General features: G+C 41.5%; 3 protein-coding genes, 1 long non-coding RNA gene and 1 gene segment (V, D, J or C); 3 read left to right on the top strand and 2 right to left on the bottom strand.

The window, feature by feature from the left end:
* The window catches only part of LOC100565795 (trypsin I-P38), a 5,726-nt gene extending 1,248 nt beyond the window's left edge, over window positions 1-4,478 (bottom strand). Inside the window, exons 1-3 of the mRNA XM_003227576.3 lie at window positions 4,419-4,478; window positions 1,214-1,379; window positions 628-881 (exon numbers count right to left, since the gene is read on the bottom strand). Coding sequence (XP_003227624.1) covers window positions 628-881; window positions 1,214-1,379; window positions 4,419-4,458 — 460 coding nt within the window. The 5' untranslated portion in view covers window positions 4,459-4,478. The remainder of the gene's footprint in view (window positions 1-627; window positions 882-1,213; window positions 1,380-4,418) is intronic.
* A 1,443-nt stretch (window positions 4,479-5,921) lies between these two features.
* Window positions 5,922-10,552, top strand: LOC134296532 (uncharacterized). Its single transcript, XR_010003308.1, has 2 exons — window positions 5,922-8,029; window positions 8,399-10,552. It is a non-coding gene; the product is annotated as an uncharacterized LOC134296532 (long non-coding RNA).
* Window positions 10,553-47,438: 36,886 nt separating this feature from the next.
* LOC100566582 (uncharacterized) lies at window positions 47,439-95,770 on the top strand. Its single transcript, XM_062969393.1, has 10 exons — window positions 47,439-48,492; window positions 49,331-49,697; window positions 55,685-55,746; window positions 56,139-56,301; window positions 57,859-58,112; window positions 75,050-75,154; window positions 87,128-87,463; window positions 90,678-90,707; window positions 94,309-94,415; window positions 95,243-95,770. The coding sequence occupies exons 1-10, from the start codon at window positions 48,450-48,452 to the stop codon at window positions 95,252-95,254; spliced, it is 1,479 nt and encodes a 492-aa protein (XP_062825463.1). The 5' UTR covers window positions 47,439-48,449; the 3' UTR covers window positions 95,255-95,770.
* LOC100565603 (cationic trypsin-3) lies at window positions 54,464-61,451 on the top strand. The gene is made up of 5 exons (XM_003227575.4): window positions 54,464-54,561; window positions 56,139-56,301; window positions 57,859-58,112; window positions 58,397-58,533; window positions 61,194-61,451. Exons 1-5 carry the CDS (start codon window positions 54,522-54,524, stop codon window positions 61,341-61,343), a joined length of 744 nt encoding a protein of 247 aa, XP_003227623.1. The 5' UTR covers window positions 54,464-54,521; the 3' UTR covers window positions 61,344-61,451.
* Window positions 95,771-107,101: 11,331 nt separating the features above from the next.
* On the bottom strand, window positions 107,102-111,058 carry LOC103280777 (T cell receptor beta variable 30-like). The segment is given in 2 exon segments: window positions 107,102-107,687; window positions 110,880-111,058. Coding segments are annotated over 2 exon segments (372 nt in total).
* Between the last annotated feature and the right edge of the window lie 797 nt (window positions 111,059-111,855).

The following is a 111,855-nucleotide window of genomic DNA, read 5'->3' as shown; positions in this document are numbered from 1 at the left end:
CATGGAGCCCCTGGTGGTGCAGTGGATTAAACTGCTGAACTGCTGAATTTGCTGACCAAAAGGTCAGCTGTTTGAATCCGGGACGTGGGGTGAGCTCCTGCTGTTAGCTCCAGCTTCTGCCAACCTAGCAGTGCAAAAACATGCAAATGTGAGTAGATCAATAGGTACTGCTCCAGTGGGAAGGTAACAGCATTTAATGCAGTCAAGCCAGCCACATGACCTTGGAGGTGTCTACAGTCAACGCTGGCTCTTCAGCTTAAAAAAGGAAAAGACCACCAAACCCTAGAGTTGGACACGACTAGACTTTATGTAAACTTTAAAAACTTTAACTTTACCTTTGATTTCATTTGTATTAATGGAATAACTATACTTTTCCAGATATGCAAATGTTCTAACAGAAGGGGGGGATATTGGGAGGAGTGATTTTGAGAGCACATGCAATAAGCACAAAGGTATCTTTGCATATTTATCTTTCTATTCCTTCTTTTGAATGCATTCAAAAGATCATGGCTATCAGTTTATAACGCTAACATTTCATTAATATTCCTATTTAGTTATGTGTAGTAACATTGCTATTGTACCTGCTGGCAAGTATCACATGTTGAGAAAAACACAAAGAAGACTTACTGCCACTGCTGAGTGTGTTACCCCAACCAGAAATGAGACACTGTGTCCCAGTCGAGACACAGCTGCTGGGTAGAGAGACGGATGTGACTCGGCTGTTGAGGTTGGCTGTTGTGGACAGCTTGATCAGCATGATGTCGTTGTCCAAGAGTCGTGAGTTGTAGCTGGGATGACGGATGATTTTGGCTGAATTTATGTACTGCTCAGAGCCATCATTTAAGGACAAACTGTGTTCTCCAAGTCTCACTTGGATTCGTCTAGGTTGAGAGATGGAACAAGAACACCATGAAACAGCTTCACTATTAGCCAAACACTTTCAGCACCCATAATCCCAAAGACATAGCAGCGCTTGGGAGCATCCTGTTGCTCAAAGTGGCTTGGACACCGACAACTCTTGGTTCCATTGAAAATTAGCTTATAATATTCTTTTGGAAACAAACTCCTATACTTAAAAAATTAAAACATCTTCTTTAGCACAAGATGGAAACTGCAGATAGTGATTTCAATTACAAGTTTCATGCCCAAGTTAGCTATAATGTAAAAACAATAGTGCTGTCACAGGCAGAATGAGAAAAAACATATTGCTTACGATTTGTAGCAGTGAGCAGCTGACACAACCCACTGGTTGCTGATGAGGGCACCCCCACAGAAGTGGTATCCAGAATTTAGTGAGACTTGATAGGGGACTGAACCTCTCTGGCAGGTGTATCCTCCCACAATCTTATCATCATCGGCATCATCGATGGGGAAGGCAACTGGGGAAAACCACAGAAAATTCCATCACCGGGGTTTCTGGGAGGCATATGCTGAGCTGGTAGCTGATTTCTGAATACATGCCACCACCCAGCTCATGTTTAATGCACAACAAAACTATGGGCACAGATAGTAAAGGTAACGGTTTCCCCTGATGTTAAGTCCAGTCATGTCTGACTCTGGGGGTTGGTGCTCATCTCCATTTCTAAGCTGAAGAGCCGGCATTGTCCCTAGGCACCTCTAAGGTCATGTGGCTGGCATGACTGCATGGAGTGTTGTTACCTTCCCGCCTGAGCGGTATCTATTGATCTACTCACATTTGCATGTTTTCAAATTGCTAGGTTGTAGAAGCTGGGGCAAGCAGCGGGAGCTCACCCCACTCCCTGAATTTGAACTGCCGATCTTTCGATTAGCAAGTTCAGCAGCTCAGTTGTTTAATCTGCTGCACCATCAGGGGCTCCATAGGCACAGATACCTGGCAGTAATTTTTATGGTGTTATTTTACAATGTTCATCTCAGTGGGGTTTAATGCATTCCCTGGAGCATTTTATCCCCTAAATAAGGCTACATGAGAGCCCGGAAAGTCATTTTAAGGGACCCAACTCTAAGGGTCTCTCAACCAGCATGACTTCTAGTCATTCGTACTGGGGATATTGGGCTTGATTATGGAGGACTTCATGACACCAACCTGCTCTCCTACAACAGTAGCATCGCTGGAGATTATAGATACACACCAAGATGAGTACCTTTGATACCACATCTCTTTTCAGAAGTGCAATTACACTGGATCGCCAGTCTGTGGCCCTGTGATCAGATTTTTACACACATTCATATCATCACTTTCCTGCAATACTCCCTACCCAGCACACCTGCACATCAAGTCACTGCCTGATTTCGATGGGGAAGTTCTGGTTCTTTCAGCTACTGTTAAAAGCCTTGTGGTTGTGTTGGACTCATCGCTGACGATGGAGGCCCAGATCACTGCCATAAGTAAGCAGGCCTTTTTTCATCTTTGCTAGGCAAGGAAATTGGCATCCTATCTTTCGACAGAAGCATTGGCAACGGTAATCCATGCAACAGTCACCACTAGGTTGGATTATTGTAACGCCTTATACGCCAGCCTTCCGAAGACAAAAACCCAGAAGATCCGAATGGTTCAAAATGCGGCGGCCAGGCTGCTAGCGGGATCATCTATAAGATCCCATATTATACTGATTCTGAAACAACTGCATTGGCTACCAATAGAACATCGGATCTCTTACAAGATACTGATCCTGACATTTAGAGCTCGAAATGGCCAAGGACCATTATATCTTAGGGACCGCCTCATTCCTTTTCTCCATCAGTGGTCACCTCGATCCTCCCAGGAAAATCTTCTATACGTACCAGGCCATAGGGAGGTACACCTTTAAGCTACAAGGCGCAGAGCCTTTTCGACCTATGCTCCAATTCTGTGGAACTCATTGCCTCCATATGTTAGAGCAATGTCGGAGTTGCAACCTTTTGTAAAAGCGCTCAAGACTTGGCTGTTTGGTTGTGCATTTAAGCAAATCAGATCTAATTTGACAAATAGTCACTGTTGAATGTTTTTATGTTGAATGTTTTCATATTGTGGAGTGATATTTTAAATTGTAAGTTGCTCGGAGCACTCTGGTGGAGAGCGACTACCATATTTCCCCGAAAATAAGACAGTGTCATATTAATTTTTGCTCCCAAAGATGCGCTAGGTCTTATTTTCAGGGGATGTCTTATTTTTCCATGAAGAAAAATTCACATTTATTGTTGAACAAAAAAATGAACATTTATTATATACTGTACAGTAGTTGTCATCACAAACCAGCATAACCAGACAAATTGTGAAGCCTATCAAGAATTTCTTGTTACTACCAATATTTCCATGTACAACACTCTATGGTATGTATATTTACCGATCCTGCATACTCTGGTGTTCTGTTTGGCGGGCATGCTTCCAAACAAAATTTTTGCTAGGTCTTACTTTCAGGGGAGGCCTTATATTTAGCAATTCAGCAAAACCTCTACTAGGTCTTATTTTCTGGGGATGTCTTATTTTAGGGGAAACAGAGTAATTAAGAAATAAAGTGAAGTGAAGTGAAGTTGGCATAGAAGTGGAAGGGGACCATCACATTAAGGGCCCTTCCACACAGCTGAATAAAATCCTAATTTATCTGCTTTGAACTAGAATATATGGCAGTGTGGACTCAAATAACCTAGTTCAAAGCAGATATTGTGGGATTTTCTGCCTTGATATTCTGGGGTTATATGGATGTGTGGAAAGGCCCTAAGATAAGTAATAGGAATGTACCGGGATGGAGAGTGATTGGCTGTTTTTACCTATCAATTAAAAGGGACGGAAGAATTATTGGAGATGGGGGAGGCAAAATGGCATTGCGTAATAAGGACCGCCACCAAATGTGATGGTCCAGCTGCAATACTAGTTTGACTGCCTTGTGGAACTGTCCTGAAAAGTAACCCTTTCACTACTTAAACTGAGGTATCAAGAGGATTTTCAGGAGTTATTGCTGAAAAACAAACAAACAAACAAGCAAAGCTCTCCTGCCTAGTTTCAAAAATTCAGCTATACTAAAGACTTCATCACTGCAAATAGATCTCAGGTTCATCAGTCTATACCAGTGGTTCTCAACCTGGGGATCCTCAGGTGTTTTGGCCTACAACGCCCAGAAATCCCACCCAGTTTACCAGCTGTTAGGATTTCTGGGAGCTGAAGGCCAAAAACATCTGGCAACCACTGGTCTACATAGCACACTTGCACGAGTATATATGGAAGCCAACAGAAATGCTCTCCTCTCAGTCATAAGATAAACATGGGCTCTATAGTTTGAGTTGCCACAACACCTTGGTTTGTTTGTTTTGTTTTTTTAAATTTTATTACATTCCAACAATTAACAAAATTTTAGCGATGCATGTCTTATTTCAATATACATAATACCAAAAGTAACTAATGCTTAAATGACAACACCTTGTTGTCCACAGAGGAACTATAAAAAGAAATACAGACTTACGAGCCACTCCCAGAAAGGCTACGAGCAAAATGGACTTCATGGTTTTGTCTGCTTAAGGTTAAAAACCAGAATGGATTGTCTATATTTATCCTCTGGGAGAGACCTTTATCTCCATCCCAAGGATTGTACACAAGAGAAAAATACACAATGGAAAACCTGAAAATCATTATTTGGGCCTGTATCAACAACAGGTGGAAAAGAAACATACCATATCATGCATTAATCACAAAATACACAAATTAATCTTTTGTTATGATTCTGGCTATTTTTAGAAACCTCCCATTGACGCAACAGGTTAAACTGCTGAGCTGCTGAACTTGCTGACCGAAAGGTCGGTGGTTCGAATCCGGGGAGCAGGGTGAGCTCCCGCTGTTAGCCCCAGTTTCTGCCAAGCTAGCAGTTCGAAAACATTGAAATGTGAGTAGATCAATAAGTACCGCTCCAGCAGGAAGGTAACAGCTCTCCATGCAGTCATGCCGGCCACATGACCTTGAAGGTGTCTACGGACAACGCCGGCTCTTTGGCTTAGAAATGGAGATGAGCACCAACCCCCAGAGTGGGACATGACTAGACTTGATGTCAGGGGAAAATCTTTACCTTTACCTTCTCCACTTTTGCAAATTATAATGGTGTGAGCTTGAGAAATGTGATCTAAATTTTAATTGGCCAAATTATTAATGGGAGCGAACTACAGGGAGCAGTCTACCCCCCTGTTTAAACAGCTCCACTGACTGCCGATAAGTTTCCGATCCCAATTCAAGGTACAGATTATTACCTACAAAGTCCTAAATGGTTTGGGACCTGCCTATCTTCACAACCGCATCCTCCCCTATGAACCCATACGGGCTCTAAGATCTGCTGGGGAGGCCCTGCTCTTGCTTCCATCTCCATCTCAAGCGCAGTTGGTGGGGACGAGGGGGAGTGCCTTCTTGGTGGCGGCCCCCAGCTCTGGAACTCTCTCTTCAGGGAGATTAGACTGGCACCCACCCTGTCCACTTTCCGTAAAGACCTAAAACATGGATGTTCTGTTGTGCCTTCTATTAAGCAGTTTACAAGATACTCGGCCCCAACTATAACTTATTATCAGCTCCTGCACTTTATCGCTGTCCCTTGTCTTATAGGTTTCACATTCTAATTGATATTGCCCTTCTAGCCCTAAATTATTATTGCCTCTGCACTTTCAACCAGCCTGTCTAGAAGTTCTATTGCACAGGCTCCTACCCTCCGATTTCCAGTATTTATTACTGTTCAGGCTATTGATTGTTTGATGATGTTGTTTTATGTTGTTATAATGCTGTTAATTTTACTGATTCATGTTTTTAATCTATGTTTGATCAGGCTTGTCTCCATGTGAGCTGCCCCGAGTCACTTCGGGGAGATGGAGGTGGGATATAAAAATAAAGTTGTTGTTGTTATTATTATTATTATTATTATTATTATTATTATTATTATTATTATTATTATGACACAGCAAACAAGATAGATATGCTGGATTTCGTATCACAAAATCACAAGTCGAACACTTCCCACGTGTCTAGGACTGTGTGATGTATTTTCAGATGATGTGTGCAGATCCCAGTAGGGTGGCCTTTTGCAGTTGGCAGATCGTAATTTTGTCAATGCCTATTGTTTCCAAATGCCGGCTGAGATCTTTTGGCATGGCACCCAATGTGCCTATCACCACCGGGACCACCTGTACTGGTTTCTGCCAGAGTCTTTGAAGTTCAATCTTGAGACCTGATAGCGGCTGAGTTTTTCCTGTTGTTTTTCGTCAATGCGATTGTCACCTGGTATAGCAACATCAATGATCCAAACCTTTTTCTTTTCCACAACTGTGATGTCTGGTGTGTTGTGTTCCAGAACTTTGTCAGTCTGGATTCGGAAGTCCCACAGTATCTTTGCGTGCTCATTTTCCAATACTTTTGCAGGTTTGTGATCCCACCAGTTCTTTGTTGCTGGGAGGTGGTACTTGAGGCATAGGTTCCAATGAATTATTTGGGCCACATAGTTGTGCCTCTGTTTGTAGTCTGTCTGTGCGATTTTCTTACAGCAGCTGAGGATGTGATCAATGGTTTCATCTGTTTCCTTGCACAGTCTGCATTTTGGGTCATCAGCTGATTTTTCGATCTTGGCCTTAATTGCATTTGTCCTGATGGCTTGCTCCTGGGCTGCAAGGATCAGGCTTTCTGTCTCCTTCTTCAAGGTCCCATTTGTGAGCCATAGCCAGGTCTTCTCCTTATCAGCTTTTCCTTCAATTTTGTCAAGGAACTTTCCATGTAATGTTTTATTGTGCCAGCTGTCAGCTCTAGTTTGTAGTGTGGTTTTCTTGTACTGGTTTTTTGTCTGCTGTGCTTTGAGGAGTTTCTGATTTTTGACTTCAATCAAAGCAGGTTTTTCACTTTGCTTTACATATTCTGTTATCATCATCATCATCATCTTCACCATCTTTCAGTTACAAATAATAGGGTCTTTCTTCCTTAAACATGTCAGAATCAGGTTCCTATGAATTCCTTGTTAAGAGCTTCTTTGCCACATAGACCTTTCTGTCTGAACCAACATTCTTGGTCTTCATCACCCCCCATAACTGAAGCCCTATAACTGAAGCCAGAACTCTGTTCTCTCTCTGTGTGTTATACCCCCCACCCCTTCTAGTAGGCAGCATGAAAAAGTCTGCCTGTGGAAAAGATTTGTGGAGCAAAATAAACCAGTATGTGTCTGTGGCTCTCCCACATATTACAACCAAGGAAAACAATGTTTTGCTCAATATTCTGCATAGAGCTGCCAATGAATTTCACTTGTAATGAAAGGAGAAATGCAGTAGGAAAGTGAGATATACTTTATCAAAAAGTATATCTCACTTGAGTGGTGTGCGGACTTCTCTTCATTTTTGTCAGTCCACAGAACAACTAAGGCCCCTTCCACAAAGCTGAAGAAGATCCCACATTATCTGCTTTGAACTGCAATATATGGCAGTGTGGACTCAGATAACCTGGTTCAAAGCAAATAGTGTGGGATTTTCTGCCTTGATATTCTGGGTTATGTGGCTGTGTGGAAGGGCCCTATGAGAGCTTGGTTATGATGAGAGTTTATGATAGTTTAAGCAAGAGCACAAAATAACTATGATTTTTTTCGGTTTCAGGAGCAACTTGAGAAACTACAATTTGCTTATGATGTGAGAGAATTGGCGGTCTGAAAGGACGTTGCCCAGGGAATGCCTGAATGTTTGATGTTTTACCATCCTGTGGGAGGCTTCTCTCATGTCCCTGCATGGAGCTGGAGCTGACAGAGTTCACCCCGCTTCCTGGATTCGAACCACCGATCTTTTGGTCAACCCATTGCGCCACCGGGGACTCCTACTATGATAATATTATAAAATAATGATAAAATATTGACATAGAGATGAGTTCTTTCTCCCTTGCAGATCTTTAACAGCTCTGCCTCATCCATCTCAGTCTCTGCTCCTCCCACCAATGAGATGTTCAAGTGAGACGCCTTCTTTATGAGCTGCTTTCCTTCAAGATGTGGGTGAATTGGGTATCTTCTTCACTTCTTCATAGAAGCCATGTGGTGGGAGGTGGTGAGCATCTTGGCATGTTTGCAACTGTTGGCTGGTAAGAATCTCACTCACAGGTGGGATGCATTTGCTAAGGATATTTGGTGGGATGCATTTGCTAAGGATATTTTGTGGGATGGGGAATGTTAGGGAAGAGTGGGTGGGTAGAACTTCTGGGAAAAATGTAATAGAGGGATGGATTTGAAAAAGTTAAGGTGAAGCGATGAGATCTTAAGCTCTCCTCCAACCAGTTACAGCATGTTGTGGACCTCACTCTTTTCAAGGAAATGCAAATATTAGGTATAAAACCCATATGTTATTGAACAAGGGGAAAGAGTGATAATTTAACTGGCATATCTCATATCTAACAGTGATCTGAGTAGGCTTCCCTCCCAAGGATCTTTATTCATATCTCATTTCTTTACAGGTGTTTGCCATGCAGTGACTGTGACACAAAAAGAACGGTACAAAATCATCCAGGTGGGAATCCAGACAAGTATTGACTGCAATCACAATGACAACACCTACTTGACTATCCTTTGGTATCGACAGGACAGCAACAGCGCAGACAGGACACTGCAGCTAGTTGGCTACTCTGTCCATGGGAATGACCCAGAGATGACTATGACCACCTACACCATACATGCATCCCTTTCTGTCCCCGCAAGACAGGCTGCAGACTCAGCAGTGTATTTCTGTGCAGTTGGAAAGGCACAGCGAGCACTTCTTGCCTCACAGCTGCACATGAACGTTGGAGTAGCCCCGCCTCCACCCATCTGAGCCACAACTGCATAAAACCCAACCATGTCCTGGATAATATTTCCAAAGACGGTGGGAAACACAGCAGCTGCAGCTGCTCCTGTCTTATCATAATATTCGCCAGTCGGATTCTGGGTTAAATAAATCATGATGCTTAAACTTTCTGCTTAATAGCCAAAACAACGTTCAGTTTTTGTGACATTCAAGTACAGTCCAAGCTGCCAAGGCTAACATGTTCCACATACGTGGCTTCCAAAATCCAGACAGCCTGACCTGCACATTAAACAAAATGCGCTCAAGCATAAAATCAAAAACATTAATGAGTTTTGTGTACTTTTGCTCTGTGCATGGTTTCATAAAAAAAAAACCCTCGCAGAAAATCTAGGAGAAATGAGTTAATTCTTTTTAGATCTGGAGGTTTGGGAATTTGTGACCCTCAAGCTATAGTTCAACTGCAGCTCCCATGTCTCATCAACAGAGGAAATGGCAAGGTGGGCAGCTGTAGTCAGAAAAAAATACCAACAAGGCCACTACTGAGTCAAATAATAAAGGTAAAGATTTTCCTCGGCATTAAGTTTAGTTGTGTGTCCAACTCTTGGGGTTGGTGCTCATCTCCATTTCTAAGCTGAAGAGCCGGCGTTGTCCGTAGACATCTTCAAGGTCATGTGGCCGGCATGACTGCATAGAATGCTGTTACCTTCCTGCTGGAGCGGTACCTATTGATTTACTCATATTTGCATGTTTTTGAACTGCTAGGTTGGCAGAAGCTGGGGCTAACAGCGAGAGCTCACCCCGCTCCCCGGATTCGAACCACCAACCTTTTGGTCAGCAAGTTCAGCAGCTCAGTGGTTTAACCTGCTGTGTCATCAGGGGATCCGAGTCAAATAATACACATATAATAATCAAAGCCTTAGAATTGTAAGTATGGTACTACTTCAATGAAAACTACACAATACAAGTGCCATGCATATACAGTGCTTCCTCTCTCTGTCAGCAATGGGTTTGGAATTCTTTCACCAAATTTCTAACACCAGAGCAGATTCTGAAACATTAATTTTGGAATGTAACACCCAGAATCCACCAGTCATTTGATCACTGACCTTAACTGCGCCTTCACGCAGATCTATGTCTTGTTCAGACATGCAAGCAAGTGTATTGTACTTCTTATTGTATAAAGCATGACACGATCAAATTGGAAGTTCCAACTGGGCACGGATCATATTTTTCATAAACTGCATCACAGGAAGTGTGACGGCGCGAGTGGCGCCATCTATATGTCAAACTATAAGTTTCAAGATCTGAATTGTTGTATCATGCCTGATTTTGCCCTTACCCTGTAAATGTAGTTGGATTGGTTATTTATATCTGTCAATCAATGTTGTTTGTACCTGTTATATTGCTCACTCAGCAAAACTGTTTGGCTCCACCTCTTCCTGGAGTAGGACTGTGTTTCCTCCTTTTCATTCCATCAGCAAGTTCTCTATCGGATGGACGTGAAAGAGAGGCTTAGCTCAAAAAGCCCTTCAAAAGTTACCTCTCAGCACCAATTCTGAGGTTCTTACCCTTGGGACTCACACTTCGTGTTCAGGGCCAACCTGAACAATGTTGAGGAGTCTCAAGCGCCTTCACATCAGTCCTTTGGCAACAGAGGAAGACTCTTGTCTTCAGACATAGGTCATTGGACTGAGGCTGAGTTTGCTCCGGCATTCACAGCCAGAGAAAGAGGGATCTGGACAAGCTTCATGGACTTAAACAATCAAAGACTGTAATGTATATTTTCTTTTATCCCCTTTGTGAACAATAAACCCAGTTTTTGAGTTAACTACAGTGTTTTGGTCCTTGGGAGTTCCAGTTTCCCTAAAGGAGGGCAAGAAGCAATCCCCTGGGGAAAGATGTCACGTCCATGCCTCTTTCACTAAGAGTTTACAGCCTCAGGCGCGACGGCACAGGAAGACTCAGAAAGGAAAACTTATGTTAATCTTCACTTGCAAGCACTATTTCTTCCTCTTCCATCTCTGCTCTTATCTTATCTCTGACCGATGATCAGAAATAAGAGAGGAGTAAAACAACACGGTCATGAATTATTTTGTTACAGTAGAGTCTCACTTATCCAACATAAACGGGCTGGCAGAACGTTGGATAAGCGAATATGTTGGATAATAAGGAGGAACTAAAGAAAAGCCTATTAAACATCAAATTAGGTTATGATTTTACAAATTAAGCACCAAAACATCATGTTATACCACAAATTTGACAGAAAAAGTAGTTCAATACCTAGTAATGCTATGCAGTAATTACTTTATTTACGGATTTAGCACCAAAATATCATGATGTATTGAAAACATTGACTACAAAAATGCATTGGATAATCCAGAACGTTGGATAAGTGAGACTCTACTGTAGTTCCAACACATCGAGCCATTGAACCAATAGTTATTGAATCAATGGAATTTCCTTACCTGTTGACTCAATTCAACTATTGATTTGTTGGAGCTTAGGTTATTTAAGGGACCACATTTATCGTTATGGGTTCCTTAGAGTTCCACAATTATCTGAAGAGGCCTTTCTCTCAGTCCCACCAGCTTTTTGGGCTCATTTGTAGTAACAAGAGTCAGGACCTTCTTACGTCTCTTCTACAGTGCCATTTAATCCAGATTATCAAATCAGATAATCCACATTATCTGTTTTGAACTGGATTATATAAGCCTACAGTCTATGAGTCAAACAGATAATATGGATTTTATATGGCAGTGTAGAAGGGGCCTTAATGGCAGCTCTCAGACTTTGGAGTTCTTTCCCCAGAGAGACCTGAATAGCCCCAACCATACGTAGATCTGAGCAGACTGTCTTGAAAATATTGGTGAGAATTGCATTTGATCCGACCTACCCTGTCCTTGCTCGTGCTCTCTGTATTACCGAAACCCTTCCTAAACTGAAAATTAGATGTGGTTCTTAAAAACATAACTGTAGTATAACCAAGATGACACTTTTTGGTTCAAGGATTGTCTTTCTGTGAATATCATCATCATAGACGATACTTTGTGGCTGAGTAAGATTGTGTTCCAGACTTACTTACTACTTAGGCGATCCCTCATAGTTCGAGGATGATGGTCCTCCAGGTGTAGTGTCTTGGCGGTGGATGCGTAGGTGGCTGTGGAGACCTATTCTTGACTCATATGTTCTTCCGCAATGAAGACATCGGTTTTCAGATGGAAGGCGGTCCCGGTCAGGGTTGTCTTGACACACCTTCCTCTTGGCATGTTTCTCCCTTAAGCCCTCTATTCGTGCCTCTTCGAATTCTGCAGCACTGTTGCGAACAGCTGACCTCCAGTTAGAGCGCTCAAGGGCCAGGGCTTCCCAGTTCTTGGTGTCTATGCTACAGTTTTTAAGATTGGCTTTGAGCCCATCTTTAAATCTCTTTTCCTATCTACAAACATTATGTTTCCCGTTCTTGAGTTGGGAGTATAGTAACTGCTTTGGGAGATGGTGATTAGGCATTCGGACATTGTGTCCTGTCCAGTGGAGTTGATGGTGTATGAGCATCGCTTCAATGCTACTGGTCTTTGCTTCTTCCAGCATGCTGACATCTGTCCACCTATCTTCCCAAGAGATTTGCAGGATTTTTCAGAGGTAACACTGATGAAATCTTTCCAGGAGTTGAGTGTGACGTCTGTAAATGGTCCATGTTTCACAGGTGTATAGCAGGGTTGGGAGGAGAATAGCTTTATAAACAAGCACCTTGGTGTCCCTACGGATGTCCCATATTCTGGATTGGCATTATCTTTTACAATGAGGACATCAATTTTCAGGTGGAAGGCAGTGATTGGGCATTCGGACAATGTGGCCGCTCCAGTGAAGTTGACGGCGGAGGATCATCTTTTCAGTGCTGGTGGGCTTTGCCTGGTCTTTGCCATGACTGACTTAATCACAGTTCCAACAGGTTCTCTTTCAAATTCTTCAACAACAAATCAGGGAACACACACACACACACACACACACACACACTATTCATAAAGTGCAGGTTATTATAATACATTTAAATACAGTAGAGTTTCACTTATCCAACATAAATGGACCGGCAGAATGTTGGATAAGTGAATATGTTGGATAATAAGGAGGGATTAAGGAAAAGCCTATTAAACATCAAATTAGGTTATGATTTTACAAATTAAGCACCAAAACATCATGTTATACAACAAATTTGACAGAAAAAGTAGTTCAATACGCAGTAATGCTATGTAGTAATTATTGTATTTACGAATTTAGCACCAAAATATCATGATTTATTGAAAACATTGACTACAAAAATGCGTTGGATAATCCAGAACGTTGGATAAGCGAGTGTTGGATAAGTGAGACTCTACTCTACATGCATTACACAGTGCAGGATGATCTTTCTGTCCACAAGGGAGAGCCCCTGAGCCATTATATTTCTTTGTTGAGAGGAAGCTTGCTATAAGCATGTTACATTTGCTCACAAAATAAAAGAAAACAAAGGTTGTTGAGAAGCAAACTGTCAGAGATAAAAGCACAGAGTGGTGTGCAGCTGTTTCTTTCATGGTTGCAGGTGAGTATTTAGTCAAGACAGGAAGTATTCACAGTATTTCATTTTCTCTAGAATGAAAAGCTCTTCCATTTTCCCAAAACGGATCCAGAGAGTGAATAAAGGGACAGAGGTGAAAAAGGAAAGCTTCTAGGGTAGATGCCTTTTACACTGGAGCACCCAATAGGGCCTTCAAATCTCCCAGTGCAAATGGAGAGCAGGATGCTGACACTTTTTCTTGGCAGTCTCCTGAGCTGATTTCCCTCAATTGCTGGGCCAGGCAGAGCCCTATAGCAAAAGAAGCCTGAAGCTGTGGGGAGCAGCAGCAACTGTTGTCACTAGAGTTGTGCACGGATACTGGGTTCATGTAATGGGAAGGCACGAAAACCCGCTCAACATGAAAGCAAGCAGGAACTGCTCACCGGCTCCCCCTCTTCTTTCAGGAGCACATGGCGCTTCTCATGTGGTACAGGGAGAACTGCCATGTGTTCTTTCCCTCTGAGCCCTGCCTGTTGGGTCAATAACTTGTCATGACTTCAGTTATGCCATGAAATATGATGCACGCTCTCTCTGTCTTGTCCTGCATTCAAAGCTGAAAGAGATGTTGCTTTTACAACATTTTTGAAATCTGATGAACTTTACTTAAAGAACTGACTTGCTAATCATGTGCCTTTTGTTCAGTGCTTTCCACGTTTGTTCTCATTATATAGATTTAACAGAGGAAGCACTTTATAGGCATGACATTTGTATATGTTTATAGTGCACTTGTGCTGAGCATTAAAAAATAATGTGATTGTTTGAAAAAAAATTATTTTCATGTGTTTTTCCTTCACCAAGGGACACATAGATGAAAAGATCCAGCAGAAAATGAGTTTCATTGTAGAGAGAGGGAGGCCCACCTTCAGTGTCATACAAATATCTTCAGCTTCTGTACCTTTTCAGAGTAAATATTTCTGATTCTGAGCAAAAAGAAAACAACAATGACATATAGTGTTCTGTTGTCTTTAAATGATACAACCAGCCAACAATGATAAAAATAAATGCCAAAAATAAACTGTTTACATAAAAAGGTTTATTCATGGAAATCATATAAGTTGAAATCCTATTGGTGATACAGGCACACTGGTAAAACATTGGCTAGTTGATGCTACTCTTTGGTGGATATGTACCATAGTTGTTTGACCAAGATCAAAAAATCTTCATCAATTATTATTTGTCATCCTGGACAAAAGTGGGATGCCACAGGGCACTTAATTACTTAATTAAGCGATCCCTCTTTGTCCGAGTATGATGGCCTTCCAAGTGTAGCATCTTGGTGGTGGATATTCTTGACCCACTTGTTCTTCCACAGTGAGGATATTGGTTTCTAGATGGAAGGCGATCCCGGTCAGGGTTGGTACTGTCCTGGGTTTGATGTTGTTTAACGTCTTTACCAAAGACTTGGATGATAGAGTAGAGGGCATGCTTTTCAAATTTACAGATGATTCCATATGGCAACTGATTCTCCAGAGGTCAGGATCAGGATTCAAAATCACCTCAGTAGATTGGACAGCTGGGCCAAAATAAGAAACCAGGTTTAACAGGGAAAAATAGAAGGTTCAACATTACGCAGGAGAAATGAAATATACAAATACAGGATGAGTGAAACCTGGCTTAACAGCAGTACCTCTATGATATGTGGGTATTCAGAGAGGGTGAGAAGACAAATGTTGTCACCATCTTCAAAAAGGGAAAAAAGACGTTGCATGATACTTGGCTTGACAGCAGTGAATGGGAACCAGGAGTATTAATAGACCACAAGCTGAACAAGATTCAACAGTGGGATATGGCAGCTAAAATAAACTAATGTGAATGTGGTCTGCATCAATAATAATAAAAATATTTCTATTCCGCCCCATCTCCCTGAAGGGACTCAGGACAGATTCCAACAATCAACGGCATACATTCAATGCCTTCATAAAACACATAAATATTGGCATAAAATCCCAACAAAACCCTACATATGAAAACAGCATTAAAAACCTAACATCAACTTAAACCTAGTACGGTAGAGTCTCGCTTATCCAACGTAAATGGGCCGGCAGAATGTTGGATAATAAGGAGAGATTAAAGAAAAGCCTATTAAACATCAAGTTATGATTTTACAAATTAAGCACCAAAACATCATGTTATACAACAAATTTGACAAAAAAGTAGTTCAATACGCAGTAATGTTATGTTGTAATTACTGTATTTACGAATTTAGCACCAAAATATCACAATGTATTGAAAACATTGACTACAAAAATGTGTTGGATAATCCAGAATGTTGGATAAGCGAGACTCTACTGTATCAGTGAATTGAACATCACATCGATACATTAAACCAATATAGTCAGACAGAATCAGATAAGAATTATATAGTGACATAAAATCTAAATAAACGTTTACAGTAATTTACAAAAGCCAATAGGATTATAGTGTCTATATTAAGAGAAGCAATAGTGCAAATGTAATCTGTTTTGGTAGGATCTCACTTGGAATACTGTGCCTAGTTCTATGCTCAATAACATTTCAAGGTTATTGACAACATGGATGTGTCCAGAGAAGGGTGGCCAAAATAGTAAAATGTCTGAGGAATGGCTTAGGGAGCTGCATATGATTAGCCTGACAAATAGAATATCAAGAGGTGACATGATAGCAATGTTTAAATATCTGAAAGGATGTAATATGGAATGAAGCAAGTTTGTTTTCTATTGCTTTAGAGACTAGAACACGGAACAATGGATTCAAACTATAGGAAAAAAGATCCCATTTAAACATTAGTAAACACTTCTTGATACAAAGAGTTTTAGAAATACATTATCTCAGAGTGTGGTCAAGTTTTCTTTTCTGGAGGTCTTACACAGAGGTTGAGTGGCCATCTGTGAAAAGTATTTTCATTGTGTGGGGAGTTGGAATGTGTGGGAGTTGGGGTATCTTATAACTCTATGATTCTATGACAAGATGCAAAGTATCTAGAAACCAAAGCATATGACAAATGGAAGCAGGGTGTGTTTGTCTTTGAGAAGATTGAATCCCAATATTATAGTAAAGGTAAAGGTTTCCCCTGATGTTAAGTCCAGTCATGTCTGACTCTGGGGGTTGGTGCTCATCACCATTTCTAAGCCGAAGAGCCGGCGTTGTCCGTAGACACCTCCAAGGTCATGTGGCCAGCATGACTGCATGGAGCGCTGTTACCTTCCCGCCGGAGCGGTACCTATTTTTTTTTTCAATTTCCCTTTCGCTTCCCCGGAGCGGTACCTATTGATCTACTCACATTGGCATGTTTTCGAACTGCTAGGTTGGCAGAAGCTGGAGCTAACAGCGGGTGCTCATTCCGCTCCCGGGATTTGAACGTGGGACCTTTCAGTCTGCAAGTTCAGCAGCTCAGTGCTTTAACACACTTCGCCACCGGGGCTCCAATATTATAGCCACATTAAATATCTGAACAAATGCAATATAGAGAATGGAGGAAGTTTTTTCCTCCTCTTTAAGACAGTAGAACAGAAACTAATGTATTCAAATAACCAGAAAACACATTCTGCTTAATATTAGCAAGATGTTCTTCTATCATGGAGTCCTTCAACATTGGAATAGAGATTGTCAGACACAGTAGACTTTCCTTATATGTAGGCCTTTAAACAGAGATTATATGCCCTGCTCTCGGGTCTGTTTTAACTTCATATTCCTGCATGACACTGGATCTTGGTGTCCCTTCCAATTCCACAACATGACTGTTTTTGGGACATTGAATAAGGAGTTATTCATCAGCTCTTTGTGTAACAACACTCAAACAAGCCCATTAGCAATTGTCAAGTATGACGGTGTCCATTGTGGTTATTTACTGGGTAGTGAGGCATAGCAAAGTGGCAATCTGTGTCTGGTTGCAGCCAAGAAGGAAAAGAATGTAGAGGCTCACCTGAATCTCCATGAGGGGGCAAAGTTAGATGCAGGTTCTTAGCCAATAAAATCTGAACCAGAAATGTAGAAAAATATTGTTGTTTTTTATTCGTTCAGTCGCTTCTGACTCTTCATGACCTCATGGACCAACCCATGCCAGAGCTCCGTCAGCCTCCTTCAAGGTCAAGTCATGCTCACCTCCTTCAAGGTCAAGTCAGTCACTTCAAGGATACCATCCATCCATCTTATTATTATTATTATTACATGCATTTATACCCCGCCCTTCTCCCCGAGGGGACTCAGGCATCTTGCCCTTGGTCGACCCCTCTTCCTTTTTCCTTCAATTTTCCCCAGCATCATTGCCTTCTCCAAGCTTTCCTATCTACTCATGATATTGCCTCTAATATCTTTCCCTCCAGTGAGCAGCCGGGCATTATTTCCTGGAGTATGGACTGGTTGGCTCTTCTTGCGATCCAAGGCACTCTCAGAATTTTCCTCAAACACCACAGTTCAGAAGCCTCTATCTTCCTTCGCTCAGCTTTCCTTATGGTCAAGCTCTCACATCCATAGGTTATTACAGGGAATACAATTGCTTTAACTATGCGGACCTTGGTTGCCAGTGTGATGTCTCTACTCTTCACTATTTTATTGAGGTTGGTCATTGCTCTCCTCCCAAGAAGTAAGGTTTAAGGTTCTTTCCTGATGTTACGTCCAGTCATGTCTGACTCTGGGGGTTGGTGCTCATCTCCATTTCTAAGCCGAAGAGCCGACGTTGTCCATAGACACCTCCAAGGTCATGTGGCTGGCATGACTGCATGGAGCGCCGTTACCTTCCCACCGGAGCGGTACCTTATTATTATTATTATTATTATTATTATTATTATTATTATTATTATTTACAGCATTTATATTCATTTATCTACTCACATTCGTATGTTTTCGAACTGCTAGGTTGGCAGGAGCTGGGACTAATAGCAGGCGCTCATTCCGCTCCCAGGATTTGAACCTGGGACCTTTCGGTCTGCAAGTTCAGCAGCTCAGCGCTTTAACACACTGCGCCACCACCAAGAAGTAAATGTCTTCTAATTTCCTGGCTGCAGTCTATGTCTGCAGTAATTTTCACGCCTAGAAATACAAAGTCTGTCACTGCCTCCATGCTTCTACCTCTATTTGCCAGCTATATATATAATATGTAATAAAATATTTCCCTACCACTTTTGGGTTAGTAGACTCATCAGTCCGTAGACAATAGACATATAGGATTGGGATGGAAGACTAACCAGAGAAGAACAGGCTTGCCTTGTGTCAGCTGCTAGTTACACTATTAAGGATTTCAGTGAATTATTACAGTAAAATATTGTAAACAGGAATGAAGCCCCTCCTCTCCTCACCATACCTTTGTGATGTCATCCTTGGACCAGAGCAGGAGGTGGGGCATAATACAGACCTGAAAAGCCCAACAGACAGCTCAAGGAAGAGATGTGGATTGTATGGTGTCTGGCCACTGGCCTTTTGGAAATAGGTACATCCCTGATTAAATCTCCTTAAGCACAGCTCATCCGAGACCCTGCTGTACAAATCCATTTCCTTCTCTGTCCTTTCCTTTGCAGGAAGCTCAAATGCCGAGATCAAACAACCATGGAGCCTGGTGCTATCTCAAGGCGACTCAGCCACCCTGGCATGCAGTCAAAGCCATGGGCATAACAGCATGTACTGGTACCGGCAGGACAGAGGGAAAGGGCTGCAGCTCCTTTATAGTTTCTATAGCAAACAACTGCAAGCACAGGGCACTGTTCCAGACCGGTTCAAAGCTGATCAACCCCAGAATGAGCGCTGCAACCTGAACATTTCCTCCGCAGAGCCAGGAGATTCAGCTGTGTACTTCTGTGCAAGCAGTATAGACACAGCACTTCAAAGTAACCCTTTCTTCCTACAAAAACGTTTTATTGATGTGTGTGGTGCTTGTGGGAGAACTGTTACATGGGCCCAATCTCATATTTCACCCATAAACATATCAGTGTGTGAAGCTGGTACAGTACTGCAAGGAGAATAGGTGGACAAGTGAAGAAGAGTTTTTTTAAAAAATCATCTTTATTAAGTGTTTTCCATATATATAAAATTCCCACATTGCGTGTAGGAAGAGAAAAGAAGAAGAAAAATAAGACAATTGAGGAAGAGTTGACCATTCCTTTGTTTTGTTGATGTGGTTGGTTATTCATTCCCTGCACTTGAGCTAGCGTTCTCTTTAGAAATACAAGAAGTGAGTAAAGGTTGAGTTTGAGGGAGGGAGCTGATGCTTGAGTTTCACTTGTTCTTCTTGTTCCTCCTGCCTGCTGTACATTTCACAATAACTGGGAGAAAAAAAGAGAAAGATATTACAACCCAGAAGACAATTAGAGACCCAAAGAAATCTACCTTATTCTAGAAGAGTCAGCTTGTTTCTTAATCCATAGCCAACCCACATGAGTTATCTTGTCTCTAGTGTGAAAATGAGGCTATGGATACTTCTACTGCTGTTGAGATGCCCACATGTTTTGAAAAAATATGTCTTCTCCCCTGTGAATCAAAACATGTAAGCAACTCATATTATGTTCCTAATCTTTAAAAGTATATGCTACAAGGCAGATATACTGGTTACTTTAGCCCAGTGGTTCCCAACCTTTTTTTGACCAGGGACCATTTGACTAAGGACCACTTGACCAGGGGCCACTTTGACCAGGGACCACTCTCCAACATTAGTAGCAAAAAGGGTTACAAATCAGTTTTTGGTCAACTTTAGATTTGGTTTGGTTATTTGGGATGCTGATTCAGAAAACTGCATTGGATAGACCACATTAGCTCTAGTTTCTCATACAGAACATATGCCATCCAGTAGTCACCATCTGATCGCTCACAGAAAACCAATGTGATTTCCTGAATCAGCACCCCAAATAACCTCAGGAACAGGCCTAAAAATGAAGGCACAAAATTTTTTTCCCCAGTTGGGCTGTATTATCTGTAGTAGTAACAGTGAGGCCACATACCATATTTTAGTTCTTGTAGACCACTAGAGGTCCACGGACTACAGGCTGGGAACCATTGCTTTAGCTATTATCTTTCTGCTACTTATGAAATTTGCACTAAAACCTTTATTAAAAAATGAAAAAAAATTACTTTTACCGTTACCTTTACCTTATGGCTGTGTGGAAGGGCCCTGAGAGTCAAAGTAAACATTTGATAGTACACCCAATTCAAGATCTTGGGTTATGCTCAAAAGAAAGGAAGGAGGTGAAGTCATATTTAAAGCAATGTTCAGGAAGTATCAGCGAAACCCTCGCCCAATAGTTCAGCCCTGCATCATTTCCCTGTGCAGTCACAGCTCTTCTTTTCCAAACCATCCATGGTCCTGCCCCATGTTTCACATTTTGTTTTGCTCGAAACAACTTGCAAACTTTTGATCATGCTGTGCTGCCTCTCCTGACCTTTCTGCAAAGTCACTGGCATGATTCAAACTGGAGTTTGAAGAGGACATCTCCAGTGCAGCTGTATGAAACAGCAAGTCAAGAGCCTACTACATCTCAGAGAAGCAATAATGGGGACCAGCTGCTTTCTGGCTATTTGCCTCTTGAAAGTAGGTAAGTCTTTAATAATAAAATTGCTTTATCATTCTCAATGAAGATCAGACATGCCTCAGAATGTGGTAGGGAACCAACACGGAATATAAATATGCCATTTTGCAATATGTTTTAGTGAACTAAAAATTGAGCTGGAGGGAGGGATGAAGCTTGGAATCAAGCAGAGAAGAGATTCGTATTATTAATTTTGCCACTCTTCTATGGGCTCTTCCACACAGCCATATAAATCAGAATATCAAGGCAGATAATCCACAATATCTACTTTGAAATGTGTTATCTGAGTCCACACTGCCGTACAATTCAGTGTGGATTTTATACAGCTATGTGGAAGGGGCCTAAGAAAAGCCCTCTCCATTGTTCTTGTTAAAAATAATTGCATCTCTCTTTCTTTCCTAGGATATTCCATTGCAGGAATCAGTCAAACACCAAGTCTAGTGCTGCAGAAAGGTCAAGACGCCAGCCTGGAGTGCACCCAAACAGAAGAGCATGAACGCATGTTCTGGTACCGGCAAGATGCAGGGTTGCGCCTGCAGTTCCTCTATCACTTCTATTTTGAGAACCTGATAGAAAAGGGCACAGTTTCTAACCGGTTTGTGGCCAACCGCCCTCAGACAAAACGCTGCAATCTAAACATTTTATTAGTTGAGAGGCAGGATTCAGCTGTGTATTTCTGAGCTAGCAGTCTAAACACAGCACTTCAGAGTAACCCCCGTCTCCTACAAAAACTCCCTCATTTCAGGCGTGCAGTTGCAAAACCAAAAGCGTATACTCAATGGCCATTCTTACTGAGAGGGAAATGACCAGGTAGCTGTTAAAGTGAGAATTTTATGTTAAACCTCTTTCTTGTTAAAAACAGTAACTTCAGAACTTTTCTTACAAAGTGGAGTGCTCAACACTGACATGCAAGTAAACATTAATGTTGAGTACTTGAAAGGCACTGCAGATTAACTCAACCAGAGAAGTCGGCCATAGCAGAGCACTTGATGAATCAACCTGGACACAGCATATTATTTGAGAACATAGAAATGCTAGACCACTCTAACAACCACCATGTCAGACTACACAGAGAAGCCATTGAAATCCACAGGCATGTAGACAATTTCAACAGAAAGATACAAACAATGAAAATGAACAAAATCTGGCTACCAGTATTAGGTAAAAGGTAAAAGTTTTCCCCTGACGTTAAGTCTAGTTGCGACCGACTCTGGGGGTTGGTGCTCATCTCCATTTCTAAGCCGAAGAGCTGGCATTGTCCGTAGACCCCTCCAAGGTCATGTGATCAGCATGACTGCATGGAGCGCTGTTACCTTCTTGCTGGAGCGGTACTTATTGATCTACTCATATTTACATGTTTTCGAACTGCTAGGTTGGAAAGAGCTGGGGCTAACAATGGGAGCTCACTCTGCTCCCCAGATTCGAACTGCCAACCTTTCGGTCAGCAAATTCAGCAGCTCAGAGGTTTAACCCGCTGCATCACTGGGGGCTCCAGTATTTAAAAAAACTTTAAAATCAGGACAGTAAACAAAGAACAACACTCAGAAAACAGGGGAACTCAAGACAGGAAACAATCAGGGCCAGCTAACACCTCCCAACAAAGGATTCCCCCAGGCAGGAAGCAGCCAGGCTTTGAAGCTGCAAGACTATTCAGTTCTAATTGTGGCCAATTACATTGTTCACACTTGCCTCAAACAGACAAGAGTTCTTTCTCCCACCCTGGACATTCTGCAGATATATAAACCCCACTTGTCTAGTTTCCAACAGACCTCACAACCTCTGGGGATGCCTGCCGCAGATGTGGACGAAACATCAGGAGATAATGCTTCTGGAACACGGCCATACAGCTCAGAAAACTCACAGCAACTTAGTGATTCTGGCCATAAAGTCTTCGACAGCACTTGAAGATATCATTTTGCAAACAACAAAAAATACAATACATTAAAGAAGGAGGAAGAGGAGGAGGAGGAGGAAGACAGCAATTTAATAATAAACTTTATCATATGAAACCGCCATCCCACAACAGTTTCATGATTACTGATCATGCAACATACTGGGATTATCACCCTTGCTATCACACCTCTCCGCATTCACCAATTTGCTGGTCTGTGGTTCCACGGCCAAAGTTCCACTCAGACTTCTAACTATGCCCTCATGCTATCGTTCCTTAAAGTCTAAATCAATGAATTACTGCAAAGGATGGGGGACAGAGTGGGAGAGGCGAGAAGCCTATCCCCTTATTTTTCTTTGGTGTCAGCATGCTGGCATAGAAGCAGAATGGGCTCATCATACCAAGTATGCAGTAGCAATGTGGTTTGAACTGCGGCAATGAACCGGCTTTCTCATCAATAGAAAGTGGTGGACTTATCATGTGGAGGTGGCAGACTTGACAAGTTGTACACTGTATCATGATGGTTCTGCTTCAGTGCTGAATTGTCACCTTCATTTGATAAAATCCTCACCTGAAAGCAGTAATAATTTTTTTTTAAATTGCATAAACAAAAAGAAATAGGTCCCAACAGAGGGAAAATATGCCACACCCTATTAAGAGAATGCAAAGGTCTTATCATAGCCACCTATCCACTATTCTAAGATAATAAGCTATGGAGATGCATTAGAAGATACAGGATTGCAGTCTCCAATGAAAACATAAGCCATTTGTAATCCTTAAGCTTGGGATGTAGAGAGTCTCTTGATGCAAAACTGAGGGTTTTTGTGGTGGATGGCGATGAGATCATGTTTATTGATTGTAATAAATGTATTAGGATGCTGAGAACAGAAAGAAACGAGATAGTAAAGAATTTCAAAGGGATATCTTCAGACTAGGAGATGAACATTAAATGAAAACAAATGTTGACATTGTACAACATTTATCTCACAGTCTCCGGCAACTGATATACATTAAAGACTCACTACTGCAGATATTTGACATGATACATGGCCAACCCAGGAGCCACTGATGACTCAAACCTGCATAAATTTATCTTTTTAAAAGCTAAATTGATAGTCATTGCTACTATGAATTTTACAGTTTTCAGGATCTATCTATCCTGCCATTTTCTTCCTGCAAGCCCTAACCTTTTCACCACCAGCTCTTTTTTTACCTCTAATCATGGATATGAGACAAAATCTGGAATTTCCCTGCTGGGCACTGAAGAATCACAACGGTTTCCAATGCATAGCAAGTAAACATTGCTACATTCCCTGACCAATTATTGCAATAAGAAAGTATTTAAATGCATCACAAATGTAACACCCTCTTCTCGACTCTTTTGTATAAACTGATGTAATGGCCTCCTCAAAACTAGCACACATTATCTTCATGATGAAGGATGGAACTTCATTGACATTAAGCCAGTGTAAGAAAATTACAAGACTGCGTTGCTGTGAATTTTTCGGGCTGTATGGCCATGTTCCAGACGCATTCTCTCCTGATGTTTTGCCTGCATCTATGGCAGGCAGCCTTAGAGGTTGTGAGGTCTGTTGGAAACTAGATGAGTGGGGTTTATATATCTGTGGAAAGTCCAGGTTGTGAGAAAGAACTCTTGTCTGTTTGAGGCAAGTGTTAATGTTGTAAATGGCCAGCTTGATTAGCATTTAATGGCCTTGAAGATTCAAAGCTTGGCTGCTTCTTGCCTGAGGGAATCCTTTGTTGGGAGGTGTTCAGCATTATATCTCCTCCACCTCAAAAATCGAAGTTTATCTTGTATAGACTCATAGAATCATAGAATCATAGAATAGTAGAGTTGGAAGAGACCTCAAGGGCCATCTAGTCCAACCCCCCGCTAAGAAGCAGGAAATTGCATTCAAAGCACCCCCGACAGATGGCCATCCAGCCTCTGCTTAAAAGCCTCCAAAGAAGGAGCCTCCACCACGGCCCGGGGGAGAGAGTTCCACTGCCGAACAGCCCTCACAGTGAGGAAGTTCTTCCTGATGTTCAGGTGGAATCTCCTTTCCTGTAGTTTGAAGCCATTGTTCCGTGTCCTAGTCTGCAGGGCAGCAGAAAATAAGCTTGCTCCCTCCTCCCTATGACTTCCCCTCACATATTTGTACATGGCTATCATGTCTCCTCTCAGCCTTCTCTTCTGCAGGCTAAACATGCCCAGCTCTTTAAGCCTCTCCTCATAGGGCTTGTTCTCCAGACCCTTAATCATTTTAGTTGCCCTCCTCTGGACGCTTTCCAGCTTGTCAGCATCTCCCTTCATCTGCGGTGCCCAAAACTGGACACAGTATTCCAGGTGTGGTCTGACCAAGGCAGAATAGAGGGGGAGCATGACTTCCCTGGATCTAGACGTTATTCCCCTATTGATGCAGGCCAAAATCCCATTGGCTTTTTTAGCTGCCGCATCACATTGTAGGCTCATGTTTAACTTGTTGTCCACGAGGACTCCAAGATCTTTTTCGCACACACTGCTGTCAAGCCAGGCGTCCCCCATTCTGTATCTTTGATTTCCATTTTTTCTGCCGAAGTGAAGTATCTTGCATTTGTCCCTGTTGAACTTCATTTTGTTAGTTTCGGCCCATCTCTCTAGTCTGTCAAGATCGTTTTGAATTCTGCTCCTGTCTTCTGGAGTGTTAGCTATCCCTCCGAGTTTGGTGTCATCTGCAAACTTGATGATCGTGCCTTCTAACCCTTCGTCTAAGTCGTTAATAAAGATGTTGAACAGAACCGGGCCCAGGACGGAGCCCTGCGGCACTCCACTTGTCACTTCTTTCCATGATGAAGACGACGCATTGGTGAGCACCCTTTGGGTTCGTTCGCTTAGCCAATTACAGATCCACCTAACCGTAGTTTTGTCTAGCCCACATTTTACTAGTTTGTTTGCCAGAAGGTCGTGGGGGACTTTGTCGAAGGCCTTACTGAAATCTAGATATGCTACATCCACGGCATTCCCTGTATCGACCCAACTCGTAACTCTATCGAAAAAAGAGATCAGATTAGTCTGGCATGACTTGTTTTTGGTAAATCCGTGTTGACTATTAGCAATGACCGCATTTGTTTCTAAGTGTTTGCAGACCACTTCCTTAATGATCTTTTCCAGAATCTTGCCTGGTATCGATGTGAGGCTGACCGGACGGTAATTGTTTGGGTCGTTCTTTTTTCCCTTCTTGAAGATAGGGACCACATTCGCCCTCCTCCAATCTGCTGGGACTTCTCCTGTTCTCCAAGAACTCTCGAAGATGATTGCCAGTGGTTCTGAAATAACTTCCGCTAGTTCCTTCAATACTCTTGGATGCAGCTGATCTGGCCCTGGGGACTTGAATTCGTTTAGAGTGGCCAGGTGTTCCTGGACAACTTGTTTCCCTATTTGGGGTTGGATTTCCCCCAATCCTTTGTCCATTCCGTGTTGCTGAGGTTGAAGATGGCTTTCTTTTTGTGAGAAGACCGAGGCAAAGAAGGCATTAAGCAGTTCTGCCTTTTCCCTATCCCCTGTCACCATCACCCCATCTACTCCTTGCAGTGGCCCTATCGCCTCCTTTTTCTTCCTTTTTCTACCAACATAAGCAAAAAAACCTTTTTTGTTGTTTTTTATGTCCCTGGCAAGCCTGAGCTCATTTTGCGCTTTAGCCTTGCGAACCTTTTCCCTACAGGAGTTGGCTATACGTTTGAATTCTTCTTTGGTGATTTCTCCCCTTTTCCACTTCTTGTGCATGTCACTTTTGAGCTTTAGCTCAGTTAGAAGTTCTTTGGACATCCATTCTGGCTTCTTTGCACTTGTCTTATTTTTCTTCTTTGTTGGCACTGTTTGCATTTGCGCCTTGAGTATTTCACTTTTGAAAAACTCCCATCCATCCTTAACTCCCTTGTTTTTTAATATCGGCGTCCATGGAATGCCGCTCAGTAATTCCTTCATTTTTTGGAAGTCAGCTCTCTTAAAGTCCAGAATGCGTGTTTGACTTGTCTTAGTTTCAGCATTCCTTTGTATTGCAAACTGCAGGAGCACATGGTCACTTGCCCCTAAGGATCTCTCTAGGGACCTGTCCAACCATTTTCTTCCCTTTCCTCCCACTAATTTTTTTTAAAGCATAGCTAGCTTTATTGCCCAGAGCAAAACAGCTATTTTAGGGTGCTTTCAGACAGGCCAAAAATGTGTGCCAAAGCGGGTTTTTAAAATCTGCTTTGGAGTGCACTTCTATCCCCACAAGCTCTCTAAAATCCAGGCTTTCCCAGGGAGGGTGGTTACATGCCATCCTGACTTTTCAGGAAGGCCTGGATCGAATGGGGTCTTTAATTAACTTAGAATAATTGAGGTTATTCCGAATTAATTTGTTTTTAACCAGGGGTGTCAATTTGACACCTCTGGTAAAAACCCAGACAGGTCCCGCGTTTTTTTAAAAAAAATTATTATTGAAAATATAACAGGCATTCATGAAAGTGAAAAACAAGAAGTAAAATAAAATAAACACATACAAAAAAAAAAAAGAAAAAAACTACAGAAAGATATAAAGGTTTGCACTGTAGTGTACAGCCAGTGTGTAGTGTACAGCCAGTTTTACTAGAAAACCGGAGGTTAAACCAACCCCTTATAAGAGATACAGACACATACATAAATAGTAATAATGAAATGTATGAGGACATAAAATATTTCATGAAAAACGTATATTTTTAAAAAAATGATTTATTTTACATAGACTCACAGGTTTCTTGTTATATTCATTTACACACCTACACACTGCAGCCAACACAGTAATGTGTCACCACTAGACGTGTGTGAAATTTGTTCCAACTGTTTATACCGTTTCTTTCGAGTCTTCCATTTCTTTGGAAGCATGAAATGGGAAGCCCCATCCCCATACAAAAATCTGCTCGACACAAAAGCCTGCATGTCGGGAAGGAGGGCCAGTGGGTGGGAAACCCCCCTGCCATAATGGTCTCATTTTCAGGCCATGAAACAAAAGAACTGAAAACAACCCTCCCAATTTCGGGAGGCTTACAAAAAATGAATCGGGGCCCCTAATGAAAGCCAAGACACAAAATGGGACAAGGTTTCCCACAAATGCACATGTCTAGTCACAACACACCATTTGGGAAACTCTGCTTTAGAAGCACAACTCTACTCTTGTTGTACATGGCTCTTTAAGCAAGCCTTTGATCTTACATAGGTTTTTAAGGATTAGTCCGAAGACTTACTGTGGGCATCATATCAGCACTGGGCTATGTCAACTGAAACAACCTGTTTTTATCCATAGCTATGACTGCATTTTATGAATTTTAATGTTTTACGTTGTAATCATGTATGTGTGTGGTTGTAATTCTGTGGTTCAGATTTATGATGTATGTATTAGATTTCAGATTTATGTATTATCTATATGTGGCACTTCATTGTATTTTGTTGGCTGCCTCGGGTCCCTTCGGGGAGATGGTGGCGGGGTAGAAATAAAATTATTATTATTATTATTATTGTATGACACAGCAAACAAGATAGATATGCTGGATTTCGTATCACAAAATCACAAGTCGAACACTTCCCAAGTGTCTAGGACTGTGTGATGTAGTTTCGGATGATGCGTGCAGATCCCAGTAGGGTGGCCTTTTGCAGTTGGCAGATCGTGATTTTGTCAATGTCTATTGTTTCCAAATGCCGCCTGAGATCTTTTGGCACGGCACCCAATGTTATTATTATTATTGTATGACACAGCAAACAAGATAGATATGCTGGATTTCGTATCGCAAAATCACAAGTCTAACACTTCCCAAGTATCTAGGACTGTATGATATATTTTTGGATGATGCGCGCAGATCCCAACAGGGTGGCCTTTTGCAGTTGGCAGATCGTAATTTTGTCAATGTCTATTGTTTCCAAATGCCGCCTGAGATCTTTTGGCACGGCACCCAATGTTATTATTATTATTGTATGACACAGCAAACAAGATAGATATGCTGGATTTCGTATCACAAAATCACAAGTCTAACACTTCCCAAGTGTCTAGGACTGTATGATATATTTTTGGATGATGCGCGCAGATCCCAACAGGGTGGCCTTTTGCAGTTGGCAGATCGTAATTTTGTCAATGTCTATTGTTTCCAAATGCCAGCTGAGATCTTTTGACACGGCACCTATTATTATTATTATTATTATTATTATTATTATTATTATTATTATTATTATTACAGTAGAATCTCACTTATCCAAGCCTCGCTTATCCAAGTTTCTGGATTATCCAAGCCATTTTTGTAGTCAATGTTTTCAATATATCATGATATTTTGGTGCTAAATTCCTAAATACAGTAATTACAACATAACATTACTGAGTATTGAACTGCTTTTTCTGTCTAATTTGTTGTTAAACATGATGTTTTGGTGCTTAATTTGTAAAATCATAACCTAATTTGATGTTTAATACGCTTTTCCTTAATCCCTCCTTATTATCCAAGATATTCGCTTATCCAAGCTTCTGCCGGCCCGTTTATGTTGGATAAGTCAGACTCTACTGTATTCTTCTTCTTCTTCTTCTTCTTCTTCTTCTTATTATTATTATTATTATTATTATTTATAAAAATAGAGCAGGACTCTCAGATGGCACTATTTGACTCTTGATTGCATTAAAAAGGTTTAGGTTACCATTATGTCAAGCCTTCCCATCTACCGTGTTTCCCCGAAAATAAGACAGTGTCTTATATTAATTTTTGCTCCCAAAGATGCACTAGGTCTTATTTTCAGGGGATGTCTTATTTTTCCATGAAGAAGAATTCACATTTATTATTGAACAAAAAAATGAATATTTTATATATACTGTACAGTAGTTGTCATCACAAACCAGCATAACCAGACAAACTGTGAATCCTATCAAGAATTTCTTGTTACTAGCAATATTTCCATGTACAACACTCTATGGTACGTACATTTACCGATCCTACATGCTCTGGTGTTCTCGGGCATGCTTCCAAACAAAAACTTTGCTAGGTCTTACTTTCAGGGGAGGCCTTATATTTAGCAATTCAACAAAACCTCTACTAGGTCTTATTTTCTGAGGATGTCTTATTTTAGGGGAAAGAGGGTATGAGGTCTGAATTATTACAATACATTTAAATGTATGCTTCACAGAGCAGGATGAACTTTCTGTCCACCAAGGGGAGCCTTTGAGCCATTTCCATCTCTGATGGGATGGAGAAGCCTGTCTCTTTACTGTTTTAAGAGCATTACAACTGCTCATGAAATAAAATAAAACTAAGGTCGTTGAGAAGCAAACAGTCAGAGATGGAAGTGCAGATAGTGTGGTGTGCGGCTATTTCTCTCCTGGTTGCAGGTGAGTGTTTGGCTGAGACAGGAAGCCTACACAGAGAAGTAGTAGCATCTTTTCTTTATGATTAAAAAGCTATTCCATTTGCTTAAAATGGACCCAGAAACAGGAGGGAGAGAGAGAAAGAGAGAAATTAAGTGGGCAGAAGTGGGAAAAAAAGAAAAGCTTCAAGGCTATATATTCCTCTTAAGCTGGAGCACCCTCCCAGTACAGCAGGAAAAAAGGGAGCTGCAGGAAATCTGTCATGATGCCTCTCTCTGGGCTCTTCCACAAAGCCATATAACCCAGAATATCAAGGGAAAAATCGCACAATATCTGCTTTGAACCGGGTTATCTGAGTCCACACTGCCATATATCCCAGTTCAAAGTAGATAATGTGGGATTTTATTCAGCTGTGTGGAAGGGCCTTCAGTCTTATCCTGGGTTAAAACCTGAAGGAGAGGTTGCTTTTACATTTCTGAAATTTGCTGAGTTCTACCTGCAATGTTCTTTGACAAACCCTGTGTATTTTGCTCTAGACGCCAAATGCAGTTTACTGGTTGAGAGTTATTAATGACAGATTCAAAGAGTGGGTCTAACTATCCAGAGGATAATATATCTATCGACTTTCTGTTAGGAGTAGCTAACCCTATATTCTCACTTTGTATGCAGAAAGTATGTCAGTTAGCACAGCAGCGTTCAACTTGTACAGATTTGCAATGCAGACAACTGAAGAATTAGAAAGATTTACATGATCATCTCCTAAGCAATTTCTCTGAGTGCATTCTCTTCCCTCTCCAAAGGACACACTGACGGAGAGATCCAGCAGCCACCAAGTTTCATTGTGGAGAAGGGAGCACCAGTCCGCTTTCAATGCAAGAAAAGCAACAACCACGATGCCATGTATTGGTACCAGCAGCAGCAGGGGAAGGGCCCTCAGCTTCTGTATTTCTCCAGAACAAATATTCCTGATTCTGAGCAAAAAGAAACCAATGATGACAGATTCAGTGCTCAGCGATTAAAATTCGAAGACTTTGACTTAAGCATATCCTCTGTTGAGATGGAGGATTCAGCTACATATTTTTGTGCTAGCAGCTTACACAGTAGTGGTGAGAATCCTCCTCAGTGTACAATAACTCCCCTGTTTGTATATCGTTTTGGCAGGAAGGAGGAAAGGAAGTATTACACATATCCCTTATTTATAGTATTTTTCTGCCCATGATCTTGAAAGTCGTGGGTGAAATAGCAAGTATACAAGAACCTCACAGATTAGTTCTTGTCCAAGGGCCTGTCCAGACAGTACCTTTATCCCAGGAGCTCCTGCAGCAGTCAGGAGGGTGGCCAGATGCTGTTCCCCGTAAACCCGGAAGCAATCGCTAAAAAAGGCAAAAAACACGAGATGTCCAGGTGTAGGAATATTGTGGTTTTAGCTGAATATCTGGATCTTTGCATGTTTGTATGTTCCTGCAATCGGAAATCACAGGATTTTTTTATCTGGGTTTGTTCCCAGGTTTTAGATGTTTGTTTCTGATTGGTTAGTTCCTAAGAAGAAGGTGGCACTTGAGTAGAAGGACACTTGTCCTGGGAAGAGGAACTTTGTCCTTCACCTGTTTAATGACGTTTGTGGCAGAAAAATGAAGTGCTTGGGGTGCAACAAGTACTTTCACATTAAGTAGTACACAATGACACAGGAACAGACACTTTCAAACCAGGAACAGAATGTCATCATCACTGTAGTCAGACCTTGTTGTATGGCCATCTGTGCAGACAGACATGGTGTACTTGTGTCAGGAAACAACAGGATAATGTTGCCGGGTTATATATGTTGGTTCCTTATTGGGTGTATGCTGACAATATGGGTAAGGGTAAAGGTAATGGTTTTCCCCTGACATTAAGTCCAGTTGTGACTGACTCTGGGGGTTGGTGCTCATCTCAATTTTTAAGCCGAAGAGCCGGCGTTGTCCGTAGACACCTCCAAGGTCATGTGGCCGGCATGACTGCATGGAGCGCAGTTACCTTCCCGCCGGAGCGGTACCTATTGATCTACTCACATTTTCATGTTTTTGAACTGCTAGGTTGGCCGGAGCTGGGGCTAACAGCGGGTGCTCATTCCGCTCCCAGGATTTGAACTTGGGACATTTCGGTCTGCAAGTTCAGCAGCTCAGCGCTTTAACACACTGCGCCATCACCAGGGGCCCGACAATATGGGTACAGTTTAGTAAATGGCAAAAACTTACTACTGGCTGTTGGGACATGGATGTGGTGGAGAGGAATGTAAATACTGAGAGCCAAAGTCATGCAGTTGGCTAATAGGAAGAGCCATGTATAACCCAGGAACAGCACCCTGTTGTTCCATGCCACAAGTACACAACCAAATCTGTCTGGACAGATGGCCAAGCAGCCAGGCTCTAAAAAGTGTCAATAATGACAAAGTTCTGTTCCTGGTTTGAAAGTGTGTATTCCTGTTTCATTGTGCAGTGCTGTCTTGGGCAATAGTGATCCTGCCCCATGAGGTTTATTTGTGTGATAGATATTTCATGAAGCATTTGGAGGGCACAGTTCTTCTGGTCAGGACAAAGAACAGAACTTTTGCAGAGATCTGCATATCTGTATATCTGCATCCCAGGGCTTAAAAAAAAGCTGCTGAGGTTTCTGGTGGAAGTCCCATGGTGGCCATTTTGGGAGCCTCTAAATCTCAGAACAATGCAGCAGGTCTGGACAACGGAGGCAGAAATCCCAGGAGTAACAGGTCTGTATGTGGACCTCTTCTGAAGTCCTGGGATTTTTTGCCCTTGTTTAAAACCCGTGATTTAGTTCTGCCTGGAAGCGCCCCAAGATCCTTTAAATAATTCCTCATCATTTGGCTTCGAGTTTCCTATAAAAATGACACACCAGTGAGAGAAATTGGGAGGACAGATAGACACTGAACAAAAGACATCATGTGTATCTGCATGAGTTGGGTGACATTAGATAGCTCCATCCATTGAACATATGGCATTTCCAGAGCACTTCCTTAAATCACAATTGATACACTTGACAGCCTTTCTATGAAGTATTGTTGTAGATGACGGGAGAGATAACAGCAAGAGAGATCCTTTGAAAGGCCAAAAAGTCCGGTTTATTATTTTCAGCTGAGTCTCTGGAAGTGGAATCTCTTCCAAAAAGCAAACCAGAGCTCCAATCAAGGCGTTGACTTGCCTTTTATACATTTTCAGACAAAGAACATGCTTCTACATACATCTCGTCATTAGTACGTCACTTCACATGCTTACATACATGGGCATAAATATGCACAATCTGCATTTTTCTATCTAAGCACTCTAAAAAGCCTGTAGCAAAACACCAAAAAGAGAGATCCATCAAGAGGCCACCCTTGGCCTGTCAAGCTGTACTAGGAACCAATTCTCACTGGAATGTATAGAAAACAGCCCCCCTTCTCCCCCCTGTCCTGTCAGCTTGTGCATCCCTAAAATCTAACACAGAGAGAGTCTGATTTTTCTACATTTCACTGCTTCTAATGTGCATACAATATATGTCTAAAAATCCATATTTTTCAGTTCCTCATCAGTATAACACTTCCAACTGAAAATAGCATTCAAATTGCTGGGGGCCCATCCACACAGTACCTTTTTCTCAGGAGCTCCCAGTTCAAAAATGGAGGGTGGCCAAATAACATCCCCTGAAAACACCAGAGGAATCGCTACAAAGCACTAAAACATGAGAATTTTCAGTTGCGTGTCTGGCTGAAAATGCGAATATTCTAATATCTGTGTGTCCCTACACTCTGAAAATGCGGGATTTTTTAATGTTGGTTTGTTCCCAAAAGTCCCAGTGACTTTTGTTGGTTTAAGATGCCTGCCTATGTAATAATAGACCCACTGATCTGCCCTCTTATTGTCACTATTGTCATTTATAGTACTTCATTGACTATGTCAATTATGTAACTATCTCCTCCCGATTTGACACATTCACCTTTCGGCCCAGACTTGTGTTTGATATACCTGTTTTTTAACATTTTATCTTGTAAGATTGTCCTTTTCGACTGTTTTACTGATATTGCTGATCTATTGTTGTCAATTTGTGTTTTTGTTTTGATTTTATATTGTGATGTTGGGCAAGGCCCCATGTGAGCCGCCCCGAGTCCCTTCAGGGAGATGGGGCGGGGTACAAGAATAAACTATTATTATTATTATTATTATTATTATTATTATTATTATTATTATTATTATTATTATTATTATTATTATTCCCGGGTTATACATCTTGGTTCTTGATTGGTTGTATCCTAAAAACGTGGCAACAGTTGACTAGAGGGCAAAAACTTTATCCTGGCAAGAGAAACCTTGCCTCCACATGTTTAATGAAGTTTGTGACACACAAACAAAGGCTTTGCCATGTAATCAGCTTTCCCCATGTTTTTATGATAAATGCAATGAGGAACAGATATGTATAACCCAGGAACATCACCCTGTTTTTCCCAGGCACAAATACACGACCAAACTTGTCTGCACAGATGGCCACGCAGCCTCTATAACCCAGGAACAGGACTTATACAATGATTCGCATATTTGCATATTCGCATCTTAAGTTTCTTTAAAAAAAAAACACCAACATTTCGGACAATATTTCTGTCCTGTGGTGGGCATCCCAGGACACAGCAGCAAGTGTGGACTATGGAGGCAGAAATCCTGGGACCAGCAGGCCTCGATGTAGCCATTAAGTAAGATCTATAGCTATGGATTTCAAGCGTGAGGTAGAGACTGACACATCTGGATTTATTTTCCTTCCTTCCTTCCTTCCTCCCTCCCTTCCTTCCACATTCTAATTTTTTTCTGATTCATCTAGGAATAAATTTTCAAAGTTATTATTTTTTTCAAATCCGCTAGTCATTACTTTCCAACATTTGGAAAGTGTGCCGTCCGCCGGACAATAAAAAACTATAAAACTGAAACGTGCTGTCCTTTATCCGGGCGAACTGCAAATCCCTATAAGCTGTCCTATAGATATTGAACGACTGAGTCTGGATAACTTCAAAAAAGGATGTTTATTCATACAAGGTTGTAAACCTGGCACAGATCTTAAAGTTGCAGAAAATGAAACAAATTTCTATAGGTTTTAGTCACAGAATTATCCCTGGTTCCAGAAGGCAAAGGTGATTATAAAACCACTATACCCTAATCACGCTGCCTATATTAGAAGGAGAAACTCTTTCCTTCCCTATCTTTACAGCAAAGATTAGTTCTAGAAGCGATGGAATAACTCTGCTCCTCTAACTAGATTTCCTATTCCAGATCAATATAATTCAATACTTATCTAATTTGGATAGGCTTAGATTGGCCTGGTTTTGAGGATGATTTGTCCCAGTTAGCCTTGCACAGCTCCAGCACGTTGGAAGACTATAGCCAGAATGAAGCTCCAAAATGGAGACTAGACCCTGGTAAAAAGGGCGGTCCTAAGATGTTGCACTCTTTGACCAATCACTGCAAAGAAAACTGCAGCCAGCTCTTGCAGATTCCAAGCCACCTTTCCTAGGCCTTTGCAGCCAGAGGCTCAAACAAAATGTAAAGGAGGGAAAACAAACAAACGACCAATAGGTAAGGCAAACCATCGTCCTGGGGGACGGAACACTCCCCGCTAAATTCCCAGGATGTGGGAATTTACCAATCAAAAACATACAAACACCTTTGTATACACAACAATAAAACAGTATAAAACTTACACACTTTGGACAAGCAACACGAGATTGCTGGTTGGTCTGTCCAGGACAGACATTTTGTCCTTACTATGAGTCTTTACCTGAACTTTTCTAACCTTACCGTCAGGGCAAGGAAAGGTCTTTAGTGTAATGCCCATAGGCCAGGCATAGCGGGGCAAGTCTTTGTCCTTTAGCAACACAAGGTTTCCCACCTTGAAATTGTCCTCTGGGGTTTGCCAGAGTCTTCTGGTTGGAAGCTGGCTTAAGTATTCGGCCTTCCACCTCTTCCTGAAGTGGTTGGCTAAGGTCTGCACATGCAAAATTGGTGCCACAGTCCGATCGAATTGACTTAATTGGCCCTCTGAGGGCTATGAACCTTTTCAATGCATTTAAAAATGATGAAGTGTCCATTCCCTCTACATCCTCAATATAGACAGTTCGTTTTGACAAACAAGTAAACAAAACCGCACATCTTTTGTTATTTACAACACCACCCCTGGTTTTCCTAGTGACAACCTCCCAAGGACCAAACACATCGATTCCCACATGGGAAAAGGGGGGGTCTGTCAAAGTCCTGTCCTGAGGTGACTCAGCCATCAGCTGACTCTGAGTCGCCGACATTTGACACACTTAAAAATAACACTGCTGACCAAACTTTTAGCATTTACCACCCACAGGCCTTCATTTCTAAGGGTCGCCTCAGTCAGAGTTCTACCTTGATGATGGATTTTCTCATGGTAGTGACGAACCAACAACAAAGCAATATGGCTATTGGGGGGTACAATGATAGGGTTCTTTATACACACTTTGAGTTTAGCCTTAGCTAACCTCCCTCCCACTCTTAAAATGCCCTCCTTGTCTAGAAATGGGTTTAACTCACGCAAGAAACTCCGGCTGGGGGTGTCAATCCCTTGTTCTAACCTGGCTATTTCTAGACTAAACTCATGCCTCTGAACTGACCTGAATATTACTCCCTTAGCCTTCAACATGTCCTGAACTTGCAAAGGCTGACTATCTTTGCAGACTAAGCGATGTATAAGCCTAGCAACTGCTCTAAGAAGACTGTGCCACTCCGAAAAACGTTCAAAACGGTGTGGTTCCAGGCAAGATCTTTGGCCCATCTTGATTTCTGTGGTCATCTTGCAAACTTTCACCTCTGGAACAGACTCGGGCAATTCTGTATTATCGGTGGGAGAAAAGGCTGATGGAAAATTGACTTCGGTTAAGCATCTGGGGCCTGTCAGCCAACTTGAACTTGACACTCGTTGAGCTGAAGCTCCTCTGGAAGCGATGTCAGCTGGGTTGTTGCTGGTGGCGACATGGTGCCACTGGCTAGGCGTAGAACTGGATAGAATGTTGTTGATTCTATTAGCCACATACACCTTGAATCTTTTGGTTGTGTTGTTGATGTAACCAAGCACAACTGTACTGTCCGTGTGGAAATGGACATCTTGAAACAAGTCTCCTATCTCTTGCTGGATGATGCGCCAGAGCTGGACAGCAAGAACTGCTGCACACAATTCCAGCCGGGGTATTGAAGTTCCCATAGGAGCTATTTTAGCCTTTGCCATGATGAATCCTGCGTGACAAAAATCTCTGTCCCTTTGTCGCATGTATGCCACAGCTGCTATAGCTTGCTCAGATGCGTCACAGAAGATGTGAAGTTCTGTGGTGGGTTCTATCATCGCCTTGCAGGGAACAAATTGTCTGGGAACTGTGATGGTTTCCAGTCCTTCAGCTTGAGAAGTCCAATTTGCCCAAGCTGCTTTCACCGATGGGGTCAGCTCTTGATCCCATCCTATCTTCTTCAGTGACCAGAGTCTTTTTTCTGTCACATGCCTATTGTTTGGCAAAGTGGGTTTTTCTGCTTTAAAAGGCAGAGGGGCTATCCAATTTCCCTCGGGACTCCGGGAAACTTGAGAGTTCATGATCTCTAAAAACCTCTGTTCATCTTTGGAAAGCGCTGTAGTTTCATCCCTTTCGGAGACCTCAAAGATGGAAGAATACTCTGGTGTTATTGCTTGGCAGTAGACTGAGATATGACTTAGGCAACTGCGCACAAGTGTAGGACGTCCACCTTTAAGCACCTGTGCTTGATTGGAGTCCAACGACGATGGTGGGTGCATCTTGTTTATGCACACTGGGCCTATGACTGTCCAGCCTAATGGCAATTGTTGTGCGATAGGTGCACCTGGAGGTCCTTTAACTTGGTCGTTCACACAGAACAAGCTCGGGCAGTCCGAGCCAAGCAAAAGGGCAATGTCCACATCTGGCCGAAAGGCTGGTATAGCATTCTTTAACCGTCGCAAATGTGGATGAGCCTCCACAACTTCTCTAGTTACAATTTGTTTTTTGTTCCGAGGGATGGAGGAACACTCAATCAGGTCTGGCAACTTGAACTGTCTCTTCTGGTCGCAAGAGGAGACAACAAAGCCAGATGCTATGCGACCCTGCAACTTCTTTTTTCCTGCACACGTAGTCATAGTGTAGTCGACCATCTTGGTTTTAAGGTCAAACATGCGGAAGAACTCTGGAGTAGCCAGGGAGGCGTCGCTCTGTGAATCCAGGGCCACATAGAGTCTCTTTCTAAGCCAAGGGCTCTTGGCTGGATATACATCCGCTAGGCAGATAGGATGACAAACTCTGTACTGGTGCGAGTCAGAACACAGCTCTGTACAGGCGACTGCTGAAACTTCCACCTGCATCTCTGGTGCGGCTGGCTTGTCGGTGTCTTCGACTGCTGACTTTTCTTTTGGTGAAGCGTTCTCTTTGGGGTGGGAGATGATATTGGAGTTGTGCATTGCGGTGCAATGCTTGAGGCTGTTGCATTTCTCACACTTGATGTTTTCTTTGCAGTTGGATGCAAAGTGTGGAGTTGCTCCGCAGCATCTAAAGCAGATTCCCTGCTTTTGAACTAGCTGTTGCCTTTCTTTGTATGTCTTTCTACTAAACTCCCTGCAGTTGGCCAAGCTGTGAGGCTTTTGGTGAATAGGGCAAAGCAACTCTTTTACCTCCGACCTGGGTTCATCAGTCTTGTGTTGAGTTTCGACTGCCTTTACGCTGACAGGTCTATTGGCCTCTCTAGATGGTTTCTTGTCCACTTTAGGTGCCTTCTCTGGCTGGGTCCCTTGGTATAAGGTGGGGAGGCCCGTCTGTGGATCATTCCTTTCTCTGGCTGCCCTGGTGATGAACTGGACCAAATGAGAAAATGGAGGGTATGCCTGGGAGTGGGCCTCCTTGTAGTTGAAGACCTCCTGTCCCCAGCGTTCTTGCAAAGTGAAGGGCAGCTTGGTCAAGATCTGCCTCTGGGACAGGTGCTGATCGAGGCACTTCAAACCGGGCAGTTCTGGATTCTCCTTGGCCGACTCTAATTCCGCAAGGAGATCGCTAAGGTCCCACAAGAGTTTGAAGTCTTTGAGTTTTAAAGCTGGGAACCTTTGGAGCTTGTCCATAAGAGATGCTTCAATCTCTGTGCTGGCCCCATACCTCTGCTGCAACCTGGCCCAGGCCTTTTCCAGGGCTTTGTCGGGATCGTCTACGTGGGCTGCGTAGATCTTCTTAACTTGTGAGGATGAGGCTGGGCCCAACCATGCAGCCAGAAGAGTCAGTTCTTCCTCAGGCAATAACTTTAAGTCTCTGATTGCTCTCTGGAAGGTGGCCTTCCAGAGAAGAAATTCCTCAGGCTTGTCCGAAAACTTTTCGACACCCTTGTCCTTAAGATCTCTTCTGGGGCTTCTGATGATGGAGACAAGCTGGGACTCTGACGTCGAAGGGAACAATTGAGGAGTTTGCTGTTGTGGAGTGGACTCCCACCGTGTACCTTGCGTCAACCTTTGGCCTCTTGGAGGGATGACATCGACCACTGACGAATCGATGGTTCCCTGTGCAGCTGTCTGTAGGGGCCAACTAGCACTCGGCCTTGAGGCCCTGATTGACTGACCTAGGGTTTTAGCAGGAGGCACAGGTAGCTCGAGCAAGGGTGAGCTCCCCGCTATGACGCTCTGCTCTGCAGGAAACTCAAAAGTGACTTTGGGGCCCTGCTCTGGGTAAGGAGAGAAGTCTCCCTGTTCCTCATCCGAAAACTGGCTGTTCATGCTGCCAAGGTGCGCAAACACTTTGGCAGAAGGATCCTGTATTGGTAACTGGCTTACATTTTCTTCTGTGAGTGGCTCAATTAGGGCTTTGGCCAAAGTCTCAGCCCTTACCCTTTTGGCTGCGGCATCCATCTTTATTCTAAGCATCTCTATACGAGCCTGTTCTATTTGCATTTCGCTTTGTCTACGGGCCTGTTCTATTTGCAGTCGTTGCTCTTCTTCTTTAAAGGGAAGGGTGAGATCAGCTGCCTTAGCATCAGCCTCCGCCCCCGCTACCTTGCTCTTTAGCTCTAGACGTGCAGCCTCCTTAATGTGCAAGGCAGCTAGGGAAGAGATGGCACTCCCAGCAGCAGAAGACTTGCTAGAGTGGCTATGTTTAGATGATGCACACTCCCTTAGTTTAGATACCTGGCTAGAGCGGTTGGACTTAAGACTAAGTGCCACAGCAGGTGATTTTAAAAGATTGGTCTCATGGCTGCATAAGGAAGACTGATTTCCTTTTGGCTCAGACCTTAGATTAACAGGTGGAGAACTAAATTCCAAGGCATCTAGAATTGCCCTCACCTTATTTTCTTTCTCATTAGTGTCAGCTAAGACACTCACTATTTCTAACTCTGAATCCTTGGCGTTAATGCGCTCGAGGACCTGGACTATCTTAGACACCAAACCCCTCCAGAGACCGAAGGTCTCTTCAAGGTCTGTCTGTAATATGGATGGCACCCTTGTAATACCCAAGCTCTCAATTCTGTCCATCAATGTTACAATTCGCTCCCATGCCGAACCTAACCTCACATGGAGGAGCTCCTTTTCATCTATTAGATGGGCTAGCATCTTGGCTGAAGGGTGCTTTATCCTTTGGGGCCTTTCATTCCTACTTTCAGCCTCAGAAGGAGGTATACCATCTGTATCATCTTGAAATTGCATAGACATTATGTATTCTTAATAGCAAGTAAATTTACAACAAAGGCAAATACAACATACCAGCAAGTAAATTTACAATAAAAGCAAATGCAATATATAATACAATGCACAACACTTAACCATAGCAATATATATCACTAAGTAACTATACTTTACAAAGATTGTGACCTTTGGCGCCAGACTTTGGTAGGCAAGCTGCAAAATGTCAACTGACAGCAACTTGCCACTTGATACCTCCCTTGCCCGAGTGACGTAAACTGCCAAAATGGCGACTTCGCCAAATTTTCAAGCACCTCGTGCTCTGCGGCTCGAGGCCTGCCGCCGAAGGAGCACCGAGGCTGGCTTTGGAAAGGAGGAGAGAAGAGACGCCTCCTCCCCGCTGTGAAGGGAGGTCACCACCGCAGGTCGATGAAGCAGGTCACCACCGCAGGACGATGAGGCAGGTCACCACCGCAGGACGATGAGGCAGGTCACCACCGCAGGACGATGAGGCAGGTCACCACCGCAGGTCAATGAGGCAGGTCACCACCGCAGGACGATGAGGCAGGTCACCACCGCCGGACCATGAGGCAGGTCAAAGCCGGCCGAGTGCTCCGGCTGAACTCCTGATGAAGAGGCTGTCAAAGCCGGTTGAGTGCTCCGGCCGAACTCGCAGCAGCGTTGCCAGGCCTGTCCAGGTTCTAGCCTGGTTCTGGTGGGCTCCACGCCTCAGAGCCAGCCAAAGAACTGTCGCTGGTGCTCCGCGGCTCGAGGTCTACCGCCGAGGGAGCCCTGGACGTTGCTGGGAACTGCACAGCCTGTGCAAACCCAGAAAGCCACTGGGCTACGTGCGCACACGCGAGCCAAATAGCAAGGAAATAGAGCCCCACTATTTGACTCCTTCAGGTCTGAGAGCGGGCTCCACTGCCTCAGACGCTGGTAGAGTCTTTAGGTATGCAGACTGAGCTCAGGCGGAAAAGCCGCAGCCTATACTAAAACTTCCTAAACTATAAAAAACTATAAAGCCGTGCAAGCTAGCTGAAGCGGAAAAACCGCTGATCGACCTCAAAACTGTGCCGTCCGCCGGACAATAAAAAACTATAAAACTGAAACGTGCTGTCCTTTATCCGGGCGAACTGCAAATCCCTATAAGCTGTCCTATAGATATTGAACGACTGAGTCTGGATAACTTCAAAAAAGGATGTTTATTCATACAAGGTTGTAAACCTGGCACAGATCTTAAAGTTGCAGAAAATGAAACAAATTTCTATAGGTTTTAGTCACAGAATTATCCCTGGTTCCAGAAGGCAAAGGTGATTATAAAACCACTATACCCTAATCACGCTGCCTATATTAGAAGGAGAAACTCTTTCCTTCCCTATCTTTACAGCAAAGATTAGTTCTAGAAGCGATGGAATAACTCTGCTCCTCTAACTAGATTTCCTATTCCAGATCAATATAATTCAATACTTATCTAATTTGGATAGGCTTAGATTGGCCTGGTTTTGAGGATGATTTGTCCCAGTTAGCCTTGCACAGCTCCAGCACGTTGGAAGACTATAGCCAGAATGAAGCTCCAAAATGGAGACTAGACCCTGGTAAAAAGGGCGGTCCTAAGATGTTGCACTCTTTGACCAATCACTGCAAAGAAAACTGCAGCCAGCTCTTGCAGATTCCAAGCCACCTTTCCTAGGCCTTTGCAGCCAGAGGCTCAAACAAAATGTAAAGGAGGGAAAACAAACAAACGACCAATAGGTAAGGCAAACCATCGTCCTGGGGGACGGAACAGAAAGTAAAAGGGGCCATAATGGCGCAATGGGTTAAACCCTTGTGCTGCTGAACTGCAGACCTGAAGGTTGGCAGTTCTAATTCGTGAGATGGGGTGGGCACCCGCTGTTAGTTCTATCTCCTGCCAACCTAGCAGTTCGAAAACATGCAAATGTGAGTAGATAAATAGGTACCGCTTTGGTGGGAAAAAGCATAAAGACGTTCCAAGCAGTCTTGCCAGACACACGACCAGAAGGTATCTGTGACAATCCAGGCTCTTTGGCTTGGAAATGGAGAAAAGCACCTCTCCCAGAGCCAGAGATGAGCACTGCCTTCAGAGCCAGAAATGAAAGGAGAAGCCTTTGCCTTTGTGTATTTGTGTTTCATTTTATTTTCATTTGAAACAAGGCATTGAATGTTTGCCTGTGCTTGTTTATATGTTGGAATCCTCTCTGAGTCCCCTCGGGGAGAAGGGAGGAATATAAAAAAATGTTGTTGCTGTTGTTGTTTGTATTAATGACTAAGATTGCACCTACACTGCCATATAATGCAGTTTCAGAATGCAGATTATCTGTTTTGAACTGGATTATATGAGTCTACCATATAATTCGGTTCAATGCAGTTACCCAGAGGACCATTGGCTGTCCCAAGACTGTGGAATTACTTACTGGAAGAGATCCGGCAGCTAAATTTATTTATTTGGGAAATTTCTATAGCGCCTTTCTCTGAAGACTCAAGGTGGTTTACACCAGCAGTTAAATATAGATATAAAATAAACCACCATATTTGTGTCCACTATGTTTTAATGATTGTTCTGAGTATCTTAAAATGTGTATTTTGTAGAAATACATTTTGTGTGTGTGTGTGTGTGTGTGTGTGTACACACACACACACACACACACACACACACACACACAATGTATTTCTACAAAATATATATAAAAGGGTAATGAAATTTCGGCCTAGGACAAAACAACAAAACCACACATCCCAGAAACACTAAACTTGGCAGCACAACCCCTCATCCATGCCTCTACATTCATACAACAAAAAGAAAAGAAAAATAAAGTCCTAATTAGGAATAATGGTTTTTATCCAATTGCTGCCAGGTAGAAGGTTAAGTTCTGCCCACTTGGTCTCCTAGCAACCCACTCAGCCCAGGGGACAGGCAGAGTTAGGCCTCGCTTAGGCCTCTTCCACGCTGCCTATAAAATACAGATTATCTGATTTGAACTGGATTATATGGCAGTGTAGATTCAAGGCCCTTCCACACAGTTATATAACCCAGAATGCCAAGGCACATAATCCACAGTATATGCTTTGAACTGGATTATATTGAGTCCACACTGCCATATAATCCAGTTCAATGTGGAGTTTATACAGCTGTGTAGAAGGGGCCCATATAATCCAGTTCAAAGCAAATAATACAAGATTATAAATATAATATATACAAATTAATGTGGTATAATAAAAGATAATATAATCTCTAAAATCAGGACAGTAAATAAAGAACAACACTCTGAAAACAGGGGAATTCCAAACAGGACAATCAGGGCCAGCTAACACCTCCCAACAAACTATTCCCCCAGTGAGGAATCAGCCAGGCTTTGAAACTACAAGGCCATTCAATTGCCCTCTTTCTCTGCACATCTTCCACCTCAGAGTTATTATTATTATTATTATTACAATTATTTTTATTGAGTTGCTGAGGGAAGGACTGATGCTGAACCAGAGGATAGAATCAGGTCTAATGGCTTAAAGTTATAGGGAATTCTGATTGAACATTAGAAGGAACTTCTTAAAAATGGGCTGGATCTACACTGCCCTATATCCCAGAATCTGATTTCAGATTATCTTCTTATCCCAGATTATCTGGTATTGCAGATTTATATAATCCTGCTCAAAGCACATAATCTGGGATCAGATCTCGAGATATAGGGTAGTATGGATCCAGCCTAGAGAGGTTGGGTAATGGAATCAGTTGCATAGAGAAGTTGTGGAGTCTCCTTCTCTTGACATCTTCAGAAAGAGGCTGGGCAGTAGGCATGTCCGATCGACAAAAAAAATGTTTCAATTCTCGTTTCTAAAGTAGGGGGCGCTGCCGCTTCAATATAGAAAGTATTTCCGAATTTTTCACCCAAAAAATTCTGATATTTCCGAAAATTCGTAATGATTCTAAATGTTTCTAAAATGGTGGACGCGCATGCGCAATCGCCAAAAAAAAAAAGGAACCCGGGGGGGGGGGACTTTTACAGGGCTCTCCCGCCCTCATTTCTTGAGCTATCCTCATCAAATTTGCAATGCCCTTGCAAGTTGTGCAAAGATACTTTGAAAACTAGAAATTCCCTTCCTGTAATTGTAAGCAAAAAGGACACTGGAAATCAATTTTGTCTCTGGCTATGTGATCCCACAAGCCTCAACTCCATGCCTTCAATTGGAAATGGACCAGTGACCACCATACCAAGCAATGCCCTGGCAAGGAGTGCAAAGATACTAGATACTAAAAATTCCCTTGCTAAGAGAAGGAACCAGCAACAAAACCCTAACCCTTTCTCCAAACCCCTCTGTGGGAACAGCCAGACTGGGCCCTTTCACCCTCTCTCTCCCTCAAGAGGCTTGCTTGCTCTCCGTTTGCAGACCACCACCCTCGCAGCGCAAAGCCCAGCCCAGAATGGCTCGCCCAGACTACACAACAGTCTTTTATGGCAATCTTCCACGTGGACGCAGAGGACCCTAACCCCCACCTTTGCGTCCATCGTGGAAGCTTCTGATTGGCCGTGGAGCAGCAGCCATGTTAGGCTGCGCTAAGTTCCCATTCAAGGTAGGTTGCAGAAACAAAATAAAAATAAAAAATATTTTTAAAAATATATTAAAAAATTTTTTGGGAAAAAAATTAATGAAACATTAAGAGACAATTAGAGAATGGGCCAACGATGGTTCAAAATACATTGCCGGTTGCGGCGTGAGTCAACATTTCGGAATGCGTCTCATAAAGCGAGAAGAATCCAATATCAATCCGATATAAGATACAAAACGATTTTTTGGACATACCTACTGTGGCTACCCTGGCTACGAGAGCACTGGAAACCAATACACCAAGGCCAATAAACAATCTAATATCTTTATTAAGGAATTAAGAAATTAAAATGAAAACAAGCAGAAGGTATAGTTCATCAATGGACCTTCCAGGAAAGGTCAAATATAGTCCAGTAATATATTGTCCAATATATAATATTAGAGTTTAAAGTTTGTAATCCAAAAACCGAAACGCACTCAAACTTCCAAGCAGTTTGAGTGGGGAAATGTCCAAGTCTTTTTCTAAAGTTCAAAAGCAAGTCCAAGACAAGGAATTGAAGACAAGGCTGGATACACGGCACAACAAGGCAAGGCTGGTGTGCCGTCCGCCGGACAATAAAAAACTATAAAACTGAAACGTGCTGTCCTTTATCCGGGCGAACTGCAAATCCCTATAAGCTGTCCTATAGATATTGAACGACTGAGTCTGGATAATTTCAAAAAAGGATGTTTATTCATACAAGGTTGTAAACCTGGCACAGATCTTAAAGTTGCAGAAAATGAAACAAATTTCCATAGGTTTTAGTTGCAGAATTATCCCTGGTTCCAGAAGGCAAAGGTGATTATAAAACCACTATACCCTAATCACGCTGTCTATATTAGAAGGAGAAACTCTTTCCTTCCCTATCTTTACAGCAAAGATTAGTTCTAGAAGCGACAGAATAACCCTGCTCCTCTAACTAGATTTCCTATTCCAGATCAATATAATTCAATACTTATCTAATTTGGATAGGCTTAGATTGGCCTGGTTTTGAGGATGATTTGTCCCAGTTAGCTTTGCACAGCTCCAGCACGTTGGAAGACTATAGCCAGAATGAAACTCTAAAATGGAGACTAGACCCTGGTAAAAAGGGCGGTCCTAAGATGTTGCCCTCTTTGACCAATCACTGCAAAGAAAACTGCAGCCAGCTCTTGCAGATTCCAAGCCACTTTTCCTAGGCTTTTGCAGCCAGAGGCTCAAACAAAATGTAAAGGAGGGAAAACAAACAAACGACCAATAGGTAAGGCAAACCATCGTCCTGGGGGACGGAACAGCTGGAATCATGGCAAGACAAGACAAGGAACATGGCTAGGCAAGGCACGGCAAGGCTGGAAGGTAGTGAACTCAAACGCGGTCCACACTTGGCTGGAAGTGAAGTTATCCCTTCAACTGACACGTTGACTCCGCGCTGGCTAGCCAGCGCACAGAACTTTTAAAGAACTTCGAATCTTCCCTCAGAACAGGTGTCTCAAATGCTCTTTTCCCAAGGGAAAAGAGCTAGAATAACATCTTGACCAGATGCAATCCTCCCTTAGAATTCTCAGGGGAAAATAGGTTAATCAGCAGATTCCCTTGCTGCTAATCTCGCGCTTCGTCTCCTGCCAGCTTTCTCCTGTCTGTTAGTTTCCACAAACATCCTTCTATCAAAGGGAGGGGAACTGGGAAGAGAAAACTCCATTTCAAGGGCCTTTTTAATGAGAGTTGAACTAGAATTGTCAATAGGGAACATCTGGAACAGGGCAGAGTCTTGCTGAATTGGCACAAAACCTGTTTCCTCATCACTGTTGTCTACAATGGAGTCAGGTTCACGGCCCAAGGGTCCATGGGACATCACACCTACTAGGCAGCTATCTGCTGGATATGCTTTAGCTGGAGATCTTGCACTGAACTGGGAGTTGAACTTAACGGCCCATGGAGCCCCTTCCAACTCAAGCCCAGGTGATTACAATAATTAGTAAATAAAACACATCCAAATAAAATACTGTTCCCTGTAGAACATGGTAAAATAACAATAACGTCAAAAGTAACACAAATAGTTTAAAAACCTGACCAAGCTCATAAAAGTGAACTGGGCCAAAAAGTGCATGGAGTGAGAATTGTAAACTAGATAATGGAGTAGGTAACCAAAGTGCTACAATTGGTAAGGGACTTGGAATGGGGTTGTATGCTGTCCCAGCAGGAAGTTGGGTGGCAGATGCTTCCCCCAATGGGATGGGTAAGGGGGAGACTGGGAGATGTGGGACGTGGGGCAATGGGTTCCCTGTGACAGGCAGTGCTGGTTTCGCCATGATCCATGGCAATTCCATAGGCAAATATGATCAGGCCCAGCATGTACAATGGCTTGAGTTTGTGTATCTGGGTTCTAGTGAGAGCAGGAAAAGCTGCCACTTTCCTCTACACCTTGACTCCTCTTACGTTCTCAGCTCAAAAAAGCTAATTCTATGGAAGAACCAGCCTCTTGTAGAATATCAGATGAAAGTGAGCATTGTTCAAAGTAGAATGCGCTGGTGTTTCCATATAAGTTTAGCATATGCTCTTCAAGCACGTCTGCAGTATCAGGGACAGCTGCAGCAGCTCGAACTAGAAAACAAATAAAGATAAGTTTCGATCAAAATAAAATAAAATATCTGGCACACTATATCATATTCATTTGGCACAGAAAGAGCCCTGTTGGTGGAACCAAATGTTTACTCTTTAAAAACAAAATTATATGTAAAAACAACTATTGTATCCTTGGATAACAAGAAAGCAAGAAGATGAAGAGAGGGAGGAGATCACCTGTGGTCTTTAAATTAGTAATTTTGTTGGACTCCATGACACTTTCTCCATTCTGCTTGTGAGTAAGCCAAGTTCCCAAACGTCACCATTCACAAAACATCCTGTTTGGTACCAACTGTGGGGGAGTATCTTGAGGTCCCTTGTATAATTTTAAGAACTATATTTTGGTCCTCAATGTTTCTGAATATTTCTGCTTTGTTTCTGAGGGGAAGAACTAGTATGTTCTGTCTTGAATAATATATCGGCGTTTTTGATGTCACGCGGGAAGAACCACAGTGATGCCGAAGAAGGAAGTCTGTACCGTAACCACATTACAACCATGCCAAAAACCTGTTCATCACCCTGAGAAGCAAATATGAGGATTGGTTGGTGTGTGACTATTCTCCTCTTGCAAGCAGGCAGGTGTTTGGCTCCAAATTCTTTCATATGCTTTGTTGCTGTTTTTGTTGCTGCTGTTGCTGTTATTGCATGCCTTCAAATCTTTCCTGACTTATAGTGATCCTAAGGCAAACTTATTGGCAAGATTTGTTCAGAGCGGGGTTGCCCTTGTCCGAGTATGATGATGGAAGATGCCTGTGTGTGAGTTTTTTTTAATGTGTGGAGGTTGGTGCACAGTCTATCAACACACAGTCTTCAAAGAGTGAGGGTCCCAACCAGTGGCATGGTTAACATGACGATGGTGGCTTCTCAATCTGTTAAAGCCTTCTTCTGCCTTCACAGCGATTGCAACATGTGCCATGTTGTCTTCCACCTGATCCGCCTAATCTGAAAACCTGAAGACCACACAAGACCTTCTGACAGAGCTTGCCCTTGACAATGGTTGGATCTAGACTGCCATATAATTCAGTTTCTGAATCCAGCTGATCTGCCTTGAACTAGATTATATGAGTCTACTCTACCATATAATCCAGTTCAAAAAAGATAATCTGGATTCAGAAAGTGGATTATATGACTCTATGGATGGGGATTTCTCAGAGTCTTAGTCTGTATGACTCACTCAAGTTCATCCATAGTGCAAACTTGAACCCGCGTCTCCCAGTGTCCTATTCCAATGCTCAAACTACCCTACTATGCTGGCTCTTTCATATGCTTTACATGTTGTTTTGGGCTATAAATCCTGTATCTCTTATCGGAGCATAAACTCATTGGGATTTTGTTGTGGTTAGCATGTACTACATTGTCTGTTAAAATTCAGATCCAAGTCACAGATCTTGATTAATTTTCTTTCCTTTTCAGAATGCACAAATTTGAAGATCACTCAATCCCCGCTGAGTCTTGTGCTGCAAAAAGGCAAAACCGCTGAGCTGAAATGCAATCAAACGTATGGGCATGATGTTATGTTTTGGTACAGGCAGGACAGAGGACAGGAGTTACAGCTCCTCTTTCATTTCTATTATGAAAGCATGCAAGATACTGGCAAAAAGCCCGACCGCTTCACTCCCGAGAAGACCCAGAAGGAGATTTGCAACCTGAAAATTAATCCTGTGGAGCCAGGGGATTCGGCTGTGTATTTCTGTGCAAGCAGCTTAGACACAGCACTTCAAAGTAACCTTGTCTTCCTACAAAAACCTCTTTGTGTTAGCATTATTCCTGTGCAGACAAAGTGAACATTCTGAATGAGAGACAAAATGGATTTCTTGCTAATATGGACGGTATATGATATTATTATTATTAATAATAATAAAACTTTATTTATACCCCGCCACCATCTCCCCGTGGTGACTCGGGGCGGCTTACATGGGGCAGAGGCCCAAACAACATAGGACAAAACATAGGCAACATAATACAAATCACACTATAAAAAGATAAAACAGTAATACAATATATCAGTGAAAACAAAAATACAGGATAAAAAATTGCATTTAAAACACATAAATGGTATTATGAGTAGAAAAAGGTTCCCAGCCGTATCTAGTGCAGGCTGGGTCAAAGAAATCAGGAAAATTCTGCAAGAAAACTTTCCAGGACATGGAAGAAAACATACTTGCTTGTTAATGCTTAGTAAGTAACCTTAAATCTAAGGCCTCTTCTACACTGCCATACAAAATACAAATTATCTGCTTTGAACTGGATTATATGGCAATGCAGACTCATATAATCTAACAAAGATAATGTGGATTGTCTGCTTTGATAATCTGGATTATATGGCAGTATAGAAGGGGCCTTAATCCTAAACCTAGGGATCATTTGAAAACTGGAAATACCATCTGAGGTCCCTTCTACACTGCTGTATGTTCCAGATTATCAAAGTCCACATTTGCTTTGAACTGGATTATATGCGTCTACACTGCCATATAATCCAGTTCAAAGCAAATAATCTGGGGGCCCTTCCATGCAGCCTTATATCTCAGAATATAAAGGCAGAAAATCCCACAATATCTGCTTTGAACTGGGTGCCAGATAATGTGGAACTTTATGCCTTGATATTCTTGGATATAGGGCTGTGTGGAAGGGCCCTGGATTTTATATGGCAGTGTAGATGGGGACATAAAATTCCATCCTTATTTATTATTATTTATTTACTACATTTATATCCCGTCCTTCTCACCTCGAAGGGGACTCACTAGCACAGCACAACACTAGCACTATATACCAGCATATTGCACCACACCACTATACTGTAATATTGCCAGTAATATTACATGTAAGAAATAATATATAATTAATATTATTATATTGTATTATTATTAGTATTATATTGCATTATATTATAATATTATTATCAATATTACATGTATATACAATATATTAATTATTATTTATTATTGTAAATTATATTGTATATTATATAAAATTATATATATATATATATATATATATATATATATATATATACACACACACACACACACACACACACACACACACACACATATAAAACTATATTATTAGCATAGCATGTTACTGGGGGGGGGGGGCAGCTTCCCCTCTTTGCCCCTTAAATCTAAGGCCTCTTCTACACTGCCATACAAAATACAAATTATCTGCTTTGAACTGGATTATATGGCCATGTAGACTCATATAATCTAAAAAAGATATTGTGGATTGTCTGCTTTGATAATCTGGATTATATGGCAGTGTAGAAGGGGCCTTAATCCTAAACCTAGGGATCATTTGAAAATCATCCTTCTCCACTCTTATCAAGTTCAAGTAGGTTCATTTTTTATTGGAAATAACTTGTCCTTGTTCATTATCTACATAATGATAAAATGCTCAAGGTCATGCCATGTTCCTGAGAACTGAAAATTTGGCAAAGCCCTGAGATTTGGCAAGACAAGCCCTGTATGAAATTAAGTGGGGCACAATGCATCCTTGATAAGCAAATTCCTTTGACCATTACTTGAATAACACTACTTTCTCTTGATTCCCAACTATTGGGAAGCAGCCGATGGAACTGCAAAGGCTGGATCGACATTGCCATAAAATACAGATTATCAAATCAGTTAATACAGATTATCAGATTATCTGATTTGAACTGGATTCTATGAGCGTACACTGCCATATAATCAATTCGAAAGCAGGTAATCTGGATTTTACCTGGCAGTGTAGAAGGGGCACTAGTCTGTTCCAGAAGAACCTAAAAGAAGCATCAGTCCTATATCCTCTATGTCAGTGGTTCTCAACTTCCCTAATGCTGTGACCCTTTAATACAGTTCCTCATGTTGTGTTGATCCCCAACCATAAAATTATTTTCGTTGCTGCTTTATAACTGTAATTTAGCTTCTATTATTAATTGTAATGAAAATATCTCATATGCAGGATGTATTTTCATTGTTACAAAACTGAACATAAATTAGGCATGGGCAATTTCCCCGGAATCGTCATTAATCGGAATAAAATCGTATCTATTTTGGGTTCCGAACAGGGTTCCGAGGTGGTTTGGCAATTTGGAATTAACCTTCCAATTCAAAGTGTTGGAGCCCATTTATTTAATGGCCTCGGAAAACCTTTGGATATATGAGAAAGAGTTTTTAATTCAACCAAACTTTGTTGCAGAGAAGAGCAGCCTAGCCTGGGCTTGCCTCCTTGCCCAACAATCAGTGCTGAGTCTTGGCAGAAAGGGAAGAGCGTTTTCATCCGGGCTTAATAACAACCCCATAGAAAGAAACCAAGTCCTGAGCGTTTTCCCTCCTGGCTGAGGCTAGCAAGGGGCGCAATAACAGCCCCATAGAAAGCAACCAAGTCCTGATGGTTTTCCCTCCTGGCTGGGGCTAGCAAGGGGCTTAATAACAGCCCCATAAAAAGCAACCAAACCTTGGCATTTTCCTCCTGGCTGGTGAACTTGGTTGCCCCATAGAAAGCAACCAAATCCTGAGTGTTTCCCCTCCTGGCTAGCAGCGGGCCCATTTTGAAACAGCATCATGTAGTGTAGTGGTTTGAGAGTTGGATTATGATTGTGACTTGATTCCCCACTCAGTCATGGAAACCCATGGGGCAAGTCACACACTCTCAGCCCCAGAAAACCCAATGAAACAGGAAATAACACTTTCAAACCAGGAACAGATTTTTGTTATTCTTAAAAATGTTTTTAATAAAAACTTTGAAAATTCACCAAATATCTGAGGTTAAGTCAAACATTCTTAGATTTGGTGAGCTAACAGTGGTAAATGTGTTCTACCACTGTAGCACGTTTCATTAGGATAGCTCAAAAAATGAGGGAGGGAAAAGCCCTTCAAGTTTCCCCATTGACAACAATGTCTTCCTTCATGCGCATGTGCATCCACCATTAACAAGGTTCATATGAAGATTCAGAAGTTTTGGAAAGTTTTGAACATTTTACCTTCAAAATTCGGAAATGACTTTAGAAATGAAGCGCCAGCGCCCCCTACTTTCGAAGAGAGTTTAGAACCATTTTTTTTCCTGGATCGCAAATGCCTATAAAGCATAGTAACATAGAGTGGCCTTGGAGAAGTAAAGTGTGTGTGTGTGTATATGTGTGTGTATGTGTGTGTGTGTGTGTGTGTTTTGGGAATGGGTCAAGAAGCAAGCCTGGACCTGGCAACCCCTGTGAAAGGATCATTTGACCCCCAAAGGGGTTGCGACCCACAGGTTGAGAACCGCTTCTCTATGTCTATGCATTAGTATTGTTATGGATTCGTGAAGGTGCGGAAAGAGAAAAACAGAAATATACGACCAGGTGAACTCAACCAGTTTATTTTCTAGCCAGAAAATAGGTGACAGTCCCATTCTCATAGGCAAAAACCAAACTGTCACACCCAAGATCAAGTGGGGGAGGGGGCTTTTTATAGTCTTTTCCCAAGTTAAATTTCCATTTACTCAAAAGCATGAGATTAACAAGAAATCAGATGTTCCTATTCTATTGCCTCAGGCTGGCTCATGTGCAGTACATGTTTACATACCTTTAAGCAATCATTGCTTAAAGGTATGTAAACATATACTGCACATGAGCAGTTTTCTGAATCAGCACTCCAAATAACCAAATCAAATCTAAAGTTGACAAAAAACTGATTCATAACCCTTTTGGTACTAATGTTGGCAAGTGGTCACTGGTCAAAGTGGTTCTGGTCAAAAAAAGGTTGGGAACCACTGGTCTATACAGTAAATCATTTGGAACCATCATGACTAGAGCTTTCTGGTTGGAAGGATTCAGGCTGGATCTAAACTGCCATATACAATCCAGATTATCTGCTTCTAATTGGATTATAAAGCCATGTAGACTCATATAATCCAGTTCAAACCAGATAATGTGTTTGGTCTGCTTTGATAATATGGATTATATATGACAGTGCAGATCCAGCTTTGGAACCCTCCTCCCATGTAAATCAGCTTTAGAACAGATCTAAGGAACAGATCTACATTGCCATATAATCCAGTATCTGATCCCAGATTATCTGCTTTGAGCTGTATTATATGTCAGTGTAGGCTCATATAATCCAGTTCAAAGAGGATAATCTGGTATCAAATACTGGATGATATAGCAATGTAGATCCAATCTTAGCGTTCTTCCACACAGCCATATAATCCGGAATATCAAGGCAGAAAATCCCACAATATCTGCTTTGAACTGGGTTATCTGAGTCCGCACTGTCATATATATCAGTTCGAAGTAGCAAATGTGGGACTTATTCAAAGGTGTGTGAGGGTCTTTAGAAAGTGGACACTTGTTAGGTTTCTAATGGAAAGTGGGTTCAAGGGAGGACTCAACGTACTATCAGAATTGCTTGCAACCATTGTGTTTTTTCTTTCCATTCTGAGAAACATTCCCGTTTGGATTCAAGGTACCTGCAGGCTTGTTATCACCTTATGTACTTATAAACTTTTATTTTAAGAAAGCTTATGCAAGATCCTGGGAAGTGAGAAGCTGGTGGGACCTTGGGCTGAGGAGATAACATCCAGAGTTTGGTATAAATTTGAAGGGATTTCCCTAGCAAGTCCTATTCACGGTTGCAAAGTTATCAAAGTTATCATGAAACTCCTCTTGGTCTTGGCTTTTCTGGGTGCAGCAGGTAAGAATTGTTTAAAAAAACGCATTTGGTCTCATGTATTATGTGGCAGTGAGGTGGAATACAGTGGAGAGTTCTGACATGGCAGGAGTAATGATTTTAGACTATAGATAAGGACAATTATATTTGTATAATACTTATTTGTATTGAAAACATCTTGCAGCAGATCCATTCTTCACTCCAAGCCATGTTTCTTAGAATATCCTGGACTATGTATAGATAGCACACCCCAATTGGACCCTAAACACCAGAGGTAAAAAACCAGAATAGAAGGGCAAAAAATACATGGGAGGAATAAATTCTTCCTGGATCTGCTAGCTCTTTTACTGACTTTGCTTGATAGTAAGGTGAGATCTAGTCTAGCCTCTCCAGGAAGGGAGTTATAGGCCCCATCTAGACTGCCATATAATCAAGTTTCTGATCCCAAATTATCTACTTTGAAAAGGAGCCACGGTGGTGCAATGGGTTAAACCCTTGTGCCAGCTGGTCTGCTGACCTAAAGGATGGGTTGCTGGCCTGAAAGTTGTCAGTTTGAATCCACGAGACAGGGTGAGCTTTCGTCTGTCAATTCCAGCTTGTGGGTGCATGAGAGAAGCCTCCAAGCAGGATGGTAACACATCCGGCCGTCCCCTGGGCAACGTCTCTGTAGACAGCCAATTCTCTCACACCAGAAGTGACTTGCCGTATGTTCTCAAGTCGCTTCTGACATGATAAAAAATCTAATTTGAACCGGATTATCTGGGAGTTTAGCCTGATATAATCCAGTTCAAAGCAGATAATATGGATTCAGAAACTGGATTATATGGCAGTGTCTGAAAGGGATCAGAAGGCAGTAGAAGCATTGCAGCTAGAGAAGTGTGTGCTCCCTGAAGTAGTACAGGTTACAAATGCTTACTCATTCGAAATTAGGTTTCAATATGTAAAACTACAAAAAAGATGATTTTTTTTTTCAAATTCTCGTATGAATTCTTGTGAACTGCACCTCCCTTACAATAGATCAGTACACAATCACTCCTGGGCTTTGTTCTGATATTTCACAGATTTAGAAAAATAATCCAAAGCATTTAAAATTTTTATAAGAAAATAAAAATACTTTGGGTTCATGTGATTTTTTCCTCTTAAAAAGCTGTCTGATTAATACAGAAATAGAAATAAGTCAATATCCTGACTATCTGCAGTCTGAAAAATGTGAGGCCATGGGACAACTCCCTTCAGCTCCCTAACTGGCATGTGGGCATTAAGGTTGTTTCATGTTGTGAATGGAGCCCCCGATGGCACAATGGGTTAAACCACTCCCCAGATTGCTGACCAAAAGGCTGATAGTTCGAATCTGGGGAGTGGGTTGAGCTCCTGTCTGTCAGCTCCAGTTTCCCATGCGGAGACATGAGAGAAGCCTCCCACAGGATGGTAAAGCATCTGAGCATCCCCTGAGCAACATCCTTGCAGATGGCCAATTCTCTCACACCAGAAATGATTTGCAGTTTCTCAAGTCATGCCTGACACAGAAAAAAAAGTGAATTAGACTTTTGCAGCACCCTAGAAATTTTACTACCTTTATTCTTTGTGTTCCTTTTTATCAGTTGCTGCCCCTTTGGATGATGACGACGACAAGATTGTTGGTGGGTACACTTGCCAGAGAAACTCTGTTCCCTATCAGGTGTCACTGAATGCTGGATACCATTTCTGTGGTGGTTCCCTCATCCAGGACAGATGGGTGCTTTCAGCTGCTCATTGCTACAAATCGTAAGTGAATGCCAGCTGTTGTTGCTCTTCCTACATTTGCAAAGTTACCAGGAGATGGGATGATGGAAGATCTCACAATGTCATCATATGAAGAACACTGACCTAGAATGGATCGCACATACACTATTATTATTGCTTTTATAATTATTTTTCAACCTCTTCACATGGGCCGCCGGAATTGCCACACATCATGGTGAATCTGGTGACTGCCATCTGGGGATGTGGCGAACCCATTGTCCCATGCCCCGCATCACTCAGCTTAACTTTAAGCCAATCCCACGGGGGTAAGCATCCCCACGTTTCTTCTGGGACAACATGGGAAGCCTCCCGTGTTGCCACAGTGGCAGTATATACCATTTCCATGTTAGTTGACCCACAGAACCCTGCTGGTAGTTCCTTTGTGTTGTGAGATGGGAGCCGGCGGGCTCCATGGGTCAACTAGGGCTAAAACAGTGTATGCCGATGAAATAAGCCTCATCTGATGAGGTCAGTAATGTTTCTGAAAATGAGAAGATAGAAAAATAAGAGTTTCGCAAAAGAATAGAGAGAGGAAGGGATAAAGTATGGGGAAAAGCCAAGAGGAAAATGAAATACAGTAGAGTCTCACTTATCCAACATAAATGGGCCGGCAGAATGTTGGATAAGCAAATATGTTGGATAATAAGGAGGGATTAAGGAAAAGCCTATTAAACATCAAATTAGGTTATGATTTTACAAATTAAGGACCAAAACATCATGTTATACAACAAATTTGACAGAAAAAGTAGTTCAATACGCAGTAATGCTATGTAGTAATTATTGTATTTACGAATTTAGCACCAAAATATCACGATGTGTTGAAAACATTGACTACAAAAATGCGTTGGATAATCCAGAAAGTTGGATAAGCAAATGTTGGATAAGTGAGACTCTACTGTACGTGGTATTTTTTTTTTAATGGGTCTCATGATGAGGCCTAAGTAGAAAAGTAGAAGGCTTTTGCTATAAAACATATACAAAATAATAATAATAATAATAATAATAATAATAATAATAATAATAATAATCTTTATTTATACCCCACCACCATCTCCCCAACGGGGACTCGGGGCGGCCTACATGGGGCCACGCCCAGAACAATACAATATAACAAAATATAATAGAACAACAAATCATAGCACATTAAACAACACAATAAAAGAAAATATACACAAAATAATTCCATTTATCTCATCAAGCTGCTAACATGAAGCTTGATTAGATCTAGGCGCCTTCCACACAGCTGTATAAAATCCCACATGATCTGCTTTGAACAGGGTTATATGGCAGTGTGAACTCAGATATCCCAGTTCAAAGCTGATATTGTGGATTATCTGCCTTGATATTCTGGGTCATATGGCTATGTGGAAGACCCCAAGTTACAAAATCCAGTATGAACAGTTACAAAGTTAATATTTTAGATGCCCCCCCCCCCCCCCGCTACATAGGATATTGGTTCATCTCATTGATTTGTTTATCCAGAGATTGAACAGTGCCTAGTAATATGTTCAGTACAATATATGATGGTTAATTTTGCAGCCGCATCCAAGTAAGGCTTGGTGAGCACAACATTATGGAGCTGGAAGGGGGGGAGCAGTTTGTCGACTCTGAAAAAGTCATTCGCCATCCCCAATACAACTCTTGGCTCCTGGATAACGACATTATGCTGATCAAGCTGAAAGACCGTGCTGAACTGTCCACACGCATTGCACCCATTGCTTTGGGAAAAGGATGTGCAGCTACTGGGACTAGCTGTTTGATATCTGGATGGGGCAACACACTCAGTGATGGGGGTGAGTATGAAGAGGAGTTGGCCAACTAGACTTTCCTGCCCAAGCATGTCATTTGAGAAAGTTATAATTCAGGTGTTTTGTATCTTCTTTGCTATGGCCATAGTATTCATGATTGAGAAGTCAATTTCATTTGCCATGATCTTAATGGCAAGACATGTTTTTTTTATTTCTAGAAAGAGAAATGCTGTTCCTCAAGTCTGGGGGGCCTTCTAATCTGAGAACCTGCCTCTTAATATGTAGAGAAAGTAATTACTGAGTAGTAATGGGTCACTTTCTCCTTTCAGTAAACTACCCTGACCTTCTGCAGTGCCTGGATGTTCCAATCCTATCTGATGAAGATTGCAGAAATGCTTACCCAGGACAAATCACTGATAATATGATCTGTATTGGATCCTTAGCGGGTGGCCAAGACTCCTGCCAGGTAAGATGAAATGCCTTTGAATTGCTTGAAAATAATTTACTATCCAAAGTTCTCAAATTAATTTGAAAACAGATACCACTTTTTAGGAAACACTGGGTCGCAGACTCTTATTTATATCTTACATGCATCATGGAAACATGCATCATGGAAACATGAGAAAAATGCAAAATGTATAATTATTGTTTAAAATCTGAGTGAAGTTTGGTGGTTAGTAAAGGGAGGATTTGCTGGTGAGAATGAGCCCAGACTTGCTAGAAAGGTTAAGAACAATACAAGGGGCTCTTTTTGCTATCTCCATAGCAAAAGGAAAAACAAGGAAATGTAGGAAGGCTACACATAGGTCGTGGCGAAACCATAGTCCCCTCTATTCTGCTTTTGTCAGACTTCACCTGGAATAACACTGTGTCCAGTTCTGGGCACCACAATTTAAGAAGGATATTGATAAGCTGGAATGTGTCCAGAGAAGGGTGACTAAAAATGATAAAAAGTTTAGCATCAGGCTTTTTGAGGAACAGGTGAAGGTGCTTGGAATGTGTAGTCTGGAAAAAAGAAGGCTGAGAGGGAAAATAATAGCTATGTTTAAACATTTGAAAGGATGTCACATTCAAGAGGGAGCAAGTTTGTTTTCTGCTGAGAGTAGGACATGGAGGGATGGATTCAAATTGCAGAAAAAGATATTCCACCTAAAGAGCTGTTCAATAGTAAAATATGCTGCCTTGGAGGCTTTAAAGCAGAGGATCAATTGTTGAGACTACTTTGATTGTATTTTCCTGCATGGCAGAGGGTTGGACTGGATGGCCCTTGTGGTTTTGTCCAACTCTATGGTTAGGAGCCCCCAGTGGCGCAGTGGATTAAACCCTTGTGCCAGCAGAACTGAGAACTTGAAGTTTGGGTTGCTGCTCTGAAGGTTGCTGGTTCAAATCCAACCCAGGGAGAGTGCGGATGAGCTCCCTCTATCAGCTCCAGCTCCATGTGGGGACATGAGAGAAGCCTCCCACAAGGATGGTAAGAACATCAAAAACATCCGGGCGTCCCCTGAGAAATGTCCTTATAGACGACCAATTCTCTCACACTAGTTGCAGTTTCTCAAGTCGCTCCTGACACACACACACACACACACACAAACCCTCTATGGTTCTATGATTCTTTGGTGGTGATTTATTTATTCATTTCGTGTCAAAAGCATTGCACAAATAGATAAATTTAAAACTGATAAAATAAAGGGATCACAAGCTGCTAAATGGTTTTAGACCAAAAACGGGCAACAGAAACTGCATTGTCTGTAGCTTTAAACAGTTCTTCCTCTGTGCATGAAGCAGGGCATTGTGGGCAAGCATATTTATTTATTTATTTATTTATTTACGGTATTTATATTCCGCCCTTCTCACCCCGAAGGAGACTCAGGGCGGATTACAATGAACACATATATGGCAAACATTCAATGCCAACAGACAAACAACATATATAGACAGACACAGAGGCATTTAACATTTTTTTCCCAGCTTCACGATTCCGGCCACAGGGGGAGCTGTTGCTTCACTGTCCACTAGTGGCTGTACTTCCTCATTCCTTTCCTCGTGTTTTGCTGGCAGTTTTATGATGTTGTAAATTAGTTAAATTAGCCTCCCGCATAAAGCGTACCTAAATTTCCCTACTTGACAGATGCAACTGTCTTTCGGGGCTGCATAGGTCAACAGCAAGCTGGGCTATTTAATGGTCGGGGGCTTAACCCGACATGGGCTTCGAGCTCATGACCTCCCGGTCAGTAGTGATTTATTGCAGCTGGTTACTAGCCAGCTGCGCCACAACCCGGCCCGATACAGATGCTGAGTTGTTTGTTCTGCTTCACAGTTGGACAAGGTGGAGGATTCTTCTAGGTAGTGCTATTTAGCCAGGTTGTCTTTTAATCTGCCAACTTCACTTCTGAGTCTGTTCAAGGACTTCTAAGTTGCCCATTCTTGGTTTGCCCCTGGAGGAAGACCCTCGTGGGAGGCCATCCAGTTGGAATTGCTTGATTTTGCTGCCCACAGGGATATTCTTGCTGTTACTACAGGAACATTTAGAGGAGTGGTGGTTCTCATGAAACTTTTTCTTGATTTAAGTCTACTGGGAGGAAGCTGATAGCCATACAGTGGGTGGCTTTCACGGTGTTCTGGCTTATTTCTCTTGCAATTGGGAGCAACATCCCATTGCACACCCACGGGGACAATGCCAGCTAGCTTATAGAGTCTATCAACAGGTGTAGGTTTAAGACATCCTTTGATTATTCTATATGTCTCATTCAGTGCTATATTCACCTGCTTTGCATGTGCAGATTTATGCCAGGGTGGTGACTAACTCAGCAAGGTCTTTTGAAAATCCATGATTACTTTGTAATGTATCACAGCAGTTATCTGTCCTGTCTCACATTAAGGCCTGTTCATACATGTTGATAGGGATCCAGTTTCCAAAAGAAATAAAGATTTACTGAGAGAGCAGGATCACTGCAGCAGGCTCTGTCCTTGAATGGCATGCATTCTGTAGTCTGTAAGAATAGAGCATTTCTACCTATGAACTTCCCCCAAAATGGCAAACTTTGCAAAAGATAAGTTCTCCAGTGAGATGGATCAGCTTCCATGTGGACCCCTCTTCTAATTCCAACCCCCTTTTTTATCTTGCAGGGAGATTCTGGTGGCCCAGTGGCATGCAACGGAGTGCTCCAGGGCATTGTTTCATGGGGAATAGGGTGTGCTTTGCCTGGTTACCCCGGTGTCTACACCAGGGTCTGCAACTATATCGACTGGATCAACGAAACCATGAATGCCAATTAAAACAACAGTTTCACCTCTTGTTTCAACATACTGGTGTACTTTGCTTCTTGAGAAATTGATCTTGATAAAGAAAATAAAGGAATTAGATAGATACAGATTACCAAAATAGCCTACTTGTCTTTGTCTTTTTCTTTTGAACAGTAGTCTGATTTGATCAGTGGTTCCCAAACTTTTTTTGTCACTTTGATTTTTTTGTTGTTAGCAGGGACCACAAAGTTCAAGAATAATAAACAGTGTTAATCTAAAAATAAACTTCAATAAAAAAATTAACATATTTGTTAAACTTAATAGTAATATAAATTAAGAGTAATATTATAATATAAAAAGATCATTTTAATAGAAAATTAAATTCGTTTGTATCAATGTGATTTTTGAGCTTGCATCTTCTTTACAAGTTGGGTAATCCTGGGGCTAATATTATTGCTCAAAGCTAAATGCCGCGACCTTTTAATACTGTTCCTCATGTTGTGGTGACCCCCACAACATTTTCATTGGTATTTCATAATCGTAATTTAGCTACTTTTATTAATCGTAATGTAAATATCTGATATGCAGGATGTATTTTCGTTGTTACAAACTGAACATAGGAAATAGATAGATACAGATTACCAAAATACCCCACTTGTCTTTGTCTTTTTCTTTTAAACAGTAGTCTGATAAGATCAGTGGTTCCCAAATGTTTTTTTACCACTTTGATTTTTTTGGTTGTTAGCAGGGTTCCCAAGGTTCAATAATAATAATAAACGGTGTTAATCTAATAATAAACTTTAATCAAATCTTTTAACATATTCGTTAAACTTAAATTAAGAGTACTGTTATAATATAAAAATAACATTTTTAATAGAAAATTAAATTTGGCTTACATCAATGTGATTTTTGAGCTTGCATCTTCTTCACAAGTTGGGTAATCCTGGGGCTAATATTATTGCTCAAAGCTACATGCATATCATCACTTACTTTCAATCAATTTCTTGACTTGTTTTTAATTACCAGCAAAGCAGAAAACCCTTGTTCACATAAATAAGTTGTGGAGAAGAGCATAAGATAGTGCAAGGCAATTCCTTGATTTTTAGTATAAAAATTGCTATTTTACGCCAAAACTTCTCAAGAGAATCAGATTCAAATGCGTCCTTGCAGTTTCTATCATTTTGAAATTCAATGAGCTCTTCTGGATTTCTTCTGTAACCTCTCCAATTTCAATCATCATTAAATAAAACAAAATTAATATGAATATTGACAACTCATGGTCAGCAAAACTAATGGAACCATTGAATCACTAAACAGCAAAACAGAATCACTGACACAACCCAGCAAGACAAAATAATGCATGCGATTGACTGATGGTGGGTGGTGTGAGTACATGACACGTGGTGTCAATTGCTTGTTCTCCCAAGGCCTCCTGTGCTCTCCCAACGTCCTACTCACCAGCGCCACCCATGTAACAACGAATTCATTAAAATGCATAAAGGTTTCAAAATTTAAATGTTTCACGGACCATATTTTAGTTCTTTTGGACTACTTGTGGTCCACGGACCACTGGTTGGGAACCACTGGATTAGATGGACTGAACAACACAACTACTCCAGAGACTTAGGACTTCATCACATGGAAGTTTTCCCCTGTTTTCTCTCCATTTTAACACACTGGCAAAACGGAGTTCCATGGAGGCCATCCCATGACACACGGCCACTCATGGGAATCCATCTTGCCAGCATGCTAAAATGGAGAGAAGATTCAATTTGATTCAAGAAAGCGGAGGGAGCGGGAAGAAGACAGGGAAAGGACATGGGATGGTTGTCCATCCCTGAGACAATCCTTGCTGGGAGAAAACTGGTAAGACGGGTCTCCACTCTTCCCAATGCTTTCTCTCACTTCCCTACCACCCGTCTGAAGAAGTCCTAAGACTCCATAATTTCTTCTTTCTCTTTCCAATTGTATCCTACTTTATTAGAATGTGCATTGCTCAAACTCAGTTTTCTGGAAATATTATGGAAAATATTCTGGCTATATCCAAGAAAAAAAAATCCCAAAGAACAATATTGCTGCATTGCAAAGCAAAATCATATCCCATAATTCTGTATTCAATGTCAGCAATGGGGAAACCTGGGGCAAGGCTTCTGATTCTGAATGCTTTTGTTTTGTGCTCCAATTAAATTCTGCTGGTAGTTGGAGAAGTCATGCGTCAATCACCATGAGTTGTCAATTGCAGAAGCAGGTAGCTTATTCTTTTTATCTATGGTTCTATGAAAGATGTTTCCTTCTGCATTTATTTATTTATTTATTTCAATATTTATATCCTGCCCTTCTCACCCAATAGGGGACTCAGGGCGGCTTACAATAAACACATATATAAATTGTACAATACATTGTAAATAAATTATAAAGTTATTAAATTACATCAGACATTCATAAAAACACTTATAAAATACAGATGCATTTGAGATCTCATGGAGATCTCAAGATTTCTCCAACAATGCTCTGATGAAGTAGGCCTAAATACCTTAAAGGCACCAGATCCCATCTGATCTTGGAAGCTAAACAAGGTCAGCCTTGTTAGTACTATACTTGGATTTTTTTTCTTGTCAGGAGCGACATGAGAAACTGCAAGTCACTTCTGGTGTGAGAGAATTGGCCATCTGCAAGGACATTACCCAGAGGATGCTCAGATGTTTTACCCTCCTGTGGGAGGCTTCTCTCATGTCCCCTCACGGGAAGCTGGAGCTGACAGATGGGAGCTCACCCCACTCTCCAAATTCAAACTACCAATCTTTCAGTCAGCAATCCTGCCGACACAAGGGTTTAACCTATTGCGCCACTGGGAGCTCTGACTTGGATGGTGAACTACCAACAAATGCCAGGTGTTGTTAGTTATATTTCAAAGGAAGGAACTTGCAAAACCACCTGTGAGTATTCCTTAGTTAAGAAAGCACCATAAAATTTTAAGGGACCACCATAAGTTGACAGGTGACAAAAGTCACACCCACTCACACCCCTATGAAATACCTCCCCCCTTTCTGTCTGTAAATTTTGTGAAGATTTCAAACAACTGGATGAAACAAAAAATTGCTTCAGACTTCTTCAAGGTGCAGGTTTCCCTCTACTGGAAGTTTTAAGAAATGTTTTTTTTTCTTTTCTGAAGAGCAAACTACATTCCAAGGTGTTGGTGCATTTACATTGTAGAGTGAATGCAGTTTGACACCAATTTTACTGCCCTGACACAATGCTATGGAATCCTGGTAACTTAAATTTGATGAGAAACTGACAGTCTTTGGCAGAGAAGCCTAAAGACTTGTAAAACTACAACTCTCATGATTTCATAGCATTGATACAGGGCAGTTTAACTGCATTCATTCTACAGAGTAGGAACCCCTGGTGACAAAGTGGGTTAAACCCTTGTGCTGGCAGGACTGATGACTTGAAGGTTGGGTTGCTGACCTGAAGGTTGCTGTGTCGAATCCAACCCAGAGAGAGCGCAGATGAGCTCCCTCTATCAGCTCCGGCTTCATGTGGGACATGAGAGAAAGCCTCCTGCAAGGATGGTAAAAACATCAAAACATCTGGGCGTCCCCTGGGCAACGTCCTTGTAGACAGCCAATTCTCTCACACCAGAAACAACTTGCAGTTTCTCAAGTCACTCCTGACACATACAAACACAAATTCTACAGATGCATCCAAAGGCTGATCACAAAACCCTGACTCATTCATCACAAAACAGTGGAGAGCTATGCTTCAGTTTCTACGGAGCAGTTGACAGAGTTAATACAGTGCTCTTGTCTTGCTCTTGTCTTCCACACTTCAAGTAGACTGTCTCCTTTTTAAAATGTAAAACATGGCAAGTACATTCAAGCCCCTTCTACACACTTTAAAAAAGGAATTGATTTTTAAAATGATTGAGGGGAATGGAGAAAGGGATATTATTGACATGCCTGGCTTCAGGCTGTTAAGCCTTCATTGTGAATCTAGGGTGACCAAAGTGCGACCGGCACCTCAGAAGTCTTTCCCTGGTTCCAAATGCCCTAAAATGTGCTCTAAGGGTTATGGGGGGTATTTTCCCCATGAGACAGAAGACCTCCTGAGGGTCAATGTTCATGAGACAATGTTTTGGGCTGGGCTGTAGTACAGCTGGTAAATCACCAGCAGTAATAAGATCTACCAACAAAAAGGTGGCCAGTTAGAAGCCTGGTCAGGGTGAGTGTTCAACCATCAAGCCCAGCTCATTGTTTATCTAAGCAGTTCGAAAACAGCTTAGAGCTGTAAGTAGGGAAATTAGGTACCACAAATTGCGAGGGAGGTATTTTACGACACCAGAAATGGGTGCCCAAGAGGAAGGTGGAAAGAAGTCCCGATGGCTCTTCGTCATAGAGAATGGAGCAACAGCACCGCCGTGACTGAATCCGAGCTCAACCTCAACCTCCAAGGCACCAAAAAACTGGACTTCAAAACAACATATCTCCTTTTGTCTGCCTGTTTTGCTCTGTTTGTCCAAACAGCATTGAATGTTTGCTGTTTGTGTGTACTGTGATTCGCCCTGAATCCCCTTCAGGAGATAGGGCAGAATATAAACGAAGTGTTGTTGTTGTTGTTGTTGTTGTTGTTGTTGTTGTTGTTGTTATTTTGTCCCTACATTCCTGCAAGATGTCTACCAAGATCTCTGTCTAAGGTCTAACTGATTTACTGTGCTCCCTTTAAAAAAAAATCCTACCTTAAACAATGAACAGCGTTTAGAATTTTGTACAGTTCAAACATACAGGAAATATAAATAGACAACATTACATGTTGCCCTTAGCTATTCATTTATTCTTAACATGGAGCATTGCTTGTGTATCAAGCTTTGTGTTATTAGTTCTCCGAAGTTCCTACCAATTCCTGCCAATTCCCAGGCTCTACATATAAATACCCACCACAGGAAAATGGCTTTTGCTATGATAACATGACTTTCTTGTTCCATTGTGATGCTTATAGGAATGATAGGTGCCAATAAACCAAAGCCACCTTATTACTAGGAAGCAGTAGAATTACACAGTTCTGCAAAACTGAGGGTTATAAACACTTTTTAAAAATGTAAATGGTTTGATGAGCCCCTGGTGGCTCAACGGGTTAAACCACGGAGCTGCTGAACTTGCTGACCAAAAAGTCAGTGATTTGAATCCAGGGAGTGGGGTGAGCTCAGCTGTTAACCCCAGCTTCTGCCAACCTAGCAGTTCAAAAACATGCAAATGTGAGTAAAGTAGATCAATAGGTACTGCTCTGGTGGGAAGGTAACGGTGCTCCATGCAGTCATGCCGGCCACATGACCTTGGAGGTATTTATGGACAATGCCGACTCTTCGGCTTAGAAATGCAGATGAGCACCAACCCCCAGAGTCAAACATGATTAGACTTAATGTCACAGGAAAACCTTTACCTTTAAGTGGTTTGATAGAAATTTGATAATCTAAATCCACAAATGACCTCAGATTTACTCTTTCTTGTACAGTCTCAATTTGTTTTGACATTTTAGTGTTGCAAGATGTGACTGAATGCAATCAGAATACAATTTGCAAAACAACTTTGTGGGGCATGACATTTTTATTGTGTTCCTTGAATTTGGCACCTCAAAATATATTTTTTAAAAAACTACAATATTGAAAAATGTTTTTCATCATGACAGGAGGAAAAAGACAGTAATTCAGTGAGTGGGCAAGTCATGCAGGAGATTGAAAACTGGACTATGACATTCACTTATTCCTTCATAAACTATGAAGCTTAGGTTGTAACCTGACTTCCAATGCCAGATACTAGCCCCATTTATCTGAGCACAAAGCAAGCTTATTTTCCCAGCAGATGAATGTAGTTCAAGGAGGTGATCCTCAAACCATGAAGAGCTCTAAGGGCTGGTTAGAGAAGGGCGGGGATAGGAAATGTGAATTATCTGACATAATTTCCTTCTTGATCTCTATTAACCAGCTCATCTCCTTCTTCACTTGAATACTTCATACAGATCAAATGGCATATCATCTCCACCTGGTCCTTTTATGCTTCTTTATTTATCTGTGTAAGAGAGACAGGGAGGCAGGGATGGTGGGTGGGTTGCAAGAGATTGCATTTGATAGCGACATTGCTTCCCCTGATGTACACAAATAATTTGGATTTTAAACGGTTTGGAAAATGGTTGGAGAATCACAAAGATCCACAAAATCTGTTTACCAGAGACAAAGGCGAAATAAATATATACCACAGGCAGCCATCTTCAACCTCCCTATTTAGGAAACAGAATCAAAGAGAGCAAGCAATGTGTGTTCATAAGCAAAGAGAAGTTTGCTTTTCTTGCGTTTTGAGTAGCTACCATAATTTCTTCCAGACTATGGTGCTACCCAATATATTTTGCAACACCCCTCACTTTGTTTGTTCTTTACCCCTGTTAGTTCCTCGCAGCGGAGAAGGGCTGCTTTTTCAAGTGCCCAAGTGGGTGTCAAGAAAAATTGGAGAAGAAATTGCCATGCAATGCTTCCAGAATGACACAGATCACAGCTGGATGTATTGGTATCAGCAGAAGGCAACAGGACGACAAATGGAATTTATTGGTATGCTGGTCAGAGGGTCTCCGACACCAACCTTTGAAGACAAATTCAAAGACAAAGGATTTGTCATACAAAATTACCGAGAGAAAGACTGCATTCTGAAAATACACAATCTGACAGCTGAGGACTCTGCCATGTATTTTTGTGCATCTTCAGCACAGTGCCGCAAACCCCCAGGTGCTCCCCACAAAAACAGGGATTCATGACCTGCTGTATATAGGACAGGGAGGCTGAAGTCATGTCATTATTGTCTGATCTATTGATCATTAAATTATCCAATTAATGTCATTTATATAAAAAAGAAGCAGGAACTGGGGAGTATCTAATGCAATGGTTCTCAACCTGTGGGTCCCCAGATGTTTTGGCCTACGACTCAGAAAACCCAACCCATTTACTAGCTCAGTGGTTCTCAACCTGGGGTCCCCAGATGTTTTCGCCTACAACTTCCAGAATACCCAGTCAATTTACCAGCTGTTAGGATTTCTGGGAGTTGAAAGCCAAAAACATCTGGGGACCCCAGGTTGAGAACCACTGTATTAGCTGTTAGGGTTTCTGGGAGTTGAAGGCCAAAACATCTGGGGATCCACTGGTTGAGAACCACTGCTCTAATGGAATTGACAGAAGAAACGAAAGACATGTCTCCAGGTAATTAAAAAGTATGTGTGTGGCGGGGGGGGGGGGGGGAACCTAACCGATGTCAGCTTGTACATACGCTACACCTCCTTCACAGTCTATTTGAAATCCTAAAAGAACAACATGTAAATATATGATGGCATATTACACAAATCATACCTACATTGGTTCATTGCCTATGGTGTATATTTATTTAGAATCAAACACAAAATATGAAAACATGGATGTAGTCTTTACTGTATATAAGACAGGAAGGCGGAAGTCAAGTGTCATGGTTAAAGAGAAGTCACAACACCACGTGATTGCTTAAATGGATAGTGGGCATCTCCTACACAGGTGGACACAAACACAGCAGAAAGACTGACAAACATCTTAAGAACAGTGTATGGAAATCATAGAGTTGGAAAAGCCTTGTTGGCCATCCAGTCCAACCACATGTCAAGAAGCAGGAAAACCGCATTCAAAGCACCCCTAATAGATGACCATTCAACCTCTGCTTAAAAGCCTCCAAAGAAGGAAGTGGTAGGTATGTACCATGATAATATCACAGATTCTGGACAATCAGTATCTGCTCCGGCTGACTTTTCTCCTTTCCAGCTTTTGGAGCTATGCTGAAAGCTGACAAATATTTTCCCCTAAAGAAAAATAATAGGAAAAGAAAAAAATATGGGTTGGGAGAGAAATATAAGCAAGAAAGATCCCAAACAATCTCTGTTACTACTATAAAATACATCATGTCCATTCATTCTTTATTAATTGTACTACCAAGAGAAAAATGCACACATTAAGCCATGTTGGGGGGGGGGGGGGGGCAGAGTGTAGCATTGCAGATATTGTTGGACTTTAGTTCTCGTTCACCTCCAGCACGACATCTAATTGTGTGGAATATTGTGTGTGATATTGTGACTTAGGACCTTATCATATCATTTTAGTCGCCCTCCTCTGACAAGCTGGAAAGCGTCCAGAGGAGGGCGACTAAAATGATCAAAGGTCTGGAGAACAAGCCCTATGAGGAGAGGCTTAAAGAGCTGGGCATGTTTAGCCTGCAGAAGAGAAGGCTGAGAGGAGACATGATAGCCATGTACAAATACGTGAGGGGAAGTCATAGGCAGGAGGGAGCAAGCTTATTTTCTGCTGCCCTGCAGACTAGGACACGGAACAATGGCTTCAAACTACAGGAAAGGAGATTCCACCTGAACATCAGGAAGAACTTCCTCACTGTGAGGGCTGTTCGGCAGTGGAACTCTCTTCCCCAGACTGTGGTGGAGGCTCCTTCTTTGGAAGCTTTTAAGCAGAGGCTGGATGGCCATCTGTCGGGGGTGCTTTGAATGAGATTTCCTGCTTCTTAGCGGGGGGTTGGACTAGATGGCCCATGAGGTCTCTTCCAACTCTACTATTCTATGATTCTATGATTCTATATGTGTGCCCCTGAAATCGCCATGGATTGTGTTGAATCCGGTGGTGCCTGGCGTGAGACACCCATCTCTCCATGCCCCGCATCGCCCGACTTAAGCCTGGGCCCCATCCCATGAGGGGAAGTGTCTGTTTCTTAGCTCCCCCACACCCATTAATCCCAGTGCAACATGGGAAGCCCCTTCCCCTTTACCATAGGCCCCGCTGGAAGTAGCTGTGTGTTGTGGGATGGGAGCCGGTGGGTTCGGTGGCAAAAGGGAAGAGGAACCAGCATACGCTGCAGAATTCAGCCCCATCTGATGAGGTCACTTCAGTCTAACAACTTCTAAATTGTTCTCTCTGTGGGCTGGCAGCCAAAGGCTCACAGACCAGCACCAATCTATGGACCATCACTTTGAGTAGCAAAAAGTAATGGTCCACGAATTGGTGCTGGCCTGTGAGCCTTTGGCTGCCAGCCCACAGAGAGAAGGTGCTTTGTGATATGGCTAAGGGCTACATTTATTGATTGATTGACTTTGAGTAGCACACATAGAGTAAATTCATATGTAATTCTCAATAGTAATAATTGCTTGTGTAAGTGGCTTTGTGAGCAGCGCAGTGGGTCAAGAAGGAACTTTCCCACAGCTGTGGCTCCTCCCTTCATGATCTAGGTAAGCTGATTGGTTTGATGGGAGGAAATGCAATATCACCACAAATAAAAGAGATTTCTTGAGAGGCAATAGTTAGAACTTTTAATCATCTGGAAAGGCTATCAAAAGCAATAGAAAAATATATATTGAAGAACGAACATTTTCCTTCCGGATATATAGGCATCTCTAGCGGTTTGATATTTAACATTTTGTGTCATACATTTGAGAATTCAACATGTGTCACATATGTTTCCACTGTCACTCTTTCAGATAGGATAGTAGTGGTGGCAATTTATGCAATACGGTCCACTATTATAATCTTGGAGTTGAGTCAGGTTTGAACTGGGGATTTTTCAATTTATCATTTGCATTCTTAACTACTAGATAATATTATCTCATTACCTTTTAGAGGTGGGTGGGCAAAGTTTTGTTTGTTCTTGTGTATTTTGAAATGTCACTTTAGCTAATTAAATGCTCTTTTCTCTGAACCGGAAATCAGCTAAGCTTCTTTCCTCACCCTTAGAAGTCCTTTCTAAGATGGAGATACCAGTTTGAGCTAGTAATATGTAAGAGGAGGAGAAGAAGAGGAAATGTTGGTGGCTGTGGCTTCCTTAGCAGAGAAGCCACAATGGAGCTTCAGCACCTGCTTCCATATCTTTGATGGCTTCTGTCTGTTCTCCCACTCTTCCTGGACGTGGTGGAAACCTTAGTTTAGTTGTTGGTACATGTGGTGGAGCTCAGGATGGAGACTCGTTTCTGTATGAGACTAAATCATTGTGGGGACAGGGGGCACAATGATACATTTCTCTGAGAGGGCTTTACAAAAACCCTCCCTTAACTAAATTAATGGGATCTTGCCAGGATTTTGCAACAGATGTCCAATTTTGGACATTTGTGTCCATCTATGTCCAATTCTGAGCCCCACAATTTAAGAGGGATGTTGGCAAGCTGGAAGGTGTCCAGAGAAAGGCGACAAAAATGATCAAGGGTCTGGAGAACAAGCCCTATGAGGAGCGGCTTAAAGAGCTGGGCATGTTTAGCCTGCAGAAGAGAAGGCTGAGAGGAGACATGATGAGGGCCATGTATCAAGATGTGAGGGGAAGTCATAGGGAAGAGAGAGCAAGCTTGTTTCTGCTGCCCTGGAGACAAGGACGCAAAACAACGACTTCAAATACAAGAAAGGAGTTTCCAACTGAACATTAGGAAAAACTTCCTCACTGCGAGAACTATTCAGCAGTGGAACTTCTTGCCCTGGAGTGTGGTGGAAGCTCATTCTTTGGAGACTTTTAAACAGAGACTGGATGGCCATCTGACGGGTTAGAGCTTTAACCTGCTACTTTTGCTTTACCATTCCTTTCAGAAACTTTCTTGACTATTTTTATGCTTTTTTTTCGTGTCAGGAGCAACCGGAGTTGCTTCTGGAGTGAGAGAATTGGCCGTCTGCAAGGACGTTGCCCAGGGGACGCCCGGATGTTTTGATGTTTTTACCATCCTTGTGGGAGGCTTCTCTCATGTCCCCGCATGGAGCTGGAGCTGATAGAGGGAGCTCATCCACACTCTCCCCAGGTGGGATTCGAACCTGGCAGCTTTCAGGTCAGCAACCCAACCTTCAAGTCACTTAGTCCACTACGCCATCTGGGGGCTCCTATTTTTATGCTATGAAGGACATTGGAGAGACTCTCCAAATGACCTGTTGAAATTTGACATACCATCTGGCCAAGACACCTTAAGCCGCCCCGAGCCCTAGGGGAGTGGCGGCATATAAGTTTGAAAAATAAATAAATAAGTAAATAAAACCATAGGGCCTCAGGTCCCACGCTACTTATGCAGTCACTGTGTCTCACATGTAACTACAGAGTATCTCCCTGCCAAAGATATGCAGAGTAGCTACATGGAATACTTTCATCCAGTATTACTGAAGAAATAGCAAAGCTTGACTGTTGCATCATTTGGAAGGACAATGCTGTCTTCTGTTCTCAGTTGATTTGCTCTACCTCGACTAGTAATCTAGTTAATTCCCCAATTGTTTGAGACACAGAGACCACGAAGAAGTACAGGTTGCTTACCTGTACTTTTTCGAGTGGTCATCTGTGCCCTCACACAAACCTACCCTCTATTTCTGGAGGTCTGCTCATGATGAACATCAGGACAGAGGGGAGAAGCTCTTGGTAACATTTATGCTGGTGCCCAAAGGGGTGAGATTCATGCCAAAAGCTATTCAGCGCCGGTGTAAGACCCATTTGTGAGAGGCACGGATGACCACTTGAAGAACCATTGGTAAACAAACTGACCACTCTTTTGAGAAAGCCACTTGATTAAATTCTGGTTGCCTGTACTTTTTAGATCTGCTATTCTTAAATCATTACTACAGTACTAAATCACTCCTTTTCATTCTCTAGTGCTTTCAAGTTACTCAAATATCTTCACTCTCAGGCACATGTAAGGTTATTTTCCAATACAACATATTCTTTGAATTAAAATAAAAACACTTCATGTAATTTCTATTCAGCTCAAAGAAAATATTAGATGGTGAGTAGTTGCTTAGATGATGTTTTTTACTGGGATAATTGTTTATTGCTTTGTTACTGTTATTTGTTTGTTTTATCGGGCCAGGCCCCATGTAAGCTGCCCCGAGTCCTTTCGGGGAGATGGGGCGGGGTATAAAAATAACGTTATTATTATTATTATTATTAGACTACATGCTGTTTGCATACAAATAAATACATATAATATAAAAATGGGTTGTTATATGTTTTCCGGGCTGTATGGCCATGTTCGAGAAGCATTCTCTCCTGACGTTTTGCCCACATCTATGGCAGACATCCTCAGAGATTGTGAGATAGATAGATAGATAGATAAAGATATAGATATATATCTCACAACCTCTGAGGATGCCTGCCATAGAAGTGGGCAAAACGTCAGGAGAGAATGCTTCTGGAACATGGCTGTACAGCCCGGAAAACACACAACAACCCTGTGATTCTGACCATGAAAGCCTTTGACAACACTATATAAAAGTGCAACAATAAACAACATAAAAGCACTTCCTAAAATAATTGCAATATTAGCGAAGAGCAGATGTGTAAAACAAATTTTGTCAAAGGGCTTTGTTTACAAATAAATTGAATAAGCAGATATGTAGAAACAACCAAATTTCATGATTCAGTCGATGGGTGTGATTCCAATTCATTAGACATATGATATAAAAAGGTATGTGATTTGTAGAGAATAGGGCCTAAGGCTGATAAAGAGAAAGGTGAATACCTTGGGTAGTACCGTGTTTCCCCGAAAATAAGACAGTATCTTATATTATTTTTTACTCCCAAAGATGCGCTAGGTCTTATTTTCAGGGGATGTCTTATTTTTCCATGAAGAAGAATTCACATTTATTGTTGAACAAAAAAATGAACATTTATTCTATACTGTACAGTAGTTGTCATCACAAACCAACATAACCAAACCAGACAAACTGTGACTTCTGTCAAGAATTTCTTGTTACCACCATGATTTCCATATACAACTGGTATGTACATTTACCAATCCTGCATGCTATGGCTTTTTTGTTTGGTGGGTGCCGGGCATGCTTCCAAACAAAAATTTTGCTAGGTCTTACTTTCAGGGGAGGCCTTATATTTAGCAATTCAGCAAAACCTCTACTAGGTCTTATTTTTTTGGGGATGTCTTATTTTAGGGGAAACAGGGTAGATTTTGTAGGTCAAGTAAATGGTTAGTTTTCAAAAGTTATTGTTGCCCATCTCCCTTCTCCTTCCTCTCATCCCCTTCCTACTGCCAGAGAGGAGAAGATGTGAGATTTTTTAAAACTTTCTGTACCAAAATAATGCAAATTTCCTTATATACCCTCCACCTTAATATTGGTAGGCACCATTAGCTGCATTACCTAAAGCAGCCTAATGTTTGGGCCAGGCTGGTGGTGCATGAAACAGATCACACACCACACTATCTGTCTGCTTCCTTTCATACATATCACTCTACTTTGTCCCCCACTTTCTCAGTACTATCGCTCAAGTGAATAGTAATCCCTCACCTCTCTGATGAAGTGGGGGCTTTCATCCGCAGAACTTTATGCCACTATAAATCTGCTTATCCTTAAAGCATCACAAGGGTCTTATCTGTTTTAGCTACTTTGGACTGGCATAGCCGACCCTCTGGAATGTGTGAAAGGTTTGCTAGATGTCTTCCCCAATAGACTTGTTATCTTGGGAAAACAGAGAGAAGTTCAGCCAAAATTATATGAGATCGAGAGTGCTAAGTCATGAGGTTTTGCAGTTAGGGAGAGAGAGAAATCATCTTGAAGTACCTACTGAAGTGACAGGCATCTCTGATTCACTCCATAGTTTTTCTGCACCCAAAGATAAGATATCCTATTATTTTCTAAAAACCTTGTTGATGTGCATGTTTTTTTTCTTCTTTGGAAAGAAATGCTGACCGATAAGCTCCTAAATCACTTTGACTTAACGCAGATAACTGCCTCCGGAAATTTATTATTGTAACTCTGTTTGGCACTGTGTCAAACACCCAACAGTACTTTGGCCGAGGAAGCAGGCTGACAGTTCTAGGTAAGTTCCCCTAAGAACATTTTGGTTTTGCTTGTACGGGGCACATTTTATTATGACTTTTTTCTATATTGAAACAAATGGGGTATGAGGATGATAAGTAATTGCCCAAAGCCTACAAGCATAACTTGTAAAAAGTCAATATGATTTTGCCTTCTCAAATAAATAAAACACAGAGTTTAATTTATAACATTCCAAGATCTGATCTGAGAATAAGCAGGAGGGCCTTTCTTAATTTAGAGCTAAAATCAAACATTTATAAGCCTGGACTATGAGCAAATTTAGACACAGAATTTATCATTTAATCCCAAAGGTAAAGACATTAAGTCTAGTCGTGTCAGATTCTGGAAGTTGGTGCTCGTTTCCATTTCTAAGCCAAAGAGCTGGCGTTGGCATGACTCCATGGAGTGCCGTTACCTTCCTGCCAGAGCGGTACCTATTGATCTACTCACATTTGCATGTTTTTGAACTGCTAGGTTGGCAAAAGCTTGGGCTAATAGCGGAGCTCACCCTGCTCCCCAGATTCGAATCATTGGGCTTTCGGTCAGCAAGTTCAGCAGTTCATTTCATCCTATAAGGTCAGAATATTTGTGCCAAACTTTCAGCTAGTTGCCAGCCAGGTCTTCCTTTCCTATATCTTTTTCTTTCTTTCTTGTTAATTATTGGGGATTGGCAGGAATATCAAGAAGAGCTGGATTTGGTCCACTAACTGCCAATTCCTGATTTTAATGTGGACACATGATAATGAAGGGAGAATCAGGAAACAGTAGGGCAGCACTGACTTGAGAAAATGCTGTTACTTTTTAGCTGCCTGTTCTGTCACTGTGTTCCTATTCTGAAGCTCACTTTGGAAAGGGTACTCGTCTCACAGTACTTGGTAAGAGAAATCTGTGGTTAATTTTCTAGGCAATATTGAAATTGGTTAATTTTGATGGAGATTTAGCAATGCTAATGAGTCTAGACTTACATATGCGATCGTTGTCCGAGTATGATGGCCTTTCAAGTGCAGCGTCTTGGCAGGGGATACGTAGGGAGCCCTGTTCTTGAACTGCATGTTCTTCCACAGTGAGGATATCAGTTTCCAGGTGGAAAGTAGTCCTGGTCAGGGTTGGCTTGATGCATCTTTCTCTTTACACGTTTCTCCCTTTCTCCCTCTATTTGTGCCTCTTCAAATTCCATAGCATTGCTGGTCACAGCTGACCTCCAGTTAGAGCACTCAGGGGCCAGGGCTTCCCAGTTCTTGGTGTATATGCCACCTTTTTAAGGTTAGCTTTATGCCCATCTTTAAATCTCTTTTCCTTTCCACCAACATTCCATTTTCCGTTCTTGAATTGGGAGTATAGTCACTGCTTTGGGAGACAGTGATTGGACATTCAGACAACTTGGCCAGTCCAGTGGAGCTGATGGCATAGGAACATTGCTTCAATGCTGGTGGTCTTTGCTTCTTCCAGCACGCTGACAGTTGTCCGCCTGTCTTCCCAAGAGATTTTCAGGATCTAAAATATAAGTAGAACTGATAACAGAAATTAATTTTGGCTCTGCAAGTCACCACTAGCCTTTCTCACTTGCTAATTATACATTATCAAAACTTTTTTGGGCTCTGTATGTTTTGCTTGAGAAGAAACCACAAAATCTACTAGGGATTTCGCTTTAGATGAAATTTAGTGACAACTGATTGGTGTTGTGGAATGTGTTGTGAAAGCCTTCGCCGCATCCCCAGAAATATATAGCTAGTTAAATGCTGCTGCGTGTCTTTAAAACTCCACAGATGCTTTTTCTGAGGAGAACATTTTAATATGTCACTAGCAAGTTAAATGAACCACTTTGGTTGTAGCAGACCAGCAAAGAATACAAAGAAACATCTCTGGGCCAATAAGTGATTCAATACATGTACCAATATGATTCCTAGCATACAGATCCAGACGAACCCAGTTAATTCTTTGATTTCTATCACATTTATTCTAGTGTTCCAAGCCATAGCCATGGGAGTTTGCATAAGCAGAAAAGGTACAAAGGAATTCTATAGCAACCTTGAAGCTAATTGAGAGGAATGGGTTTGTAACATAAGCCTTTCATAGGTTCAGTGTATTTTGTTACCGGAGCCCTCAGTGGTGCAATGGGTTAAATGCTTATGCAGGCAGGACTGCTGACCTGAGGGTTGGATTGCTGACCTGAAGGTTGTTGGTTCAACTCCAACCCGGGGAGAGTGCAGATGAGCATTCTTTATCAGCTCCATGCAGAGACATGAGAAAAGCCTCCCACAAGGATGGTAAAACATCAAAAGTATTTGGGCGTTCCCTGGGCAAAGTCCTTGCAGACAGCCAGTTCTCTCACACCAAAAGTGACTTGCCGTTTCTTAAGTCGCTCCTGACACACACACAAAAATCAGATGCATCACACTATATTTACAGTGGTGAAATCATCAGCTACTGAAGGTCTCATCCAGAGTCGGCGGTGACCTCAGTTCTCAGAGATGCTACTTCACATTGAGTTTGGTCCTGAATATGTGTTTTGACTTCACTGGCAAACACAGCATGCGATGTGATAACAAATGTGTTTCAGATGAGATGAAATGTTGTAAAAATTCGACCCCCCAGTGTTAGATCTGCAAAGGTCCTTTCATACTTCATCACTGGATGTTACAGTCAAGATAGAGAGACATGTGTGAACCATCCACCCCTAAGATTTTATGCAGTAGCAGATTGCATGCTTAGAGAGCTTGTAGATGGAAGAACTTCAGCTCATATCTTTGCTTGCCGCCTCAAGGAATTAAAGCAAAGAGAGATAAACGTTGGCAGGAAACAGATGCATTAAAATGAAGTGCACATCGTAACTAAGCTTGTGTGGCAGATCAGGAGGAAACCAATATCTCTGCCTTCCAACAGCAAACCCAGATCCTTTTCATGTCTTATCAGACCAGAATAAGTTATGGAGTAGCAGAGAAGAGGGGTGTCTTTGATGGAGTGGCTTTCTCACTGTAATCAGCAGAGAAGGAAACTATGCCCTTATTTGTAGAGGGCCCAAGGGAGGTTTATTTCATGAACCAGCTGGCTGTGCAAACACTGGACAGATCTACTTTGCAGGAGGGACCAAGCTGACTGTTTTAGGTAAGAAAACATATCTTTCTAGGGAACCTTTGCTAGGAAAACAGGTAAATTGCACACCCCTTTGTGTCCATGTTTTTATATTAACGTGGGTTAATATAACCCCGAATGGCTGAAACAGACAAACTTTTTGATTTTTAACAAGCAGAGAGTTTGATTCAAAAATCCAGAATAATCCCTGTCAAAGAAGACATTTTAATCAGGAAATCTTTCATATTGACATCTAAAATGTAGCCAACAATAATCTACTGCCCATTTGCTAAGGCTGAGAGAAAGAAAGAGAACACAAAGATAAAGGTAAAGATTTTCCCCTGACATTACGTCTAGTCATGTCTCACTCTAGGGGTTGGTACTAGTCTCTATTTCTAAGCCGAAGAGCTGGCGTTGTCCGTAGGCACCTCCAAGGTCATGTGGCTGGCATGACTGCATGGAGTCCCGTCATCTTCCCGCCGGAGTGGTACCTATTGATCTACTCACATTTGCATGTTTTCAAACTGCTAGGTTGGCAGAAGCTGGGGCTAACAGTGGGAGCTCACTCCACTCCCTGGATTCGAATCCTGACCTTTCCGTCAGCAAGTTCAGCAGCTCAGCAGTTTAACCTGCTGTGCCACTGGAAGCAAGAGAACATGTGAAATATTGAAAACACACACATACACAAACACTGAAGCAGCAATTGTTTATGGGTGGGTTTCAGATGATCGATAAGATAAAATCACACAGGAAAGAGCTAACTATGATCCAATGTGCTGCATTTCCCCCAGAAGCTCTCATCATCTGTGTCAACCATGCAATTGTGGATATAATTAATGAGCAGCAAATTCTATGATTTAGAGGGGGAAAAGGAATCTGATGCACATTCATCCTCTCCTAGTTCCTACGCTGCATGATTTTTACTTTACTTACTTAGACGATCCCTCGTTGTCCAAGTATGATGGCCTACCAAGTGCTGTGTCCTGGCGGTGGATACGTAGGTGACTGTGTAGCCCTATTCTTGACCCACATGTTCTTCCACAGTAAGGACATTGGTTTCCAAGTGGAAAACGGTCCTGGTCAGGGTTGGCTTGATGTGCCATCCTTTTGGCACATTTCTCCCATTTCTGCCTCTTTAAATTCCACATCACTGCTGGTCACAGCTGACCTCTAGCTAGAGCACTCAAGGGCCAGGGTTTCCCAGTTTTCAGTGTCTAAGCCATAGTTTTTAAGGTTAGTTTTAAGCCCATCTTTAACATGACATTTTTAACTGTCTGTCCTAGAACAGTTGTCCCCAACCTAGCAACCCACAAGTGTGTTAAATTCTAGCATTCTAGACTATTGTCTACGCTGTTTGGGACTCATGGTAATTAAAACATCTGGAGAATGCCATGTTGCAGAAAGCTGCCACAGGACAATTGGGGACCTGTTTGAGGAAAATGTTTTGGATCTAGACTGGCAGTGCTATTTTGGTTTAACTCCTGATACAAATATCACAGGGTGACTTTTGAGCTGGACCATTTCTCAGTTCAGTCTTCCTTCCTATGACTATTCCAGAGAAGGAATCATGTGTGTCTTCCTGAGCAACTAGGAAGAAAGGTGCAGGTGAAAAAATAATAAATGTTCATTATAGTGAGAGGCAATGTATCCAGTGAGAATTTTAGATGTAAGGGTTTCCTTCTTGAATCAAAAGAAAGTCCATCCACTCCAGCATTCTTATTCATTCCCCAACAACAGATAACTAAGGGAGGGTGACAGCAAAGGGAACAGGTTCCTAGTAGCATCCAGAGGTGATGTTAGCTCTCTCTTGCAGTCTGTGAGGAAATGCATATTCCCTTTGCTAACACGGTTTCACACTGTGCTACAACTCTCCACTGAGCTTTGGACAAGGAACTCGACTAGCTGTTTTAGGTAAGCAGAAAGAGCTGGCTAAAAGGTTGAGAGGGAAATAATTTCTCCTAAACATTTGAGCCTTCCCATGCCTAGAGAACCAGGACTGAAATCACCAGTCAGTCCTAAAGATTACTTCAATGACCACTTCTTTTATCACAGCCTACCATGCAGGGTTGTGATGCAGATCAAATGGAAATACCTTGTTACATACTCTCTTTGAGCTCTTCATAGATAAGGAAAGAGAATAATAGTAATGTTTCAGGCAAGCATCTGATAAAGTGACCTTCCATTCAGAAAAATGTTTATGCCATATAACATTTGTGTGTCTTTAAGGTGCCATAAACAGGTGGCAAAGTGTGTTAAAGCACTGAGCTGCTGAACTTGCAGACCGAAAGGTCACAGGTTCAAATCCCGGGAGCGGAGTGAGCGCCTGCTGGTAGCTCCAGCTTCTGCCAACCTTGCAGTTCGAAAACATGCAAATGTGAGTAGATCAATAGGTACCGCTCCTGCTGGAAGGTAACGGCACTCCATGCAGTCATGCCAGCCACATGACCTTGGAGGTGTCTATGGACAACGCTGACTCTTCGGCTTAGAAATGGAGATGAGCACCAACCCCCCATAGTCAGACATGACTGGACTTAACGTCAGGGGGAAACCTTTACCTAAACAGACTAACATGCAGTATGGGGACAGATGGTGATTTTTTTTTTCAAAATAAATGCCTCATTTATTTCTTTCCAATGCTATGCGCAAGGTTTTTTAAATGGTTTAATGTTTTAAATCTGCTTTAGATTACTGATGTGTTTGAGATGTTTATAATTTATTTAAATTGTGCCTTATTCTTTTATATTATTCTAATTTGTTAGTATTGATTTTGCCAATAAGCCATCCCAAGATCTTTTAATACAAGGCAGCACGGAAATGGGGCCAAGGTGGTGCAATGGGTTAAACCCTTGTGCCGGCTGAACTGCTGACCTGAAGGTCGGCGGTTCGAACCTGCGAGATGGAGTGAGCTCCCATCTGTCAGCCCCAGCTTCTCATGCGGGGACATGAGAGAAGCCTCCCACAGGATGGTAACACATCTGGGCATCCCCTGGGGAATGTTTTTGTAGACAGCTGATTCTGAGTCCCATTCAGGAGATAGGGCGGTATATAAATAGTATTATTATTATTATTATTATTATTATTATTATTATTATTATTATTATTCTCTCATACCAGAAGTGACTTGCAGTATTTTCTCAATTTGCTTCTGACATGATAAAAAAGCACGGAAATAATTTAATAGATAAATAAACAATGATGATGATGATAATGATGGCGATGATGATCCGTTATGACTACAAAAGGCATTTTGTGTACGCTGGAAAGAAAGAAAGAAAGGAAAGAAAGGAAGGAAAGGAAGGAAAAGAAGAAAGAAAGATGCTAAAAGGAAAGGACCAGAACTCTTCTGGTATAGTCATAAAACTTTTTCTAGATCAGGTTAACTTACAAGGGCATAATGCTGTGTACCGCTGATAAGCTTCATTTTGGACAAGGAACACGGCTTACAGTACTAGGTAAGACATACTGGATTTATGACTTCTGAGCATGTTATTTCACCTATTTAAGTAAAATTGAGTTTGAGGGATCCACTGGGTTAGCAGGAGTTTTATAGGCTGAAGATGATGTTCAGAAATACTTATACTGATTAAAGTGGGAAAGGATGGGGGTGAGGAAAGAACCATCGTATTAATACGGTCTGAAAGATTTTCCTAGATCAGGATCACTTACAGGGCAGAGACACTGTGTAATGCGAATAGACTATTCTTTGGACAAGGAACGCGGCTTACTATACTAGGTAAGATGTATGGGAACTTTGGCCCCATGAAAAATTCATTTATGTAACATATTTATACAGCACATATAGCATTCCATTACTGCAGTTGTTGTTGTTGTTGTTGTTGTTGTTGTTGTTGTTGTTGTTGTTGTTGTTGTTGTGGGCCTTCAAGTCATTTCCGACTTATAACTATCCTTCTAGGGCTAAGAGTGGGTGTGTGACTTGCCCAAGATCGCCTAGTGGGGTTCAATGACTGAGCATGGAATTCATACCTGATCTCTAAAGTTTGAATCCAACACTCATGTCACTACACCATTCTGGTTAAATCAACAACAGTTCTGCATATATTACTAATCATCTGAGTACTGCAAATTGGGAATCCAAGTTTCAGAGATGGGATAGATGAGGACAACTTATTTGTAATAGAAGACTTTCAAAACAGATAGCTTGTATGGCGAAGTGTACAAGACTTTGTACAGCATGTTTTCTTACAAAGAAGACACACTGTGCTTTCCAATGAGAGACTGTATTTTGGTCAAGGAACATGGCTGACTGTCTTAGGTAAGACTGGTGGAAACTGTGATTAAATGTATTCTGGCTGTATGGAACATTTATAAGACATTTCAAGGGATGTGTTTTCCATATGGGATTAGGTAAAGGTAAAGGTTTTCCCATGTCATTAAGTCTAGTCGTGTCCAACTCTGGGGGTTGGTGCTCATCTCCATTTCTAAGCCGAAGAGTTGGTCATGAGGCCGGCATGACTGCATAGAGCGCTGCTACCTCCCCACCAGAGCAGTACCTATTCATCTACTCACATTCGCATGTTTTCGAACTGCTTGGTTGGCAGAAGCTGGGGCTGACAGGGGGAGCTCACCCCAATCCCCGGATTCGAACAGCTGACTTTTCGGTCAGCAAGTTAAGCAGCTCAGTGGTTTAATCCGCTGCACCATCGGGGGCTCCCCATATGAGATTACACCTATCTTATATCAATAATAATTTTGTAAGGTAGAACTTTAGTGTAGAGATAGAGTGATGTAGTGGTCTGTGAGTTGTATCAAGACTTTGGAGACCAAGGTTCAAACCCCCACTTTGCCATGACAACCCATGGGTAATCCATGGCTAACCCGAGACAAGACATACTCTTGCAACATTGGAGAAAGGCAAAGGCAAACTCTCCCTCTGCCAAGGATCCCTGGTTTTCAACTGTGTTATATGAAATAAGGGGTGTTTGGGGTCCTTACTAGGGCTGGTTTCCCTATAGGGATGTTAGGCTGTGTTCTCTAAATCCTCCGAGCTTTGGAGGAGGGACACGACTGACTGTACTGGGTAAGAAAATGATAAACTCTGCAAAAACGAAGTCATTGAATGGGGTGGGTTCCTCAAGAGAGAAAAGGGAAAACAAAAAGATGGATAGATGAAATGTATTACCCTAGTTTCAGTCTTCCAAATTAACATTTCCTAGCCTTAGGCTGAAATGATACTGCCTTAACTGCTCACTGACCTATGGGGATCCGTAGAAGTACTGCTGAATCCCATAGCTAAACCATTATTCTCTTTATACCCATTTTCTGCCTTGGGGTGGGGTTATTTATTTTAATACATTCTAATTTGATGTGATTCCTGATTACCAAAATCTCGTCCAAGTCAAACCCACAGTGAATATAATTGGGATACCTTCCAAACTGAGTTTAGATAGCAAAATTACAAATGTATTTGTCATTCAGATTAGGGGAAAGGGATTTTCGTACTGTCTTGTATCTCTGTGTTCTGGTTCATATCCGCTTCATTTTGGACTTGGAACCCGGCTCACTGTCAAAGGTAGGATCTTCACTGGAAAAGTGATTTTTACACTTTGTTTGGTGTATTTGTGTTTGCGAGAGGCAAATTCATGGGTTGGATGAAATAATTATACTTTATTACTCATTTTCATGAACCCTGGAAACAAGTTGGATTTCTGAGGGCCCTTCCACACAGCCATATAACCTAGAATATCAAGGCAGAAGATCCCACAATATCTGCTTTGAACTGGGTTATCTGAGTCCACACTGCCGTATATTCCAGTTCAAAGCATATAATATGGGATTTTATTCAGCTGTGTGGAAAAGGCCTAAGTAATCATGTAGAATACTTTTTTTTAACGTCAGGAGTGACTTGAGAAACTGCAAGTCACTTCTGGTGTGAGAGAATTGGCTGTCTGCAAGGACGTTACCCAGGGAATGCCCGGATGTTTTTGATGTTTTACCATCCTTGTGGGAGCTTCTCTCATGTCCTTGCATGGAGCTGGAGCTGACCGAGGGAACTCACCCGCACTCTCCCCGGGTTGGATATGACAGGCAACCTTCAGGTCAGCAGTCCTGCCAGACAAGGGTTTAACCCATTGTGCCATCAGGGGCTCCTCATGTAGAGGACTAAGCTTGAGACGATGAGAACTTTAGAAAGTAGGTTGAAGAAAGATTTTGAGTTGTTTACATTTTGCAAATATCTGAAAGTCCTATTTGACCAGAAGCAAGGGTAGGAAAGGTATGTAACTGTACAGTTCCATGTATACATCTACTAAATCATTTTAGTATTTGTTAAAGGTACTGAAAAGTAATTAAAAGCTTTCTGGTTTTAGTCTTAATAATGTAGAGAGCGAGAAAATGGGGCCATCTGCACTGTAGAATGAATGCAGCTTGATGTCACAAATTTCCATGGCTTAATCCTATGGGATTCTAGAAGATGTAGTTTTACAAGAACTTTAGCCTTCTTTGCCAAAGTGTCACCCAACCACAACTCCCAGGATTCCATACCATTGAGCCATGGCAGTTAAAAGTGCTGTCAAACTGCATTTATTCTACAATTAACATACATCCTAAAACTAAATAGTGAAGCAATTAAAACAATGGGAGTGGAGTCTTGGTCTGTATTATTATTGCAAACAGTTTCTATGATGTTCTCTTTGCTATATCACCATTGTGGCCGAAGGACCCCCCCCCCCCCAGTGGCACAGTGGGTTAAACCCTTGTGCTGGCAGGACTGCTGACTTGAAGGTTGGGTTGCTGATCTGAAGGTTGCCAGTTCGAATCCAACCCAGGGAGAGCATGGATGAGTTCCCTCTATCAGCTCCAGCTTCTCATGCGGGGACATGAGAGAAGCCTCCCATAAGAATGGTAAAAACATCAAAACATCTGGGCATCCCCTGGACAACATTCTTGTAGACGGCCATTCTCTCACACAAGAAGCGACCTGCAGTTTCGTAAGTCACTCCTAACACGGAAAAAAAAATGTGGCCAAAAATGTGCGGCTTGCCCATCATTTCCCAGTGGAGTTTTCATGGCCAAGAAGGGATTTGAACGTTGGTCATTAGAGTCGTAATTTGACATCCAAACTACTACACCAACACTCTCTCTATCCATACATGCTAAGATGTTTTTTTTAAAAAAAAATGTTGCTTTTTTCTTCTTTTGAAGATAAAAGGATGGTTGGGAACTCAGACTTCTAACCATTACCTTAAGTGAAACATACAGTTGGCAGAAATCAGAACCAATACATGCCATGACAAGCTTTTGCAAGCAAAGCTGGAAAATGAATTCAGGTGGCTCCTTGGCTAAACAAAATCAATTGAAATCAAATTTGGCCTCAATGGAAAAAATGCAATAAACCCAGTGAGTAGAGAAGATAGAAACCATGTTGCTTTGTGATCACCCCATTCAATCATGTTCACAAATATATATTTTTGGGTAAAGAAGTTGGTTAGCAAGCATAAAATGCTATCTTCCTAAAGATGGTCAAATGCATTTCTGCTATTAGGACCAAGCAAGGTATGATGACTAAGCGAGTTGTTGGTTTTATATTTCATAAGATACACCATTGTCACATAAACCCATATGCAAGGGCAAGAAGGAGGCCAAGGTTGGCAGCTGCCCAAGTGACCCAGGCAAGGATTGGCAAATCTTTCCATTTCACTTGCTTTCATTTTCAGATTTTAATATATGTAGATGCAAAACTGAATAACTGAACTTATGCTAATGCTGGCTCTACACCACCCTATGTCCCAGGATCTGATCCCATATTATCTGATTTGAACTGGATTATATGAGTATACACTGCCAGATAATCTAGGATAATGTGTTGTCCAAGGCTTTCATGGCCAGAATCACTGAGTTGCTGTGAGTTTTCCAGACTGTATGACCATGATCCAGAAGCATTATCTCTTGACGTTTTGCCCACGTCTATGGCAGGCATCCTCATAGGCTGTGAGGTCTGTCGAAAACTAGGCAAGTGCGGTTTATATATCTGTGGAATGTCTAGGGTGGGAGAAAGAACAGCCAGGCTTTGAAGCTGCAAGGCCATTCAATGCTAATCAAGATGATCAATTGCAACAAGCAGAGAAGAGTTCTTTTTCTTACCCTGGACCTTCCACAGATATATAAACCCCAGAGTTTCACCACAATTCCAAAGAAGCCCTATATTTTGGGATAAGTGTGGACAGCAGGCCATCTCCAAAGCAAACCAGTCTGCTGTTCCCACAAGCTATTATCGTCATCCCCTTTTCTCTGCATTCAGCGGGGTACAGAAAAGGGGATGGAACAGGACTGTATATTCTCATAAGTAAGCTGCCAAGGTGATAAAAACAACAAGATGAGTCAGGGCAATGGTCCAGTTGGACTGAAATGGTTTCAGCCCAACTAGACCACCTGGACTCATCACTGCCACAGGTCAAAGGAGGAACATCTAACAGTTCTGCACAATTCAGGTGCTACTGGATTTTTGTGTAAATGTAGATGAATCCTATGTCAGTCAAACTACAAATCCCAGGATTCTGTAGGATGGCGCCATGACAAAGTGGTATCAAATTGCGATAATGGTGCAATGTAGATATATTGCATGAAAGATAAGAGTCAAGCACTGTTCCTAGGGGATGGACAAATCTATCAGTTTTTGTTTCTCCTCCAATCATTTTTTAAAAATCCACTTTTGTTCTATTTCAAACAAAAAGCAATTTGTACATTTTGGGAAATTCTATTTTAAGAACAGACTGAAAGTTAAATTCTTCCCATCCTTCACACTGATAACTGTAGGGAATCTCTACTCTAACCAGTGTTTGTATGTCAATGACTGGCAAGCCAACCTTGTCCAAACCAATTCCATCTTGAGGGTACCTGGTTTATAATCTCTGTTTTCTTATTTTTGTTTTGCTTTCTTATCCAGAAGAGGGACAAATTACCTCCCCTCCAAAAGTAACCATATTTGCCCCATCTGAAGAAGAAGTCAAAGAAAAGCAGAAGGCTACAATTGTGTGCTTGGCTACCAATTTCTTCCCCGATCATGTCAGTCTTACATGGTATCTGAATGATGAAGTGAGAACAGATGGAGTAAAGACAGAAACACCTCAGTATGACAAGACCAAGAAAGAATACTCCCTGATCAGTCGTATCAGGATCACCATCAAAGAGTGGCAGAATTCAAATAATAAATTCAGGTGTAATGTTGAGTTCTATGACGAGAATGGAAAGTCAGACTACATCGATGAAATATTTGGAAGAGGTAAATAAGAACAGGGCAGTTATCGGCAGGGGTATATAACATCAGAGCTCTCAGGCCCCTTCTACACCGCTATATAATCCAGATTACCACAACAGATAAAATCCACATTATCTGCTTTGAACTGGATTATATGAGTCTACACTGTCATATAATCCAATTTAAAGTAGATAATCTGGATTTTATATGGCAACATAGAAGGGGCCCTAGGGCCTTTCCAGACAGGCACTATATCCCAGAATCTGATCCCAGGTTTTCTGCTTTAAACTGGATTAGATTAGTCCGCATTGCCAGATAATCTGGAATAAACACAAAACCTGGGATCTGATCCTGGGATATGGGGCCTGTCTGGAAGGACCCTTAATGATGCAAGTAATTCAAGCTCACCTCTTGTTTCCACATCCCAGTCAATGGAAATCATGTTCTACAAAACTCCACCAGGTATTGCTTCCCTACAGTATTTTCAACCATGTTTTTTCAAAAGACAGTTTTTGTCAGATTTGAAATTGTTGTTTTGGATATATGGCTATATTCCACAAAATTTTGGCCATGTATGAATACACATATGGCATCTTTAATTTACATACAATGGCTGTGTACTTGAATTGTAACATGTATGTCTTTGTCAGGGGGAGTGGAGGTGATGTCATAGTATAAAAGTAATTCACATTGAAAAAATAGAACCGGAAACTTGGGCTACAATTTCCATGCTAATTATGGAAAATGTAGTCCAATAATAACTGGAAGACCTCAAGATACCTACCACTGCTCTAAGCCCTAGTTTTGGAGGCAGATGGCAATGATTCCTTCCCCTTTGCCTGAAGGCTGCAATCCGTCATGGCAAACCTTTCAGGGAAGGCATGGCACAAAAAGCAGTTTGAGTTTTGAGCATAATTTTAATTCATAGCATATAGCCATGCAATTGGGTTTGGCATTGCAATTCAAGGAGTAGTATGAGTGTATGTGAGTGAAAAATTCCCAGCAGTAACGGGTTAAGAAGATAGGAGACCTGGACCATTTGAGAGGGCTCCACAGACTACAGATCTCATTACACTTACCAATTTAAGCATCCTAGGACAGTTGTCAACCAGTTGAGGAATGGATGGGCACAAAGTCCATCACACAACATTCAACTTTTCACGGAGGCCCCACCCCAAACTGCCTAGAATAATTCCTTGTCAATACAGGAAGGCTCAGGTGTTGTATTAGCTCCAGTGGAGCCAGCACACATTTTCCCCACTTGGGCAACGCTTCCTGGTGTGATAGGAGAAGCGATGCTGTGCTAGAGCGGTGTGCAGGGTGACAGTCACCCTGCGTGCCTGCCGTTTCCCCAATCTTGCTGAGAAAACAGCACCTGGAGGACGACAACCTGTGATAAAGTCCTACATCTACTTCCTACGGCCAAGAATCACTCGGTCTTGTCCTATGGCTGGCAGTTCAAACTTCCCAGCTGGGCAACACTTCCCCCGTGTGATGAGGAAAGCAGTGCTGTGCTAGAGCGGTGTGTGGGGTGACAATCACCCTGTGTGCCTGTTGTTTCCCCAGTCTTGCTGAGAAAACAGCACCTATGGGGGGGGGGGACGTGTGATAAGGTCCTACATCTACCTCCTAGGGCCAGGGATCACTCAGTCTTGTCCGATGGCTGGCAGTTCAAACTCCCAGGAAGCTGAAAACCATCACTTAGGTCCATTTTTGCAAATTTTCTGCATTCCTAAAGAGTTGCTAGTAAGCAACTCTGACGGTTGATAAAATTAAAAATGTTTTTAATTAATTGCATCTCTTCAATAGAATCATAGAATATAGAGTAGGAAGAGATCCCAAAAGCCATCTAATCTAACTCCCTGCCATGATGGAAAAGCACATTTAAATTACCCTTGACAGATGGCCATCCAGCCTCTGTTTAACAGCCGCCAAAAAAGGAGCCTCCACCACCCTCCAAGGTAGAGAGTTCCACTATTGAACAGCTTTGATGGTCAGGAAGACCGTAATATTCAGGTTGAATTACAGTAGAGTCTCACTTATCCAACATAAATGGGCTGGCAGAACGTTGGATAAGAAAATATCTTGGATAATAAGGAGAGATTAAGAAAAAGCCTATGAAACATCAAAATAGGTTATGATTTTACAAATTAAGCACCAAAACATTATGTTATATAACAAATTTGACAGAAAAAGTAGTTCATTACACATTAATGCTATGTAGTAATTACTGTATTTATGAATTTAGCACCAAAATATCACGATATATTGAAAACATTGACTACAAAAATGCATTGGATAATCCAGAACGTTGGCTAAGTGAGTGTTGGATAAGTGAGACTCTACTGTACTTTCTGAACCCATTGCTCCGAATCCTAGTCTCCAGGGCAGCAGAAAACAAGCCTGTGCCCTCTTCTTTATGACAGCCTTTAAAATAGTCAAACATGGCAGTCATGTCTTTTCTCAACCTTCTCTTCTGAATATATGTAGACATCATTGATGATGAAGCCATTTCTTACTTCTAATCCATTTTGTCACTGAGTAATGTAGGCTATTGTGTTGAACTGCTTACATCAATATCATTTGTTTAAGAAATTCTGTTGTATTCTTCTTGTTCCAAAAATGGATAACAAATTGCCACTTCTCTACCGATTTCTGAAGTGGATTTAGCTCCCACAGATGTGTCAGAAAGATTGCAATCATTTTACTCATTGCAGCTCTTGTGATGCCAATGGTTGAGAAAAAGGTTTTTCAGGGTTTTGCAATGTGCACTTTATTGCCCTTAATATGCTTCTCACTAAATTATTATTTTGTTCATTTTAAACAATGCACCTGCTATCAATAAATATTTTACCTGGAGGGGGCATGATCCAATCTTCAGAAACATTATAGATACATTTGCAGTGCATGCTGAAAGTACTATAACTTTCCAATCCTCCTTTTTATTTTACTACCCTTTACATTGTGTGCGCACTTGTGAGTATTTGTGCCTTTGGGTCACTTATCAACCTTTGGTGACTCCATGAATTTTATAGGATTTTCTTAGGTAAGGAATACTCAGAGATGGTTTTGCCAGTTCCTTCCTCTGAAACAGAGCCTATGGCACCTATTATTTGTTGGTTGACTTCAATCCTGGCATTAACCAGGGCTGACCCTATTTAGCTTCCAAGATCTGATGGGATCTGGTACCTGTAATAACCTAATGTTTGTTTTCCTTTCCTTTCCTTTCACATTTTAGACTGTGATGGTGGCAGTGCTGCAGCAAAAGGTAAGCCAAAATCACCTTGTTCTTTTTCGCCTGTGGGGTACAGGTGCAGTTGACTTTAGTGATAGCAGTCTTGCTTTAGACAGGTATCTATAGGGTGGTCTCCTTATATAAACAGATTATCACAAATCTCCAGCAGCATAATAGTCCTCTGATCCCATCTACAGTGTGGAACCCCAGTGGTGCAGTGGGTTAAACCCTTGTGCCAGCAGGACTGATGACTTGAACGTTGGGTTGCTGACTTTAAGGTTGCCAGTTTGAATCCAACCCAGGAAGAGTGTGAATTAGCTCCCTCTGTCAGCTCCAGTTTCATGCAGGGACATGAGAGAAGCCTTCCACAAGGATGGTAAAAACATCAAAACAGCTGCGCTTCCCCTGGGCATCGTCCAGGAGTCTCAACCAATTCAACATAGTTTGTGGCAGCCACCAAAATAAAGTTTCTGAAGTGTAACAACTACTTTCAAAGTAAGTACTGCACAATTAAATAAGAATAACACTTTCAAAACAGAAACAGGGAATTTTCCAAAGTTTCTTACAAAATGCCATAGATAATCCTATTAAAATGATTGACTTGTGCCAAAAGTTACCATGCAGTTGCCTTGGAGAACCAAAAAATTCTCTAGGAATTTTTTAGGTTCTCCAATGCAAGTCTGTGATAATTTCTGGTGGAAGTATACCTTACATTTTCCTGAAGGACCTGGAAAATTATTTAAAAAGACATATTGTGTTAGATGCAGGTATGTGAAACCATAGGTACCACCCCTATGGATATAGGACATATTATGTTCCATTGAAATATATGGATGCCTTGGGTATGTGTCTCATAGCCCATACAGCCCAATTATTCTTTATGTTGGTAGCTTGATGCTCTGTGTCATTTTAATACCTAACCAGAAAGCCCATTTGTGCATTTCAAATGAGAAATCAACTGGAGCAAACTGTGGACAATTTTTCATGCCTCAAGCTTTATGTTAGACACCAAGGGGTTCTGTCTACATGTGTTTGTGCGTCTCCATTAAAAAAGAAACCCCATTGTTAAAGAGACATACACCCTGGAGAACTGTAGACACGACAAATGTGGATCTGTTTAATTAAAGCACCCTGTTGTGTTGATAGTCCTACTAACTAAACGAGGAATCCCGCATCCTGGGATCACTTAAGCATGATGAAAGGATGATAACAATCATATATTATCAACCAAAGACTGGATGAAGTTGGTTGATAAAAAACACCCCTCTTTGTGCACATGTATATTTATTCTAGGTGCAATAGCTTAAAAACTAAACAATAGGTAGAAATACAAAAATATTTATTTCATATGCCTATTTTCAGCTTTGATGAAATTATCCTTTTCACTTACTGACTCATGTAATAGCTAAAATGTTGATGGTAATAGAAACAGCAGAAGAAGAGGGAGGAAGCTATGCCTTTTCCCCTTCCTTACTGGGTCTCTGGAAAACAGAAGCCCTGCAGAAATCATTCCAGATGAATCACTGATAATGCTATGTAACATGATTTTTGTTCCTGAGTTTAAAATGTCATTTCCTAATTGGTTCTATCATAAAAACATATAAAAAGTTTATTAAACTGCCAAAACTTTGTTTTTGCGGGACATCCTGTCGCACATTTTGTTATAGTTTTTCAATGAATATCTCATTGAGTTTTAACCAATTCAACATAGTTTGTGACAGCCACGAAAACAAAGTTTCTGGATTATAACAACTACTTTCAAAGTACAGACCACACAATTAAACAGGAAATAACACATTCAAACCAGGAACAGATTTTTTTCAAATTTGGTTGCATAGTGTAATTGGATGTTATCAATCGTCAATAAAATCTCCCTATTGCAAAAAACAAGCTGACTTTTTAAAAAGAGAATTGCATTTTTGCAAGTTCAGTGCCAAGGGAGCTAGTACATGGTTTGTATTCTGCATTATTTTTCTTGGCAGTTTTTCCTCCACAGCAGAGCTTTCCAAACTGTGTGTTGGTATGTCATAGAAACAAAATGAGAAATCTCTGAGGCTGGATCTACACTGCCATATAATGCAGTTTCAGAATCCAGATTAACTGCATTGAAGTGGATATAACCCTGTTCAATACAGTTAACCTGGATTTTGAAATTTATTTATTTATTTATTTATTTATTTATTTATTTATTTATTTGCAGTATTTTTATTCCTCCCTTCAGATCACAGATCACAGAACACACATATATGGCAAACATTCAATGCCATTTATACATTGACAAGACAGACAATTGTACATAAATAGAGGTATATATCGGTTTTTCCCCCATCTTCAGTATCTTGAAGGCCTGTGTTCGCTTCCGGCCACTGGGCATGGGTGCGCTGTCACTCCATCTCTCTGAAACAGCACTATATGGCAGCATAGATGGGATTTGAGTCTATGTGAAATAAGCAATAAATCATATACTTAAAAAAATTGAAATCAAAGGTGTTAATGAGATATGTTATAACCCCATACATTTCATTATTACAATGTTTGTATGTGTCAGTCTCTCTTATAAGGGGCTGATTTAATCTCCACTTTGCTAGTAAAACTTAATGACTGTGTTGCAAAATGACGCATGTCTAAAAAGTGCGTCACCGACATGGAACGTTTGGAAAGCTCTGCTCTGCAGGGTATCAAATGCATATTTGAAAGAGCAAAGCTGTCTCAAAGCTTTGAAAGAAGGAATGCCAATGTGGCCCAATTTGGGTAGCAAAGAAATACACGCTCTCCATCAGCAGCCTCCCTGCAGTGAATGTAGTACTCTACCAATATATTTATACATGCTGCTATTCCACCATAGAAAAATACATACAGTAGAGTCTCACTTATCCAACATTCGCTTATCCAACGTTCTGGATTATCCAATGCATTTTTGTAGTCAATGTTTTCAATACATCATGATATTTTGGTGCTAAATTCATAAATACAGTGATTATTACATAGCATTACTGCATATTGAACTACTTTTTCTGTCAAATTTGTTGTATAACATGATGTTTTGGTGCTTAATTTGTAAAATCATAACCTAATTTGATGTTTAATAGGCTTCTCCTTAATCTCTCCTTATTATCCAACATATTCGCTTATCCAACGTTCTACCGGCCCGTTTATGTTGGCTAAGTGAGACTCTACTGTATTTGTGTAATGCAGTTTGGTGTTTAACCCTAGCTGATTATGAAAAATGCATAGATGACATGCATTAGTGTTACATGACAGATTGCAGTAATATAAAAAGAAAGAGGGCTGCTGTAACTTTTGCTGAAATTCCCCTTTCCACATAATTGTTCCAGATAAAGCAGCCTCATCGGATGGTGATTGGTGAATTCTCTCCAGGTTTAATCCATGTTTTGAAAAAGTTTTCCAAGGTGCTGAACTCTTTTTTCTGAATAGATGCAGTACTTTAATAGCACCTTCAAGTTGGCCAAATCCTGGACTGAATTCACCATTGCACTGACCCGCTGCTGAAAGAGCTCTGTTCTCTTTTTTTTATGTGAGTGATGCCCTTGTTGCTCCAATCCTGGCAGAAATCCTGCCAAAATGTTTATTGCCCTGTGGTTATCTGAATGCATTTCTGGCCTTTCATTTGCAGAGACATATCTCAAAAGAGCCAACCTTGGGAAGCTGGTCTACATCCTTCTCATTTTCAAGAGTACTTTGTATGGGGCATTTGTGATGGTGTTGAAGCTACGGAAAAAGGTACTGAGTAGTGTTGGATTTTAAAAAATATTCTGAGTCAATTGATGTCTTATGAAATTACATTGTATGTGTCATGTTGTCCTGAGCCTCCTATTTTTTAAAGAAGGGGTGGGCAATGCGTGGTTCTCCGGATGATGTCAGATTGTAACTCCCAGTATCATGACACATTAGCTATCATGACTCCAAAATGCACTCCTTCTTCTTCCCTTGAGAAAAGGAGGCCCAGTGACCAGACTGCTTCCCTGCAAATCTGCCACTTTCCCATACACCATCTCTACTGAGCATGGTGGGTGAACAGCGTCGCTGTCAGGCACACTTTCTGGATTGTCATAAGGTCACTTATATAGCAATATTTTACTGATGTTGTCCACAAAGTTGTAAATGAATGATAGACGTCTTCCATCCTGGCTCCATCTCAGTTTCCTGGACCAGATGTTGACTCTTCTTAATTAGTCCCTTGCACACAGCTGAATAAAATCTCACATTTTCTGCTTTGAATTGGAATATATGGCAGTGTGGACTCAGATAACCCATTTCAAAGCAGATATTGTGGGATTTTCTGCCTTGATATTCTGGGTTATATGGCTGTTTGGAAGGACCATAAGACAGCTGAAGAACCAATCTTTGGAAACCCTACTTGCTAAAATGTGCTCCATTTCCCAATGAATAAAGGCATAGAAGCCCCATCACATCTTTTGCATCTTGTTCCCTTAACTGAGGAGGCTTTCTTTGGGAAGATTGTTGTAATTGTTACTCTAGTTTTCAAATGAGGCATCTTTAGCCCTGAATTGACAGTCTATTGTGATTTCATTCTTGTTTTTTGACAGGTGGTGCCCTAGAAGACCTTTACAAGAGAACATCTTACTTGAATTTGGTGAATTCCAGAAAGGAAGAGAAAAATATACATTCTTGCCTTGTGGCATTTACAGCAGCATTTTGGCTCTCCCACTTTGAAATGAAAATAGCTTTTTTGAGTTAGTAATAATTTGTCATAATTGTCATATTGTAGCAAAACCACAGCACATTTTGTAGTTTTCTGGTGCTCTCCCTCCCCCCAATTTTAATTATCCTTTTTGGGCAGTAAGTATATTTGAATTTGCCATTTTATAGTACAATTCTATACATGCCTCATTAGAAACCAGTCTAGGTTCAGTGGGATTACTTTCACGTAAATCAGCCTAATAGTGAAGCTTTGATTTTCCAAAGGAGGGCTGGACAGCTCAGAAGAGTATCCTACAAAATCCAGTGGGTTCCATAGGACTACACCTTGAAAACATAGCTTTCACTGGTACAACATGTAATTTTTCTCTGATTCTTTGCTGTGGCCTATTTTAATAAAGTGGCAGGACATTTTTGCAGAGTTTCCTGTGTTTTATTTTATATTTTACTGTATGTTCAGAAAAACGGTAAAGCAACATAAGATACTTATCTTTGCCAAAAGAATGGTTAAAGGTATTTGTTTTACTCCTTTTTACTACTGAAGACCAGTTTGTGGTTAAATCTGGATCTCTTTCTTGAGCATCCTAGGCCCCATCTATACTGCCATATAAAATCCAGATCATCTGCTTTGAACTGGATTATATGGATTATATGGCAGTGTGGACTCATATCATCCATTTCAAAGCAGATAATGTGGATTTTCTGCTTTGATAATCTGGATTATATGGCAGTATAGAAGAGGCCCTAATCATCTAAAGGGAAACATCCTTCATGAAAAGTGAGCTATGTTTGTATTTCAGTATTATAGGTTTCATCACTAGGATGGATAAAGATGCCAAATCCAAATATCTGAGCCCTGATTCCTTTATCTAAAATTGAAACTTCAAATGGCAGAGTGGAGAATGGATGCTCCTCCTTGCCCAAAACATTCCCTGCACTGTGCACTGAACTGGAACGGTATAGTGGGCTGGATATCAGACTGGAAGACCAGTGTTCAAATCCCCTCTCAGCCATAAGAACTCACTGGTTACTTTGGGTGAGTCACCCTCTCTCAACCTTTAAGAAAAGAAGCAAAGAGGGCCTTTGGAACATAACAGGATGTGGGTTGACATTTGTTTGTGCAACGGTTTCTCTGAGAAGTGGTTACCGCAGTGTGCATTTCATTACAGTGTGGTGCTTTGAGGTTCGCTCACCCTTCTTGCTTGATCTAGAAATAGCACCGTGTGTACATATCTCACCTTTGGCTGTGGTTTCAGAGACTGATGCTATCACATAGTCTCAGCTCAAAGCCTTTTGCTCAATCTCACAGGTGCACCGGTTGTGGCCAGTGTCCCACCTCTCAGATGGAAAGTTTGTTGGGTGGAGGGAGGATTGTTGTGTGTCATTGTTGCCCTGTTTTGAAAAACTAGGCAGAGTGAGAACTTGGGTCAACAAAAATCAATAAGATAACTGAAATAACCCTTTCTTACTAAACGAGGCCAATTTGGCCCTTTGTTAAAGAAGGGGTGAATGGTAATGAAATATCTAAAGAAAAATGCCTTGGAAAAGTGTAACTAGAAGTTGCTCTAGTTTTTGACAGTACTAACAAACATATACAATCTCCATACTTCTGTTCTTAGACCACTATTCAGTGCTGCTTTTCCAAGTGCTCTGTTGTTGTTTCTCTGGTTGGTCCCCAGAGAAATAAGTAGCCAGGATGGGCTACAGTAACCTGTTTACAAAGGGTTCACAAGAACTCATCTTCTCAGTAATTTGGATGGTAGAAAACCTGCAGCCTCGGCAACAGGGTTATAATAATAATATACTTTATTTATATTCTGCTCTATCTCCCCATGGGACGCAAAGCGAAATATAAAATACCTACATGGCAAACATTCAGTGCAGTTACACAATTAACAATAAAGACAGACAGTACATAGACAGAAGCAAGGCTTCCCACTTTTCATCTCCAGCAACTGGAGGCTGTGTTCAATTTGGCCATGGGGAGGTGCTGTTGTTCCATTTTCCATGTTGAGGAGGCTGTTTTCCATGGATGCCTTCCTGATCAAATTTTTGCCGGCATGTTTTCAGGGGCGCCTTTTTACCTCCCCGCTGAAGCAGTACCTATTTATCTACTCACATTACTGTTTTCACACTGCTAGGTAAGCAGAAGCTAGGGCTGATGGTGGGAGCTCACCCCAACCCACGGTTCAAACTGCTGACTTTCTGGTCGACAAGATTTTCTGTAGCTGCCGGTTTAACCCGCTGTGCTAGCCGCAGCCCCAATGGCTATTGCCCAGCCATTTTGCTGGATAAATTCAGGTTGCAGCCCTGAGGATATGAAGCAAATGCTTAGTGTGTGATGGTCAGTTTCTTCACCCTTTGCTTTTTTGTGTGTGACATATAACATCTACGGTAGTTTGGAGGGGATTGACTGGCCAAGTCAAGGGCAAGGAGAATGTAGCACTCTTCTAGATGTTAGAAAACAGACATTGGGTTGTTGTATGTTTTCCGGGCTGTATGTCCATGTTTCAGAAGTATTCTCTCCTGCCGTTTCACCCACATCAATGGCAGGCATCCTCAGAGGTTGTGAGGTATATCACAACCTCACAACCTCTGAGGATGCCTGCCATAGATGTGGGCGAAATATCAGGAGAGAATTCTTCTGGAACATGGACATACAGCCCAGAAAACACACAATAATCCTGTGATTCCGGCCATGAAAGCCTTCGACAACACACAAAACATCCTGAAGTTCTCCTTTCTGTAAAAAAAATGTCTAATACCTTCTAGGCAAAGAGGGCAGTCCTAGATACTTTGAACACAGTGGTTGTGAAATTACTTTTTAAGCAACCCTATTTAGATCCCAAGGCTCAGAAAAAACAATTGGCCAAATGCAAGCGGCTTAAGAAGATGGTTGCTGTGAAATTCCAGCTATTCTTGCTTTATACAGTTTATTGAGATCCATTTCAATCTGCTCTTTCAGCCTGGTTTCAGAAAGAAAAATGCATTAGGAGACCAGATCATAGACTGTGGAGTTGAAAAGAAGTCCAAGAAAAAATGTATACAATGCCAAAGAAGGAATAGTACAGTTATCACATCCCTGAGAAATGGCCGTCCAATTTCTGCTTACAAACTTTCGCTGCTGGGAAAAAGAATGACCCTGCTCATTCAGGATGTTTTGGCAACTTCAACAATCAGCTGACATCTTCCTCTTCTTGTTTGGGAATTGGATACACTTTAGTTTAATGGTTCTTCCCTTTCCCGTGCAGTAGATACCAGAAGGTGATGCAGGAAGACAATTGCTTCTCTAATGTTAACATCATGGGTGATCCCCACAAAGTTCCACTTCATCTGCCATACTTTTTAGCATCTGCCTCATCTGGAAGCATACAGCCATCACCACTTTACACCTGTCTCTTGCTATGTGAAGCCACAGTGTATAGAAAATGATTTTATAGGTGGTAGATGAAGAGCTGTCATAGGGTACTTCAAACAGCTGATTTATGTTGTCATGTTAGATGGGCAGAGCTACGCACTCAGATGATGTTGGCCTTCCAACTTCCCCTGTTATGAGCAGTGTTGCAAAGGGCAAATTATAGGAGGGGATTGACTGGCCAAGTCAAGGGCAAGGGGAATGCAAAAGGCAAATTATAGGAGTCATCAAATTGCCCACCTCTACGGTCATCTGTTGGGAGTTGGGATGGTCAGCTTTCAGGAGTGCTTTGATTGTGTATTCCTGCATGGCAGCAGGTTTGGCTAAGATGGCCTCTTGTGGCCTCTTTCAACTCCATGTTTCCGTATATCAGAATAGGTAAGTAGCTTCCCGAGAGATATGCTTCTTGCAGGGGGTTGGACTGGATGGCCCGTGAGGTCTCTTCCAACTCTACGATTCTATGATTCTATGAATTCTGAAAAGTCACATCTACAGCACTTTAGTGTGTTCCAAATCTGATCTGTCAGTAACCTTCACTATTCCAAATGTATTGTCATCTCTATAGTGGGTGGAGTGGAGGGTGTGTATAATGCCCTCCTGAATAGGAATTATGTCCTCCCTAATGAATTTCTTTTCCTTCTCTACTTCTAGCATTGAAGTAACTTTAGAGCAGTGGTTCCCAACCTGTGGTCCGTGGACCACCAGTGGTCCCCAAGTACTAAAATATGATCCGTGGCCTCACTGTAACTTCACCGTTTCAACGAGAGCAACTGGTCTCGTGAAACCCTCTTATAGAGCCGAAGCAACAGGGATGTCAGGAGAGGAGAGGCTGACTACCCATGAAAGGTGCAACAAGAGGCATCCTGACTGCTGCTTTTCATCTTCCTCGCTCCCCCTGAAAGGAGCAGCTCAATGTGGCTCCTGGAATCGAGGGCGCCTTGGTGTCTTCGTTTTTAGGCTTGTTCCTGGGGTTATTTGGGGTGCTGATTCAAAAAATTGCATTGGATAGAACACACCAGCTCTAGATTATTAAATATGGTTTTCTGTGGGCAAGCAGATATCGACTACTGGATGGCATATTTTCTGTATCAGAAACTAGAGCTGATGTGGTCTATTCAATACAATTTTCTGAATCAACACCCCAAATAACCAAACCAAATCTAAAGTTGACCAAAAACTGATTCGTAACCCTTTTGGTACTAATGTTGGAGAGTGTTCGCTGGTCAAAGTGATTCCTGGTCAAAGTAGTCCCTGCTTTAAAGCTTTTAGAAATGTTGTTATGTGCCTTCAAACTCATTTCCAAGAAAATGACTTGAAGGCACGCAGGGAAAGATGCAGGCAAAGTGACCAAGGGAATGAAAACAAAGCAAACAGAAGATTTCAGGTGTAAACATTTTTTCAATGTCTCATTCTATTCAATGCTAGTAATGTAAAGACTGAATTTCATGGGGAGAGGCAGCATTTTTATTGGTGGGTATCTACAATACAGTTTTATCCTCATGCAAGAAATATTTCAAGGTTCAGGGGTGTGTGTGTGTGTGTGTGTGTGTGTGTGTGTGTGTGTGTGTGTGTTAACAACTACTTGCTTTTAGCTGTCCACTTCCCTGAGGTGAGACCTAAACTTGGAACTTCACAAATCAGTTCCAGCCAGTATTATAACTCCATATAGGAAAGGAAGCCTACTGCCTTCCCTATTTGGTACTAAATTTCAGTTTAGAAATACCATGTTACATAAGGATTAATTTTCTACTTGTATTTCTGAGCGCAGTGGTATGAACTAAAACTTTGGTGACCTCACTCAGCCATGGAAACAAATTGGGAAACCCTGGGCAATTTAGACACTCTCTGGTCCCTTCTACATTCCAGAAGAAAGTGGAACAAAAGGTGGCTAGTGACTCACACAGAAAATGCGTGCTGGATCGCAGGATGGTATGAAAAACACGTGATAAAAAGGTTCACTTAAAATTTGCTATCGTTTGAAAAATGCACTGCTACATAGCACTGTATAACGCTGCAGTAAAAAAAAAAACCACACACACACACACACACACACACAAACATGAGAGTTCCTTGCAATATACTAGTGTAGACTGCTCCAGCACGTGGCCTCATTTTATAGTCCTGAAACAGCTGATGAGGGATGTAAACAGATGGAGCCAAATGGAAGCACAAGTGGAAAAGAAATTCCCATGAGAACTCTCTCCAACCATTCATTTGTTCTCATATTTCTGAAATTAAACAGAGCTTGAATGTACACAGTGGGCACCAGGATAGCAGGCAAGTGACTCCAAAGGGAAACAGGGTTCAAGAGGGCAAAGTTAAGAGCACCAGGAGGGTGAGGAGAGACAATAACAGAAAATCTGCTTGTGTGCACTTTGTTACATCCGCATCAGCACTTATGAGGTGCAGCGCATCTCAGAGTATCAATAAAAATAATTAAAAGAAAACTTCTGGCAGATGTCCCATACCTTTTGGGGTTCCCTTCAATCTGCATTAGCTTTCTGGATGCTGGTGGACCATTTCCAGGGACTAATGGCTCTGTGTGAGGACTGTTCTTAAAATACCAGGGAGTTTTAATCCCACTTTTATACCAGATTAAGTGCCTGTCTGGAAGGGCCCTCAGCCTCAGAAAACCCTGACAGCTTCACAGTAGGGTCACTATATTGGGAATGACTTGAAAGCATATAACAAAAACAACAATAAACTTTTGCAATAGTGCTGAAGTTAAAATGATCTCCCAGCGATCTGTACAAAGGTGTGTTGTTCTATGTAAAAGGGACAGGGGGCCATCTAGTGGTTCTTGATTGAGTAATGGAGCAATTGGTACATTGAAAAGGCTTTTTCAGCATGTGTATCACTCCCAACCTGAGATCTCTGTTGAATTAATATTTTCCTTCTAGATTTTCTTTCCAGAAGATTAGTATCACACCTTTGGAGGGCTTTCTTATGCAGTCTGGAAAAATGTGCTGGAATATTCCTAATGTTTCTCTGCCACTTCCTCCTCAGTCTCATTTTGGTCTCCAGATTCAATGCTGATAATATGCATACTTCTTTATGCATGCATTGTATATGTATTTATGTATGTTCCCCCTCTTGCACACTTTCTGCTCAATGCTGAGATCAGTTTTAGGAGATATTTTGCAGGAGACGGTTGTTGTTGTATGCCTGTGAATCATTTCTGGATAATGACACTCCTAGGGCAAACGTATGGGCTTTTCTTGGCACGATTTGTTCAGAGGGAGTTACCTTTAGCTTCCTTTGGCCAAACAGGAATTAGAACTCTGGCGTCCCATTGTCTTAGCCCAACACTCCATCTACTACATCACACAATGTAAAACATTCAAAATGATGTAATTAAAACCATACGATATACAAGATGCTTCCAGAGAGATATGGGTCTTTGTGTATATCCTATGAAAATTATTCTAAGTAAGACTCTTGGTTCAAAATTTGCTTTGTATTTTGAACTGTAGCCATTAGCCATTTTGAGATTGTCAGTAAGCAAAGTGGTAGGCATTTAGTTGTCCAGTAAGAAATTCCAGACTGACTGTAACTATAATATGAGTAGCAAGGGAGAAAGGAGCATGATGGGCTCATTGTGTTTTATTTCAAGACTTGGAATAGTTCCCATAATACCCAACCAGAATGCTCCAAAAAGAGCTTGCTAAAGTTCTGTTTACATATCTGTCTCCAGTCCGGTCATGGAGAAGGTAAGAATCCAGATCGAACAGGGGTTCTCAACCTGTGAGTCCCCAGGTGTTTTGGCCTACAACTCCCAGAAATCCCAGCCAGTTTACCAGCAGTTAGATAGATAGGATTTCTGGGAGTTGAAAGCCAAAACATCTGAGGTTCCATAGCTTGAGAACCACTGAGATAGAGGCTTCTATTAAAATCTGAATGCAAACGAATCGACTCTTGGATCCCACCCCCACCTTATATCACTGCCAGGGGCGGTTCAACCGTTAGGCAAACTATGCGATTGTTGAAGGCGCCATGAGTCGGAAGAGTGCAGCCTGCCTCCCTCCCCCTCCCTGGCTCCCCCACCCTCTTTGCGCCCTCTGACCTCCTCCCCCTCCCCGGAAGTCACTGCCACCGAGAGGAGGAGGAGGCGGAATAGGTGGAGGCAGTGGGGACAAAGCAGCGGAAGGAGAGGAAGGCCACGCCTGGGCCTCCCTCCTGGTCCTCCGCCCGCAGTGCCCTCCGCCCACGCGTGACCTTCCTCTCCTTCAGCGGCCATGGCCTGGCCCTCCTCCACAGCCTGGCCCTCCTCCACGGCCTGGCCTCGCCTGGCCTTTGCCCTAGAGGCCAGGTCTCCAGGCTGCCTGGCCATGTTCCAGAAGCTTTCTCTCCTGGCGGTTAACCCACACCTATGGCAGGCATCCTCAGAGGTTGTGAGGTCTGTTGGAAGCTAGGTAAGTAGGGTTTATATATCTGTGGAAAGTCCAGGGTGGGAGAAAGAGCTCTTGTCTGTTTGAGGCTAGTGTGAATGTTGCAATTGGCCAGCTTGATTAGCATTTAATGGCCTTGCAGATTCAAAGCCTGGCTGCTTCCTCCCTGGGGGCATTCTTGGTTGGGAGGTGTTAGCTGGCCCTGATTGTTTCCTGTCTGGATTTCCCCTGTTTTCAGAGTGTTGTTCTTTATTTACTGTCCTGATTTTAGAGTTTTATTAATACCGAGGGGGCAGATTCCCTTTCGGTGGCCTTTTAATTCCTATGGATTCCTAAGGACCCTCAGGGCTCTTCCACACAGCCATATAACCCAGAATATCAAAGCAGAATAACCCATAATATCTGCTTTGAACTGGGTTATCTGAGTCCACACTGCCCTATATTCCAGTTCAATGTTTTGGTGTTAAATTCGCAAATATAGTAATTCCTACATAACATTACCTTGTATTGAACTGCTTTTTCCATTGATTTGTTGTAAAACATGTTTTGGTGCTTAATTTGTAAAATCATAATGTAATTTGATGTTTAATAAGCTTTTCCTTAATTCCTGCTTATTATTTTCGCTTATCCAACGCTTTTATTTTTCAGTGATTGGTTTGAGGGGGGGGGGCAAAATTCTGTTCGCTTACACTTGAAAATGACCTAGGGCCGGCCCTGATCACTGCTATATTCCTTTTTGTAAACCATACACAACACTAACATTAGTCTTTTTTGGAACATTACAAACTTTTTGCAGGTGGAAGTTGATTTTGGGATTCAGCACAGCAGCCACCATTGACTGTAAGTCTCTTGAAGGCAGAGTTCTTTCAAACTGTTCTTTGTAAAGTGGTGTGTGTATTATAGATGGTGATTTATAAATAACAGATTAAAGGAATCCAACAGGCATGTATGGCCGCAGAGATATAGAGCTGTCAAATCAGGTCCATCTTTTTGAAACATCCTGTAGTGTTTTAAAATTATATTTCCCCCTTCCATTATTCTAAGCATTCTTGTTTTGTTTTAGGCTCTATTCTTTTGTGGATCATGAAAAATTAATAGGTCCATATTGCTAATTTAATTTTCACGAATCACTCTTGGCCCTTTCAGAATAGGTCAGGATATAAATCCGAATGCAGGATTAATGGATTAATTGCCCCCTTTGCAGAATTTTCTGTATGAAAATATAATTTTGCTATTTTAGGCCTTTTATACACTGCCATGTAATCCAGATTACTTTATCTGTTTTGAACTGAATTATAAGAGTCTACACTGCCATATACGGTAATCCAGTTCAAAGCAGATAATCTGGATTTTATATAGCAGTGTAGAAAAGGCCCCAGATGCGGTAACTTACAACTTTCTCAGATCAGTTCTACTAGATAGCTACTTTCAGTAACTTTTTTTTCTTATCAAGAGCGACTGCAAGTCGCTTCTGACGTGAGAGAATTGGCCATCTGCAAGAACATTGCCCAGGGGAAGCCCAGATGTTTTACCATCCCGTGGGAGGCTTCTCTCATGTCCCCACATGAGAAGCTGGAGCTGACAGATGGGAGCTCACCACACTCCCCGGATTCAAACCGCCGACTTTTCGGTTAGCAGTCCTGTCAGCACAAAGGTTCAACCCATTGTGCCAGCGGGGGCTTCACCTCTCAGAAACTGAACATAACCAGTCAGTCCCTTTCAGTTTGTAATAGTGAAATTCTCTGATAATATTTGACTGCAGTCACATCCTCCCGCTATATTTGTGGGTTTGCTTTTTTGTGGTGAAAGATGACCATAGAGTTGCACTGGTAGACCTAGAAATCCGTAGAAGAAATATCTCTTTAGGAATATTGATGTCCTCCAATGTGATTCTATACTCAACATCTGGCAGATGTTGGTCATACTGGAGGACAAAGAGATTCAAGTGAGGTGTTCTTTCAGTGTTTTATTTGTGGTTTTTCACTTTTGTGGGAATAATAATAATAATAATAATAATAATAATAATAATAATAATAATAATAATTGTATTTTTATACCCCATCCCACCTTACCAAAGGGACTCGGGGCGGCTTACATGGGGCCAAGCCCAGGATAAACAGACAATGTAAAAACACAACTGCCCCTAATGCCAGTAAATCTGGAGAACTGATTATATATGTTTTCTGCTTTTCTTTGTCTTGGTGTCATATTTCAAGTGTGTATTTCTTACTGGTTATTATACTATGCAACACAATTTTTGTTCCTGGGTCACAATAGGGCAGAAATGACTTAAAGGCATACAATAACAAATTATATTTGCACACTGCTCTCGTATCTACATTCCTGAAGGACAGTTTAAAGATGTCACAATAAACACATCACGCCAAAGAAATTAAATCAAATATATACTAACACCTAAAAAAAAATTGTTGGAAATGCGAGGAACAAGAAGGCAGTTACTTCCATATGTGGTGGACATGTAAAGAAACAAAAAATTTGGGAGAATGTCCATACAATTTGTCAACAAATACTTAAAACAAAATTCCCCAGAAAGGCAGAGTATTATTTATTGGGCATAACTGACCGGAATATTCATTTAGATACCAATGATGTTATCTTATTTACATACTTAACTACAGCCGCCAGAATTAGTTTTGCTAAAAGGTGGAAGCAAAAGGAAATACCGGATATGGAAGAATGGTTACAGAAAGTGAGAGAGACAAAGGACATGGATAAACTAACTTTTTTTCTAAAGAAAAATACAGGAAACCCGATAAAATACACTGACTGGTCTAAAGTAGAAGAATTTGAAAGGAAAAGAAGTTGAAGGATATCAATTAAAGAACAGAAGGACGATTCTTTTTGTGTCTCTCTTCTTACTATTTTATGAAAAGTAAAGAATCATTGACTCAGCCAATATAAAGGACAACATTCTTTTTTGTGCTTGTCCTTATTATTTCCAAAAAAGAGGTTGATTTATTTATTTTTCCTTTTCATCCTCTTTTCTTACTTTAGAATTGGAAACGCAAAGGCAAAGATGGAAGTCATTTTTATACCCTGTTTCCCCAAAAATAAGACAGTGTCTTATATTAATTTTTGCTCCCAAAGATGCACTAGGTCTTATTTTCAGGGGATGTCTTATTTTTCCACAAAGAAGAATTCACATTTATGGTTGAATTTTAAAAAAAATGAAAATTTATTATCTACTGTACAGTAGTTGTCATCACAAACCTGCATAACCAAACTGTGAATCCTTTCAAGAATTTCTATATTATATTTTATTGCTATACTGTTTTTAAATTACTGTTTTAAATTTCTGTTCGTATGTAAATTTATGTTGTTGAGCTTGTCCCTCTGTAAGCTGCCCTGAGTCCCTTCTGGGAGATGGAGGTGGGATACAAGAATAAAGTTATTATTATATTATTATTATTTCTTGTTACTACCTTTATTTCCATGTACAACAATCTATGGTATGTACATTTACTGACCCTGCATGCTTCCAAACAAAAACTTGACTAGGTCTTACTTTCGGGGGAGGCCTTATATTCAGCAAAACCTCTACTAGGTCTTATTTTCTGGGGATGTCTTATTTTCAGGGAAACAGGGTATGTATTTATAGTTTGTTTTTTATTGTTGTTTTTTTTCCTTTTTAATTTTTTAATTTTTTTTAAATTTTTTCCCCTCTTCTTCCTTTTTTTATCCCCTTCTTTATGTCTTTTTCCCACTCCTACACTTCTTTTTCTCTTTTCTTTTCAAAATAGATTCTCTATATTTTTTTTCTTCACTTTCTGTCAACAAATATTGTTCTCACTCTTTCGTTGTATTTAATTCTTATATATACCAATAAAAATGTAATTAACAAAGATGTCACAATAAACACATTAAGGAAAAACAAAACTTTTGCTAGAGTATGCAAGAGGACATGCTTTTTCAAGATGACAAACTCAAAGTTTTGCACAGTTTTATTGCGTTTTGATTGTAGAGGTGCTGCAAACTGTGGCTCTTGCCAAAAGGGCACACCGAGGTTCAGCTGTACTGCCTGCTACATCCAGGAAGTCTCCCATGTGGCTTCTGTTCCCTGTGTGTTTACTGGAAAGTAGGGCAACCGAGGCCACAAAGGAGGCACATTGTGGTCTGCTTGGTGCCACTCAGCAGGCAAGTGGGGTTCCTTCACTTGAAAGGAGAAAGCGAGGGAAGGTTTTTGTTAGAGTGCTGCACTCTCTTGGTTCAGTGTGTGACTCCAGGCACAGTAATAGGTCCCAGTGTCGCTGGTACTGAGGTTGTCAATCTCCAGGATGAATCTGACATCACTGGGCCGTGTCCCTTTGATGTGGGTCAGTCCAGAATCTGTTGCTGATCCCTTGCTTATTGAATAGGAAAGGTGTTCGATCGCTCCCCCTGGGACTTGCCTGTACCAGTAGAGGTTGGGGTTGGGATATCCTTCCAGAGAACAATCCAGGGAAGTGTTATTGCCGGGGTCCTGCACCACCGACCGTGGGCTCTGGTGGAGAACTGGAGACTGACCATTGCCTGTAATTCACCAAAGAAATCAGAGATAACAAAACCAGTGAAAACGGTTTCTATTTAAAAACAAACAAACAAACAAACCTTGTGGTTTCCCTCAAAATTCATCCGGCATTTCTCACGGGGAAGTCCAAATTTGCTCCAAATGTCACTTTCAGTGAAAATTCGGTGCCATCCTGGAGTAGTAGAGCTGAGTCCATGAAGAAGGAAATGGAAAATACAACCCTCCTGCCCCTCATCAGTACTGGAGAAGCAGATTAACATTTTCACATAGCAATATATAATGTTAATGATTGGGCGCTTACAGATCCTTCATTTTGGCTTTAATGATTAATTGCTTGCCATTCTGCATTAGAATATCCCTCACATAATTAAAGAGCTTTCCAAGCAGTAATGCTTATTGAAGAACACATAACAAAACCTGTGCTTTCAGAGTGCAATCCACCTCCAGAAGAAGCAACTGAAGTTTTTCAATTGACTTTAGTGGGGGAAGTATGGTCTCCTTAATTAAAATTCACTATAACTAAATTATAATTCGCTATAACTAAGTTCTCTTTTACACGTGGCTGCTATTTTTAAAATCAGCTTTGATCACAGACTTTTTGCCTATCATCAAAGAAGAAAGAAAAGTACATCTACGCAGCCTAAAAGCCAATTTGGAATATCTCCCACTATGTCCAAGTATAATCTGATACATTGACAAGTGTTGCAGTCAAGGAGATTATCCCTGTTTTCCAGAACACCCAGGCTTTGTAGGAAGCAAAAAGGTCTACTGCAATCTCCCAGAATTGCACAAAATAACAAACAAGGCCTGGGAAATAGAAATAGACAACAGATGCTATCTTTTTTTTCCATGTCAGGAGCGACTTGAAAAACTGCAAGTTGCTTCTGGTGTGAGAGAACTGGCCGTCTGCAAGGACGTTGCCCAGGGGACACCCAGATGTTTTGATGTTTTTCCCATCCTTGTGGGAGGCTTCATGTACCCGCATGGAGCTGGAGCTGATAGAGTTAGCTCATCCACACTCTCCCTGGGTTGGATTCAAACCAGCAACCTTCAGGTCAGCAACCCAATCTTCAAGTCATCAGTCCTGCCAGCACAAGGGTTTAACCCACTGCGTCACTGGAGGCTCCAACAGATGCTATTGATAATAATAATCAGAGCAGCCAAGATAGCTGAATGAATCATCCCTGTTCTGGGACAGCATACCTTTGGTTACTAGATGCTGGGAAACAAGTTATTGCCTCCTTGCCCTTTTTGGGACTGTCTTGCAAGTATCTAGGCACAGGACACTAGACTAGATAGACCAATGGTGCACAACCTGTGGCCCTCCAGGTGTTTGGGACTACAATTCCCTGAAGCCCCAGCCAGATTGTTCAATGGTCGGGAATTCTGGGAGCTGAAGTCCATATAATCCAGTTTCTGAATCCAGATTTTTTCCATGCCTGGAGCAACTTATAAGTCACTTCTGGTGTAAGAGAATTGGCCGTCTGCAAGAACGTTGCCCAGGAGACAGCCCAGATGTTTTACCATCCTCATGTTCCTGTATGGGGAGCTGGAGCTGACAGCGGGAGCTAACCTGCTGTCTCCAGATTCATACCTCTGACCTGTCAGTCAGTAGTCCTGCTGGCACAAGGGTTAACCCATTGTGCCACTGGGGACTCTGAATCCTGAGTATCTGCTTTGAACTGGATTATATGAGTCGCCACTGCCGTACAATCCAGTTCAAAGCAGATAATCTGGATTCAGAAACTGGATTATATGGCAATGTATATGTGGCCCAAACACCTGCAGGGCCACGTCTGTGGTGGATCATAAGTCTAATTCGCCCAAGGCTCTCTTTATGTCAAAGAGGTTTTGCAGGCTTTGTTGATGCTTTTAAACCCTGTTTGACAGGAGACAAGTAGCAAGGCAAAGTAGTTAGCAGGTACATCACATTCCATGCTGACATTGTTAGAAACAACCATCTGTCTCCACTTTGTTTTGAATTTTCAGTCTGACTGCACCCACACAATACTGATATAAGAAAGCCAGGTGACCTCTTTCTCATTGGTGGCCTTTGTTTACCAAGCTGTTCATATGTGGTGGAGGTTTGCTGAGCTTTTCCTTTGGTGAGCTGGTTGGTGAGTAAAAGAACTTAGTTTTGGTCACTCAGTTCATCTTCTGCCCCTGTCACCCAAAAGCCCCCTTCCTCAAATCTACAGCCCATGTGGAAAGGGGTAATGTTTGAATTTCTCTACCCTGGTCTTGGTCTCAATTAATGTAGGACTTGTGTAGCAGTAGTTGATACCACAAAAGTATGTGAATACCGACACAAAATCTCCATACTTATTTTGAGTGACAAATGCAGCAGAATTTTAAATGTTATAGCCTGCCATATTGGGTACCACTCATGGGCAACCAGGCTAGCATCCAAGTAATGCACACACATTATTTTGGTTATTTTACAGTCATCTTACAAGGTAGGTCCATAAACTGGTGAGCCTCATAATAAAGGAGATGGGATTATTGTGCCTCCAATAACATGTAGAAGACAAAATATGAACACCTGTAGCTTGCATGACAAGCTACCCTATATTATTATCCCCATACTGCAATATGGCACAGCACGTTAAACCACTGAGCGGCTGAACTTGTTGACTGAAAAGTCGGTGGTTCAGATTCAGGGAGCGGGGTGAGTTCCCGCTGTTAGCCTCAGCTTCTGCCAACCTAGCAGTCAAAAAAAATGCAAATGTGAGTAGATCAATAGATACTGCTCTGACGGGAAGGTAACAGCACTCCATGCAGTCATGCCAGCCACGTGACCTTGGAGGTGTCTACTACCAATGCTGGCTCTTTGGTTTAGAAATGAAGATGAGCACCAATCCCCAGAGTTGGATACAACTAGAGTTAATATCAGGGGAAAACCTTTACCTTTACTTACTGCATTAACTGGAAGAGAACAGTGATTTATTTTACTATCAAATACATTTTAAACACTAATTTCTGGCTTGGTTTCTATACTATACACACTCTACTAGATGCTCCCAAAACACTCATAGTTTATAGCATAGTAAATCAACATGGATCTTATTATGAGAAAAAGGTGGGATATAAATTAAATAAATAAAATAAACAATAGTTTAAAAAAATTATAGTTCAAACACATACAAATAGGAATAAAATGCATGCAGATAGAAAAAAGTTGATAAAGTACACACCTGAGATACCTACTGCAAACCAAACCAAAGCTGTAATGCACCACATGCTTCCCAAGAAATCTTCTCTTTAAACTACTGCAGCTGAGTTTAAAATCTTCTTGTCAGTGGCACCTGTCATTTCCTCTTCATTGAATTCATTTTTCCTCTCTTACAGTGACCCCTGGTGAATGTGCATGATGTTGCAGAGAAATACTCAATTTTCTTGCGCATTTCATGAATCTTTTAATTTCTAAGGGGTTAGATATGTTAATCTGTTAAGATTTGAAGACTACTATATTTACCATAACATGAGCTTTCTGGGACTACAATCCTCTTCATCAGATGTTGAACTGTTACTAAGAGCTATATACATAGTGCACATGAGTGTGGCAGGGATTGCAGACTGTGAAGCCAGTGCAAGATGTAAACATAGAAAGTACTGGCAGTGACTGTGGCTTTGTTGACAGTGGTCATTCACAAAGACGCTGGTAGTAGGTAAGCTACTTAAAGGTTTAAATTCTGCTATTAATCCGGTTATGTAAATAAACAACCAACTACTTCGAGGACTTTGTCCAAATCTGGGCACCACAATTCAAGATAGATATTGATAAACTGGAATGTGTCCAGAGGAGAACAACCAAAATGGGAAAAGTTCTGGAAGCCATGCCCCATGAGAAGTGGCTTGAGAAGCTGGGTGTGTTTAGCTTGGAGAGAAGAAGGTTAAGAGGGGACATGATAGCCATGTTTAAATATTTGAGAGGATGTCAGAACCCTTGTATTAATCTATTGTAGATATGGCACCGGGATGAACATTTTAGTCTCAGCAGTGTTCATAAAAGGTAGTTAAAGGGACAAAAGTCAAAGATGATACAATCCAATATAAGATGATGAACATGTGAATAAAGAAGTAGTAAAGTATTGCAATAAAGTCGGCATGAAAACCCTACTTAGATATGGGGAAGGCACATATTATGTAAATGTCTGAACCAAGAAATCA

The sequence above is a fragment of the Anolis carolinensis genome, chromosome 2 (assembly GCF_035594765.1).
Source record: "Anolis carolinensis isolate JA03-04 chromosome 2, rAnoCar3.1.pri, whole genome shotgun sequence".
In the NCBI taxonomy this organism is placed as follows: Eukaryota; Metazoa; Chordata; class Lepidosauria; order Squamata; family Dactyloidae; genus Anolis; species Anolis carolinensis.
Note: the sequence above shows the minus strand (reverse complement) of the source record. Positions and strands in the feature narration are given on the sequence as shown.

Excerpts from the sequence above, each read along its gene's own strand:
- LOC100566582 (XM_062969393.1), top strand. The coding sequence starts at position 48,450 with ATGAGGATTGGTTGGTGTGTGACTATTCTCCTCTTGCAAGCAG. Across the intron at positions 49,698-55,684 it reads ATTATTCCTGTGCAGACAAA|CTGTCTGATTAATACAGAAA; the intron begins GTGAACATTCTG and ends CCTCTTAAAAAG. Across the intron at positions 56,302-57,858 it reads GCTGCTCATTGCTACAAATC|CCGCATCCAAGTAAGGCTTG; the intron begins GTAAGTGAATGC and ends TTAATTTTGCAG.
- LOC100565603 (XM_003227575.4), top strand. The coding sequence starts at position 54,522 with ATGAAACTCCTCTTGGTCTTGGCTTTTCTGGGTGCAGCAG. Across the intron at positions 54,562-56,138 it reads GGCTTTTCTGGGTGCAGCAG|TTGCTGCCCCTTTGGATGAT; the intron begins GTAAGAATTGTT and ends CCTTTTTATCAG. Across the intron at positions 58,113-58,396 it reads CAACACACTCAGTGATGGGG|TAAACTACCCTGACCTTCTG; the intron begins GTGAGTATGAAG and ends TTCTCCTTTCAG.